Source organism: Pezoporus wallicus, unplaced genomic scaffold (genome assembly GCF_028554395.1).
Source record: "Pezoporus wallicus isolate ANWC-B61680 ecotype Strahan unplaced genomic scaffold, APGP_CSIRO_Pwel_v1 contig_11153, whole genome shotgun sequence".
In the NCBI taxonomy this organism is placed as follows: Eukaryota; Metazoa; Chordata; class Aves; order Psittaciformes; family Psittacidae; genus Pezoporus; species Pezoporus wallicus.
The window spans coordinates 913,947-1,029,818 of record NW_026639099.1 but is presented as its reverse complement, the minus strand read 5'-3'; the positions used below and the strand labels follow the sequence as shown (position 1 = coordinate 1,029,818).

At 47.7% G+C, this 115,872-nt stretch overlaps 5 protein-coding genes and 2 long non-coding RNA genes across 13 annotated transcripts; 4 read left to right on the top strand and 3 right to left on the bottom strand.

Moving 5' to 3' along the window:
* Positions 1-3,463: 3,463 nt before the first annotated feature.
* On the bottom strand, positions 3,464-17,327 carry DNAJC18 (DnaJ heat shock protein family (Hsp40) member C18). Its single transcript, XM_057413711.1, has 7 exons — positions 17,183-17,327; positions 16,910-17,055; positions 15,551-15,736; positions 13,282-13,394; positions 10,956-11,065; positions 8,564-8,736; positions 3,464-4,490 (listed from the first exon to the last, which is right to left on the bottom strand). Exons 1-7 carry the CDS (start codon positions 17,218-17,220, stop codon positions 4,366-4,368), a joined length of 891 nt encoding a protein of 296 aa, XP_057269694.1. The 5' UTR covers positions 17,221-17,327; the 3' UTR covers positions 3,464-4,365.
* A 2,307-nt stretch (positions 17,328-19,634) lies between these two features.
* ECSCR (endothelial cell surface expressed chemotaxis and apoptosis regulator) lies at positions 19,635-38,296 on the bottom strand. Its single transcript, XM_057413712.1, has 11 exons — positions 38,142-38,296; positions 29,180-29,221; positions 28,696-28,746; positions 27,382-27,495; positions 26,835-26,882; positions 24,889-24,963; positions 24,189-24,287; positions 22,874-22,972; positions 22,219-22,255; positions 20,816-20,915; positions 19,635-20,274 (listed from the first exon to the last, which is right to left on the bottom strand). The coding sequence occupies exons 1-11, from the start codon at positions 38,197-38,199 to the stop codon at positions 20,266-20,268; spliced, it is 732 nt and encodes a 243-aa protein (XP_057269695.1). The 5' UTR covers positions 38,200-38,296; the 3' UTR covers positions 19,635-20,265.
* On the top strand, positions 28,213-37,678 carry LOC130601555 (uncharacterized). Its single transcript, XR_008972697.1, has 3 exons — positions 28,213-28,684; positions 35,865-35,971; positions 37,488-37,678. It is a non-coding gene; the product is annotated as an uncharacterized LOC130601555 (long non-coding RNA).
* A 2,575-nt stretch (positions 38,297-40,871) lies between the features above and the next one.
* SMIM33 (small integral membrane protein 33) lies at positions 40,872-41,433 on the top strand. Its single transcript, XM_057413717.1, has one exon. It carries the CDS (start codon positions 40,950-40,952, stop codon positions 41,355-41,357), a length of 408 nt encoding a protein of 135 aa, XP_057269700.1. The 5' UTR covers positions 40,872-40,949; the 3' UTR covers positions 41,358-41,433.
* Positions 41,434-49,678: 8,245 nt separating this feature from the next.
* PCDH12 (protocadherin 12) lies at positions 49,679-60,455 on the top strand. The gene is made up of 4 exons (XM_057413731.1): positions 49,679-52,609; positions 53,169-53,263; positions 54,406-54,557; positions 59,604-60,455. The coding sequence occupies exons 1-4, from the start codon at positions 49,679-49,681 to the stop codon at positions 59,966-59,968; spliced, it is 3,543 nt and encodes a 1,180-aa protein (XP_057269714.1). The 3' UTR covers positions 59,969-60,455.
* DELE1 (DAP3 binding cell death enhancer 1) lies at positions 59,843-80,599 on the bottom strand. The gene is made up of 12 exons (XM_057413732.1): positions 80,389-80,599; positions 80,118-80,229; positions 79,820-79,940; positions 79,319-79,462; positions 71,812-71,867; positions 70,162-70,255; positions 69,304-69,446; positions 68,388-68,546; positions 67,390-67,482; positions 63,946-64,102; positions 63,338-63,602; positions 59,843-59,980 (listed from the first exon to the last, which is right to left on the bottom strand). Exons 1-11 carry the CDS (start codon positions 80,493-80,495, stop codon positions 63,346-63,348), a joined length of 1,443 nt encoding a protein of 480 aa, XP_057269715.1. The 5' UTR covers positions 80,496-80,599; the 3' UTR covers positions 59,843-59,980; positions 63,338-63,345.
* On the top strand, positions 79,494-113,251 carry LOC130601573 (uncharacterized). 7 transcript variants are annotated; one of them, XR_008972703.1, is made up of 8 exons: positions 79,494-79,605; positions 85,147-85,214; positions 86,271-87,628; positions 91,559-91,663; positions 92,065-92,176; positions 100,726-100,848; positions 111,894-112,035; positions 113,154-113,251. It is a non-coding gene; the product is annotated as an uncharacterized LOC130601573 (long non-coding RNA). The 7 variants fall into 7 exon arrangements; XR_008972702.1 differs by lacking the exon at positions 79,494-79,605 and adding an exon at positions 82,831-82,901; XR_008972701.1 differs by lacking the exon at positions 79,494-79,605 and having other exon boundaries at positions 84,854-85,214; positions 111,897-112,035.
* Positions 113,252-115,872: the final 2,621 nt, after the last annotated feature.

The following is a 115,872-nucleotide window of genomic DNA, read 5'->3' as shown; positions in this document are numbered from 1 at the left end:
TGTGTGAGGTGGGGGTTCACCATTGTGTGAGGTGGGGGTTCATTGTGTGAGGTAGGGGTTCAGTGTGTGAGGTGGGGGTTCATTGTGTGAGGTAGGGGTTCATTGTGTGAGGTAGGGGTTCATTGTGTGAGGTGGGGGTTCACCACTGTGTGAGGTGGGGGTTCATTGTGTGAGGTAGGGGTTCATTGTGTGAGGTGGGGGTTCACCACTGTGTGAGGTGGGGGTTCATTGTGTGAGGTAGGGTTCATTGTGTGAGGTGGGGGTTCAACACTGTGTGAGGTGGGGGTTCACCATTGTGTGAGGTAGGGGTTCATTGTGTGAGGTGGGGGTTCACCACTGTGTGAGGTGGGGGTTCACCATTGTGTGAGGTGGGGGTTCATTGTGTGAGGTAGGGGTTCATTGTGTGAGGTGGGGGTTCACCATTGTGTGAGGTGGGGGTTCATTGTGTGAGGTAGGGGTTCACCACTGTGTGAGGTGGGGGTTCACAATTGTGTGAGGTGGGGGTTCACCACTGTGTGAGGTGGGGGTTCACCATTGTGTGAGGTGGGGGTTCATTGTGTGAGGTAGGGGTTCATTGTGTGAGGTGGGGGTTCATTGTGTGAGGTAGGGGTTCATTGTGTGAGGTGGGGGTTCACCACTGTGTGAGGTGGGGGTTCATTGTGTGAGGTAGGGGTTCATTGTGTGAGGTGGGGGTTCACCACTGTGTGAGGTGGGGGTTCATTGTGTGAGGTAGGGGTTCACCATTGTGGGAGGTGGGGGTTCACCACTGTGTGAGGTGGGGGTTCACCATTGTGTGAGGTAGGGGTTCATTGTGTGAGGTGGGGGTTCACCATTGTGTGAGGTAGGGGTTCATTGTGTGAGGTGGGAGTTCACCACTGTGTGAGGTGGGGGTTCATTGTGTGAGGTAGGGGTTCACCACTGTGTGAGGTAGGGGTTCATTGTGTGAGGTGGGGTGTTCACCATTGTGTGAGGTGGGGGTTCACCACTTGTGTGAGGTAGGGGTTCACCATTGTGTGAGGTGGGGGTTCATTGTGTGAGGGGGGTTCATTGTGTGAGGTCACCATTGTGTGAGGTGTGGGGGGGTTCACCACTGTGTGAGGTGGGGGTTCACCATTGTGTGAGGTTGGGGTTCATTGTGTGAGGTAGGGGTTCATTGTGTGAGGTAGGGGTTCACCACTGAGTGAGGTAGGGGAACATTGTGTGAGGTAGGGGTTCATTGTGTGAGGTGGGGGTTCACCACTGTGTGAGGTGGGGGTTCACCATTGTGTGAGGTGGGGGTTCACCACTGTGTGAGGTGGGGGTTCACCACTGTGTGAGGTAGCGGTTCACCATTGTGTGAGGTAGGGGTTCATTGTGTGAGGTGGGGGTTCATTGTGTGAGGTGGGGGTTCACCATTGTGTGAGGTGGGGGTTCATTGTGTGAGGTGGGGATTCACCTTGCAGGCAATCAGGGCAGGTTCATGGCTCTCCTTTAATCATTACATATATATCCAAACCCATCTGCAAGTTCTTGGTATCCCCAAGAAGAGGGAGTATGCCCCCCCATGCGCCAGCACCCACTGACACAGACATGGCCATGACCACAGACATGGATATGGACACGGTGTGTCCCGCAGTGCTGGGGCTGGATCCAGGCATACAGGCGTGTCCTGGAGGAGCAATCTTTGTCCCTTTAGAGACCTCAGAAGTAATTAGCAGGCCATGGCCACTGGGCAGGTAACCTTTGGTAAACCACAAAAGCACGGAACAGCCTTGGACACCTTGTAACAATGTCCCTTTTTCCCGTTAGGATCATAGAATCCCAGCCTGGGTTGGGTTGGAAGGGGCCTTAAAAGCTCATCCAGTTCCAACCCCCTGCCCATGTCTGGATGAGCTTTAAGGCCCCTTCCAACCCAACCCATTCTGATTTCAAGTTCTACTGCATGTATCACTAAAGCCATTTCAGAGCCCAGTGCCCTCACTCACAGTGCACACCACCATCATGCAAAACCGTTAACACCCTGGCTATGATCGCGCAGAGCACCCGACTGCTTTTTATATGAGACCTTCCAGTGTCATGTGTTTCAAAAAGCAATCTGTATCTCATGATATCTCCCCTCCAGCCTGGCCTCTTCCCTACTTGCAGAGAAGATGCCTAAAATTGTGCTTCTCCCACCTCCTTCGATACCTTTAGATGAAAGGTGCAGTCGATTTTATGTGCAAAGTACTATGGATGAATTGCTCTCCCCACCTGTATCCCTTTATACCTGTGGGAGCCAAACAGGGAAGATAACAAACCTGGAACAAAGCCCAATGCATTTCAAATACATTCTACAAACTATGTACTGTATAAAAAGCAACATTGTCTTTTTGGACACACTCATGTTATGTGCTCCTGTCCTGGGTTCAGCAGTGGCAGTCATTTTTCTCCTTGGTAGCTGGCGCAGTGCTGTGTTTTGACTTTCGGCCTGGTAACAGAGCTGATAACAGTGATGTTTTGGTTTGGCCAAGGACTTTGTGAGCCTCATGCTCTGCCAGGGAGCAGGGGAAGAGAGGAAGCAGAGACAGGACACCTGAACTAAACTTACCAAAGAGGTATTCCGTACCACAGCACGTCATGCCCAGGATGTAACTGGGAGTTAGCCAGAAGGGCTAGGGACCCTGGGGTTGGAGGAGGTATCGGTCAGTGCTTGGTCGGGCTGGGGGGGTGAGTTATGGGTCAGCTGGTGCTGAGGTGTTGTATTCTCTTCCCTTGTTATTTCCCTTATCATTATTATTATTGATGGTAGCAGTAGTGATCTGTGTTATACCTTAGTTACTAAACTGTTCTTATCTCAACCCGTGGGAGTTGCATTCTTTTCGATTCTCCTCTCCTTCCCTCCAGGAGTAGGGGGAGGGCAAGAAGAGGGGAAGTGAGTGAACGAGCTGCCTGACTGGGTTTAAACCACCACAGCTCCCCACTGGGAAACACGAGAACCGAGGCTGCCCGTCCTGCTGCCAGCCACATTCCTAATCTAGAGTAATCAAGGATTTTTGCCTGTAAAGACTCTCACACCAAAGCTGTTTCACAACCACCCCCTCCAAATGCTGTTTTACCAGCCTCTCCCTGTCCCGAGTGGCTGACAAACTCTGCTCAACTTCCCCAAGTATTCCAACAGGAAGCAAACGTTAACACAAAAACGCTGTCGTAAGGAGTCACTTTAGGCACAGGGGCAACAAGAGAGATGTGCTCAGTCCTAACAGACGTATATTTGCACATCAGGGAGGTGAGCACCACCTCTGCTGTCCTGCTTGGAGACATCCTTTGTGAGAACAGCTCAGTCCATGGGTGGCATGCACTCATGGCAACCCACCAGTGAAACTGGCTCAGGTGATGCTCAACTGGAGTAACACTGTCCTCTGTTCTGACAGGTACAACCCACCCTCAGCCTGCCTTAAAATGCCTGGTTTTGTAACAAAGGATCAAGAGAAAAACAGGACACTGCTACATGGATCTTTTTTCTTTGCAATACTAATATCTACAGTGAAACATTCATAACTGCTCAACAGAGTAAAAATATGCTACATCAAACCTGTACCAGAAAAAGCAGGACCCCTGTAACAGCTGGAGAAGAGTTTGCAGGTAAAAATGAGAATTAAACAGCCAGCCTGAAAATATGCCACTGGAAACATCTGAGAAAATAAATAGGGCTGTCCTTTCTCTGCAGCTCAACAGCTGCTGGAATTGGTGCAATTCATCTTCTGGTTTGATGTTGCTGTTGGGATCTTGGTGCCGTCTCACCACGTAGCAGCACAGGCACAGCCCTCCAGTCCAACAAGCCCGGTGTGAAGTCCCTCCAGGAGCAGGGAGTGTGCTCGGGTGCTCACCTGAAGCAGGTTCCTGTCTCTTGTGAAGGAAGCACTGCACATCACACTGAACAGGAAACCCAACAGGGAACACGCCGCCTTCCATCTACATTCTCATGAGAGCCCACTGCAGCAGCAGGGCCATGCGTTGGTCTGTGAGAGCACGCTGTTCCTGTGATCAGTGAGCTGCAGGTCCATGTCAAACACAGAAAGCAAAGACATTTGTCTGCCCTCCTGGGAAGCACACACTGTCTGGATGGCAGACAAACTACTGACGAGGAAGGGCTCCAAACTAATAATAGCGTTTCCCAGGGGATTCATTTACAAAGTGCCACTGGTCCTTGGAACCAATATAGTGTACAGTATATATTACAGCAAACACCAGCTCCGCAGCTTGTGTTGGCCCCTCTCTGCACTCTATGCAGAAGGACTCAAATATCCACACTTTTTACAATAGACTCCTTCCCTTTTTATACAAAGGAAAATAAAACCATAAGTTAAAACAGCAATAAATTAAAACTACAGAACGTGTGCGTCCTGGTCAGCCCCCTTTGTGCATTCCAATCAGACTGGAGAGCTTCTCACAGTGCTCAAGTTTCAGGGATTCTGCTTTCTGCTTTAACCGCTCGTCTCTGTACAGCTTGGCCAAATTTGACAAATCAGACTCTGAAAGATGAAAAAGAAGATACATATCAGGATGAGCCTGCTTTCAGTAACTGCTTCTCTGTGCTTTGTTATCCCTGTGGCTCGTGGGGGGTCTTTTTAATTCACTTTGTTTCAGTGAGACTGGGCATGTTAACATGCTCTAAAGAGACACCATGGAGTTTAACCAAGCTACTTAATGAAGACAAGAGTATTTTCCTAAGTGTTTGCAAACCCAATCCTCTCTAAACAGTGCACTAGCAGGACAATAACCAAACAAAACCCAAGACTGATTGTTAATCTATGAAGAAAACACACACTATAAAAGTATAGCTTGGAAGTCAGTTAAGATTTTAAATCATGTTAATGATCTAAAGCATAGGTGATTGCTTTAAGATATCTGTATATTGTTAAACTAATGGCATAAAAGGGGCTACACAGCACCTGTCTTAGGCAATACTGTCACTTACTTTGGAATCAGCTCTCATCCCACACTAATTCTTAGGGATGCAGAGGAGGGTCATTCCACAGGAATGACCAGGAAAGGCCAGTGTGCCCTTTCATTAACAACACAATCTCAAAGGTACTTTGCACATTTCTTTTTCTTCTTCTCAAAAGTAACATGAAGCTGCAATAGTCTCCTTGTTTCAGTTATTTCCCCCCCTCAACAATTCAGAGAATTTCTTTTGCTGATTAGCTAAGGAAATCCTAATATAGCTTTCTCCCTGAAGAATCCTTTAGATCCAGCACTAGACACACCTAAGAGAACTGCAGTAATTTGTTGCTGAAAAGGTCAGAATTTCCCTAAGCACTGGGTACCTGATGACACTCAACTTTTCAGAGCTTTTATACACCTTCAAGTCCCTCATTTAACAAAATTATTCAATAGGTCCTTTCACTCCTTAAGTCCTCTGTCCCTGTCCCACCGAAATTTAAAGCCATTTAAGCCTCCACCTATTTATCGAGAAGCTTTACAAACTGACAGGCACAACCATTTCATTGTAGATCGGGAATCAATTTTCAGGTTATATAACTCAAAATGCCATTCAAGTACTGCTGGGCACATAACCTTGACAAGCCTTCAGTAAAGCCAGACTCGGGTAATTGTCTCCTAATGCAGCGTCCCTGGAGCTCTGCAGTGAACTCCAGGGACCTTATTGGGCAGAGTTATTCACTGCAAATGGCTGCATTTCTGACAGCATTCACTCTGGCACATCTGTTTCTCGTGTTTTTCTATCTCCTACACAGATCTGTTTCTTTGAACTTTTTAAAGGAAGCCACATGCCCTTATTCTTGCTGTTTGCAGTTGCCTCTGATTTTCTACAGCTCGGAGCTCTTTGCAGTCTTACATTACAAATGTGCTAGCACAGCTGAACAATCTGTAAAACCTGGGATGTGCTGTTTGTACTCTATTAGGGATTTCAGAGGACCAAACCCCACAGCATACATAGCTTTTACACACTATTCTGCTGTGAAGGGAGGAGCAGTCTACTGCAGCAGTATAGAAGTGACCAGCTGAACAAGACACTGGTGCTTCAGTTACTTTTGCAGTTTTCATTAAGGTTGCTGGACACTAGGTCATGCTTTTCCAGTCATAAAGTCAAGGACTTTAAGAATCAAACTGTTCCTGTATAACTAATCTGTGTTCATTCTGTTGGTGCTAAAGAGAAATGCAGCTTCAGTAAAAGAAACAAACAAATGTACTATTAATAGACATTCAACTGACAAAAAGAGAGCAGCCCATGTGAAGTTAAACACTTAAACAAGAATTAACAGACCCAAGTTATGAAGCAACAGTTGACTAAGAACTGTCTCACCATCTCAGAAAACTCCTCCCCAGCAGTCCATCATGTACTCACAGTTTACTCAGGGTTTATTTTTACACACTTGGCTGTACTAAAGTTAGCAGAGCCTCAGCTGCGCTCGTTACCTGCTAGCTGGCCTAAATGACAGTCACTCTGAAAATGGTTTAGTTCTTTTTCCAACTATAGTGGTGTCCTGGGGCTACTGCAATTGTGGATGCTGTAAATACATCTGCAGATCTGTGACTAATAAAGCCTCGAAGTGTAAATTGCTCCAGAGGAGCACTGGTTTGCAGCCCTGTCTTAGCATTCAGTGCTGAGTCACCCCACCCTCTCTGACTTAGGCTCTTTTAGACTTGCAAACCCTGTTGCCTGTTTTGGGGCACAGCATTCCTCAGCTTGGTCTATGTGAAAGAGACAATTTGGCAACTTTCAGTTGCATAAGGTAAATTAAAAGGATTTTCTGCAAGAAATCTATTCCCTCTCTATAGCAAGCCTACACGCAAAGCCTACAGTTACAAACAGCCATATATACCTAGAGCACTGCTACTGCCAGCTACAGATGCTCAAAATCACAAGTCGAGCACATCAAAAACTAAGAGACTGTTTGGGGTTTTTACAGTCTTATATTAGGATCTTTTTAACTTCAGAGCCTACATCTACTCTTGAAAGCCAAGATGGGTAACTTTCATGTAAAATAAACCAGTCTCTGGATGACAACAAAACAACTCTCCCCATAAAAAACCTGGGAATAGTTTGGAGTCAGAAGCACGGACTGTTCCCTGCAGCACAACAAGGCTTGCTTAGACAAAGCATACACTTCCATAATGATGCAATGGGTGAAGAAACTATAAACAAGTGCAAAGAGACTTAGTGGTGGGCCAAGAACTGCTTTATATGGAGCAAATTAGAAAACCCTACTAGTGTGTTGAAGCAGCTCACCTGCTACTACTGAACATTTACACAGAAACAGCTTCTTACAGCTTCCTTTATGCACATTGCTAGTTAGTGTGATGGGTTCATCAGTTACAACATCCCAACTTCAGCTAGTCCTTGTATTTGATTTGTGCTGTTTTGTACAGTTCCAAAAGGAGCAGGGATTTGCTCAATGAACTAGATCAGTAGTAGTTAACAAGTAATACAGTATGAGGTTAAATAAAATATACATCCCCAATTGACTTAGGATCATAGAATCATAGAATAGTTCGGGTTGGAAAGGACCTTAAAATCATCTCATTCCAACCCCCCTGCCATGGGCAGGGACACCTCACACTAAACCATGTCACCCAAGGCTCTGTCCAGCCTGGCCTTGAACACCGCCAAGGGTGTTCAGGGGATGGAGCATTCACAACTTCCCGGGGCAACCCATTCCAGTGCCTCACCACCCTTAAAGAACTTCTTCCTTATATCCAATCTAAACTTCCCCTGTTTCAGTTTTAACCCGTTACCCCTTGTCCTATCACTGCAGTCCCTAATGAAAAGTCCCTCCCCAGCATCCTTATAGTCCCCCTTCAGATACTGGAAGGTTGCTATGAGGTCTCCATGCAGCCTTCTCTTCTCCAGGCTGAACAGCCCCAACTTTCTCAGCCTGTCTTCATATGGAAGGGAAAGAAACAAGGGAATCTTTGGCAGCAAGAATTATTCTGAATGCTCACATTCTGTGCTCCCCTTTCAGCATTCAATTCTTGTTTTTAAAAGACAATCTTGACTATGGAGAAAAACATGATCTCAAAGTCATCTAAAGATAGAAAATGCAAATAAGCACACAAAATAAGCATGAAAACATGCTCTCTGAAAACTGATACCAGTAACACAGGCCACTGCAGGATAACCATAGGCACTTGAATAGGCTGTGGGCTCTCATCTAGGGAAGTGTTGAAGAAAAAGTTAATTGTCTTGTGGAGCCAATAGAAGCAAAAACGATTCTGCTCCAGCAAAGGAAATGTGGAATAGGTGATGTCTCAAGGTCTTTTCTAGCCCTCACAATGTTAGAGCAAGATAAATGTGGATGATTGTATGTTTAAAACATCATCACTAAGAGTTATTGAAGCATAAAATCTGAGTGGAAAAAAATATCTCAAAGGGTGAGATCTACTTTCTACTTGTCTCTCCAAATCACCTAAAATGAGTTCTGACAGACTCTCAAGAATAGCAATAGCAGATGTGACAAATACCAGTGCAGAGATGTTACAAGCATCAGAAACTGAGGCTAAACCCAGCAGTGCCTGGTGAAGCACAGCCATTCCCCAACTACCCAGGGGTCGCAGGCACACACCTATAACAAAAGGAACTTACTTTGCTGTTTCTCCTTCCAGCAGCTGGTCTGAATGTAGTCTATGTAATCTTTTTCAACGGTTTTCTCTAGCTCTTGAAGTTCTGCTCCTTGATAATTCCTCTCAAAGTTTTTATCAACGTAGTAAGGCACCTGCAAGTTCTCGGTTTCTCTACTAATCACATGGCCTATGGACCTATGGAAAAATGGAGAAAAGAGGGGGGATAGCAGTTTAAATATAAAGAAATCAGGAGGTGTTTCTCCATATCAGCATTTCCAGAGGACAGTGCTCACAACAGCTTCTTTACAGTTATTTTCTGCAGCACTACAGCTCCCTCAGCCATCCCATAAGGAAATTACAAGTTTCAGGCGCAGCAAATTGTACACTACAACCAGCATTCACCCCCACCCCTGCTAAAACCACAGGGAAATATCCAGTGTTTGGTGATCTCTACAAAGAAGTGACTCTGAGCTGACACTGTTCTTTGCACACACAGTGTGTGTTCTCAACAGCTCAGTCAAGACACTTCCAAAACATCAGAGCAAATTTTATCTGTGAACAGCAGCTCCACACACTTTCCTCTGTTTGCTGATAATTTCTGTCAAGCCAGGTCCAGAAATCCATGGGAATTGGTAGCAAATGTAGAGATTACAGAAAGACATGTAGCTCTTGAACTGCTCAGGGCACAATACAACTGGATCTGGATCTTCTCAATTTCTGGATCCCTTAGTAGAAATAAAAATTAGCAGGGCAGAATGTAGCTGGGTTTTTATAGGGTTTTATAATCATCATTAAGCAAAGTGGGGCATGGAATATCCCAAAGTGGGTAGAATTTCCCACTCTGACACAGCCACTGGATTAAAGCATTTTTGTACCCTGAACTTCCTTATTTAAGCAAAGATACCCAGGCATTCTTTCAAATCACTGCCCAGAGAAAGAGGCAGGCAGCCAAAACACAAAGGTTACACTCTACTTGATGGAACTCAGTTCACTCCTTCCACTTCCTGGACTCCTTCCCTCTCACTATGTCTCAGAGGTGTATGCTCTCTTTATATATATATATAAATAACATACATATATTATATATATAAAACCCAATTTCTTTCAGTTTTTAGGCTGTTAGGTTTCTCTACTTGATGGAACTCAGTTCACCCCTTCCATTTCCTGGACTCCTTCCCTCTCACCATGTCTCGGAGGTGTATGCTCTCTTTATATGTATATAAATAACATATATATATATATATATATATATATATATATATATATATAAAAAAAAAAACCGATTTCTTTCAGTTTTTAGGCTGTTAGGTTTTTCAAGGATATGATTTAGAGAAGCAGGGTAAGTGTGTGCCAGGCTCAGGCCTGGCTATCTCAAATCAACAGGCAAAGGGGAGGTTGGGAAGGAAAGCAGGAGAGATTAGCTGCTCAGGGACACTGTGGGAGGGTTCACATGGCACTGCCAGATAGCAAAAACATTCGCTGAAAAAAACCCAAACCCAAACGAGCCAGAAAACAACCACCCTCCTATTCTCACACTGGGTCTACACACTGACATCTTGTGGTAAACAACGATAAAGGGTGTTGGGCTACTATGACAGTGCAGGTAATACGGGCCTAAACCCAAGCAGTTCTACTAGAAGGCAGCAAGGGGTGTGTTTGGAGCACTCTGCTACTGCTGTGCGCAGCAGGTTCTCCAAAACCCACAGGATCCCTACTTCTGTGGCAGCAGGAGCTGGTGAAGGTGACTGAAGTGAGCTCTGTCTCATCAGAGAGCTTCCTCCCCTCTTCCCAACACTGGATGCTGAGAAGAGCAAGTTTTTTCCTCTGCCTCCCTCAGATTCCAGCAAGTCTGGTGGTGTCCGCCTGCTTCCAGAGCTGACCAGTTCAGCTTGGCCTCTGCAACTCCAGGGACCTGCTTCCTTACAGATGTTAAACCTGGCCATTACAAGGCTTTAATGATTTGTGGAGCTTGACAATTCTTCCCATGGAATTCAAGCTCCAGAACACATTTGGATTTATGCTTCATTTTGTTACTGCTCTCCATAGGAACTCCAGTGGTGGTCCCACAGACCCCTGGGGCTAGGCAGATGACAGCTGAGCAGCACTGTACCTGAGCTACACCCACCTTCCTGACACTGCATCGCTGTGCAAAACCATTTCAGGCCAGTTGAGAAAGCTTTCTGGCTCAGTGCCTGTTTCTTCAGCACACAGTGTTAATAAAGCTCACCAGAACTAACTTCACAGCTATAATGCTTAAGAGAACTTGTTCATAGGGATGGTTGGTGTTCCCATATTTACAAATTGATAGTGCTTTCTAGAAAGAACACAGCACTAACATGCATTTTGCTCTCAAGTCCAACTTCACTTAATCTCAAAGACTGAAAAGCAGAACAACGTGGTTTGGAATGACTTACGATTTGTAGAACAAGCTGTAGGGTGGGTTTGTGGCCATCAGCTGAGTTATAACTGACACAATTATGATGATGAAAACTGGCATCAACTGAATAAATGCAGAATATGAATTCTGAAAACAACAACAATAATTAGCAGTTAAGAAGAGATAGAGATGGGAAAGGATGCATCTGTCCACAGAAACCAGGCTATCTATCACAGACCAACAGTGTAAACTAAAGAGGAAGTGCTTTTGAATTGAGAGATGACATATTAATTTCAAAATAACCTTTATTAAGAATCTCAGCAAACTCTTTCGAGCCATTTGCTTTCAATTATATTTTCATGACCTGTCTTTCATCCACAGCTCCCTTCAGAAGGTCACAGATGCCCACAGCACAGTAACCAAACACAATCCAAACTAAAGGAACACCCTGCAATTCCCACTGGGCATCTTCTGAAGTTTGCTACATGCATTCTAAAAATCCCCATTTCAGTTTCATGGATAACATGGGTGAAAAGTGAAGGGTTAAGAGACTGTACGTGGTGTAACTTCAGTCAGGATGCGCTTGGGGTTTTGTCTGAATGAATTTTGAACATAGAGTGGTAAAAAATATCAAAGAGAAAAAAAGAGACCTTTATTTCTGCTCTTAATTTCTAAACTGGCTTCTCAAATGCCTTTTCTTATCAGGAGCAAAATATAACATGCACCTATTTAGGCTTTGCTCTCTGCCCTGAGATAGCAACAAAGATACCTGACATTGCAGTAGGTGGACTCCTTTGCCCTAGTGGAGCTGTCCTTGAGCTCTATCAGGGCTGATTTTTCAGAGCCTGACAATAAGAGACTCACAGGGAAAAATTAATCTTCCTTGGGGAATGATCTCATTAGTTTAAAGGCTGACTCTGGAGGAAGATGTCTGCAAGGCAGGTGGCATGTGTGTATGTGTGCCAGCAACAAATGACACCCTATGTGTTTCACTGGGAGGCAGTGGAGAACAGTGATGAGTGGTGTGCCCCAGCGGTCAGTCCTGAGATTGTCCTTTCTGGGCAGTGGGATTGAGCAGCCTGAAGTTTGCCAACACCAAGCTGTGTGGTGCAGTCACACGTTGGAGGTAAGGGACAGGATCCAGAGGGACCTGGGCAGGCTGCAGAGGTGGAACCATGTAAACATGACCCTGCACATGGGTCGGGGCAATTCCCAGCACGAACAGAGGCTGGGGGTAACTGGATGGAGCAGCCCTGAGGAGAAGGACTTGGGGGTCTTGGTCAATGAGAAGCTCCCCATGACCGGGCTTCAGTGTGCGCTTGAGCCCAGAACCCCCCCAGTGTGCTGGGCTGCACCCCCATAGGGTGAGCCGCAGTCGAGGGAGGGGATCCTGCCCCTCTGCTGGGCTCTGGGGAGACCCCCCCTGCAGTCCTGATCCAGCTCTGGGGCAGCAGCACAAGAGGGATGTGGAGCTGTTGGAGTGAGCCCAGAGGAGGCAACGGAGATGCTGTGAGGGCTGGAGCAGCTCTGCTCTGGAGCCAGGCTGAGAGAGCTGGGCTGGGTCAGCCTGGACAAGAGAAGGCTCCTGAAGGGGAGACCTTAGAGCAGCTCCAGTGCCTAAAGGGGCTGCAGGAAACCTGGAGAGGGGCTTTGGACAAGGGCCTGTAGGGACAGGACAAGGGGAATGGCTTTAACCTGCCAGAGGGGAGACTGAGATGAGCTCTTAGGCAGAAGTTCTTCCCTGTGAGGGTGCTGAGGCGCTGGCACAGGGTGCCCAGAGAAGCTGTGGCTGCCCCATCCCTGGCAGTGTTCAAGGCCAGGTTGGACACAGGGGCTTGGAGCAAGCTGCTCTGGTGGAAGGTGTCCCTGCCCGTGGCAGGGGTTGGAACTGGATGAGCTTTGAGGTCTCTTCCAACACAAAACAATCTGTGTATCCCAGACTCATCTTGCCCTGTGCTGGACGAAGCCTGTGCAGCACCTGCATAGAAGTTGTGAGCTAATTTACTGAAGAATTAAATATGCAGTGAGGACAAGCCAGTACTTCTGTGTGCATTAGCTATCCACATCTGGACTAATTATTGCTGGATTACCAAACCATTAGAGCCTGCAGAAAGCAATCACCAGCAAAACACCAGTGACAGAAATCCCAGGGCCTGTAATCCTATCAATTCAATGTATTTTTAAAGTAGTGATGAATTAAAGACCATCTAGTTATTGTTGAAAACATCCATTTTGGCTGCAGTGCTGGAAGACAAACACTGAGTGTTTAGGAATGGGAAGGTCTGTCCTGGCTTCAGATGTGCAAGTTGACCCCTCTACCATGGTGAAGTACTTAAACCCAAGAGATCCCTCCTCCTGGCTACCTGTGGCCTAGTTTCCTCCTCCTCTTGCTCCTGTGTCCATGCTCTTTCATTCCGGTGCCTCTGTGGATAATAGTGTGTGTCTCTGGCTACATTTGAGAACATGTGGATATTTCCTGTTAACAGAAACCAAGAGAGAGCCATGATGTTTACTCAGTTGCTGGTACTCAGCCCTACTTCTCAGTTTCTAGTTGATTATCCAGGCTTATACTACCCAGCCTACATTAGAGCTGTGAGACCTTAGATTAAAAAGCACAAACACACCTTGGATCTAAATGTCAAAAGAAATATGTTGCTCCAAAAAGTGTACCAGAGAAATTGCAAAGTTTGCCCCAAGTCCATGTTAATTTAAATCAAACTGCAGAAACATGCCACACTTTTTGTTACTCTATCTCATATTTTAATACTGGGTTGGTCATATCCACTTGCAAGTCTGTAGCTTGTGTTGCATCCCCAGGCTGTAAGCAGGAAAAGTGATTTGCTTCACCAGGCTCAGGGCATGAATTATGGCTTTCCATAATTACTCAGTATGGTCTTCTATGCTCTTTTCTACTTATTATTCTTTCAAGCTATTAATAGTTTCACTTAATGATTTTATATTAAGGAAAGAGATTTAAAAAATAGCCTTTTGAGTAACAAAGGAGAACAATTCAGGATTTCCTTTCTTGCACACTGAATGCAGTTAATTTATTTATAAGAATTCTAAAATGAGGAAAGAATTGCATCTGCTGTTTCGATTTGAAGCTTGAATTTGATTTTATCACCATATGAATATCTTAATAATGGCTGTGCTCTCCCCTTTTGCATTTCAGAATGTTTTTGTATTAGAGAATGGAAATTCATGACCTTACCATAACAACAGAAATGCAAATCTATTTTTAAGCCCTGGGAAAGAGGTTACATTATTTTATGCTCTTATACTGTCCTTTCTCTTCATTTCCCCAAGAATTCTGCAAGAAACCAGTCGGAAGTGACTTTTGCTATTGTGTCAAAACATCTGTTTCCTTGCTTGTTCCAAGGTTTGTCCAAGGGGCCTGGCATGTTTGCAGGCAGTGCTCCAACAGAGACACAACCGCGGGGAGGGGTGTTAGAAAGAATGTGTCTTTCTTGACCAAAAGTTTGTTTCTCTCATGCAACCCTGCTCAGACAGTATTCTACCAAGCTGTGAAAAAACAGAAGCAAGTGTGGGAGGGGAAGAATGGCTTCTGCAGGGAGCCTAGAAAACATTTTCCCAAATTCTACATTTCTCAAAGAATTCCTGTCAGCAGTTTCTTTCCTTTCACGCGCATTTATTTTTTGTAAGTTCAGCCTGTAGCCTCTAACCATTGTAACGTCTTAAGTCTAAAAGGTGAGCAAATTGACAAGAGTGCTAAAGCACTTTGCTGCCAGGAAGACCCTGAGCTCAGCACACCTTTCAGATTTACTTTAATCCAAACCTGTATTCCACTGATCTTCCAGTACTTTTGTATTTGTACTACAAATACAAAAGCTGAGGCTGGACTGAGACATGCACGGAGCTACTACAGGTATGGATCTACTCTTCAGTTACTGGATCCTGCATATCCAATAACAGCCTTTCCTGGCAGGCATCACTTTCTCAGCTAAGAGGTTTTCATTTCTTTACAGTATACAAGCTGCTGCAAGCCAGATGAACTCCTGTGTTTTCCTAGTTAAAGGGGTGCTGAGACCACCACACCAGGAGCTGCTGCCATGCACACTGGAACACAGAAAGTTGTCTTGAGTATTGCACCATTAGCAAAGATACCTCTGATCCTTTCCCAGTCACACTTTATTTTACCTCCCATACTATTGCTGGCTTTTGACAATGGAGGGAATAAAAGCAACAACAAAAAGAAGGGTCTACAGCTACAGCTGGTATTAAAATGCTGCCTAGCGAAGAATTACACAGCCTAACTAACCTCTTGCCAGACTAGTGTTCTTACCCCTAATGTACTGACAAATTTCAAGAGAGGCTAGGAGGTTTGGGACTTGCCCCAGCAGCAACAGCCTTTACTGTGTTGGCAGCTCTCTGTGCTAGAATTCCTGCACAACAACCCTGGGTTTTGACAACACTTTGTGGGAAACAGAGCTGCTAAAATCTTAAGTTTAAACTGTACATTAAAGGAGCTTTTCCAGGCACAAACACCTAGGAAGGAAGAAAAGAGCATATCCAAAAAGTTTTTTTCCCTTTTCAGATGTACTGAGAGCAGCTGAACTTCCTTTATGGCCTAGTGTCAGTTCATTGCATGTCAAAAACACTGCAGATACTGACCTGTAGGAAAGTGCCCACCAAAAAACACATTGAATATTTCTTCTGGTGTAATGTCTGCTTCGAATTCTGTGTAGTAATTGTAGTGCCTGGGCTGGCCAGTGCTGACATGCTCCTGGTCACTTCCGAATTCATCGTATCGTAATCTTTTCTCAGGGTTGCTCAGAACTGCAAAAGCATTTCCTATTGCTGGAGAGGGAATGAAAAGAAGTGTTACACAGCTGTATCATGCAGTATTTCAGATGTCAGACTTCTATAAGCAGAGTAGCAATAAAGCCCACATGGGCACGGGAAATTTGTGCTTGACCAAAGATTGAGTTACTTTTAAAAGAGTAAAAAAAAGTGCTACAACACTGATGTTACCAGTGATGGAATTTATTTTCTGCTATCCCTGATATCAGGAGAAACACAAGAGTGTTAAAGTGTACAGAGAGAGCTGAAGTGTTTGTAAAACTGAGGTGAGAGAATCCACTTCAGCCAAGAGCCTGAGTGAGGAGGTAACATGCTATCAGATCAAACTAAGCACTGATCGAGAAGTGCGCTTCCATATAATACAGAGTTAATAACTCCAGAGGCTAATTAAAATGCAGAACCCTATTCCAAGTTTTTGTCTCCAGTGAAGGTGTACGGCAGATCTATGTCACACTTCACATCAAACCATCCCAACCTCTTCGGTTCATCATCTTCCTTGACCTTTGACAGAACATGGCTGTAAACAAGTTCATAGAGAAATACAACCCTAGCACAGAAACACAAAGAAAAGCCCTTCAGAAACTCCTTCTAACAGTCTATGAATGGATATCTTACTTTCTTCCTGCTGCCTTGCAGTGCTGGTGCAGACAGCTGCAACACAGCTCCCAGAGAGCACATGATGTCAGTTTAGATGCTGTAACATTGTCATAGCATCGCTGCTGTCTAAACAGGTTTAGATTGCGAGGTTACTGAAAAGACCAGACACAGAACACTGGACTCCAACTTCAAACGCTTGCATGTATATATGTATGTGTATATATAAAGGGTTTATTTATGACACAGAGTGGGTATTGATTACACAACACCACACTCTCCTGCACGGCCACTACTATTTCCAAGCATTGTTCTGAGCCTTTAGCAGTATCTAAGAATGAAATTCGGGATATGTTTTCATTTGCTTCCAACAGAAATCTCTATTTTGAGGATTAAAAGGCAAACCTTGCCGAGCAGCAGCAGGGTTTTGTGGAGATGGGCAGATCTGTCCGTGACACTACCAAGCTATGTGGGCCTGCATGATGCCTTTATATAAGGTGCACAAGGGTACGTCTAGGGGGCCTGCCCTCATCTCCTTGCTCTGCGGCTGCAGGACCGGGGCCCGCCTGCCCTCACCTTTGAACGCCTCCGTTGCTCCGGGGGCACGGTTCTTGTCAGGGTGGAATTTGAGGGCCAGTTTGCGGTACGCTCTCTTCAGGTCTTCCTCGCTGGCATCCTTCTCCACCCCCAGGATTTCATAGTAGTTCCGACACCGCTTTATCCTGGAAGCGCACACAGGGTTACCTCACGGCCTCTCCCCACAGACCCGCCGCAGCCGCACCCCCCCCCCCCCCCCCCCCCCATGGCTCGTCCCCCGCTGCTCTCCCGCCGCCGCCCCGGCCCCCTCACCGCCGCACGCCGTCCAGCTGCTCCGCCGTGTAGGTCATGGTGGCCGCGGCGGGCCCCGGGGCAGCCCGCCCGCCCCTCCGTCCCTCCCTCACAGCCCGGCGGCCCGGCCCGCCCGCGCCGCCATGTTGTGCGCGGAGGCGGCGGCCGCGCGGGGGCCTCTGGGTAGGGGAGGCGCGGTGGGGGCTGCAGGACCGGGGGTACCGGCGGCATGGCGGGCGGGGGGGGTCTGGGCCTGTGTGCTGCCGTGTGTCCGGGGAGAGCTCAGCGCAGGGACAGCGGCCATAGGGAATGTTGTCCCTGCATCAGTGCTAACGCCGCCTTCCTGCCTTGGCAGGGCTGTGGTAGATGATCATAAGCTGTTGCGTTGAGGCTGGAAGGAGCCCACGGGAGCGCCCCAGTGCCTCCTGGCCAAGCTTTGGTTGGAAACCCACGGTGGGCTTGTCCTGTGGCTCCTTCCAGCTGCATCCGTGCGCTGCTGGTTGTTGCCTCATCCGTGGGGCAGTTAAAGCAGCGCTAATGCTCCTTAAGGAGTGGTGTGCGGGAGCTGCTGACTTGCACCAGTGTGCTTTTGTGGGAGCACAGCAGCTCGGAGGAGGCCTCGCGTGAGCAGCAGCGAATGGAAGTTGGGGATCATGTCACCTCTGGTGCTGATTCCTGTGGAACTTGGCTTTGGGTGCAAACTGGTTTCAGAATGGAGCAGGTGCGAGTTATTTGTGGGTGGAAAGAAGGTTAGGTTAGTATGGGAAGAAGCAGGTCAAAGGAAGGAGAACTAAAGCAGCAGGAGGGTCCCACAGGGCAGCCTTTAGAGGTCTGGGGAGATGTGTCTGCCCTCCTGCAGACATTTAACATTAGTTAAAGCTGGATACTCACTGACGAGTCTGGTGTTACAAGTACTCACCTGCTGCCTTTGTGGTGTCTTCTTGGACTAAAAACCTACTCTTAATGCTCCATGCACCGTGTCACAGGTCTCTGGTATTTGGAGCTATCTGGATCCACCCGGAATCTCCTGGGATCTTGGGCTTAAACACATTCACCTGCCTGGGGGCGGCTGGGTGAGTGATGCCACCTTACTGGGCAGGGATTTTACCAGAAAAGCCTCATTTATTTCAGAATAGCTCATCAGTTATCTGGTGCATGTGTTAAAGATAGGAAGCGGGGTGGATCTTAGAAGGAGTTGTGTAGATGTGTTGCGTTTATTTTGCTGAACGCTTCATTGCCAGCTGCAAAGCATTGTTACCTCTACCAGTGCACGTTTCAGTGAGCATCCCTTACCCATCCTATAAAATGAAATCAGGCTAAGTTATGATGTGTCATTGAGCTGTGCGGGGGAGTGTGTGCAGTGAGGCCTATTATGAGTGCTTGACTAGGTCTTTTTTTCCTGACTTCACAATTTACCTTCAGGGTTGATGGATGTTGCTGCTCATGCTAGGAGAGGTCTGGAGATTTCAAGAAACCTGGAGAGGGGCTTTGGACAGGGGTGTGTAGGGACAGGCCAAGGGGAATGGCTTTAACCTGCCAGAGGGGAGACTGAGATGAGCTCTTAGGCAGAAGCTCTTCCCTGTGAGGGTGCTGAGGCACTGGCACAGGGTGCCCAGAGAAGCTGTGGCTGCCCCATCCCTGGCAGTGTTCAAGGCCGGGTTGGACACAGGGGCTTGGAGCAAGCTGCTCTAGTGGAAGGTGTCCCTGCCCGTGGCGGGGGTTGGGACTGGATGAGCTTTAAGGTCCCTTCCAACACAAACCAGTCTGGGATTCTATGAGAAGGCAGTATCTTAGCGTGCTGCTGCCAGGTAGATGAAGTACTGTGTAGGTGATGAAGGTGAAGCTTGCAAGCAGGACTCATGGTGAAAATGGGCAGAAGCAAACGTACTTGTAGAATTAGTGCTCTGGTATGTTATGCTGCTCAGTAAGGCAGCTGAGACCTCCAGAAATACCTGACAGCACGTTTCTCTTGCGGCTGTGTGGAGGTTGGGTATTGATGTTTCTATCATCCTCCTCGCTGAGCTTGTAAGTATTTTGCTGTAGGTGGTGAGTAGTTGGCAGCTGGGTCTGAGCCAGCTCAGGTTGTGAACCAGCTGGCTCCAAATACAGGCTCTTGCACTGTGGAGCCTGACAGAGGACTGTTCTTGTGATCATAGTGATTTGGGGGTGCACTAATGGCTCTTGGTGCTGTGGAAGGGGGTGTTGCTTTTCTGCTCTAGCAGGAAGCTCTGGGAGGGCAGTGGTATAGAAGGTGGAAGCTCTCCCAAAAAACATGAGCTACCAAAGTTCAGGGGCTGAGGTAGCTCAGCATTTTGCTTGCAGCCACTCCTTTTTACACTCAGATAAAACCTTGTCTATGCAGAGACTTTGTTCTTCACTGTTAAGTCTTCTTTGAGCATGCTGAACCTGTGGGCAGATAGCAATCTGCCTGCCTGCAGCTCAGTTATTAATAATCAAGTATTTCAGATGGCAATTTGCATTTCAGCAGCACCTTTAATTCGTGGCTCTCCAAATGCTTTACAGACATAGATTAACATAGTCTCACAACAAGCATGTGAGTTAGGTGGATGTGGTCATCCCCACCACTGTGGGGATGATGAGGGTACTGAGGATAAGGGGCTTGGAGCAGTTGTGCTGGAATTTGACACAGCACTTGGTCATTTAAGTCCCATTAGGCGTCCTGCTTCAGATCATGCTATTCTAGTGCAGGGGTTTGACTGAATGTGGGGCTGGACTGATTGAGAAGCTTGTGACTGGCTTGCACAGACTACAGAGGCCATTAATCTAAGGCAGCAGTTTATTGGTGAAGTAGATGGTGCCTTGGTGGTTCTTGCTGCTCGAATAATCTGAGTGTTGAAGGCTTATAAAAAAATAGATATCAACCACTGAGCGTGGCAGGCTGTAGCTGGAGAAAGCCCTTAGACCCCAGGTGGGGAAGCTATGTGGGATGCTACTGTACATGTATTGATCAGAAAGGACATAATAATTTATATATAAGTCCACTCTTGCACTTCCCTAAAGATAAAAAAACCCTAAAAACATAATAAAAAGAACGTGGAAAGTCATCACTGGTTGTGTCAGCTTCAAGCTCTGGGCTCTTGGCTTCATAGCACCTACAAAAAGAGCAAAATACAGTGCATCAGCAGCCTTTTTGGCTGGCAAAAGAAGTTAAGCAGTTTGTTCTCTCAAACTCCATCCCAGCTTTAAAATGACTGAAAATGCTGTGAATGACTTGTGCGGAATGAGTCTGAGGGTACAGGTGGGGCTGTGCTTCAGCATCTCCTGTGGGGAAAGAGTGGGTCAGCTTGGACTAGAGGGTGAGACCTTGATTTCTCAAAGGCTAGCTTAGTTACCTCTTCATTTAATGGCAGATCCCTCTGCCTTTAGTGGCTGGCCCTAGGGGATGGCACCTATATACATGAGATATACTTGATGCCTTGAGTTCAGACAGCTTGAATAGACCTGGAATAGATACCCAGACTTTTCACCACTCACTAGAACCAGTTTGGACCTTCAGGAGTTTGATGGTAGCTGGGTTTTATTATCCTTCTGAAGGAATAAGAGAACAAAGAAATACCTCAAGGGCATGTTCTTATCTAGCAAGAGAAATAATCCCCAGATAACTCTCTAAAAAGCAAGGCTTAGAAGGGAAACCTTTTCTGATGGTGGGTAACTCATGCTGTTGTTCATGTTGATGTTCTTCATGGAGATCAGGGTGATGCTGTTATTCTTCTGGCTTGTGCCTGCTGAGCAGCTGTCAAGAAGAGAAGGCAGCATTAACCACTCTGGAAAATGAGGGGGGAAGCTTCTTTGTGCCCAGCTGGAGGCAAGCAGGCCTAGTGCATGGGGCCAGGGGTGACTTGCCCTTCCTTTTGAGCTGCTGTCCTGATTCAGGCCTGTCCTTAGTGCCAGATTTCCCATCCCCATCTGAACACAGGTTTGGAGATCTCTGGGGTAACAGGCAGTGCATCGAGGCAAATCTGGATGTGGTGCTGGCTTGCCCTACAGGAAGCACCGTTGTCACCTGTGTCACTGCTTGTAAGCAGAATCAGTTCAGCCATTTGGATCTGGTAGTCAGTGACTCAGCTATTACCAGAACTGGAACAAAAGGAAACATCACCGTGTCCTTCTGTCCTACACCCTTGGGTTTATTTGTCATTCAAGGGGAGCCCTGGGTATTTTTATATCTGCTGCTGCTCATGGATTGCAGTGTCTCTCTTTACAAGTCACAAGTGTCAGGAAGGTGAAATTCTCCTTTTTTACCTACCTTGAGGGCTGGAATATGCATTTAGTGCAGTGGAGACTGGATGACTCTGGGGATTAGGGTGCCCTTGGGAGCATAGCTCTCTGACATATGCTGCCTCAGTGGCCTCAGATCACTTAGATTGCAGTCATTAAGGGTATTTGGAAACTGTTGATGCAGATTTGGCACCTAAATACTTCAGGACTTTGCTCCTTGTGTCCCTTGCCTCTTGCCAGAGCAGAATTTATGACTTTGATAGGAAACAGTCAGTTGGAAAAGTAGGAGCAACATGTTTTAATCCCTTCCAGCTCTTGTTTCCTGCTCCTTTCTCACATGTAGCCTCTTCTTTGGTAGCAGGGATGGACCATGGGGTTCAGATGGACTGTCCTCCACTTGATACCTCTCTTTCAAAAGCCTCTGTACTTAGTAGATAACAGTAATAGGTGTCTTGGAAGATATTTTTGGGGACCTGATTTCATCTCACTTTAAGATCCAGAAACCCAACTTTAGACTTTAAGTCTGTATCTAGGTGAAGAAAGACAAGCAAACTGCTTTTGGAAGGTGCCGAGTCTTCACAGGTAACAGTGCAGCTTTGAAATGAGGCCCCTAAATCTTGAACTTCTACCTTGGATTCCATCAGGCATAGGATGAGGTGCTATCAAAGCTGATTTTGGGGTTTTTACCTCTTTCAAAGATGTCTTGAAATGCTTCTTTCCACATGAAATAACCAAAGCGGGCACTTTTCTGTGCTAAAAGTAGGTCTAGAATAAAATTGGCACTTTCAATAGAATATGACTAGTGTGAGCAGCCTTACCTCTCTGATACCATGGAGGTTCCTGGTTTCTGTTTGTCTGGAGGGAGAAAAGCAGTTGGTGATGGACAGGTGAGAAAACATCGCAGCTAAGCAGTAAAGTAAGTCAGTTATACCGAATCACGTTGTACAGGGTTATAAACGAAATCCAAATGAGATTAAAGACACCGTGGGGGGTACTTGAGAGTTGGTTAGAGAGAATTCTTCAACTAATGTGACACATGGGCAGGATTGAAAGCTTTGCTGCCTGTACAGTCAAGTCTCTAGGATCCTTTGGTCTTTGGCAGTTATTATTATCTTTGGCCTTGCTGTGGAGCAGCCTTGCCCTCTAGTGGGCACTGCTTAGTGGGAAATAGAATTCCTAGGGAAAAAGGAGTGTGAAACTCCATGATTTTAGCTGGAAGAGCTGTTCACCTTTGCAAATCTGCACATTTAACTGCAGCAAACTTCAGGCTGTTCACTTGTGCAGATGGGCCTGGGCTGGGACTCTAAAGAGGTGGTCACACCACATTCCTAACTGCTGAATCTGTGTTCCAGTTTGGCTTCAAAACCTCAGCACTGTGTAAGCTTTTTAAAAGCATCTTTTAGGAATTGCCAAATCCACATGAAAACTGATGACTTTTTGATTAGGGAAAGACAGATCAGCCCAGGTAAATACCTTCTGAGTCCTTTGAGCGGTTACACTTGAATCTCAGGCTGACCACGCTGACCAGAATGATCACAACCACTATCAGGATAATGATGAAGCTGATGACACCTGGGGATGCAGAAAGGACTGTTGGTGATTGATATCACAACGTGCCTGTCCTTGGCTTCTGAATAGCAGAGAGACTTTGTCTTCAAAACTTGGGTAGGGAATCAGTGTTGCTATTAAAATGAGCAATGGTAGTTAATAGAGAAGTAAATAGTCACTACAGCAAATGGCTTTATCCTCTTGTGTTATAGCCTCAAAGGGCTTCTGATTACTGAATTGGTAAGGCAGTGCCAGGAGGGCAGAAGTCAGCTGATTACACTGGGGATTGACTGGAGTCAATATATCCCTACTACAGTTGGTAAATCTTATCCTAAAGGTGTATAAAGTCAGATAAATATGTAATGTAATAGCGAGAGACAAGCTAAAGATGTGAGTGATGTTATTTGTCTAATAAACCAGTGTTTAAGTCCAGATCTGATTCTGATGTCGGGCCTCAATAAATCAAACTCATCTTTGCACGTGTATCTTGCACTGTTAAGATTGCTTTAGGACTTCCCGTGGCTTCCCTTAGAAGATACAAGCAAATGATACTTCTGAAGTCAACACTTGACTATTAAAATGCTTCTGAATTAACAATTTTTTTCCTTTAGTATGATATAAATGAGTAAATTGGCTTTTTTTGCTCATCTTCATGGAGAAGGGGGACAGTATAGGCCAAGACAGAATGGGTCTCTTAAATCTACTCTGTGCCTATCTTCAAATGTAGTGCCAGGTTAAGGTATGGCATCTCTTGTTCCATCCTTCAATAATCTGAAGCGTGTGGAAGATTTGACTGCTTCCTGCCAAGCAGGGTGCAGATACACAAGGGAAAGCAGGAAGGCGGGATGGGAATGAAGGGTAAAAATAATATGGCTAAGCTTCCAGGCAGGTACTGTATTTATTCTAGACCCTACCAGGGGAACCAAGGCATATAGGATGATTTGTGCCCAGGTCTTGCCCTAACAGGGAGCTGGGGCAAACGCTGGTGCTGAGAGCAAGATCTCAAACTCGGGTGTAGCTGTGATGGACTTCCAAGTTGTCTGTCCCTTGTATACTGGACATGACTGTTATTTATTAGGTGCTTTATTGCCTGCTGGTGACAAGTGTTTCTTGATGGTTGTACCCTGAAAACTCCAGGATCAGGCATAACTGTGGAGTTATCTTGAGGGAAGCATCTTTGAAGATGGGTGTCCAAGTGAAAGAGACCCCTCTCCTCTCCTCAGGTTGCACAAGACCTTACCGAAAGCTGCCACTGTCAGTGGGGATTTATCATCTGTTGGAGTGGGCACAGGCAGGTAGCCAGAGGACATTGGTGTTGGGGTGACTGGATTTGAGGTGCCTGCAAGAGAGGGAAAAAGGAAGCTTTATGTAAAAGGCTTTCTTCATGGTTAGGAAGAGGATTCCTAGCAGTGCTAGAGGACCTAACTCACGCTTGAAGAGAATAATGATGGATCCTGACCAGCCGCATCCATGTTAACAGCAAAGTGACCAAGACCTGGGTAGGAGTCAGGCTGCCTTTTGTGAACAAACTGAGAACCTCCACAGGGTTTTCTGCAGGGTCCCCAGTGAGGAATCATGAAGTACCACTGGTTGGAAGAGATCTTCAAAGGTCAGCTAGTTCCAGCCCCCTTCAGGAACCTGAGCATGAAACCATTCTATGATTCTATGTGTTTGTGTGGAGAGTTTATCCCATCTCCCTCCTGTTACAACCTTTTGCCATAGGGCACCTTTCCTGATGTAAATCACAACCACTGCTCCCAGGCTCAACAGGTTGCCCTGAAGTGCTGCTTCTGTGGAGCTTTGCAGGTTTTTCAAGGGCTAAATGGGATGGAGAGCATCCCTCGGGTACTTGCTGGCTGTTCAACATGCTGCCCTGAAGATAGTATGATGGGCTTGCTGTTGGCTATGTAAAGGGCTATAAAATATCTAGTGGTAATTACCTCCCTGTGAGAGAGTGGAGGAAGCACCTGGAGTTACTGATGCTGTGGTACTCTTGCTTCTCGTGGGCTCTTGACCTGCATAGAGAAACACGGAATGTGAGTCTTGTCCTTGAGCATCATCTCGTAACCAAAAGAATTAATGGGCATGCTGGAGAGGAGAATGGATTCATGGTAATGCTGGCAATATCTGAGAATATGTGGAGTTTATAATCAGGCTACAACCTTCCCACCAAAAATACTTTGTACTATTTTCCATGTCCAAATAGAAACTCAGGGAACCAAAATTCAAATACCCTTGTATTAACTCATCAGGTTCTGTGGCCCCTGATGCAGTTTTGGGGCAGAGAGAGCAACTGAACACTGAGAGAGTGAATTGGGAAGGTTATAGATCTGCTATTGCTCATGAACACTGAGATTTTGGGGAAGAAATTCTGCAGAATATGGGCGTGAATTGACTGTTCAGCTTGCCCTTTCACTTGGAATTAGTGGATATGCTGTCCTGTGTGACCTAGAAGTAATGAAGCTAGTTTGAGTTACACCATCTGTGACAGTGTAGAGGTCGGTTTGAGCAAGGACTCCAGTTCTCAGTGGGATAAACTGGCTAATATGAGGCTGTTTGGGTTGTGCCAGCTGCTTCCAGTGCCTCTGCAAGCAAATGTAAAGCTAGCCTGTGTGTCTCACTTCTACAGAGAGAAAAGAAAGTCCTTGTTGCCTTCTGGATGTGTGTGGAACTGCCAGATTGTCTGCATGGACCTTATTCAACAGCTACAGGCCCTGTCAGGAGACTAAAAATGATACTTGAATGTTTCAGAAGATCATCTGTAGGTCAGATAGGATCTTTCCTCCTTTTCTGTCCCCATTTCTCAACAGCAGCATTGGCCAAAAGTATGCGATGCCTGGAGAAGCGTGAAGCAGCTCCTGGCGCTGCACCAGGCACGGTGTGCAGCTGAACTGGGGTTCCTGGCTTGCACAAAACCTCACTGTTTTGGAATGCAGCTTTGCCAAAAGTCAGAAGGAAAAGGGGAAGTGCTGTGTAAAGGGGAAAGGGTATGCAGTGACACATCTAACTGGCTCAGAAACCACGTGGAGCAGAACAGCTCTGAGAAGCAGGGGCTGCTGCTGTATGGTTTTTTCACCACTCATCAAACTCTGTGTTTCATTCTGGAATTGTTCTTCTCGCCACAGGTGATGGGCAGAAGCTGTGGTTTGCTGAGTCTGACGTGGATACCCCATCCCTGGGAAATGGTGGGTCTCACACAACAGGAGATCTCACTTTTGGAAGCATCTGTATAGTCAAAGATGTATGGAGCTTCTCAGGTGTAAAGCAGGGTTATAATTAATAGCAATCTGCTCTGCTGCAAGGGGCTCTTGGCTTGGCTGGGCACAGGCATGCTGGTTGGACATCTGTGCAGGCAGAGCTGACCACAGGTTTTTAACCTTGCTTGCGCCGGAGAAGATCTGAGAGGGGCTTGGAGGGGCAGAACACTTTGTCTTGACCACTGCAGGGTTTTTTTTAGGCTGAATCTTTAATGGGGAATCAGCTCAGTTGGCAGATTCCAGTCTTCCCCTCCCTTGGGTTCTGCTCTTATTCTGAGAAAGCTCTCACTGAATGCTCAAGTTGTTGGTCTTTTTTTGCTTACAGGTTGGGTTAAGCAAAATGTCAAAAGCAGAACTATTCTTTTTAGAAGGATGTTAAAGGGGCTCCCTTTTCTAAGCATAGATCAGTCTTTCAACTGTTCAAGTTCATCCCAGGTGAAAGATGTTAAGTGCACTTGGTCCTCTGTTTGATCACTGCTTGTAGGGATACCAGACATGATTTTGGGTGTTACTGATTGCTCAACCCCAAGCTAGACTAGTGCTGAGGTAACCTGCACCACGTGAACCAGGTAAGTTACTTGCCATGAAATGATCTAAACTTATTGTTACTCTATAAAAGGACAAAGTACCTTGAGATGGTGAAGTTGCTGTGCTTGTGCTTCCAGTAGGCTTTTCATCTGGGTGAAGAAAACATGGGAAAAGGAGAATTAACTCTTGAAGCTGCTACTGATCGTGCTGTGGAAAGCTGTTTGGTTTCTATAGAGTGAAAAAAGCTTTGTCTGCATGAGGTTTCCCCTCCAAACTAGTGTCAAGATGTCCAGCTAGCAAGCTGTGCAGTTACTTTGGAGAGTGTATGTGGGAGGTGAGCTTGGGAGAGGTCTGCTGGGGAGCCTGTAGCTCCTCCACAAACTATTACCTGGTAAAGCATGATCTGGCTCTTCTGATATGAGCTTGCTGAGTAGCTGCCACGTCTAGGTAACACTTCTGTCCAGCCCCGTGGTTCTAGGGAGCTGGAGTGAGCTCTTTTAGCAAAGACTCAGATTCAAAATTGCTGCTACTGAATAAGTAGCGTATCATGGAGTAGCCCAGTCTTTCTGATGCCTCCAGTTTTGCTTGGATAAAGAGGGTACACAAACAGGTTCTACCTGAGCAAAATTTAGAGCTTTCCATGCTTACCTTGCACAGTCAATGTTAGCAGTGTTGTTGTGAAGGAAGAGGACTTGGCTGTAGTAGTTGGACCCACAGAGGTGAGATTCAAGTCAGTTGGTGGTGTTGATTTTACTGAAGGCTCTGTAGAGGAAGTGTAGTGTTACTTCAAAGGGTTCTGCTCACCTCAAGTTCTTTTCAGAAACAGCTTGGAGTGGGGCATGGCTATTGCAAAGAGTCCTCAAGCTCCTTGGGAGCTATGGGTAATTGCTAGGAAAGCATGGGCAGATTTCCTTGCGTAGAGAAGGAAATAGCCTTTGTCCTGCTCAGAGTCAGGGAGCTCTTGTGCTTTGGCATTAGCTTTTGCTTTTTTAGTATATGGAGATGTTGAGCTCACAGAGCTCAGGAGGCATGTGGAGAAAGTCTCTATTTTGCCACTGGTTTTTTCCTGCTTAGAAGATGCAGGTGTTTTTATCACTGGACACTTTATCTGGCTGCGGGGTCCTGATGTATTTGCTTGCTTGTTATCTGAAGTACTAACTCCTGTGTTTTGTTTCATGGCGAGTTTCTTAAGCACAGATAATTCAGCTCTGGAAGCTCTGCCATCTTCCTCAACCTGCTACTTGAAGCTCCATAGCATGAACATGATCCAGAGCAAGATGCGGGGTGGGGGGAGGCTTTCAGTAAGCCCTTTGCAAGGAAGAGTGGATCACCAGCTTGGAATTTACAGGGAAATCCCATCTAGACTTTTCTTGGCTTTCTGATAAAAATGTGAAAAGAGTAAAAATGGTTTTAAGGGGTTTTTTTTTGGGGGGTGGGGTGTGCATGTTTGTTTTTGTTCTGTTTTCCCTGTGAGGGTGCTGAGGTGCTGGCACAGGGTGCCCAGAGAAGCTGTGGCTGCCCCATCCCTGGCAGTGTTCAAGGCCAGGTTGGACACAGGGGCTTGGAGCAAGCTGCTCTGGTGGAAGGTGTCCCCGCCTGTGGCAGGGGTTGGAACTGGGTGAGCTTTAAGGTCCCTTCCAATCCAAACCAGTCTGGGATTCTATGATGATTCTGCAAGTTAGAGCTAAGGCAGTGTTAACCTAATGACTCTGCTTCTCCCTGTTCAATTTAGGGATTTTTTTCCCCTGTTCTTACACCTGTACCTTGGTCCCTCTAGGGTGAGCTGGCTGGGTCAGAAGCCCTTATATCACTAAATTTCCTTCTTCCCCACCACTGTCCTCATGTAACCTGCTGCTGCACAGCCCCATCTATTGCTGGATGGCCCAGCTAGGCTGAAGGTCAGAACAGTTGCAAGCCAGGATGCCCCTGAGCCACATTCTGAGGTCTCCAGGTGAGTATTACCTGAGGTATGGTTCTTTACTTCAGGACTGTCAGTTGTTGATTGGGATTGACCTGTAACACAAGCAGAGAGACATGGAGGTGACTTCTCCTATGCATGCTCCTTGTTAGTGGGTTCCCCATGGGGAGAGCTGAAGGATGGGCCGGAAAGGGGCTGTTGTAGACAGTGACAGCTGAAAAGGTGAAGGAAACAGATGGGAAGGAGAGGGTTTGTCACTGGTGTGGCTATAGAGACATGTGGATAAAGGGACCTTGGCTCTGGGGATCCATGGAGGAGAGTGTGTTAACTGCTAAGAAATGGACGTGGTGGCTTCCATGGCCCCTGGAGACCTGGGGGTGGTGAATGGTTAAGTGGGGCAGGCAGAGGTGGGCAATGCAGGGTCCTTGGAGAATGTCCTTCAGTGGGTGGGAGTTCCTATGTAAGGGTGCTCTATTTGCATCCCCACATCCAAATAGACATATAAGCAGATCACAACCCAGGAGGTACCTGTAACAGCTTGGACAGAGGACTCTGTGGAGGCTGTAGTACCTGCAATGAAAGAATAAGAGTTTTAGCAGAGCTAATCTGTGACTGTCACTAATGCACTGGTGTTCTTTCTGGTTGTATGGTTTGGGCTTTCCTCACCTTCTGTAGTATTGACTTTAAAATACGTGATTTCCCCAAAAGCATTAGCAAAGAAGCAGCAGCGAATACTGAGTGCAAAATTGCAAGGTTCTGAATAAGTTAGGAGTGGAGTTTATTCAGCCAGGATAAATGCCCTCCTCCCCAGATAGAGCAGGACCCTTCAAGGAGATGTCATCTTCTGCTACAGGGGAAATGCAAGGCCATATTAAATCAGTGGGGTCATTTGCCCCCCATGAGCCAGGGATGGGGCATCCACAACCTCTCTGGGCAGCCTGTGCCAGTGCCTCACCACCTGCAACATCCCATTTCTTACCAGGAGCCAGTGTGGGTGAGGAACTTTGTGGTAGGTCACTGTGCTGTAGGTGTCTGAAAGAGGTCATTTGACTGCCCTGGCAGTGGTGTGTATCTGGGATGAGATCTTCAGCATCCAGCATATGTTTGGTTATCAGGGCTTGGCTCAGAGCTCACCCCTTGGGACTGTCTGGGTGTAGTGAGCTCCAGATTGATCTCATTCTTCTCATCTAAGTGCATTGGAGCTGTAATTGTTTTTTTGTCTGAGGCTTTATGACAATGATCCCAGCCAAACAGGAACCAAAACAGTGTGTAAACACCAGTGAATACATTATAAAACATGGTCTCTTTCCAGATAGGATTTGGCTGTGAAAACCAGACCTGACTTTTCAGATCGTTCCCATACTTTTCTTTTCTGGCTTACTAGCCAGGCAGAACTGTCTAGTTTAGTTGATGAGAGACAAGGCGTGATCAAATCTTTAATTACAGAGAAAGGAAGGGACTGATTTGTTTTCTAAATCCATTTGGAACAGGCCCAGAAAACAAGGACTTCTAACTGCATCAAGGAAAAGGGAGGCTGGGCAATAGGAAACTGCCTTAATGTAAAGATAGTGAATTGCTGGGAGTGATTGTGTAGGAGAATTGTAGGATATCCTTCTCCACAGGGTTTGAAGAACGCGTTAATGAGCATCACTTCAGTAACATAGACAGGTTTATGGGTAGATGTAACCTCACTTACTAAATCAACTAATATAATGGAGAAAAAGATCTTTCAGGGCACACAGTTGCCCTTCTTAAAGAGGTAGAGAAGCTCTTTTTGAGGGAGGGGGATGCATCCCTGTTGCCTGGGAGGCTGTTGGGCACTGCTGCCTCCCCAGTGCCCAGCATGTGATGACTTGGGGTGTTTCCATTGATGCTGAGAGTTTGCCAAGTTTTCTCTTTGTCACTGGGCTTCCTCTTCTTAACTAGCATTAAAACTCAATTTCTGGATGTTGGTTTCCAAATGCCATAGGATACTCTATACATTCAGCACAAAACATAACATGCTGAGATCATCATGGGAGCCAATATCCTCTAGCAGCTGCCAAACTCCAACAGCTCCTCTTTCTTCTAAATTCTCTTGCAGAAGCCATTGTCTTGTTTTCCCATGAGAAGTAGCTGCTTGTAACACATTTTCTTCTTGAAATGATCACAGGTGATTTTTTTTAGTGTACATGGCACATAAAAGCATCCAGAATTGCTCAAGAAAGGGCTATTGTCTACACTTAGGCTTTGTCAAAGGAAAAGACGAATAAAGATGCTGGGCTGCCTGCTTATTCCCCTATTTTTGGTGCAGTTGAGGAGATATCTGGGAGCTTGAACAGAGCCTCTAGGGATGGGAAGAAGGTGAGGGCAAGGAACATGACATTGTCCTGTATGGCCATCCCTGGTGGGGCTATCCCATGGGCTAGCTCCAGTATTCCTGGTGCTAGGGCTAAAGGAAGAGGCTCATGCTCAACACTTTCTTCCTCCGCAGCTCAGCCCTTCACTGCAGCTCACACCAGAGTACTGGCTCATGGGAGTTCTCCCTTTGCAAAACTAAACCTGGGGGTTATTGTGAATAAGATGTAAAAGCAGGATTTCTGAACTAGCTGATCTTAAGATCCTTTTCAACTCTAACTATTCTATGATTCTGTGATCAGTTCTTGAGGTTCACCTGGCCAAGTATGTACTCACCATTGTTTGCCACATTTGAACTTTGCTGTGAAGAGGCCAAGGGATAGAATCCTAGAGATGGATCATAGAGATCCCCCTTTTGACACTTTACTTGGGAATAAATGGCCCTGGCTTCTCTAATCACAACCACTGTTATTTCAAAGTGGAGCAGGTCTGGCTCTGACTTCTGGCCACTGCTGCTTGTTATGCCTGCCTTGCCAACTCAAATAATCAAAAGCTCTATTCTATTAGGTGTTTTCTTTTGGTGAGGGTGCTTAGCATCCTGGTGGAATAACATGGGAGGGCGGTATACATGTGCAAAGCAGGAAGAGACACAAGCCGTGTCGTGGGGCTGGGCAGCAGGATGGGTACCAACAATGCCACGCGTCACGGCTCCCTGCAGGCATCCCTGGGGACTCTCGTGCAAACGGGGCTGGAAACCATTTCCTCCCAGTGCTGCTGCCAGCACAGCCCCTGCTCCCGTCCACGGCGGGCCCTGGCTGTATAAACAGCTAACAATAATAACCGGGATGCAGCCAGCGCAGCTGGAATTGCAATAAACATCAAAGCCATTCAAAGGATTTGCCATTGAGCATAAGCATGGCCAAGATATTTGTTGCTTGTTTGGGTGCAAGTGATTTATAGCTGGGTCGTGCAGTTCTAGGTGGAGACGGGGAGTTTGCAGAGGGACTTATGATGGGAAGCACAGCTTTCTGCTCTTGCTGGAATGGGAAGCTCCTGATTATTGGGACTGGTCTTGTTCAACGTCTTTGTTGGTGACATGGGCAGTGGGATTGAGTGAGCCCTCAGCAAGTTTGCCGATGACACCAAGCTGTGTGGTTCAGTTGATACCCTGGAGGGAAGGAATGCCATCCAGAGGGACCTTGACACGCTTGTGAGCTGGGCTGATGCCAACCTCATGAGGTTTAACCATGCCAAGTGCAAGGTCCGACACCTGGGTCGGAGCAATCCCAGGCACAGCTACAGGTTGGGCAGAGAAGAGATTCAGAGCAGCCCTGAGGAGAAGGACTTGGGGGTGTTGGTTGATGATAAACTGAACATGAGCCGGCTTCAGTGTGCGCTTGCAGCCCAGAAAGCCAAACATATCCTGGGCTGCATCAAAAGGAGCGTGACCAGCAGGTCGAAGGAGGTGATCCTGCCCCTCTATTCTGCTCTTGTGAGACCTCACCTGGAGCATTGTGTGCAGTTCTGGTGTCCTCAACATAAAAAGGACATGGAACTGTTGGAACAAGTCCAGAGGAGGCCACGAGGATGATCAGGGGACTGGAGCACCTCTTGTATGGAGACAGGCTGAGAAAGTTGGGGCTGTTCAGCCTGGAGAAGAGAAGGCTGCGTGGAGACCTCATAGCAGCCTTCCAGTATCTGAAGGGGGCCTATAGGGATGCTGGGGAGGGACTGTTCATTAGGGACTGTAGTGACAGGACAAGGGGTAACAGGTTATAACTTAAACAGGGGCGGTTTAGATTGGATATAAGGAAGAAGTTCTTTACTGTGAGGGTGGTGAGGCACTGGAATGGGTTGCCCAGGCAAGCTGTGAATGCTCCATCCCTGGCAGTGTTCAAGGCCAGGTTGGACAGAGCCTGGTTTAGTGTGAGGTGTCCCTACCCATGGCAGGAGGGTTGGAACTGGATGATCTTAAGGTCCTTTCCAACCCTAACTATTCCATGATTCTGTTATTCTATGATTATCCACAGGGCTACACAGGAATGCATCAGAGCTGCAGGTGCATTTCAGCTCCCACTTGGTGCTAGCTGCTTTTGGGTTATTTTTTCCATAGGATGAGCAGGGGAATGTTGGATTTCTGTTACTTGTAGTAGTTCCACGAGATCAGATGTGAGTGTTAGCGCAGAGAGGCCTTTCCATGAGGCCTTCTCTCACAGTGATGTTCCCAGAGCTCACCCCGCTTGCTCCTCAGCACAAAAAGAGAATGATGTAAACCAATAGAAAGGTGAATTTTACACATTTCTGCTATAGTATTATTCTTGGCAATCATAGACGTTTCTCCAGCTGCAGGCCAAAGAGAGGAACTGACATTTAAACCCCAAACATTGTCAGAGCCTCTGTAGCAGCACTGCTGTAGCAGAGACCTGGGCCAGCTCTTGGGAATGCTTCAGCAAGGTTTGGGTCCAGCTTTGGGAGGCTTGTGCTGTCCATTCTGTGCTCATAGAGGGATGGAGCTGCAGGGGGCATCTCTGGCATGAGCATGAAGGTGCAGGGCCTGGGACTGGTCCTGTCCTCTCAGAGCTGGTGATGGATAGGAACTATCTGCCTCAATGATGTGTAATCCTGGACTTGCATTGCTCTTGTGCTCCCTGGCAGGGCTGGGAGGAGCTGTGGAGATGTTCTACATGGCATGGGCGGGAGCTGTACAACCTCTGCTTGCAGGTTGTGTGGACATATGCTTTCAGAAAAGAGACCCAGCAGCCTAAAATCAGACTTTTCAACTCACTTCTGTCAAATGACCCATGACAGAAACGCACCAACTGCTTAAAGCAGGGGCAGCTGTTTCCTGGGTGAAACACAGCAGCTGTGGAAGCAGCAGAGAAGAGCAACACCCAATTCTTAGGGCTTTCACGGGGAAAAAAGAACCCTGTATTAGGAAACCTGGAAAGCAGAGAGCTCTGTAGAAGCCTAGGTCCCATTTTATGAAGTGCCTAAAAAAGCTGCCTCTGCCTCAAGGGTTGTGCAGCAGATAAGGTGGGAACTGTGAGGGAGAGAGGAGAAGTGTTGTAATGCCGCAGGATAACTGACAGCTGCAATCAGGTCCCAGATCCACAGAGGTATTTAAGAGTCTAATTCCCAAGTAACACAGGGGGGTTGGGAGCTTGCTGCCAAGTGGTTCTGAATTGTAATGACTTGGCCAAGGTGTTATGGAAAGTTTAAAGAGCCAGGAATGAAACCCGGATCTCATCAGCAATTAAAATCAATCTCAGCTTTCCTGTGTTCCTCCTCAAGGGCAGTGCCCAGGCCTGAGCATCCTCTGGGAGCATCATGCTCTGTGCTCCTCTCTGGTGAGCTCTGCTGGAAGCAGGTCTTAGAGGAAGTCAATTAAAAACCACTTGAATGTAGAAAACAAGCCAGGATACAAACAGTGTGAGGAACTGTGTGTATGGAGTGGGTTCTGCCACCATACCATGTGTGGTGAGGTCTGGTTTCTCCATTAAAAGTGGTTGCTTATGGAAGAGCAAGGCAGCGTGGCTTTTCTCCTGGCTGCACCATCACTGCTCTGTGGTGTTTGGAGAGGAAACACTGGTTCTACCAAGCTGCTTCACCCTCCCAGCTACTTCATGGTTCCAGTTTCCTCTATAACCTGCTTGGTTTAGAGTTCTGGGTTTGCTGCTGCTCTTTCTAGTGCTCGTGATGTGGGTCCTGCCCTTCTGCCTATGCTGCTCCTTGGGTTTGACACTGAGTCTGGAGTTTCAGAGGAGGAAATCACTCCATAGAATCCCAGACTGGTTTGGATTGGAAGGGACCTCAAAGCTCACCCAGTTCCAAGCCCTGCCACAGGCAGGGACACCTTCCACTAGAGCAGCTTGCTCCAAGCCCCTGTGTCCAACCTGGCCTTGAACACTGCCAGGGATGGGGCAGCCACAGCTTCTCTGGGCACCCTGTGCCAGCGCCTCAGCACCCTCACAGGGAAGAGCTTCTGCCTAAGAGCTCATCTCAGTCTCCCCTCAGGCAGGTTAAAGCCATTCCCCTTGGTCCAAAGCCCCTCTCCAGGTTTCCTGTGCCTTGGGCACTGGAGCTGCTCTAAGGTCTCCCGTTATGGTGCCTTCTCCAGGCTGAACCGGCCCAGCTTTCTCAGCCTGGCTCCAGTGCCCACAGCATCTCTGTGCCTGAGACCAGCAAACCCTGAATCTCAGGTACTGGGTTCCAAGGCACTGGTTTCTTACCAGCAATGGGTAAGAAGTTTCTCCCTAAGCTGTGAAATCCACCTGCTAGTAATGCAGAGCCATTGAACCACATCCCTGGTGTTTTCAGGTTTGAAGCATTTTCATGCGCTACCGGCATTAGGGGCAAAGTCTCCTGGAGCCTTTCATATCTCCAATAGCACCTCAGCCAAGAGGGGATTTTGATCTTTTCTGCTCTGCTAGGATGATGCAGCTGAAAGGCAGAACCAGCACCCCAAAACCCAGAAATATGAGAAAGCCTGAAAGAGGGGTTCCTTCTTGTTGTGGTGATTTGGTTGTGCAGAGTGGGCTCCTCTCCTAAGTGGAGTAATGAGGTTACCTAGCTGAGGTACTACACAGGGTAAAGATCTCCCTTTTCCAGCCTTGGGCTTAAGCCCACACCTTGGTTTTGCCAGCAGTTCCTGGCATTCCTGATATTGGGTTACCAGCACCATCCCCTCCAAGGACAGCTGGTGTTGACTCATGTATTGTAAATGGGACATAATTCCTGGAAACCATCCCCGGCTGCTTCAGTCAGGTTTGCAGCGTCATCTGTGGCGTTTTGTGTTACTAGAAGGGCGCAGTTTGTTTTGTGAACAAACATTTTGCCTAACCACCTCCTGCTTTCCCTTCCTTGTTCACCACGTCAGGGTTGCGTTGGCCTCTCCTTTGGCCAAGGAATCGGCTTCAGGATGCACTGGATGCCCTGGTTGAAGGATGGGAGTACTCTATCTGGAAGCTCTTCTGATAGCTGAAGGTCTGTCCTCTAGCTGCACCCCATTTTGATTAGATCAAATATATATATTGGAATGCATACATGGTTTTGATACGCTGTGCTTCTCGTGGCATTATCCATTCACTGGCTATAGCACAGCCAGTAAGGAGAGCAGTGGGAAAATCCTGCTGGGTTCTCATCAGCTTGGAGAAGGAATTTTTCAGTGGAATTCTTTTGTCTGGAAAACGCCTGTCCATTGTAATGGAAACGATTCATAGGAAGAGGTTTGTTTGGACAAAATTACTGTTGAGTGTTTGTGGGGGAGGGAAACCAGGTTAGGAATGTTGCAAACCTTCCCACTTGGGCCATTTCACAGGAGCAGTGTTTGAACCTTCCTTTGGAAATAACTGTGAGCTTAGAAGTTGAAATGAAGTGCTAATAAATTCATTAATAAATTAATGAACAAAATTAAGACAAGAAACCCCTAACAACAACAACAGCAACAAGGTCTGTGTGGGAACAGGCAGGTATTATTTTCCAGCCAAAGCAAATTCTGTCTCTCCCTGCACTCTGCTTGGGTGCAGGGCAACCACTGAGCTCTCCTGAGGTCCTTCATTCCCTTCTCCAGCTGCTTATGTGTCAGGGAACCAGTGGTATCCCTGACCCTGCCTCTGCCCCCTTTGCTAATCCTTGCCTTGCATAGAAGCTTTCCCCCCAAGTACTACACCCCCTTAGTGCCTTTGATATAAAATTACACATACAATTAAAAAAGCCATTTCAGAACTGTTGGATCAATGCAAAAAACCAAGTGAGACAGCATACATGATGGGGAGGGGGGAAGGATGGTGGTTGTGATTGAAGCCAGAGAGGTGCAACCACAGCATCAATGGATGCACAGCGAGCACCAGCACTGTGTTATCATCTGTAGGACCCTGTTGGGGTCCAGCACTGGCTGCCAGGCACACACTTGGTGAGAACAGCCTCTGCCCCAGGGGTTCAAGCAGAGTGCAGAGGACAAAGTGATGCCCTCAGGACTGAGGATGGAGGATGGCATCCCTTCCACCTGATGCTGCAGCAGCCAGGGTCCTGCACTGGCAGGGCGCTGGATCTCAGCCTGATGCAGAGAAGGTGCCTGACCACCCCTGGGCATTCCTGCCCCAGACCAACCATCCCAATTAGCTTCAAGAGGAAAAATAGCATTTAAGGCAGGCATTAAGGAGTGTCACAGTACGGCCAAGGGGCCTTGAAGCCCTTTGTCTCATACCAGGCACAGTTCACCCCTCTGCTGAAGCCAGCAGTATTGCTCTCTAATGAAGGGAGGAATTTTCCAATCCATGTGCTGTTACTGCTCAGTATTACACAGCTACTGACTGAATTGGTTTCTACATTCTCTGCCTTTTAAAGCTGCCATTATTACCAGCACAGCAGCTGTAATCCATAGGCAACTTGTATGGTTTAATGATAAAAACTTTGGATTGGAGACACGTTATTTGTTAAGTGCTTGTCTATTAGAATCAGTGATGCTGTTTCAGCCTCTATGCCTTTGAATGTGTTTCAGCTCCCAGCTACTACAGCTGTCAGCAAAGCAAGAGGTGCCTGATGATGCAGGAAAAAACAACCTGTCACCCTTCAGAGCAGGAAACCCATTCCGTCATCCCAAACCACGACTCACGTGGGAAAGAGAACTTAAAGCACAGTTATCACAAAGGAGCAGGTTATTACAGTAAGGACGAGGTGTGGTCTGTGTGAGTCCTGCAAAGGAGCAGGTTATTACAGTAAGGACGAGGTATGGTCTGTGTGAGTCCTGCAGGTGGTTTTTGTATTCATATTGATGAGAGGAAAAATTAAAATGGGTCAAGGATAAAAGATTATTGGAGAAAACAACATCCTCTATGTTTAAATGTTGTAACTTTTGTCAAATAAGAGTAAAGTCACGTATAACAAAATGCCTCAGCATCACAAAACACAGCAGAAACACTCCTTTTGTTAACCAGGGTACAAGTTATTTCATTCCAGTGCTTCCAAATAAACCCTGTACCCCTGCTACAGCCACACTTTTCCCATCAACCTGACCCCTGCCACCCCTGAATCTAAAGGCTGAGCTTTCCCATGGCAGCTACTACATGTTCAAACCTCTGGCAGTTCCCTTTGATGCCCCCCATGAAGCCGGGCACCCCAAATCCACCCATCCAGCCCCTGAGGAGCACCTCACCTCGGAAGAGCATGCAGCCAAACAGCCAGAGGAGCGGATGGACGGATGGAGCCAGCATCTTCTCTGTGGCTTGTGGCTGTGCAGCCCTGCTGAGGCTCTGTCCATCCCGGGAGGAACAAGAGGGTGAGGAGCGATTTGCCTGCCTGGGCTGACTCTCACAGAGCTTCCTGTTAAAGAATAGAAGGAAACGGGCTGAATCCACAGGGGAACTGTGTTTTCTAGCCCATTATGGTCGGAGAGGATGTGAGACATCGCTTGCCGATGCAAAGGAAACCTCGCCATCAGTTGGTGGGGGGATTCAGCTCTGGTAGTGGGGGAGAACAGTGGCACAGTGGGTCTGCCCTGCCTTGGGCCTTGGCAGCTGCCTTATGGTGATTGGGGTTTTTGGGAGATGCTTTGTTTGATGCCCCATGCCTGTACCTCCCTCTGCAGCTCCAGTGAGTCTGGGCACCTGGATGCTGGGTTTGCAATGCTGGCTCTGGGATGCTGCTTTTCAAGTGTCAGCAGCATCCTTCCCTACAAGACATGCAGCGCACAGCACTTTGGTTTATCCTAATCCCTGTTCCTTGCCAAGAGGCGAAAGTGGGAAACTGGGCCATTTCTGCCCCCCATCCAGCCTAAGGGATTTGGGGCATTTGGTTTCTTATCCCCAACCTTGCTGTGCACATCCCATTTATCCCATGCTGGCATAGGTTGAACTTCAGAGGTAAACAAGTTTGCCCTGGGTTAGATGTAAATGGATGTCTGGGGGGAGGAGAAGGGTCTTGGTGTCCCCATGTGGGAAAGGTGCCTGTGTCCACCTGGCTTGGAGGATCTGTGCAGGTGTTGAGGATGCAAATCCACAGCACTCTGTCTCCTGGCTCGAGGGGCTGGTCCAGCCCTTGGAAAGCTGCAGAGCCTCAGCTGAGGGCGATGGAGCTGCTCCTTTACAGCATGCAGCACATCAGAGGGGTGATATATGCTGCTGGCAATGTCTTTGCTTTCCATGGCTGGGAGAATGCAGCAGGAGTGAAGGGAGAGATCTGTGTCCTGTGCAGCACCTTGTATTTCAGTGGGTCTCCTCAAACACCTCCAAACCCACAAGCAAACCATCAGGCCAAAAGCAGGCAGCATCCCACAGCAGTTTTGCCTTTACAAAACCTCTGTCAGCAGCCTCCCCCATCATTTTCTGTCTCCCTGGCACAGATGTGATGCTCAGAGATTATGCTGTAGATTAAGGTTTTACTGAATCCTGAAATGAGTGCAGATTCCCAGAAGCTCTAACGTATGGGCAAATCTCTTCTGGATGCCGGGCTGGATGGGGGAAGAGGCATTTCCCACTCCATCCTCTCCATGTGCAGGGAAGACAAAGCCCATATATTCACCCCAGCTTGTCTGCTGAGAGCCTCCAGGTAAGAGCAGTGTTGTTTGGGGATGAAAAGATGGGGAGACGTGTTTTGTAGTGGTTGAAACACCCAAGGATCCAGCTTTTCTGCTCTGAGATGTGCTCAGGGTCACTTCAGGTGGTGGAGGACCTGGACCAGGCACAGTATCCCTGGACCAGAGGGATGGTACCTACTTGCATGCAGGGATAGTTGCTGCCACGCGTGAAGGCATCCCTGCAAGCTTGTGTGCGGGGAGAGACGTGTGAGCGCTGCCTTGGCACTGGCTCCTGCCTGTGACCCTGAGCAGGTCCCAGTGTCCAGAGCTGCACCGTGGGCTCACCCTGCTACTGGCATGGTCCTTCCACAGCAGCAGGATCCCCAGGCAGAAAGAATCAACCCTGGAGCCGCCCCATCCCTCGGGGTGAGCGTCCTTGCAGCCCCGAGCCCTGTGTGGGTGCTCCGTGGGGCTGTGCAGAGCTCACCCGGGAGGGTGCCGTGGGTTCTGAACCACCCCACCTCTCACACGTGGAAGGAGGGAGGTTTCCTGCGGCGGCGGGGCCTTTCAGCCCGCACAAAGGGCCCTTGTCTCGCCGCGGGAGAGGAAGGGTTTTCCAGCCGTGGGTGCGTGCTGCGCCGTGGGAGGGGGCGCGGCGCTGATGTGGCACCGGGCTGGGTGGCAGTGACCCGGAGCACCCTTGGGATGAGCCGCTGCTTCCTCCTCTGCACCGGGGACTCCCGGGGGGTGCGGGGCCCAGGCGTGACGTGGCAGCTTCCGAGGTGAGTCTGTTCCTACCTAGCCCTGAGGCGTCCGGAGGCTCGGCTGCCCTCAGCGCCCCGCGGGAGATGATGATTCCCACGCAGCAGGGACACCGAGGTACCACTGCGGGGCTGGGGAGGGCTCTGCCTCCCTGCTTCCCCCCCTACCCGTGCTGGCTCCATGGGGTTCTGTGGCTGTGGCAGGGTTGTTTTGGTGGGGTTGGGTTCCTGTGAGGTTTGGGTTTGGATGAGCACTGTGGGGCTGGGGGCGAAGAGGGGAGGGTGAAAAACCATGTCCATGAGGCCCTTAGTGACATGGTTTAGTGGTGGAGTTTTGAGTGCTGGGGGAATGGTTGGACTCGATGATCTTAAAGGTTTTTCCAACCTGGTTTATTCTATGAGTCTGTGAGGTCGTGGAGAAGGAAGAGCCCCCCACTGAAGGTGTCCAGGTTGAGGGGATGCAGAGCATCACCCTCAGCTGAGTGTGTCCAGGGCAGCGTCCTACAACCCCAGATAAACTGATCCCATCCCACAGACACTTACAGCGCCACCCCATTCCCTGGCAGCTGCAGGTGCAGGAGGGAGCTGCCGACTCGAGGGCAGGACACCAGGACATCAGCCGGCCTCTGCTCAGTGGTCACCCCGTTTCCACCCCGTGTTTCCCTGCCCCAGGTCAGCCTGCTCAGCCATGAACACCTCCGCTCCCAGCAGCCAGCTGAGGCAGCCTGAGCCCCAGGACGTGGCCGCCTTCACCCCCATCACCATCGTCAGGAGCGTGACGAAGAAGTCCGATGCCCTGCCCATGATCTCGGTGATCGTCCTCATCTTCGTGCTCTTGGCCGTCTTCATCATCGTCGTGGTGCACTATGGCCCGCACCTCCGCACCGTGCAGATCACCCTGTACCACGAGCCCATGCCGCAGGACATGGACAACGGCGTGCACCTCACGGACTGGAGGAAGCTGGGCTCCCAGAAGAAGCTGCCTGCCCAGCCCTGCCCGTGGGACCTGGCCGGTGTGAGCTGCCAGTGCTCCTGCAAGCACCACCTCACCTGCGGGAGCGCAGAGCCCAATGTCATCGAGATCACGTACCTGTGATGGGCCACCTGGGGAGGGCTGGGGGGACCGTGTCCCACGGGATGAGCAGTGACTGGGATGTTGGCTTAGCCCGAGACTCACCGGTTCCTGCTCCCCAGGACTGTGTCTCTCCCCCAGCAGGTTCAGTGGGGGGGTTGATGTCACTGTGCTGACTCATCATCAGCCCCCACAAGTCCAGCCTTGGGGTGCTGCTGTCCCCAGCCCAGGCTCCGGGGCTGGCTCAGCCTACTTGGGACAGCATTAGCATCTGGTTTTTCTCGCCCTGGTTTTACCTGTCCCACGCTGTCTGGGAGTGGCCGGGAGAGCTCTTGGTCCTTGTCCAGCTGGGGAGCTCTTGGCAGGAGCTGGAAGTTGCATCACCTTGGAATTGTTTTCCAGCTTAAAGGTGTTTCCACATGCACAGTGTCCTCATTATGCTGTTTCTACAGCATAGGAAGGCCTCCAGCCCCTCTTTTCCTCCCTGCCACAGCCCCTCTCCCTCTGTTGGAGGGGTGAAACACTGTCCTCCCTCCTGCAAACAGCCAGAGGAGAGGAGGCAGCTCCTGAACCCATGATGGTGTTTCCACAGAGGAGCCAGCAGCAGAGGACAATGTGTCTGGTCCCCCGTGGAAGCAGGTGAGAGAAGAAGAGACATAGGATAAGCAAGAGAGGTGGTGATGGCACATTGGGCACCCCTTGCAGCTGGCTGAACATCTGGAGGTGTTGGCACTGGTAGAGGAAGGTGCGTCTCTGAGCAGAGCCTGCAGCATCTGTGCTCAATGGCAGCGATGGGGAGACCTGAGCTCATCTTCACTGTGGTCACCTTCATTGTCCCCTTCTCTGTGTGCTGTCCCTGTGCCAAGGGAAGCAGGGACCTGGTGACTGGATCCAGTGTTGGAAGCAGCAGGGCACATCCCATCTGAGGAGGGAGCGATGGCGGGGCTGGCCTGGCCAGAAAAGGCAGACCCACGTTGTCCTAAGCTGCATCCCTGGCACAGATCCCTCTGTGTGCTGCTGGATGAGAAATGAGGTCATTTACCTATTCCTCTGAACACTGGAGGTATTTCTGACACAGCAGCTGCTCCAGCCTCCTTCCTCTCACTTGTTTTAAAGCCAAGTAGTAGTTGGGCTTGTTGGGAAATTCTGGTCTCTACAATAAATTTAATTTATTTTAATTCTGAGGGAGTGTTTTGCTTTTTCCCCTTTTGTTTTCCGGAGCTGACAGTGCATTACCAGCTTTTCCACGCCTCTGGCAGGGGAAATAAGGTGTGACATTTCCATTGGAAATCCCTGCCTCCCCCTGTGTGGCTTATCTTTTAACGTGTGCCTCCCTGATTAGCAAGCACCATCTGAAGAGCTGAACACCTTCCAGGGGCATCTCTGGATGACACCTGTAGCTCCATAGAATCCCAGACCAGTTTGGGTTGAAGGGCTCATCCAGTTCCAGCCCCCTGCCATGGGCATGGACACCTTCCACTAGAGCAGGTTGCTTGAAGCTCATTCCTATCCCTACAGGACTGCAGGGGGGGTCTCCCCAGAGCCCAGCAGAGGGGCAGGATCCCCTCCCTCGACTGCTGCTCACCCTATGGGGATGCAGCCCAGAGCACGGGGGGGTTCTGGGCTCAAGTGCTCACTGAAGCCGGGTCATGGGGAGCTTCTCATTGACCAAGACCCCCAAGTCCTTCTCCTCAGGGCTGCTCCATCCAGTTACCCCCAGCCTCTGTTCGTGCCTGGGATTGCCCTGAGCCATGTGCAGGACCTTGCACTTGGCCTTGTTGAACTCCATGAGGTTCGCAGGGTCCCACCTCTGCAGCCTGTCCATGTCCCTCTGGATCCCATCCAGTGTGTGACCGCGCCACACAGCTCCGTGTGATAATCCCGGTTGTGATGTCCCAGCTGCTCCCTCACGGCAAGCGTGGGGGCTCACTCCAAGAGCTTAAGGAACCCACTCCCACTCTGCACTGTGGTACCCAGCCTGGCCGCACCGTGTCCCGGGGACACTGCCTGCGCCCTGACGTGGTGTCACCCATCAGGGAACTGATGGAGTCATCGCCCAGCCCTTGTGCTTGTGGCGTTTCAGATCTGGGAGCAGGTTGGTTTGAGGCAAAGCCTTTGCTTGCAGAAGCAGGAGCTTGCAGAGCGGCTGAAGGACAAGCACAGCGGGGAAACATTGTGTTTGCAAAGGAGAGATTAAAAATGTCTAAATATTAATAATGAGAAAGATAAAATGGGTGATTATCACCAGAACTCATTGATTTGCAGCCGCTGGGGACTCATAATAGTCTGATTTATGTTGCAGCGTGCTGTGCCCTAGATCTATCACTTGCACAGAGAGGGAGCTGAAGAAACCCCACGGGTGCAGAGCTCTTTGCCAGCGCGCAGGGGCTCCAGGGTGTCAAACTGAAAGCAAATAAAGGTGGCAGTGAATGTGGTGCTGATGGGGCTCCAGTTTCCCCAGATCTGAACCGTCCAGCCCAGTCCAGGAGCTGTCTGCACCCCCTTCTTCATAGAATGGTTTGGGTTGGAAGGGATCTTAAAGCTCCTCCAGCTCCAACCCCTTCCACTAGAGCAGCTTGCTCCAAGCCCCTGTGTCCAACCTGGCCTTGAGCACTGCCAGGGATGGGGCAGCCACAGCTTCTCTCCTTCTATGTGACCTTTTCTGGATGTATCTCATATTGAAGTCCTGGCCTTAGGAATTTTTCCATGTATTTCATTTGCAAACTTGCTGTTATAAGCAAGTGCCAGTCGTTTGCAGCTTTCTCGTCCAGAGGAACACCAAAGGTTACTCCTCAACTCTGCTCATTGCTTTCTCCTACACAAAACCCCATCATTGTTACAGATTCTCCTCTCTCACATTTGGCCAGCTCTGCTGCTCTCTGCTTATAGGATTGCTCTTTGCAGCTGTCAGAGAAGACATTCAGGCCCTGGAGTGGCAGAGGCTGTGTATGCAAATTCCCATAACAGTGTTACTGTCTATTCAAACTGAGCTCATCCCAATTTATTTCACTTGTAACTTGCTTCCTCTCCTTAACAATAATCTTTCTCATATGAGCTCAGAGCAACAATAACCCTTCTTATCACACCCTCTGCACAGGGGAGTGCTGGAGCACAGCGAGATGGGGCTGGCACAGACTTCGCAGGTAGTTGCTTTCCTCAAAGCCCGATTTGCTGCTTTCGGAAGCTTCTAAAAGCAGCAGCAATGAAGGCTCTAATCAGGGTGTTCACCTGCTGCAGGGCAGCGCCTACATAACCCCTGCAGAGGCACACAGCTCCCCGGGGCGTTCAGCAGGGATGCAGCTGGTGTTGCAGGATGCTCCCGATGCTGCAGGGTTGCCTGGAATTGAGGGGTGCATCAAGTGGGGATGAGGGGAGCTGAGGCATCACCCAGAGCCTCCCTGCAGCGCTGAGACCCGCACCGGGACCTCTGCACTGGGGTGAGGGCGGTCCCAGCCCCTCTCGTTGGGGTTCGGTGCTCGGTGTCTCTGCCCGCAGGACCGCAGAGCCGGTGGTGGAGCAGCAGTGGGCTCTGGTGGTGGAGCCGCAGTGGGCTCTGGTGGTGGAGCAGCAGTGGGCTCTGGTGGTGGAGCAGCAGTGGGCTCTGGTGGTGGAGCAGCAGTGGGCACTGGTGGTGGAGCAGCAGTGGGCTCCGGTGGTGGAGCAGCAGTGGGCTCCGGTGGTGGAGCAGCAGTGGGCTCCGGTGGTGGAGCAGCAGTGGGCTCAGGTGGTGGAGCAGCAGTGGGCTCCGGTGGTGGAGCAGCAGTGGGCTCCGGTGGTGGAGCAGCAGTGGGCTCCGGTGGTGGAGCAGCAGTGGGCTCCGGTGGTGGAGCAGCAGTGGGCTCCGGTGGTGGAGCAGCAGTGGGCTCCGGTGGTGGAGCAGCAGTGGGCTCCGGTGGTGGAGCAGCAGTGGGCTCTGGTGGTGGAGCAGCAGTGGGCTCTGGTGGTGGAGCAGCAGTGGGCACTGGTGGTGGAGCAGCAGTGGGCTCTGGTGGTGGAGCAGCAGTGGGCTCTGGTGGTGGAGCAGCAGTGGGCTCTGGTGGTGGAGCAGCAGTGGGCTCTGGTGGTGGAGCAGCAGTGGGCTCTGGTGGTGGAGGCAGCCAACTGCACGCTGGCAGCACCGAGCGGGGGGATGCTGCCCGCCTCCCTCCAGCTTCGGGGTTGGTTGGAGGGATGCGGCTCGTTCGGGGCCCCCGGAGCAAGGAGGGCGTTGCTGGAGGAGGCTACAAGGAGACACAGAGAGAGCTTTGCTGAGATGGAGGATGAACCAAAAGGGACCTGGCTGGGGTGGGAGGTGGAGTCCCTTGACCCAGTGTTACCTGCTGCTTGCCTGGAGAAGGTGAGCACAGGGTGGGCCTGGGCCCCTCTTGCAGGTTTGCCTCCCTGCTGTTTGGTGTGAGAGGGTGAATCGTTTCCTTCCTCCTCAGAAAGGCTCCCCCCAAAGCCTCCTCAATCCCTGCAGGTCCTGGGCCACCTTGCGCGCCTGCACCCAGCTCCTGAGGCATGGACTGCACAGAGGTGGGTTAAGGGAAGGCTTTTCTTGCTGAAAAGAGAGTGGCACTTGTACAGAAGCAATGCCTGGCTTAAGAGGGTTGAACACTGGGACAGCTGAGCATGAACCCAGGTTGGGGAGAAGCAGCCAGGCTTTTCCCTGCTCCATGTAGGTTTTGCAGCCACCCTCCTGCTGAGGATGGTGCCTTGAGGTACAGAGCTAGGAGAGTGCATCCATGTTGGGGAGCATCCTGTGGTCCATCTCTGTGCCCTGACCCTCCAATGCCATTCCCCACCCCATGGAGGAACTGCAGAGCAGAATGAGACCAAATCCTCCTCCCCAGGTAAGCCCTGAGCACCCTGATGAGGCCAAATCTTGGTGTGTCTTCAGTCATCCTCATTTTGAGCTCTTTTCCTACTGATGTTGGTTTCTCATTATTGGATTTGAAATGACTTCTCCTTTCTCACTTTCACATTGCCTTGTGCCCTTGCTGCTGGTGTGCAGTGCAGCTCCTGGTGTGCAGTGCAGCTCCTGGTGTGCAGTGCAGCTCCTGGCTCCCAGTTAGCACCAAACCAACCCACAATGACAAAGAGCATTTGAAGATCTCCAGCTGTGCTGAGGACCTCGGAATAACGTGGTGGGGCTGCTCCATGCTCTGTGATGGATGGGGAGCGTGTGGTGCACCCAGGACAGCTCTGCACCCCTGCAAGGTTGGGGTGTCCACTGTGCCCTTGTTGCTCTGGAGCCTGGAGAGCAGCTGAGCTTCAGAGGAGCCAGTTCACACCAGTAAATAGCAGTTACATCTGCTTTGGGTGCTAATGGCATCACACAGAAGCTGAGGAATAGTGCTGCAATAACTGGATATAACTGATGCTCTTAAACTGCCAGAGAGAATGGCTTTAACCTGCCAGAGGGGAGACTGAGATGAGCTCTTAGGCAGAAGCTCTTCCCTGTGAGGGTGCTGAGGCGCTGGCACAGGGTGCCCAGAGAAGCTGTGGCTGCCCCATCCCTGGCAGTGTTCAAGGCCAGGTTGGACACAGGGGCTTGGAGCAAGCTGCTCTATGGAAGGTGTCCCTGCCCGTGGCAGGGGTTGGAGCTGGAGGAGCTTTAAGGTCCCTTCCCACCCAAATCAGGCTGGGATACTTTCTGAGCTTTAAATGAAAGGGTTTAGGTGCAGCCAACCTGCCAGAGGGGGAATTTTATCTTCATAGACACAACATTGTCTACGGAGGTCTTGAAGCACTTGCACATTGGAAACCTGCCTGGGTGTGAACAGCAAACAGGAGGAGACATGTTCAGGTTTAGCACCAGATTTCACTTTGCTGTCTGTGGTTCTAGCAGACTCCAGCTCAACCCCATTGTTCTGTTTTCACTGTTAGCATCATTTGTCCATCTCCCACCCAGGTGTGGCTGGTGTGGTTTGCAGCTCAGTGATGCTCCCGCAGCATCCTGCAGCCGTTCTCCCTGCAAACTGCTGATGCCCTCGTGGCTTGGGGTCACAGGTCTGCTCTACAGGGAGTCATTCCTGCAGCACTGCGTTAGTGAATGCGTCAGCTCCTCTTCTGGGCAGCGCAGACCTGTCATCAGTGCTGGCATCTGCACAGCCAGACTGGGGACAGTGCTCAGGAGGGGGTCACAGCCCTTCCCTTGGTGACTGTGACTTCTCCCAGTGCCAGGGCTGTCACATCAGCCATTCCCTATGGTGTCCAAGCAACCTGGTGCTCAAAATCCCCTCTGCTTCTCTGCCTTTGGGCAGAAAAAGGAGCAGTTAGGGCCTGCAGGAGCCTGAAGGCACATCCTCCCCCCTGCAGGTGTGTTGGAGGCTGCACCAAGCAGGGTCCAGCACCCATGGGTGCTGGTGTCAGGTGGAATACACCTCCCATTACACCAGTGGTGGACTAAAGGTGGGGCACTTGCTGAGGCTGGATTGTTGTGCAGGTGGCTTAGGAGGTGCTGGGGAGAAGGAGGTGTCCCACAGGGCTCCATGGGGAAACCTCACCGATTGATTTCCTTTCCGTTTCGGTAGTTCCGTGCAGTCCTTCAGCTCCTCCCCATCCCTGGGGGGGAAGCCATGAAAAAGGGGGATGGGAGGATGAGCCTCCCCCAGAAGGAAGCATCCTGAGAGCAGGGCACGGGCCAGGAGACATCCGCTTCTCCATGCGCAGCGCAGCGGGAGCGCATCCCTGCGGGAGCGCCCGCACTGGCCTGGTTCTGCTGAGGAGGAAACCGCAGCACAAAGCAGGGAAATGACTTGGCAAAGGTCACCTGGAGCTGGGGCTGAGCCCAGGAATAGCACCAGGGCTCCTGGCACCCCCCGACACGGCTGAGCTGCACCGTCCCTTCCTCCCGTGTGCTGACTGGTGGCATTGACCCACCTGCAGTGAAAGGGCTGCTGGGCACCAGCGTGGGTTTGCTTTTGCTGCTCATTGTGGTGTTAAAAATCTATTGTAATAAAGAAAAGTGAGGGCAGGGATGCAGGAGGTGGGGGAGCCTCAGGTGGGAAAATCAGAGCAGTGAGAGGAGGAGGGAGGGATCATAGAATCCCAGCCTGGTTTGTGTTGGAAGGGACCTTAAAGCTCATCCAGTTCCAACCCCTGCCACGGGCAGGGACACCTTCCACTAGAGCAGCTTGCTCCAAGCCCCTGTGTCCAACCTGGCCTTGAACACTGCCAGGGATGGGGCAGCCACAGCTTCTCTGGGCACCCTGTGCCAGCGCCTCAGCACCCTCACAGGGAAGAGCTTCTGCCTAAGAGCTCATCTCAGTCTCCCCTCTGGCAGGTTAAAGCCATTCCCCTTGGCCTGTCCCTACAGGCCCTTGTCCAAAGCCCTTCTCCAGGTTTCTTGTTGGCTTTTTCAGATATTGAAATGTTTAAGGCTTCTTCAGACCCTTTCTTCTATTTATTTCACGTTATCCAAATCTGCTGTGTAATCCCTGCTCCTTGCTCTGCCTTTTGCTGTCACACTGAGGGCACTGCGCCTCTGTCACCTTTTCCAACATGTGGCTTTTGATTATGTCACTGCTTCGTTTTCATCTGGACACACCAGGATGAGCTCATGAGTCACTGGGAGTGTTGCCACATCACACACAGGCAGGCACAAGGGAAGAAAGAAGGTGCTGGCAGATGTGAGCCATGTCCTGTCAGGCCTCTGCCCTTCCCTCTGTCCATCTGTCCTGGCACATGATCTGTCCTGCTTGGCTCTGCCTTGATTTTCCCAGTGTCACTCCTCACCCAGCACTGATTTTGCACCGAATCCTTCTGTGCCTTATTTCACAGGATCCCAGACTGGTTTGGGTTGGAAGGGACCTTAAATCTCATCCAGTCCCATGTCCCTGCCACAGGCAGGGACACCTTCCACTAGAGCAGCTTGCTCCAAGCCCTGTTATTCTATGAGGTCAGAAATCTAACAGTGTAGGGAGCAAACTAATGCAGGAGCATCACTGGTCCTTGCAGGCATCTTCCTGCAGCACACGTGAGGCTTTGCAGATGGGATAGGGGCTCTGTGCAGAACTTGTGCCTTCTACAAAGCGCACTTTGCAGGTGACAGCGGGCAGTGGTGATGGTCCCTGCGGTTTGGAAGCTGATGGTGACTCCACAGCCCTCTCCCAGCTGGGGAGCCCCCCACCCCACCAGGCATTGTACCAGCCCGGTCCTCCCTTTTCCTGTAGGTGGGGTTTCCATAGGAAACACGGCTGGTCCAGGGCCCGGCCCCGGCCCGGCCGGACGCTGCTCCGGGCTGGAGCTGCGGCAGCGCTGGTCCCTCTGCTCCGGGCTGAGCCGTTCAGCCCGGGGGGCCGCTGGCTCTCGGCTGTCCCCGGTGATGGCGGGGAGGGGGACAACCCCTGGAGGGCTCGCTCATGACTTCTCCCCCTTCCCAACCGGTGGCTGGCGCCTGCGGGACGCGGCGATGGGAGAGGATGCTGAGCACTCGCGGTCGCCCTAAGGACGGCCGGGGAATGCGGCGGGCGGCGGGGCAGCCCTCGGCCATGAGCCGCTTGGCCAGCAGCGTGCTCCTGCTGAGCCGCTGCGCTCTGCAGCTCCCGGCGCTGTGGTGGTACCTGGTCCTGTGCGCCGATGCCCAGGAGGTGGCCACGTTCACGGTGCAGTACCGGGTGTTCGAAGAGGTGCCGCCGGGGACCGTGATAGGGACCCTGGCCGAGCACTTTGAGGGGGGTGAGAGCGGCGATGCAGCGGACACCTTCCAGCTGATGGAGACCCCCGGGGGGTTCCCGCTGCTCGTGGGGAGCGGGGATGGGGTGCTCAGCACGGCCGGGCGGGTGGACAGGGAGCTGCTGTGCCGGCACAGCGATCCCTGCTGGGTCTCGTTCGACGTCCTGGCCGCCCGGAACCTGGCGCTGATCCACGTGGAGGTTCAAGTACTGGACATCAACGACAACGCGCCGCGGTTCCCCACGCCCCAGCTGGAGCTGGAGATGTCGGAGAGCGCATCCCTGCGGACGCGGATCCCGCTGGATCGAGCTCTGGATGCCGATGCCGGCCCCAACGCCCGCTGCTCCTACACGCTCTCCCCCAGCGAGCACTTTGCTCTGGAGGTTGTCTCCAGCTCGGATGGGACAAGGCATGCGGAGCTTGTTGTGGTCAAAGAGGTGGACCGGGAGCTGCACTCTTCCTTCGACCTCGTGCTGACAGCTGCTGATCATGGGGTGCCACCAAAATCAGGTACTGCTTTAATCAAAGTCATTGTCCTTGACTCCAACGATAACAGCCCCGTCTTTGCAGAGAGCTCTTTGACGGTCGAGGTTCGGGAGGATGCTCTGCCCGGGACCCTCCTTGTGACAGTCGCAGCCACCGACCCCGACCAGGGTCCCAATGGGGAGATCGAGTACAGCCTGAGCAAGCACGCACCCCCAGAGGTGCTCAGCACCTTCAGCATCGATGCCCGCACTGGCAGCATCATCCTGAGGCACCCGCTGGACTATGAGGAAACCCAGGCCTATGAACTGGATGTGCAAGCCCGGGACCTGGGTGCCAACCCCATCCCAGCCCACTGCAAGGTCCTGGTCAAAGTCCTGGATGTCAATGACAACGCTCCCGATGTCCACGTCACCTGGGCTGCACGGGTGCCCGTGCTCTCTGAAGCCCTCCCCAAGGACAGCTTTGTGGCTCTGGTGACAGCCAGCGACCCCGATTCGGGGAACAACGGGCAAGTGCAATGCTCCCTCAGTCAGGGGTACGAGCACTTCAGGCTGAAGAGGACCAACAGCCACAGCTACGTGCTGATGACCAACGCCACGCTGGACAGGGAGCTGCGTGCCGAGTACAACCTGACACTGGTGGTGCGAGACCAGGGTGAGCTCTCCTTGGCCGTGCTGAAGCACCTCACTATCTGCATCAGCGACGTCAACGACAACGCTCCCTCCTTCGACAAGGCCACCTACGAGGCTGCTGTTGCTGAGAACAGTGAAGCACCCACCTTGCTGCTCACTGTCCACGCCACCGACCCCGACCTGGCTTTCAATGGGAAAATCACCTACAGCATCCCAGACTCCTCTGCCTCCAGTCTGGTCTCAATCGACCCCACCACTGGGGATGTTTTTGCCCTCCAGGCTTTCGATTACGAGCAGATGAGGAGCCTGGAGTTCCTGGTGACCGCAGAGGATGGTGGTCACCCCCGGCTGGCATCCAGCACCTCCGTCAGGCTGGCTGTGCTCGACAGGAATGACAACGCTCCCATCGTCACCGCACCAGCGCTGGTGGGAGGCACAGCCACGCTCTCCGTGCTGGTGAATGCAGACACAGGGTGCCTCTGGGTGGTCCCCGGGAATGGGAGCACCCAAGGGACTGCAGCGGTGACCAATGCAACACTGGTGTCGTGCGCTGGCCCTCCCTTCCTCTTCACCATCGTGGCCAGGGATGTGGACTCGGGCACCAACGGGGCTCTCCGGTATGAGCTGGTGGGGGGGGAAGATGCAGGGCTCTTCATCCTGGACCCTCTCTTGGGGCAGCTCTTCCTCAACACCAGCAACGCCAGCAGCCTTGCCGGCAGCGAGCGGGAGCTGCTGGTGCGGGTGAGCGATGCGGGGGACGTTCCCCTGCACACCCTGGCCCGGCTCCGCTTGGTTTTCCGGAATCATGGAGCGTTCTCCAAGATCTCAGCGCAAGATCCCGGGTGGTCGAGCCCGCCTGTGGTGGTGGTGACCTGCATGGCCGCTCTCCTGGGAGGGTGCCTTCTCCTTCTGGCTTTGAGCCTGTCTTTGCGTAAGAAGGAGAAGAAGGACGGCATGGCCTACAACTGCAGGGAGGCGGAGGACGCCCGCAGGCAGCAGCACCTCAGGAAGCCCCACAGGCAGATCCAGAAGGCAGACATCCACCTCGTCCCGCTGCTCCGGGGCCGGCCCCAGGATGCTGAGCCCCCCCGGCCCTGCCAGGAGGATCCGCCTGGCACAGCCTCGCCGGCGCCGGGGGCTCCTCTCCACCTCACCCCCACTCTGTACAGGACCCTGAGGAACCAGAGGGCCCCAAAAGACTTGGATGAGCAGCAGGAGAGCTTCGACCTGCCCATCCTGCAGCGCCGGCCCTGCCAGCCCCACAGGCAGAAGAACGCAGTGAAAGAGGAGGCACCTCTGCACAGCAAGAGCCTGGTGAAGCCACTGCAGGGGCCTTTGGGAGAGCCCCCGCTGCCACCCAGCGAACCCATGGGTGCCGGGGCCCCTGGGCAGCCCCAGCCCCACCAGCACATCCTCAGGAGCCTGGTCCGGCTCTCGCTGGTGGCACTGGCAGAGCAGAGCCCCAACGGGGAGTTCGCGATGGAGTCACCCCCGGTGCAGGTAGGAGCTGCCCCGTGTGTTGATCCCCTCCATATCCCAAATCCTTCCTTGCCCAGGTTTGGGGTGGTGGGAACACACAATCCCAGAGTGGTTTGGGTTGGAAGGGAGCTTAAAGCTCATCCAGTTCCAACCCCCTGCCACGGGCAGGGACACCTTCCACTAGAGCAGCTTGCTCCAAGCCCCTGTGTCCAACCTGGCCTTGAGCACTGCCAGGGATGGGGCATGGAACATGCAACCTGATGGTCTTTGGTTGGTCTCCTATCCCGGCAGTGGGGCTGGGCAGGTGAACGGGCGCCCCACCACGGGCAGGGTCTCCCCACACCTCCCCTGGGTGCTGTGATGGGGAGAAGGGGACTCACTCACCCACCTCCCCAGGGCAGGGCAGGGCAGCATGGGGGGACCAGGTGGGCTGCCCGGCCCCTTGTTTGTGCCTGTGCGGGGATGCGGAACCATCTGCAGGAGGAGGAAACGCTATAAAAAGGCCGAGGGGGGGACGTCCTGGCAGGAAGCAGCTTGAGCGGCCACCGCCGGGGCTCAACAGCCTTTTCCTGCCTTGCAGCAAATCTCCCAGCTGCTGTCCCTGCTGCACCAGGGCCAGTTCCAGCCCAAAACCAACCACCGCGGAAACAAGTACACGGCCAAGAGCGGCAGCAGGTAAGGCTGCGCTCAGCCCTTCCCGTATCCGTGCCCCATTCCCCTGTGTCTCTGCTGCCTCTGCTTCAGCCCTGCTGGTCCCAACAGCCTCCCAGGGCAGCAGATAGGGCAAACCCTCACCCTGGGTTTGCTGACCAGAGGCCGGGGTCATCCTTCAGGGGATGAATGTGCTCTTCTGGTCCTGGCTCCCTGTTGGTATCCAGGGCTGCTCCTTGCCTCCTTCCTGGGGAACCTTTGGCAGCTCCTTCCTTACTCACGTGAGCACCTCCATGGCCACAAACTTTCTGCCCATCCTTGCTAGGGGAGCACTGCTGTGTTCAAGCATGATGGAGAGGTGAACTCATGAGCACATCATTGAAGGCAGCACCATAAGGATGAGTTTTAGCATTGCTCTGAGTACTTTCTTAGATATACTGTTGCCTGTTGACATGAATTCAGGACATGTGTCTCAGGGCCAGGAGGTAATTGAGGGAGACACTGTCAGTAGGGGTGGGAAGGACTGAGATATCCCAGCTGTGTGCTGAAGATGTTCCCAAAGACAAACTATAGCATTCCTATTAAATTACGCTGTTGGCGTCACTGGGTGAATGCTCTTGAGCACATGCCAGGGCTTCATCACTGACTTGCCACGTCCCCCCTGTCCCCACATGCCCAGCACATGGGCAGACACAGCTTTTGCACCCTTCTCATCACCACCTCCATCTACTGAGGATGATGAGGAAGAGCTGCACTGAGCTCTGGGGCTGCTGGGGCTGGGCTGTGATGCTCCTCACCTGGAGCCTGAATTCAGCTCCCCTGAGCTCACAGGGAAGAGCCAGCAGCTGTTTGCTCAGGATACCCCTGCAGAAGGATAAAACCCCCTCTGGGACAAGATGCGAAGCACCCAGCACCCATCCAGGACCCATTTTGCAGAGGACCTGCGGCACTCCTGACCCCAGTGCTTTTGTTCATGTGTTTGTTTCTTAAAAAAGCCCATAACCCCAAACCAGGCAGCCCCAGAGCTCGTTAAGTGGTGGGGACTGAGATGATGGTTCCTTCGGTGTGAACGATGCACGGGGAGGATGCCCTCCGGGTGGCTTCACGGGGGATAAAGACAACCGCGTTCAAAGGGGCAGTGCTGGGGTTGCGCTGTGTCCCTGCAGGGCGGCGGGGCCGGACGCTGACTGCCTGAGCACCAAGGACAGCGGGCACGGGGAGAGCGAGGCCGAGGACCGGGACTCCGAGAGCGGCTTCGAGCTCTCGGTGCAGCAGCTGGTGGGAGAGGAGCTGGAGACGCTGCTGGAGCCGCAGGCGGGTGAGGAGGCACCGGGGGGGCTGCTCAGGAACACACCGGCACCATGCAGGGGGCGGAACCGGCTGCAGGGGGCCAGGGGACAGCGCAGCTCCCGGGGTGGCTCTGGCAGTGCAGGGGCTCAGGACACGCGTGGAGCCAGGCTGAGAACAACGGGGCTGGTTCAGCCTGGAGAAGAGAAGCTGCGTGGAGACCTCAGAGCAGCTTCCGGTGTCTGAAGGGGGCTGCAAGGATGGGGGAGAGGGACTCTTCATCAGGGCCTGAGGGACAGGCCAAGGGGAATGGCTTTAACCTGCCAGAGGGGAGACTGAGATGAGCTCTTAGGCAGAAGCTCTTCCCTGTGAGGGTGCTGAGGCGCTGGCACAGGGTGCCCAGAGAAGCTGTGGCTGCCCCATCCCTGGCAGTGTTCAAGGCCAGGTTGGACACAGGGGCTTGGAGCAAGCTGCTCTAGTGGAAGGTGTCCCTGCCCGTGGCAGGGGTTGGAGCTGGATGAGCTTTAAGGTCCCTTCCAACACAAACCAGGCTGGGATCCTATGAATCGTCTTATGCTTTTGGTACCAGGTAATTTACAGCAAAGGCACTTGCTGAGCTTCACCTCGGGTTTCATGAGTTTAATCCCTCTTGGTAGATCTTTCCTCCTGTGCATGTATCATGAACAGGGACGCTGGGGATGAACACTTCATTAGGGACTGTAGTGACAGGACAAGAGGTAATGGGTTAAAACTGAAACAGGGGAAGTTTAGATTGGATATAAGGAAGAAGTTCTTTACCCTAAGGGTGGTGAGGCACTGGAATGGGTTGCCCAGGGAGGTTGTGAATGCTCCATCCCTGGCAGTGTTCAAGACCAGGTTGGACGAAGCCTTGGGTGCCATGGTTTAGTGTGAGGTGTCCCTGCTCATGGCAGGGGGGTTGGAACTGGGGGATCTTAAGATCCTCTCCAACCCTAACTGTTCTATGATTCTATCAGCTCCTTTCCAGCTGATTTGTGAGGCTGACCTCTGTTGCAAGGGGATGAAGTGCAGCTTATGCACCATGTGAACTGTTTCCCTCACTCGCCTGAGCCCCTTTGTTTCATGGTCTGCTGGGCCATGCAGAGTGAGAAAGGTGAAGCTGCCCTTGTCAAGCCCCTCAAGCTGTTACATGCCCTTTGAGCCCCATCAGGCTCCTGTTTCCATCCAGGCTTGCCTCCTGTCACTGGCCTGTTGCTCATTTTAGTGTATCTTTATTGAGACGCAGTGACCAGAACTGAGCACAATGTTCAGGGTACATCTACACTGGCGGTATAAGGAGGTCTTCTTGTTTCTGCTTCATTCGTATCCTGCTTGAGCCCCATGTTGTTACCAGACTGTTCATGGTAACTCCCAAATCCCTCTTCTGCATGGTGGGAGAGTCATCAACACACGGTGTGCTCTTCCCTGTGGCAATAATCCAATAGTTGGTGACACAGAAACCCACCAGCCACTTTTTGCTATGGCACTCAGTGCTATTAAGTCCTTCAGCAGCCCTCTGATTTATGACGTTGGGTGTTCCAGTGGCACTGGGTGTTTTAGTGGCCTCAACACCAGCGCCATCCACTTCTCCACATCATTTATCACTGTGTTGAATGGATACTCTGGCACTTCCTAATGACCTCCCTTTGAGGGAAAGATTTATTCCTACCCTTGCTTTGAACACGTATTAGTCTGTAACAGAAGCTGGCTGTTAATGCAGAGACAGCCCAGGTCCCTGTGAGCCTGGCTGGTGCAAGCTCAGGTGTCCTCTGTCAACCAGGACTCTTCACCCACCTCTTCCAAAGATGCCAACAAATCTGCAACTTCCCCACCTTGCAAATGTCAGTTCAGCTCAGCTCTGAAGAGCACTCAGCTCTCTGCCGGGTCTTGCATGTAACGATTGCTGTGATTCTGCCTGCACCGCATTCACCTTCACACACCTAAAAGCTCCTGTCACAGTTTCTACCTTCCCTTCCTCTGATCCCGTATTCATTTGAAGCAGTAGTTAACCAACAGCAGCTAACAAAGCAAGCAATTTCGTATCTGAGTTCCTCTGGCACTCCAGGGTGAATCCCATCTGGGCCTGACATTCTCTACATGTTCCTTTTATTGATTTGTTCTAAAAATCTCTTCCACTGGCATTTCAATTTGAAGGAGTTGGGCTGACTCATGTCCTGTAGCAGGAATTTCATTGTGGAGCCTCTGTGCTCCTCCACAGCAAGAGGAGCTCGTTGAGCATTGCTGCTGTGGTTGTTTTGATGCCAGAGCTGGGCATTTTCTGTGCTCTTGCGTGGCAGAACCACGCTGCTGCTCTCTGTTTGCCTTCCTGCTCTTTTATTCTAACAAGGAGCAAATGAAGGAATGGCTGGGTCAAATAAGAGCTATGAGCTTCCTTGGATGTAAAGGTCCTGCAGGCAAAAGCAGGGAGCAAACAGGTGCCCTGCTCCATCTCCACCATGGGTGTATTGACATGCATCAGTCCCAGTAAAGGAACTGGTGGATCTGCTCAGCAGATCCGGGCAGATCCAGTCCTGCCCAGCCAGGTAGCATCCCACCAGATCTGTGCTCCAGGGAGGCATATCCATGAGGTGGCACCTCCCATGCTTTTTGGATTTGATAGAAAAAGAACCTTTTCTCCAACTGACTGAAATTTCACTGACCACCAGTGCTGAGGCTGTGCCCTGTGGCTTCCTGCCCGTGCTGTAGTGCTGGACATGACCGAAGCCCTGGTTCAGTGGTGAAGAACCTTAACCATGAGCCCAGATGTTCCCAAAAAGGCAACAGAGCGCAGACGACGGAGCTGCTGGATTCCTTCCTCCTCTCCCAAACATAAACAGAGAAGTGGACTTGCATCCTGAGAGGGGGAGGAAGGAAGCATTGCTTGTGCTCTGGAGGACCAGAGCAGCTGGCTGAGGCTGTCTGGGCCTTTGTGCTATTCTCAATGGGGGGAACTGCACGAGTCATCTGTCCCAGCCAGCTCTTGGCTTGTTTATGCTGCAAAGCATCGTGCTGTGGGGTGAACTCTCAGCACTCAGTACCATGTATTACCACCTATCCTCTACCAGTGAAACAGTGCTCACAGCAGCAGATGAGAGAGAGAACTTTATTGATTATAAAAACAACCCCTGCTCACAAAACACCATTAAAGTAAGGCAGTAAAGTTATTGGTCTTAACATACCGAATGACAAGGTTTCATGGCCGCATGACCGTGAGTCCTGACTCTTCCCGCAGTGAGCAGTCTACTGCTGTGCCCTGCACCAAAATATTCCAGAAACTCAGTGGCTTCTTGCAGGCTGAGAGAACTGAGGATATTTTAGAGCAAAACCATGGGAATTCAGCTTGGGAAATCTCCTACGGAACAGTCACTGCGACTGAAAGAAAACAGGGAGATTGCGGAAAGAAATCCTGGAGTTAAGCAACACAAAAGAATTTTGGGCCTTCAGCTGAAACAAATCTAAGCAATGCATCTCTCCTTCCTGGGTTTGAAGCCCAGCTCTCACCCCCATCCTGCCCCAGGACACAGTTGTTTGTCAGAGAAAAAAGACTAATGACTTAGCTGGCTGAGGAAGGAGACTTGTCTCAGTGATTGAGTAGACCTGGACTGAGGACCACACGTCCCAGGCTGTGGAGGGTATTGATTATCTTCTGGAAGCAGCAGGATAAGTGCATCAGGATGGGGCCCCTCGTTTCAGAGGTCACTTTGTAAGTCAGAGCCACGTAATTATTATCATGACACCATCTGATTGGGACTGCTGTGCTTTGTGAACAGACATCAGGGCCTTGTTTTGCTGCTCTTTGTCTCACAAGCCTGGAGGTCACTTCAAACCTCCCAGGGGTTCCAGGTTACACGTTGGAAATGCAGCAGTGTGGGGCTGGAAGGCAGCATCTGTGCACTGCGTCATGGAGTCTTGTTTACCAACTGCAAAGCTCTACCTTAAAAACAAGAACCCCCATTTCCTTCCCTGCTGTCTGATGAGGAAGCTATTCCAGGCTCACCCTGCTATGGGGTCCTTCCTTTAATTTCCCAGTATATGTTTATTAATGGACAGTAATAATCACTTCTTTTGCCAACACTATTTTAAGCATAGAGATTTCCTTTGTTGGTGCTTAACTCCTCAAAATACTGATAGGTTGCAGTCGGTTCCCTGGTGAGCTTCTGCTTCCTTAGGCTAAGCAACCCCTACCTCTTGTGGTCTCAATCACGTAAGCCTGGGCCCATTCCTGTTTTCATCTCAACACTTTTCTCTGTGCTTCTACCATTGCAGATCCTCCTTCCTAAGGATGGATAATCAGATTTCTATGTAATATCCCTAACCAGATCTTGCCAGACCTATTAACAATACCAGGGCTGTGTCTTCATGCCAACAGGGAATACCTTGACCAACACACTATGATTTTGGGGCAGAATCACATTACTGGTACACTGAGCCTGCAGCCACCACCCACGCCAGCTCCCACTGCCCATCTGTTTCCAATTGATGAACGATTATTTTATAGCTCAGTTTTCTGTTCTTAGTCTTCAACCATCCAGCTGTGCATTTTATAATCCAGAATTTCATTCTACTTCTGTTACTGTTTTCACAATAACCCATTTCTTTTCAGTCTCAACATGCCTACTTAGGAGCAAATTCCCACCCTAGAGGGGCCCTTCAGGGAAGTCCATAACTGACCTTCTCTCTGGCCAACACCTCCCCCTTGAAAGCTTTCCATTGTTGTCTCCCCTTTAGCCAGTCCTGACCCTCACTCTGCTAACCATTTAGTGAAGTGTCACTTGAGGCTGCAACAAATGAGAAAGCAAAGTAATCCTAATGGTTATTGTATTTAAAAAGCAAAACAAAAATCCAGTAGATAGAAACCAATTCTGGTTGGTTTGTTTTTTTTTAGCTGCTGGTTTGAATGATGCTGCTGGTAGCTTATCTCTAGACCTGTTCACAATCAGTCTTCTCACAGCTGGTTTCAGGAAGTCTCCTTATTTTGCAGTATTATTCCCACCCCTTTTCTCCCATGGTCTCCTCTACTCCACATCTCACTAGCAGTCCTTGTTCTCACTCCCTGCAGAGCTGGCCCTCAAGAGGCTGACGGCTGCTGACCCAGCATGGGTGGCTCGGCTCTCCTTGCCACTCACCAGCAGTTACAAGGACAACGTCTTCTCCCCTGACTCTCTGCATTCACCTCAGGATGAGGAAGCTGCAAGGCAGGAGAAACCAAGGACCTTTGAGACCTTTGGCAAAGGTGCTGGGGCTGACTCGAATGCTGCTGGGACAAGGCTGGCCAGCACCTTCCTTTCCGAAATGAGCACCCTCTTTGAAATGATTTTGTCCCAGAAGGTCCAAGTCCACAATGAAACAGGCTCGGGGCTTCTGCGGCAGCTGTCGGCACGTGGGAAGAGCCTTGGACTGGAAGATGATGCTCCTGTTCTGTAGGCAGCTTGGTGGCTGTGATAAGGAGATAAAGAGTCAGACTTCTTTCTGCATCTGGGGTGCACATGTGGGCTTTGACTGTGTCACTGTATTACCTGTGTCTACACTGATCACAACAGGCATATTTCTTCCTTTGTTTCACCCCATCGAATTTCTCTACAACTGATTTCACCTTGTTTACTTCCCTTCTACCTGCCCATTCTGGCATTTCCAGCTTTCCTCCCCTTTCATCCTCATCTTACACTTTACTTACCATCACACTCAAGTCACACAAGAGCAGGAAGGCCCTTTCCTCCCAGGGCAGGCTGACTGAGGGGATGGGCTTGTTAGTTTAACCACAAGCACAACCCAGTCAGCTACATCCATGTGATCACGGACTGTGCACCATGGACGATGAAATACTGCAGTCCTGGAGTCTGCAGCATGCTGCAGAGTTGGGCTCCAGGATCTCAGTTCTTATTTAAATAAAATTGTTGGTTTTTAAACACTACCATCTCTGGAGCAAAGTGCAGTGTATCTGACATGATGATATAGCTGCAGAAAGCCTGTAATGGCATCTCAGAAAGAGGAGATCTGCCTCTTGTCTCCCACTGATGTTTTCAGCTTTTGTGGTTCTACAAGTGTGAACTTGGCGTTCTGTAAAATGCCCCAAAATCAGCACTGGCATCTCTCCTATGGCTGCACAAGGTGCCTACAGCGTCTTTCTCCATGCTCTCTTTTGAGGCCATTGGATTTTGGAGCAAAGTCCTTGCTCAGAAGCAGACAACAGATGGCTGGAGTCTGCCAAAGGTAATCTGGGAAAACAGAAGCGTGAAAACGCTGTTTTGGAATAGTCAAGTCACAAGTTTCAACCATACTACAGGTTTTCACTTTGACCTGTGTGTACGTGAGCTATAAGACAGTTTTAGGCTAATAGAATGTGTAGGAAAACTAAGGTACAGGTATTAGTAACAACAGAAGGAGCACACAGGTCTTGTTAACCATGGGGATTTGTACTTGCAGAGGTTGGAAAGACAACATAAGCATCTGGAGTGCATCTGCAGGCTTACACAGCAGTGCATGGATGGCAGGTAAGTGCTTCTGGATCATCCACACATGGCACTCTCTTCTGTACCACAGTCTGTGTCTTCCACCTAGGATACGAACCACCAGAATACATCTGGGGTGTGTTGGCAAAGCAGCTGTACAAGTGAGAGAGTCAAGCTACAATAATGAGGGTAAGCCATGGCAGCAGGACACAACAGCATTGCTTGCAGAGTGACTACAAAAGGGAGGCTGAGAAGAGCTTTCCTCCACCACAGTGCAGGGTCAGCAGTGGTTTATACACACTGCTTGCTTCCTTCACCAGCTCTACACTGAAAACACTGTCCTGGCTTCTCCACAGATGCTGCAGTTCACAACACAGGTTTATCCAAAGCTGATCTGCTTGTGGTAGGGCTGCTACATCAGGTGTCTTTGGGTGGTATTTTTGGCTTTTGTTTTACTGTTAAATTTAAAAATAATAGGAAGCACGACCCAACAGATGTGATCCTGGAGCATCTCAACTGTTGTACCTGTGTTTCTTGCCATGCAGCTAGAGGTGACAGTCCCCTTCTTTTAGTGTGGACACATACGAGCCACAGCAGCAGACAACCATACAGGTAATTTAAAGAAGAGGAAATGGGAAAGTTATCCTTTCCTGTTGGTCTTGGGACCAGATGACAAAAGCAACAGAGTAAGATTTCCCCAGGTAGACTCCTTAAGTATCCCAAATACCCACTGTTGTATTTAGAGACTCCAAAGTGATTTACAGATCACCCCATCTTTGGCAATGAACTACACTGATGGGTTTGCTCCAGCCTGCTTATGCTGCTGCGCTGCTAACAGAAGTACCTTGCTGTTCTGTTTCACAAACAAAACATTGCACCAAAACAATGACAGTGAGCCAAATTCTAACTGAGAGGCAGCTGTGCAAACCACAAGGGAGGCAGATCTGTGACTGTGAGGAGCTGGAGCCCTGTGGGATTCCTCTGCATCTTGGGAACACATACAGAGGACAAACACACCGCACAACCTTGCATCTTCCTCTGGAAATTTACTTTGATGTGCCTATTAAAGAACACAAAATACACTATAATAAGCAGGTTAAAAAGGAGACAAATTCCTCTCTCTCGGTTCAATTTCCTGATTCTGCAAACTATTTTCAACCCCCTACACAACCCTTACTCTGTCCTGACCAAGGCGTAAGCATGCTGAGGATTATCACAGAATAGGAAATCCACCCGAGGAATTTCCTGCTAATTGTATCCTGCTTGATAAAGGAAATGGTCTAAGAAAGTTTGGTCTGAGCAGAAAGAGAGACCAGACTAGAACAATCAGATGTGTTGAGCTCTGGCTGTGCCCCTCCCTTTGCTGAATGGAGACCACAGCAAGTTCAGGATGGGGCCATTGCCTTTGTTTTTCACAGCCTGATCTACACAAAGCACCAGAGCACCCTGGCTACAGGAAGCGGGACAGTTTGTACAGATGCCCTTGAACCAGTTTAAACTGGTGTGGACAAATGTCTTTTTTCCAGATTCAGCTGCCCCAGTGGAAGGAATTATCATACCAGCTGCTTGCCACTGTCTGCCTGACAGTGGTGGCTGCCCGCTGGGAGCATCCCTTATCCACTCCAGTGTAAATGAGCAGGCGTGCTTAGCAAACACACACAATATAAATTCTGAAGCAAACCTGGCTTGTTGTGACTCAAAGGGGTGTACCCATGGGAACAGCTCACTGCCAGAGCTGAAGGAATAAGAACTGGGGACCAAAGGACACTGAGAACAGTGCAGGATGCCTGAGGCCAGCCAGTACGCTCACCAGTACAGGTGGATCCATAAGCCATATCCCACAAAATCCTGTGCCCTAATAATAATTCACTCTTGCTTGCACAGGTCTGAAAGCAAATTAAACTGCCACAATGGCAATATAGAGAGAATCTCAGACTATGGGAATAGCTAGCCTTGAAGTGAGATCAAATTGCCTCAGAGGGTGCAGGCCAGGCCCATAACAAAGCTAGCTGCCAGCAACACCATATGGTGGCTTGTAAACCTCACTGGGGGACTACGTGCAATATTCACAGGGCTACTGGAATGACAGCCCTAGACCACATCACTGTGGGATGGTGGAGCTCTATACAGAACTGTAAGAGCATAAAAAATGTCCTTGTATTGGAAGGTAGGGAGACAACATCGTGGAGTAAGAATATCACAAGGTTTATTCTCAAAACCTTGTTATTTAAAATTGCCTCCTGTTCCATTAACAGCCTTCTCTTTCCACTCACTGCCAGCCTGCTTCCAGCTCCACAGAGACTAAGAAGGGCTGCCTTCCCTTCTGCCTGCTCGTTTCACTTACCTACTGCACTAGTAACAGCAGTGGTGGGGCTCCAAGCACTGCAATTCCAGTGGCCTTGCCCTATTTCCGAGGGCACGGCTCCATCCTGCACCACCGAGCATCATCATGTGGAGTCCGTCCGCGCTCCATGAGTGGGGCAGGGTTAGGGCAGATTGTCTTGGCTGGGTGGTGTGGTGGCCTACATGCACAGGCTCAATAGCCCAGAAACTGGGGCTAGAGGAAGAGGCTCTCATTCCAGAAGGGAATGGATGCTTCGTTTGCACATCTGAAAGTACATTAAACCGAGATATTAATGACACATCATTCTATGGGGAATGGTTTCTCTGTAGACACATAGAATATCAGGTTGGGAACTCAAGGATCACCTAGTCCAACTCTTCTAGGCAAAGCATGACCTAGACTAGATGTCCCAGCATGCTCCACTTCAGCTCAACTTGGAAACAGCTGGTAAGAAGAAGAATGAACTGAAATTGCTCCCTTCCCTTCAGCAGAGGACTCCTTTTTGCCATGGTTCTCTGCTACCCTTCCTCTGGCAGTACAGGCCCCACTTTTATGGGTTAGTTCCCCATGCAGTCCCACACACCCGTGTCCCCTGCTGCCCCTGGTACCTTCCACCTCCTCCTGTAACACTCGAAGTCTCTCCTGAGCGCTCCTGTTCCCTGCAGCAGCTGACTGCTGGTAGTGTCTCATTGCTTCCGCCAGGTTCTGCTGCACTCCAAGGCCCTTCTCATAGCAAACACCCACGTGGTACCTGCTTTGGGCATCCTAGCCACAGAGATAGCACAGCAATCAGCCCCACACGATGGAGAAGTGATGACAGCACATGAAAAGAGAACAGAGAGTCTTTAACACCTACTTTAAAGTTTACTCCTTTATCCCTCAGACCATATCTTCAGTAATTTAGTCCCTTCTCAGAGCACACAGTGAAGCAGAATTTCTTACCAGCTCCCTCTGACTCCACTCCTTCCTATCCTTTTCCAATAGGAGTCACTGATTTCCCTTCCACATCCAGGTCTGTGTCACAGGAACAAAGGAACAGCTGCCTCTGCAGAGCATCCCGATTGTCTCAGGGGTCAGAGCTAAGGGGATATGGGCAGCCTTGACTGCACCCACATCCTGATCACACCCAAACTCTGAGCACGCCCTGTGGACTGCCCAACTACAGTTCACACTGAAGTCTTGTACAAACATAACAAATGCCACAGAGGTACTTGCTGCCAAGGGTTGAAAGATTCCCCTTGGTAGCAACAGGTCAGCAGTGCACAACAGTGCATTACTGTCTTGCTCAGCCCCACTTGATTATATTCCAGAAGAAATCTCAAGCAGCAGAAATGAAGTCAAGTAAATAAGAGCTAGAGAAAAAGCACCTAAAACTACTAAAGACAGGTAACTGCTGAGAAGGAACTAGAAAGCAGAGGATGTCACTGTAAGTGTGTCAGTGAAGCCAAACCCAAACCTGTGATATGTTTACATGTTGGCTGTGCACTTTATCTTTGAGACCCAGTGGGAGAAAAAGGATCTCACATAGCATGAAAGCAAGATGATGGTCCTGAAGACACTGAAAAGGCAGCATGGGCTAGTGGTCACACAGACCTTTTCCAGCAAAAAGCCAGCAACAGAACTTGAAGTGTGTGACTGTCAGAAACATGATCTAAGCAGGGCTTTGCAAATAAAGAAGGAAAAAAAGCAAGTAACAAGTTTTAATAAAGCCATGAGAAATGAACATATTGCAAGTGTTGCTGTCTGAGATGGAGCTCGTAGAGGCAAGTAGAGAACTCAGTGAGTGGGTGCTTTGTAAAATGTTGCAAGTCTCAGCTTATGACAGCCATAAACTTCTCCAGAGATGAGATAAACACGTTGAAGGATTGGCACTTCAGATGTGACAAGAGACAGGGTGAAATAAGAAGCATTCCAGTAGCCGTCTCTCAGATGACGAACATCTCTAAGAAGAGACCACAAGGAGAAGCGATCCCCAGATTAGCATGGCATAAGTGACTGTGATATCCTTTGACATCTGAAGGTCAGACTCAGTTCTATAACCCTTTTCAATATGTTTTTCTATATTCTATGGTTGCACACACAGAATAAGGGAGGATAAAAAGTGGTAAGCAAAGTAGAACGCAGCTCTCTGAAGCGCTGTTGTATTTGGAAGAACACTTGTCAGAGCTCTCAGCTCTGAGAACAACAACCTGAAAGAGAAACACTGAACCCACGACTTCTTGTGCTTGTTTTCCCTTTCTGGAGTTGTAGCTGAATGGCGCTGTCCTTGCTTCACCCATATCCAGTGTTCTTTTACCCAACTAAACATAAACTCCTACTCCAGGGTATTGGGAAAAGAACGTACACATGGTCTATGCTCCCAGAAGAACGTGTGGGGGGGGCTGATGCACAAGCCTGTCACCAAAGATGAGGCTGTGGTACATCCACAGCCAGCATTCATTGGGAAGCAGAGACAGGGAAAGACGACTGGGTTCTGAGAACCATCATGGCTGTGACCAAAACACTGACCTACTGAGGGGCACCCCCGGGACCTGCAATTACCTGCTAGATTTCTGTTTTCTTACAAGGCCTTCAGTAAATGACACTTACTGTTATACTGAGCAGCATCCACATCTGAGGTCAGGCTGGAAAAAGGAGTCGATGATGCAGATTACGAGAGATCTTTAGCAGATTTGGAATTAAATCTTGTTATCATGGTATCTGAGCTGCTGTGGCCAAGTGCATTCTGAGAAGTGGGTGAAAACCGAGGTGGCAAAGTTTGCAAGTGATGTAATGTCACTCAGAGTGCTCAAACTTACTGTCAAGAATTAATCAGAGAAGATCTCACAAGACTTGAGAGTGGACAACACAATCGCAGAGGAAAACTTACTGTTGACAAATGCCAAGTAGTGCTTATTGAAAGAAATTTGTGAGTCACTGTGACAGTTCCCTGAAACCACCAAATCACTGCTCAGTGGCAAGCAAAAGGGCCAATAATATTAGGAATCATCAGAAGGCTATGCAGAACAAAGCAGAGGATCTCATTATGTCAGATCCCTGGCATACCTCCATTCTGAGCCCAGCTTTAGTCCAAGCATCTTAAAATGGTCAAAGAAGACCAAAGAAAAAATAGAAAGACTGACAAGCACAATGAAACAGCTTAACTACACGGAGAGACAAACTGAACTAGCACTCTGCAGCCTGCGAAAGAAATGACCTGGAGAAAACATACTAAAGGGGGACAGAACCACAAGTATTAGCCAGAAGAAAGAATAGCTATTCATTATTTTCCATTGCACAAAAGCTGTGGGAACTGAAGTTAAAATGACCAATTCTTCAGAAAAACCTAGCTATTACAATGCAGTGCAAGCTGAAAACGAGTGAACAATGTTGCAGTGCTGTAAAGAAACAGAAACCTGGCTGCAAGACGTGGGATATCATTCTGCTGCTCCCCTAAGTGCTGCTGCGGGTTCAGGAGCAGGATTATGCCAAGACTGTGCCACTGCCCATCAAAAAAATATGCTACCAGGGGAAAGTGCAAGCAAGAAAATGATCTGGGATCTTGACAACACGAGGCGTGAAGAGAAACTGCAGCAATGAGGGAAGGCTGAATGGAGACTCGAGTATGTTAAAGGTTCCTGCAAAGAAACAGCAATAGTCTTTTCATCCTCTCTGCAGAAGGCAAGAAATAACAGGCCAATTTTGAAGAACAGATTTGAGATAGACACAGCAAAGTTCTCAAAATGATACAGTAGTGCAAGAATTTGACTGAAGAGGGTGTAGATGCTCCATTAACAGGAATCCTGTAAAATTACGCTGGATGAATACAAGCACTGGTGCTGTAAGAACTACTCCAACCCACTAAGACTGTTCCTATATTCATGTTTTGTAGGGTCTGTGCCCCAGGGCCTCCTTCCTCTCCAAGATGCACCAAGGCTCCACACTGTCTTTTCAGACTTTGTAGTAAGATCTTGACACCTGCTCCCATTTCCAAGAAGCCCTGAAATCTGCCATCTGTAACCTGCAGTGATCCTGAACTGAGAACAATCATAGCTTGTAGAGGGATTACTTACACCGTTCTTCGCTGCCAGCAGCAGGTACTTTAGACCTCTCTTTTCCTTAGGTTGCAGCCCCCTCATGTAGAATACTCCAAGATACGCCTGTGCCTGCAACAAAGCCACATGGTAGAAATCAGCCAGGATTTCCCCCCTTCATTTTCTTTTACTGATTTTGCAAGTTGCTCAAATGGTGGGTTACTGTGGCAAGATGAGGGTGCCAAGTACCCTGCTTGCTGCAGAGCCTGGGGAGAGAAAAGGGGACTGTCCTAGAAAGAATCAGTCTGACATGGTCAACACACAAAAATCACATTGGATCTACAGAACTGCACTATAGGTGCAGTTAACATCACCACAGTAACACCTTACAACCCAGAACCTAATTTCAAACTGTACTGTGGAAGTCAGAGCCAGAGAACAGCTCCTACTCGTGAGCTGTCCGTAAGAGACAGCAGATGCACTTCCTGGAACAGTGTGCTACATGAGGTACAGTCACTGCCAGAACGACTGGCGTTCGGCACACAAGATGGCACATGCCTAAATGCATCTCCTGAAGAGTGGGAAAGGAGGGCAGGCATATCCATGCAGATGAATCATCTTGACAAGTCACAGATACAAAATGAGGATCTGTTCTTATTTAAAGCATCTCATGGAAGTTCCTCCACCCAAGCAACCTGTATTCTCGGAATTGAGAGGAGGTGAAACACAGAGCTACATTTGCAACTGTAGGTCAGTCTTCCTAAGGCAGTGGTATGATCTAGGTGTCTGATCTAAGAGCCCCATTAAAAAGCTCAACAGCAGAACAGACAACCAACACAGCTGACACAGTGGGTACCTAGCTGCCCCCCATGTGTAGGCAGGGCTGTCTTCCATACTCTATTATAAGTGTAAATATATTGGAAGGATTTTGCTTCCACTCCCACAGATGCTGCTTTCTAGGATGTCTAGGTTTAAATCCTTTAAACAGGGATCTCTGCTGGCTCTCTCCTATGAACTCCCATACTGTAGACACTAACCTCTGTAATGCCAGCCATTGCTGCTTGCTCCAGGAAAGTCACTGCCTTCTGATGCCTGTCCCACTCATTTTCAGGTCTGTGGCATAAGAGGTATCTTGCGTAGCGGTACTGTGCCATGGGGTGACGGCTGCTGGCTGCGTGGTAGTAATATAAAGCTGCCTGGAAAAAGATAAACACACTTGTGTGTTTATCAGGTAATCTATGCCCTCAAACATGACATGACTCCCCTCTGGCCAGGATAAGCGTAACCTCTCTGTCTAGATCTATCACCAGCTGGACACTTACCCCAGCAGCTCTCCCACACTTTCCTGCTGAAGAGCATAAGATTGTTCAAGTGAGACAGTGAACTGCAACTATCTGAGAGCCCTCTAACCACACTGCCTTCTCTAGTCAAAACTCCCTGTGTTGAAGAGGCTGGCACTGGGTCAACAATACTCAAGCTTACTGTGTGCTAAGGGGGATCTACACAATCACTCGAAACAAGCCTCTTTTGCCTCTTTCCAGCCACAAAAGATGCTGAGTACAACCAGCATGCACTAGGTGGCAGGCTGTAGTTAAGGTACCCAAACACGAAGGCTCAAGATGTACAAATCCCTCAGATGTGGAGTGGTGTTTTAAATACAGCAACATGACAGGTTTCTCCTTGGTACTCTTCTGGGTGTTAGTGGCATAGGCTGAGTACCTATGAGAAGACCTCAGCAGCTATCAGAAAAGAGATTTCAGGAGCACATCTCTGAGGGGATCTGTGATGCTGAAGCCAGCACTGTAAACCAGCACTCTCTATTATTTCCAGCATTTTCTAATGGACTTCAGAGGCTGTCAAACCCATGCAAAAGGAGAAAAGTGCCTGTGTACCCAACAGAGACCACTCTCCTGCTCTGTGCCGCACATACACAACCCTACAAGCAGTGGATACCTTTTCCAAGTCCTTTTCCGTGCCTCTGCCATGCTCGTAACACAGACCCACATTGAACTGGGCTTTGCTGTACCCTCGATCTGCTGCCAGTTTGAAGCAGGTATAGGCTATCCTGGAATGGCCAGCTCTCATGCTTTCAATCCCTGAGAAGAGCACCATGTGAAAAGAGGGGAAAAGAGCATGGACAGAATGAAGCCTCACATGCAGCAACATTCCCCACAGCTACTTGGTCTTCCTTTGCCCATGCCAAGTGCTCCTTGCCATGTCCAGCTGGCTCAGCCACCCTCCTGCCACAGAACCAAAGTTTCCATACGAAAAATGGCAGCATTGCCTTTCAGGAATTTTTCTAGGCTCACTGCAACCGAGGATAATGGGCTAACACAATGTATAGTTTGCACAGAAGCAGCTCACTTTTCACTGCTGCTGCTAGTGGTGTGTATATAGGGCAGAGCCTTTTTTCTTAGGTCACTGCATCTTCCTTCGTCTCTTCTTAAGAGTTGCAATTCTGCAACTGCTTTTTCAGCTTGCCAGGAAGCCTGAGATCCCAAACAATAAAAAAGGATAAAAGGAGATGACATCTCATGCAAAAAAGACAGAGATGGCTTAATTTCCAACTACAGATGTCAGAACAACAGTGCAGGCTTCAACCAAGCCTGCATTTAAATATGCTGACATAAATCAGGTGGCAGGATGGGACAAAGGGCAATAAATCTTTCAAAGCACAGTTGAGTGCTGAAAGGAGGCTTCAGCTTGGGTATAAGCCATCTCTGCTTTCACAGAAGACCTGCAACGATCTGGAGGTCCTCCAAAAAGAGAAATGTGTGGTTTAAGGACACAACAAATCCAAGTCCACATTACCGAGGATATTCAATGCAATGGAAATATCAATCCGGAAAATCTGCTGCAACTGGAAAGCAGCTTCCTCCAAATGCCCTCGCTGGGCTGGGTCACCCTGAGGAGTTAAAGCAGCAAGCTGTTAAGACAGCAAAACCATACAAATCCTGTAGGAGATTCTTAGAAACAAGCAGTCAGACACACTGGTACTGTACTATAGTTATCAAGAGGGTGATGTAATCTGCTGTCATGTGTCCATAAAAAACCCCTCCGTGTCCTACACAGCCATCTAGTTAGGGAAGCTGTACGGACACTGCTTACCTCCCCTCAGGCCAGGGAGCTTGCCTTAGCCTCTCAGAGAACATCATCAGACCTGTCAGAATTCAGCAAATACCTGATATCACTCCTAACTCCCCCCTTCAAAAGTAACGCTAACCCTTGTTCGTTCTCCCACATCACGTCAACAGCACAAACAGGCACTGATGTATCTGTATATGCTTTAAACAATTCAAGCTGAGCCCACACTGTCAACTTACCAACCACTGCACATGCCTAATGAAACCCTGCACAGCAGAGACAATGTCTTTTCTTTCTCAGTAACGAACAGTATCTTCTACCTCAGCACAGCTCTGGGAGGTCGGAGGAGGATAAGCCTGGCTGTAGCTTCCCAGCTTGCGTACAAAGGTAGTGCCATCGAGCGGCAGCAGCGCACACTGCACACGAGCTGAGGTGCCTCCACGCTCGGGAAGTCATGCAGCAAAAATGCCCCTTGTCACCCAACAGCTTTACTCCTCACCCAGCACTCAGAGTTGCTCACAAGAGGACAAGACATGGACCGACTCCCCTCCTCTCTCAAGACCTGCCCCACGACCTACGAATGAGCTACAGACTCTTCCTAAGCCCCCCCAAGAAGTGGCACCTCCCAGGATGGGCAGCTTGATGGTCACCCCCTCAGCAGAGCAAGCAAATGCCTTTCTGGGGTGGGAGCAGAGTCATTGCACATCTAAGTGAGGAATCTACTCCGTTAAACACCCAATTTGCTCCCTGCTCTGTTCATTGTGTCCTTGAGCAATAGCTCAGCTGACTGATTTGTAAAATAAGGATTGTCTGTACCCAAGACTGTAAATTGCAAGGAATTAGCAGGTTTAATCACAGCAGGAACAATAACATAATTTATGGCCTTGTGACTCTCAAGCTGATGCACCCTCTTCAAACCCAAAGTGTTTTCCTCTCTATAACAGCCAACAGCCAGTCCTGATTTGCAGCTTTAGGCAGAGTGACATTACCTTCTCCAGTCATGGGTTGTCTGGTAAAAACCAAAATAGCAACCACATGTAATCACCTACTGAAAGACTGCATCAAAATGCAAATACACAGGAACAGACTGGTGCTGTTGGAAAGGGGTTTTCCATTTTGTTTCAGCTCTTCTCTACTAGCAGCCCTGTTACACAGACATCTTAAAAGGATGGGGATGCCAGTTTGTAGCTCCTGGAACTTTGCTCTGGCTAAAGCAGAGGGCAGCACATCACATCCCCCTTTCTCCTGTCCTCCAGCTGCACAGGGCAGGAAACAGTGAGTGGATTGCTCAGGCTGTGCTGGGGGTCACAATGAGATGGCTTCCTGTAGGGAAGGGGTCTCAGGTATAGACAGAGGGTGTGAAAAATCAAAGTATACCTTTGCATGGTGGAGAACTGGCCCCAGACTGGAGCTCTCAGGGATGTGGAACTCTCCTGCATTAAAAAAAAAAAACAACAAAAAGAACAAGCAAAAAAAAAAAAGCAGGGTTAAGCAATGCTGTACCTTTGCCTCTTCCTCCTCTTCCCATCCCCTCTATTCCATAGCTCTTTCCTAGAGGACTGATCGCCCACTCAGTCAGGGGCACTAAGAACAGAAGGAACACCAACGAATTCGACCTTTGTACCAAAGCAACCAAGTGCTACACGATTACAGTCCTATAGCCTGCAGCAATAATACACCTCCTCCAGAAAGGCCCCATTCTTGATATGAAGCCACCAAAAGGTAGAAAATCTCCTGCTTCCCCTCAAAGATTATTCCAGGAACTTGCAATTGCTGCTTAAAGCTCTGTGCTTCATTTCAAATTAAAATACAACTGGTTTCTGCTACCAGGCACTGGCTTTTCTAAGCTTTTTTTGCCTCTACTAAAAAGACCATCCTCCTTTCGAAAGCCCTGATATGACTAATCAATCCCTCTTGATTCTTTCTGGGATTCTAAACAGACCCTGCCCTGTCCATGTCTTTCAACTGAAGTACCTTTCTGCCCAAGTTGATGAATTTTATGACTTTCTGCCACTGTTCCTGGAATTTTTGACATTGTTATTGAAGTGTGAACCCTCTCCCCAGGAAGGGTAGAATTGCCTCCTTATTCACGTTCATACCTGCCTAGTTTGCATCTCTCAGAGCTGTGCTCCAATTCCCATTGCTCAGGGCATTGTACCCGCAGGTGCTTTGCCTCCCTAGCTCCTCTTCCAGGTAATTTCTTTCCAGGTACAGTTCTGCTTGTGCAAGGAGATAATGATTCTGGCTGCACCGGATGCAGGCTTGGGTTATCACCCCAATGTTCCCCACTTGCTCATTGCTGCCCTCTCAGATAAGGTAGCACAACCATGTGTTCAGTCACTATCTCACCAGTTTCAAACAGAATTATCTAATGAAAACATCTCCAGCAAGAGCTAAGCCACCTTGCTCTTAACAGAATTGGGCTGGAAGTGATTACACAGGCATTTACACCAGCTACTCTAAGAGGATGGTGACCTCCAGCAAGGAGGACGAACAGGCGAGGGCTGACTGAGGCCAATTATTTTTAACCTGAATCACCATAAGGAGCTGGATCCCACCAGGCACCTAACACCAGGTGCTGAAGCCTGGATCACTTCAAGCCAGTGCTGCTAACACAAGAAGTAGCTATGCTCTCCCCATGTTTCCCTCTCAAGCTGTGTGGCTGTAGAGCAGGGAGCTAATATGAATAAACAACCATTATCAGTCCTTCCAGGGGCCTGATCCCTTGATTCCTTGCACTACATGGCTACACAAGCACTTGTGCTGGCAGAAACAAATGTGCAACAGGCAGGGTTGCTTCTTGCAGTGCCTGCAGCTTCTTACAATGCACATGAAGCTGTGGCCTGTGTTCCAGCTGCAGTTTCATTATTCCCAGATAAACAATTCCCCTTTGGCTGTATTAAAATGTATGTTATCTGAACAAGCCCCACTCACCCAACAAGCAAGGTCGCTCTGGCAAGCATGATTTCTAGTCATAATTCCACCAAAAGTAATGTAATCTGTGAATTTATTAGTTAGGCTTTACATTTATTTTGAGACCAGGCATACAATTGTCTGCTCTTTCTCACTGAACACTGTCTCTTGCTCAGTTATCTCCCTCATGATGTAATTTGTGTTCTTTTGCTATAGGTACAACAGCAAATTCCACGAATTTGTTTCAACATTAGTACATTCATGCTTTCAAGAAACTTTACTTTTGGCACAGACACCTCCTTCTAAATCAGAGACTCCTCAGTTACTGAGAAAACATGGTGTAATTTGGACAAACCCCATGAACAATAAACAGAAGCTCATTCTAAATTCCATCAGCCTGTGGAACTGTCTCATCTCCCTCTACCAGTGGAACCTTCTCCTAACCCTAATCCCAGTAATCTCCCCACATTATGAGTTACCAATCCCAAAGAGCATAAAGTCATCTAAAAGAAAACACAGGGACCAACTGATCCTGGCACCCAGTTCCATCTCCCGAAGGAGTAGATTAGTGAATTCTCTCAGAATTCACCTTTGAGGCTGAGCAAGCCACGAATCAAACCTCTTCATGGATATTGTGACGTGTAACACTTGCTTGTTTCAGAGCAGCTGCCTCAATACCAGACACAATGTAAACACAACGCTTAGGTTCCTTCAGTAGAAAAGGAAAATAAAAGCACCCCCTCAACAGCAAAGAATCTCATCGCACTTCAGCAGAGCGCGACAACTAGCTTAGACTAGAGAATCACAGAATCCCAGGCTAGTTTGGGCTGGAAGGGACCTTAAAGCTCATCCAGCTCCAACCCCTGCCACGGGCAGGGACACCTTCCACCAGAGCAGCTTGCTCCAAGCCCCTGTGTCCAACCTGGCCTTGAACACTGCCAGGGATGGGGCAGCCACAGCTTCTCTGGGCACCCTGTGCCAGCACCTCAGCACCCTCGTAGTGGTGAAAATTAATCTTCAACCTGATGTTAGTTAGTACCAGTTCACCCAACTGTTTATTTCTTATTTCTCTAAGAATGCTCAAGCTTCAACACCACTTCATAGGAACCAGTCCTTGAACAAATTCATTGCTATACTGCACCCACAGAACCACGTTCAGTCATCCTTAATACTATATGTTCAAAGCACACAAAAGCTGGGAATACCACAGCTGGAATTTTCAGTGCAACTTTATTTCTACTTCTTCAAACACACGCTAGGATCTCACATGACTACACATCCTTTTTTCCATGCAATCTTACAGCTTTCAGTGTACCGGATGCCCAATGTGCACATATTCAGCAGCTAACAAATATTTTGTATTTCCCCACTGTTCATCCTGGACTAATCAAATGTTGCTCAAAGCTAGCTCCAAATGAGGAATTAATAATCTTCTCATAGCCAGTCTAGATTGCTCATCCCAAAACATCCGAACACTTCACAAGAAGGAATTCGCAACAAGAGCTGGACCAAATCCAGGATTTCTGCCTCACAGAAAATTTTAGTGCTTCCAATTGGTTTTCATTGTGCTTTGAAATGAAAACACACTTCTGCAATGTCTGTAATCTCAGAATTGAAATAATGAATTTTACAGTTCTGCCAGGGGTAAAATACAACTCCCCAGGGCAGCATTCAGCTGCTGTAACACGGAGACTGGCTGTAATCACCTGTTTGCTCACTACGTGCCTTTAACTTCTGGCAAAAAATCTTTGAGAGAGGCAGGAATTGCATGAAAAAACAGGATATGCTCATGCAGACAAGGACTTGCTGATAGTCATATCCAGGATGCTATTTAAAGCAAGTTTTAAATGAATTTCCCAAAGTTTGCTCTTTTTTTCACACTAAAAGTAATAGATTCTATCATATTGTGTTATGTTAAAATTGGAACAGCTCATCTGCAATGCTGGGATGTTTGGATCCATCACAAAGATCTTTGCCACTTGAGGTAATGAAGTAGCTGACAGCAACTGCAGATTGTCACTGTATATGTAGACCAGCACAAGCAAGCCTGGAAATTAACTGAAACACTGAAAGAAAGGGTGAGGACATGGAATTCTTTCCAGAAGGTTCTTTTGCTATTGCTGGCAACAGCAAACTGGAGAAGTGAAGGTACATTCTGCTCCATTCCCAGTTCTGGAGGTCTGTTCTTTAATGGCAAGACTTTGCTATCAGATTCCTCTGCATCATCTGCCAGGTGTCTGTCCTTCCCTTCCTTCTGCTCACCCCAGCTTCTTGCTGCATTCTGATTTAGCCAGCCTTATTCTCTTTTGGTTGCTAAACACCAGCAAAAAGAAATCCTAAACCTTAGGCAGCTTTTTCTGTAGAAAGCAAAACACACTGTGAGAGAAAGGACTTCACTTTAAAGCTTCCCTTTAAAACTTTCCATGGGAAGATTCCCAGCACTTCCCACATTACACAACCATGGGTTTTTTGAGGCTCTTCAGTGACCATTACTGAATCTTTTCACCCTGACTTTCCTCAATAAATTGCCACCAAATGGATGCACAGAATAATGTGAGAATGTAACCTGAGGACTTATGTATTGAGCAAAATCAAATTATTTCTGACATATATTATCTCTGACAACTGACAGCTGTAGATGCTTGGGCGGAAAGGGTAAGGAACAGGGATTATAAAGTCACGCTCTTCCTGGCAGAACTTTCCAGCAATCAGCTGTTCTGCAGTCTTCTGAGCAGGAGGTTTTGGCTGGACCAATTAAATCAAATTGGAATCTGTAATTTTACCTAATCATTTCTAGGAACCTATTTATACTTCTGGCCTGAAACAATGAGTTCCACAATTTACCTGTGTACTGACCAAATATGTGCCATCTTTTGCCTCTTTTCAGACTTGCTACCTGACTCTTTCTGTGCTACCTATTAGTATGTGTAATATGAAAAATATTGCCCCATTTCACCTTCCCACAACACTTTTAGTTTCACAGAGCACTAGCACACCCTCTGCCACTTCTTTCTTAAGAAGAGTCTGACTCTATTTGTATGTCATTGTCTCCTTGTCATCATTTTCTATGCCATTGTTGCTACTGTTTTTAAGACACTGTCTTTTCCTTAAGCATTCAAGATGTGGCTGCATCACAGACTCACTCAAACCTACAATACTGTCTTTCCTCAGTTCCTTCCTTTACAATAATTAACATTTAATTGGCCTCACTGCTGCTGAGCATTGACTTAACCTTATCAAAAACGTATCCATGGTGTCTTTAAATGTTCCCTCTGCAATATAATTATTCACTTGACACTCCTCATTCTGTATGTGTATTTAGAGCTACACTCCCCTGCGTATCCTAATTTAACCTACCTTGGGATTAGCCTGGGTTTAGTTCTCGTGCAGTTTTTTGCTCTGCCTTTCAGATTTGACTGTCCTGAATAATTTTGTACCATTTGCTCCTTCTGTCTCCTCACTCATCACCTCTTTTTTTCCAAATCACTGCTGACTGCTGAACAGGTTTAACCAGTTCTGTTCCAGTTATGGTTCTCCATTGTGATCACTATTTCTTGTACTTACTAGCCCAAGAGTAGCCCCCCTGTCTTCCCTCTCATCAGCTTTATTTCTCCAGGTAGCTTGATTTTAGCTCCTGGCTGAAAGATCTTCAGAAAGCTAAAAGCTGGATAATCTTGCTCCACATTCCCCTTGACTTCTCCAAAGAACTCATAATCGATTTACAGCTCTCTTAAGTCTCTGCAACGGAGCAAGATGGCCTCAGAAATGGCTTCCTAAATCCTTCCAAGACCTTTGATTCTTTGATATAGCATGCTCATCCAGGTATCTGACATTTCTATTCTACAACACAGTTTCTATCAACTTAGAATTACCTTTTTTGCAGTTCTGGGCCTCAAACAACCCCCCTTTTTAAAAGCCAGTGTCCAATTTGTCAGTGTTCATTCTTCTGGCTGTACAAGAGATTTAAGCACTGGATTACATATCATCATTAGAGGCTCAATGATTTCATTGCTTCTGAAGAACATCTTAACAAAGAGCACATGGCCTTAGTGACTTGTCACTGTTCAATTTATCAGTTTGCCTAAAAGCTCTTCCTATTGACTCTCAGTAGGAAACTGTTTGTCAGACACAGACACACGTTCACTCCTGAACGTTCAGCTGTGCCAACTGAAGGCACCACTGTCTCCACTTATTCCCACCACATCTCCCAGAGTCCATGTCCAGTAATCTGCCAGTGAGGCAGTGTGTTTGAGTGCTTCTTAATATGCTCCAGGCAAAAGCAGATGGGTTAAACAGTCTAATTGGCAGTTTAGGTAAATTAACCTGGCTGTTTTCCTGGAGCTAATTAGGAAACATGGAAACAAAATGCTCCATTTGCCAACTGATGGGAATGGTAACCTCTGGCAGGCGATGGGTTTGATAAGCAGTAGTGGGTAGTAGCTTAAATCACCACAAAAGAAAGCCAAACATCTGGAAGAAAGCCTAGAATGGGGAACCCCTCTGACCTTTTCTGCAGCATCTTACATTATGTAGCCAGCGTCTGTGGGCTGGCTCTTTTACGTGCCTCATTTACACCACGATCATATGTTGTCCCCCTTTCTACGGGCTCCAGCTTCTAACAGTCTTCCTGAAGCCATTATTAGTGTTTCTTCACTTAGTGAGTAGCCCATCTGATTTTCCTTGATATGACTTTAAATTTAATATGTTGGACTTGCTTTCCCAGGTTGAGACTCCCTATTTTTATAAAACTCATTTTAAGAAGAATGTCTTTGATACCTCCTTCCACTGTGTTATCTACACTATAAGTGCTTAGAAATACATCATCATCTTCCAGGAAGAGAATAATTCCCTTAGTTTCACACCATGTGCAAGGTCTCCCAGATCAATGGTGCCGTATTCTCCTGAATCATAGAATCATAGAATCGTTAGGGTTGGAAAGGACTTAAGATCATCCAGTTCCAACCCCCCTGCCGTGGGCAGGGACACTTTACGCTAAATCGTAATCACCCAAGGCCTTGTCCAACCTGGTCTTGAGCACTGCCAAGGATGGAGCATTCACAACCTGCCTGGGCAACCTATTCCAGTGCCTCACCACCCTAACAGGAAAGAATTTCCTTCTTAGATCCAACTTAAACTTCCCCCGTTTAAGTTTTAACCCGTTACCCCTTGTCCTGTCACTACAGTCTCTAATGAAGAGTCCCTCTCCAGCATCCCTATAGGCCCCCTTCAGATACTGGAAGGCTGCCATGAGGTCTCCACACAGCCTTCTCTTCTCCAGGCTGAACAGCCCCAACTTTCTCAGCCTGTCTCCATACAGGAGGTGCTCCAGTCCCCTGATCATCCTCATGGCCTCCTCTGGACTTGTTCCAACAGTTCCATGTCCTTTTTACGTAGAGGACACCAGAACTGCACACAATGCTCCAGGTGAGGTCTCACAAGAGCAGAGTAGAGGGGCAGGATCACCTCCTTCAACCTGCTGGTCACGCTCCTTTTGATGCAGCCCAGGATACGGTTGGCTTTCTGGGCTGCAAGCACACACTGAAGCCGGCTCATGTTCATTTTCTCATCAACCAACACCCCCAAGTCCTTCTCCACAGGGCTGCTCTGAATCTCTTCTCTGCTCAACCTGTAGCTGTGCCTGGGATTGCTCCTTGTGGCTGCAAACATCTGTCCACAAAAAGAGAACAGCAGCTGGATGTTGTAATCAGGTCACTAAGGCAGAGCAGTACTGGTAAGGCTGATGTCACCTGCAGTTACAGCACATCCCTCCCTGCCTTCAGGAGACATTTTTCCTCCTGTCTCTGGACTCCTGATTCATGTCTCTGAAGTTTTGTCTTTCCACTCTCACCTATGTCCTCAAGGGTCAATAAATGGCTCTACACTTTTTGGCTCCTAGCTCTGCCTTGGGAAATCTCAAAACTCAGAAGTCCTTTCCCCACAAGTATCCTGCCCTGCAGCACATTGCACATACCTACTTCAGCCCAGGGCTGGCTCTCTCCTTGCCCTGAGGGGATGCCTGAGGACTCATTCTCTGGTATAACCTCTGGACTTGGTTTCTGCAGGAAGCAGGACCCCAGCTGCTCAGTGGAACAGCTGGTTGAGGCTTCAGTCACCACTGTAAGACAGAACACAAAAGCGATGTCTGTTTGAGCAGACAACACTGCACTATGTATCATCTACCTAGCATCCTTCTCTGCTCTGACCACAAAACCAAGCAGGAGGGAACTTCACGAAGCAGACTCAGAAAAGAAAATAAAGGTAACGGATGCAAAGTGGGACTGAATCAAATTGTTAAGAAACAGCGAGATTCCCCTGACAGACACCAGCCCTCATTCCTTCCCCCGAGGGCTTGAAAGCTGGTTCTCAGCTTCTCACCGCAGCCCTCTTCCAGCCTGTTAATGTATCACCAGGCACGAACCCTGACCGGCAGCAGGGCCCTCCCACAGCCCCCCCTCCCGCCAGCGCTGCGAACCTGTCTGTTGCGAGGGCAGGGAGGAGAGCCGCAGAGCCCTGTGCTCTCTCCTGGCGTCCGGCAGGGACCTCAGCCAGGCGATCTGCCTGAGCAGCTGCAGAAGCAGCGCACCGAGTGCCCCCTGAGGAAAAGCAGACACAAGTCAAGGACAACATCCCCGCTCCCTCCCTCTGTCCCGCTTCCACGGGCAGCTTGTCCACAGCTCTGTGTCGGCGTGCCCGCTGCTCCCACCCCTCTCACAGCACAAGCTCCTGTGCTGCCAGCACTCCCAACACAGCCCGGGCCCGCCGCTCCTCACCCAGGTGACTGCCTCCAGCACGGAGTAGCGGGGCACCAGGCCGGGCAGGGTCTGCCGCCTTCCTCCTCGCTCCCGGCCATCCCGGGGCCGTCCATCCTCGCAGCCGGGCGCCCTACAACAACCGGGGAACACAACACGGTGAAGGCCGTGGGCAGCCCTCGGCACCCCCCCCCCCCCCCCCCCCCCCCCCCCCGCGGCGCGCTGGGGTCACCCCGCTCTCCCTGCAGGCCCGCACCGCGGGCAGTGCGCAGCCCGGCCCGGCCGCACTCACCGCTCGATGCCCGGCCCGGGGCCGTCGGGCGGGGGCGCGGCGCAGGCAGGGCGGGCGGGGGGCGGCCAGCAGCGGCTCAGGCCGCGGCCCAGCAGCAGCCGCCACATCCCGCCCGCCGGACCATAGAGAGGGGGCGTTGCGGAGCGACAGCAGCTTGGGCCATAGAGAGGACGGAGCTACTGAGGGTATCGGCCGGTCCCGGCGGGGCAGCGGAGGGCCAGCACCGGGCGGCGCAACACCGGGCAGCGGGGCCGAGTGGGGCCCACCCGGGCAAAGAGCAGAGAAGCGGCTCCGGCCGGCCCGAGCCCGGCGGGCGGGTGGGGATAGAGCGGCGCCGCATCATGGAGACGAGCTAGAGCGGCGCCCGGCGGAGCGCGGGAACGGTGCGGCGGCCCCTGCCCTCCGGGCGGGCCGGGGACAGCCGCGTGTGACGGGGTTACCGGTTGTGCTGAGCCCCGAGGGGAGCCCTGGGATGGGGGCTGAGGGCGCCGGGCCAGGTCGGTGCTGTGTGCCTGAGCCGGGGAATACCGGATAAACGGTGCATTTTCCTGACCGAGAGCAGCTTCCAGCAGCGGGGTGGGGGGACACTGGGGTGATGGGTTGAGGAGAAGCTCCCCATGAGCCGGCATCAGTGAGCGCTTGAGCCCAGACCCCCCCTGTGCTGGGCTGCACCCCCAGAGCGTGAGCAGCAGCTCGGGGGGCGATCCCGCCCCTCTGCTGCACTGGGGAGACCCCCCCTGCAGTCCTGATCCAGCTCTGGGGCAACAGCACGAGAGGGACCTAAAGGGGAAACCTGGAGAGGGGTTTGGCCGAGGGCCTGCAGGGCCAGGCCAAGGGGAATGGCTTTAACCTGCCAGAGGGGAGACTGAGATGAGCTCTTAGGCAGAAGCTCTTCCCTGTGAGGGTGCTGAGGCGCTGGCACAGGGTGCCCAGAGAAGCTGTGGCTGCCCCATCCCTGGCAGTGTTCAAGGCCAGGTTGGACACAGGGGCTTGGAGCAAGCTGCTCTGGTGGAAGGTGTCCCTGCCCGTGGCAGGGGTTGGAACTGGATGAGCTTTAAGGTCCCTTCAAGCCAAACCAATCTGGGATTCTGGGATTCTGTGATTCTATGAAGTAGGCAAGAAGAAATTGTGTACTGCAAAAAAGTAATTTTAGGTTTTATCAGAAATTCACTCAGTTAATCTTCCTGTAATCACGGATGTGGTTAATTATATATGGGAAATGGTATAAGTGGGAAACATTTGTGAACGGGAATGTGTAAAATATGCATTAAGATGCAGTTGCAGTTTGATCTATGCATGAACTTGCCCTCACCCCTTGGTGGTGGTCGCTCTTACTCTGTGACTGCCCATGCTCCCAGAGGCCTCCCTGGGCTTATATGTGCTGTATGTCTGTGTGTGTTTCAGTGGCGTTGCAATAGGAGATGGCAGAGTTCCCAACCGAGAGCATGCCATGCCAGCATGAGAAAAGGATAGACTTCATATTCTCCTTTCCCTGGTGGTTTCCTTCAGAAGTATGGCTATTGCTGGCCCTGTGCTCATTCCAGCTGAACAATGTGAATTTCTTGTTCATTTCTTCGTTCCACCAGCAGGAATTCTTGGTCATTCCGGCAGTTTGTTTCTCTTTGCAGAATATGGTGTTCTCTTTGCTGGTAATTCCTGTTAGGAACTCGTAGTTCTAGTTCAGTTTTATCCATGTTTTATGCTTGAATGGCTGCAAGTTTGGCTCCAAGTGTGGCTTTTCAGGAGATCTGTAATCATTCTCTTTCATCAGGCTGAGTGCTTGCTTCAAACTGCCAGATTTCTTTTGGTTTTCCATAGCTTTTATTTTGTTGTAGTGTCATATGGGACACAAATCCTTTATCCTTTTCACCCCAGATTTGGCTTAATACCTTAATTACAAAGTCATTTAGTTGTCTCTTTTAGTAAATGTGTCTCTAATTGTCTCGTGCTAGTAGGCTGGTATTTGCTAAGCTACTACAGTTTGTTTGGGGATGAAAATGACATGCAAAATAGAAATATCAGCATCTCCACTCTATAATCTTGCCTTAATTTTCTTGCTCATCAAGTTGATATCAGTAATTAATGCTCCAAAAACTAACACTGCATTTGTTGGTATTGGTTCATCCAGGATCTTCTCAGCTAATCACTGTATTTTTAGTGCTGTTTAGTCCTAATTTCCTTCCAGGTCCCTAGCCGTTTGGTGTGTGAAACTCTGTCTTTTCTGCAACTGGCAATTCAATAGCAGAGCTAATCCAGTTTGATTCATATCATGAGGGTGCCACAGGAGCTGAGCAACATCTGTTGAACCATTGCTGCACATTTGTGTCTTTTACTTTGGAGAAGAACCAAACGCAGATGAGATGGGAGGGGAGTTCTGAGACATGAGGAAGATGACTGTCCAGAGCAAGACAAGTTGAGAGATCTTTGTTGTGGATCTAAGCTGTTGTGGAGTAATGTGACAGGGATTAAATGTCACAGAGAGAAATGACTTGAGCTATGCAGGCAGGAAGACAGTAAGTTCTGCACAAGGTCTGTTTCTTGTGGCTTTCCAGCTTGGCTAGTTTGTGTCCTAGCAGCTTGCAGTCAGAGGGTGGAAAGGACGTTGAGAAGGAAGAGGTGATAAGCCATGAGGAGTTACTGCAGGTGCAGAGGGCCTTGCTACAGCTTTTCTGACCAGGCAGAGACTGGATTGGGAGCAGCCCTGAGGAGAAAGATTCTTCCTTGTGAGGGTGCTGAGGCGCTGGCACAGGGTGCCCAGAGAAGCTGTGGCTGCCCCATCCCTGGCAGTGTTCAAGGCCCTTGGATGTGGCTTGGAGCAAGCTGCTCTAGTGGAAGGTGTCCCTGCCCATAGCAAGGGTTGGAACTGGATGAGCTTTAAGGTTCCTTCCAGCACAAACCTTTTTCTATGGTTCTATAAATCCATGACTATTGGTGGTGGGATTTTGCTCTGTGCACCAAGGGTGCTGGGGAAGTGGCTGATGTCATTGCAGGGCCACTTTGGAAGGCTGCAGTAATCAGGAGAGGATGGTGATGACAAAAAATGTCAAACCTCACACACTCATTCATTATTCAAGGGCAAGAAGAAGGATTGGAGAACTCTGAAACCCTCTTATTTAGCTTGTGCCTGTGGGAGGTGGTGGCACACCTTCTCCTGGAAACTTTTAAGTGTGTGAAGGACAGGAAGGCTATTGGGAAGAGCCAGAGTGGATTTGACAAGGGCAATCATCCCTAACCAGCCTGATTGCCTTCTGTGATGAAACTGGCTCGGACAACAAGGGGAGAGCAGTGGGTGGTGGTTACCTTGTTGTTAGCAAGGCCTTTGACATGGTCTCCTATAGTATCACCTCACTAAATTGGTGAGGTATGGATTGGGTAAATGGACTATAAATTGGATGGAAAATTGCCTGGATTGTTGGGCTTAGATGATGGTGGTCAGTGGGCTGGCACACAGAATGTACAAGAAGAGGCTGAGAAAACTCTTGTTATCACACAATAATTTTAGGAAAATAAATACTTTGTGCCTTAGGGGAATAAATACTGTGTTCCTTAAGAAATACATTTATTTTGGTGGAAAGAGAAAATCAGACTGGTTGTAGAAAGCAGGTTATAAGAAACATAAATGACTTCAGAATGTATATAACCTTCTAGAGCTTTGAAAAACCTTGCAGGAGAAGGCACTCATTTATTCACTGGTTTAAACACCCATTAATGCCAGTACCCTTGAAAATCCAGACAAAATCAACATATCTCCAAGCTCTTGATTATTGCTTTGAGGCACATAGGCCCCTGGAACTTTGTTCCCTGGGTGCTGGAGCTGTTGCCTCTTGTCTCATAGCGGTCTTTTGGTAACTTCGGTTTTCATCTGTGTGTTGTGGTTTAAACCCAGTCAGGCAGCTCGTTCACTCACTGCCCCCCTTCTTTCCCTCCCCCTACTCCCGAAGGTATGGAGAGGAGAATCGAAAAGAATGCAACTCCCACAGGTTGAGATAAGAACAGTTTAGTAACTAAGGTATAACACAGATCACTACTGCTACCATCAATAATAATAATGATAAAGGAAATAACAAGGGAAGAGAATACAACACCTCACCACCAGCTGACTGATAACTCGCTCCCCCCAGCCCGACCAAGCACTGACTGATACCTCCTCCAACCCCACAGTCCCCAGCCCTTCTGGGTAACTCCCAGTTACATCCTGGGCATGACGTGCTGTGGTATGGAATACCTCTTTGGTCAGTTTGGGTCAGGTGTCCTGTCTCTGCTTCCTCTCTTCTTCCCCTCCTCCCTGGCAGAGCATGAGGCTCACAAAGTCCTTGGCCAGACTAAAACATTTGAGTAGTAACTAAAAACATCGGTGCTATCAGCACCATTCCGAGGCCGAAAGTCAAAAACACAGCACTGCACCAGCTACGAAGGAGGAGAAAAATGACTGCTACTGCTGAACCCAGGACACTATGATTTTCTGTGTCTTGAACAAAGCCACTTGGTGGAACCTGAAAGCTTTGACACACACCAGGTTTTTTTCTAAAGCCAGAAATTTATGGCTACAAAACTCAGTGTACAACTTTGATGAAGTAAACTTGAAACACTTGTAATTACAGATGATCCAGTTTCACAGCTCGCAGACAAAAGAAAATGTGTTTGTTTTACTTTATTAGATTGCTTCTAATATGTTCATACAAACCCGAATGTGCATATACACACTTTGTCAATACTGCCAACTGCAATTTATTAAGTTTTATAAATTTTTTCCACTAGGTCACTGTATTGGGAAACAGACAACAAATGCAGGATCAATGCTGAAGACGGGAAAGCTAAATTTCCAAGTAAGCAATCTTGTAATTTCTCTTAATAAGTTCATAAGGGGCATTTTTGAGGAAGTCTTAATTAATCATAGGCCTAAACCCTCTCTTAATGGGGTTGTATTTTTCTAACAGGGAAGTAAGAAAAAAGAGGTATTTGGGCATAAGCTGTAGCTTGAGCTGCCCTTTCACTCTCCTCTGGCTGCTGCAAAGCCCCTCAGTCAGTCATTGTAATCCAGATCTGGAACTGGGAGTGTGTTTTGGGGATGTATCTTGTTGCTTTGTGATGAAGGCCCTGGGAGAATCTGTTGGTGTTGACAGCCCCTGACAGTAAATGTCACATGAATTTGGAGGGAGCTCAGGGCCTTCTGGTGACTGCTATGAGAAGAGACATGGTGACAGAAAACCTGATTGATGAGCCATGCCACAAGTAGAGGGAGCACTGAGTGGTGATTGCCTATAATTGAATGGTCCAAGGAAGTTATTTCTGGGGTTCCTATGAGTGGTGACATGCACTCCAGAAGTGTTTGCACAGGGGAGGACTGCAGATTTTAACCCTGGTACTCAGCAACTCCTTGTTAATGCAGCATTAACAGACTTCAAAACTTTAATGGGCTGCTTTAGCTTCATGCCCAGCATAGTAATGAACCAGTCGACAATCGGAGATGGTCACTCAAGCAATTACCTTTAGAAATGTTCCTTTGCCTCCTCTTTTTAGTGCTTTCTCCTCATGGCTCAGCTCTGTGATCTGACAACATGGAGACGTTGATTATCAAGGTTCTTCCTGACTCTGACAGTGCACTCCTCTGACATGGGCTTGTTGCAGCCATGTTAAACTGATGCTCCTGGCATTAAATGGGAAGGGGAGATGTAGTAGCCCACTTACCCAGCAAAACATCTGCTCACACTGACCAATTAAATTGGCTTCTCTCTCATTAAAACCCTTGTGCAGACTCTGGTATGTCACAGATCTTTAAAATCTCCATTATGAATTCCACTTTCTTCTGGGTATTTTTAGCTTATACTTGAAGAAATGATTATTGTCTCTTGCACTTAAACATATCAATTTTGGCTCCACAGACATCTCCTCTGGGCCACATTCAAAGACCTGAGCTGACTCCAACTGCTGAATCCATAGGGAGGTTTTCAACACAGCCTGAAGCACTTGGACATTGGAGCTGGGCAAGAAGGGCGAGGGAGAGAAATTCAAGCCCTCCCCGCTTCCCTTTGGTAAATCAGGAGCACATCCCTTACAGATTTACTTGGCTGTGCCAATTTAATGTGATTTCTTCTGAGGGCCAGGAACTACTCAAGGAAGGCTGACAGGTTTTATCAACAGAATGGAAACTGAAGTGATAAGGTGAGAGTTACTGACCTGATAACTAACAAACAGAAAACTTCAGTGTCCCTCAAGCTAAATATTGCACTCAGCAGGTAAGTAAAAGATGGCAACAGCTGTGGTCTTGTCACTGAGAGAGTGTGGTTTAGTGTAGAGGAGCAGGAGGTGAACTGTGACAACAAACACATTCAGTTTGCTACAGACTATTTCCCTCTATTACTTTTAATGAGAGCTAAACTCCAAAATGCACAATGGGACAATAATATTTTAGATAGAAGGAACTCTTCGTACAGCTCCTAAATTCTAGACACCCGGTTGCAATTAAAATCATTGCTTGTGTATTATTAATAGCTCACCAGTAGTTTAAGGCTGTTATCAGGTATGGGACCAATTGGTGCTGGCCAGCACACAGCTGAATGAAGAGTAGTGCTGTCCTTGAAGGAGCTGAGTTAACAACCTGAACCCACAGTGCTCAGAGGAGTTTGAAAAATGAGAGAAACGTGGACAGGAGCTGTGTTGAATGCAGCACTGTGGAAGCTGGCAAAGCAACATGGCTGGGTTGCTGTAGTCAGATGTTAGTGAATGCTGCCTAAGTGGGGTTTCATTTAGTTAAATTCTGAAATTGCAGTGTGGGAAGGGCAGATTGGAAAGGAAGCAGAGACCTCTAATAAACGCTGATTTACAAGTAATGGGCACAAAAAGTGCTGCAAGTACGGCAGTTTGTTGTTCTTGCTTTTTCCCCTTATATTTTTTCTTTTCCTGAGAACATGCCGGGGTTGTGTATGAAACCTAGTTGTCACAAGTCTCACACATCCCTTGAAATTCCTGTCTGACAGAATATGAAGGCTGCAGCAGCTGAACAAAAAGGCGCGCGACAGAGCTCTTGTATGATGTCCGTCTCCCCTTTCTGGCACCTGGCCTGTTCAGTACAATTGGGAAAGACAAATGGCAAGTGATTGCTTCCTATTCAACTTCTGCAAGCTAATTTTGTTTTTCACATGGCAGCAGTTTTGTACTCACCACGTTTGTCATTCTGCCATGTATTTTTTCTTCTCCCCGTTGCAGTTCCTTTCCTGTTACAGTTCCTTTCCTTTATAAGGTAAGGGCACCAGAACTACATTTGGTATTTGAGAAGCAGACGCACCATGAATTCATAGAGTGGCAAAGTCATGCTTTTCTCTCCTAAGAATTCTGAACTTTTGCTTTTCTTTTTCTGCCTGCTGTTGAGCACCAAGGTGATATATTCATAGAACTAGCCATTAGAATGTCAGGATGCATTTGCTAAATTGTGCAAACCAGTTCAGAGCCCATCATTCTGTGTGAAGTGAGTGTTGTTTTTTGTGTATAGGTAGATTATAGCTGTCAGGGCTGAAATTTATCTCCTGCTTTATCATGAGGCTTACTCAATGTCATGAGATCTTTAAGGTTTGGTAGTAAATATTATCCTAATTAATTGATGTTTTCTCAGAAATCTTCACTGTTCCACCTACTTTCCAGGTCATTTCTGACCACAGTGAACACCATAGACCTTAATCCCCATGGGAGTCCACTGATGATCATCCTCTACTGTGAAAACTCATCCTACAGTCTAATCTTTTTTCACCCAGTATTATTTAACTCTGTGAGGGCCTTACCTGTAGTCCCTGGCTTTTTAGTTTATTAAAAAGCCTCTGATGAGACCTTCAGTGCCTGAAGTTTCTGGAAGCTTGGTGTGAGCTGGAAATGCAAGGGAAATTTCTCAGCTGGATCTCTGTTATTTACATGCTTTTGACTCCTTCAGAGAATTCCAGCAGATTTAGGAGGCTCAGATTCCTTTCACAAAAGTCATGTTTACTTATCCTTAATGTGTTACTTTTATTCATGTATTCAGTCATTCTGTTCTTTACTAGAGCTTCAGCCAATACGACCGATATGGACATTAGACTTAGCGGTCTGTGGGTTCTTGAATCACCACTGGATTTCTTTTTAAAAACTGATTTGTTATTAGTTACCTTCCAGCCCTTTGATAATCACAGCAATTTTCAGCAAAAGGTTACATACTAAGGGGATTAGCTCAGATGATTCATATTTAACATTCTGTGAAGATCTTGCATGAATCTCAGCCACTGATATGTTGTTATTCAGTTTGTCTGGTTGTAATCTACACTTAACAACCTTAAATTAAGACAAGCCTGTTTTGAATGTCTTATAAACAGGGTCCTGGCCTCAGAGTTTCTCTGAGGTTCTCCAGGTGAAGAGAGATGTAAAAAGAAGAGTTTGTAATCTTTTGTGGTGGCATTATCTTTTCTGAGTGCTTCTCTCATACGTGGCTCTTGCAAGCTTCATGCTCCTGATGTATTCCAAGAAGGATTTCTTGGACTTTTTTATTTCTTTAGCAAATAGCTTCTAAATTCTTTCTTCAGTCTATGTTATTGTGCTTTTACATTTAGTCTGCCAGGATTTATGTTCTTTTTAGTTTTCCTTTTTCAGACACCAGTTCAGCTTTTTGCAGAGTACGTTTTAACTTCCAACAGCCTCCCTGATCCTGCTGTTTTGTGCTTTTTGTTTTTCTCTCAAGTCTTTTTTGACAGGTCATATGCATTTGCTTTGAGCCTCCAATATAGGATCCTAAAATAGTCTACCTGCCATCTGAAAATGTTTTACCTTTCTGGCTGCCACTCTGAGTGTTGTTTTTGTTTTTTATAAGAAATTTCCCCATTTTTGAATTCCCATTCTCTGGAATCAAGCACAGCTGCTGCATTTGCCAACATTTCTTCATTTCAGAATATGTAGTCATGAATCAGGTAAAAGGATTAAGGGTTTGGGCCTAGCCCAGTCTCTAGGAAGCCTGGAGATATTTGTCATTAACTTTTCACTTATGTTAATGTCACTAATTTCATTAACTGAGAAACAGGGAAGGAAATGGCTTTGCCAGGGCTGGAGATGATGGGACTTCCTGCCCTGGAACATCAGCTGCTTTCTCCAACCTACAACAGAGAAAATGATGGGTAATTGGAAAATAAAGCTGTCTGGGCTGATTTGTGCCACTGCAGTTTGATGCTGACTAGGTGGGGTGGTTCTGGAAGAGCCCATCTACACTGTGCTGGTCGGAACCAGAGTGTGAAAGTAGAGTCACAGTGACAGTGTCCAGTTCCCACATTAACACATGCGGGATTGATCCAGTGTACCAAGAGATCCAGCAGGACAGTGTGTGAATGCAAGTAGCTCTTCCTGTGATAATGCCAGAGAATCAAGAGCTTAGACTACTTCATTATTTCAGTCCGCATATAACAAAATCTTGGATAAGGTCTGACCAAAAAAGGACTAAGACCACAGTTAGTAGAGCCTGCTTTCGTAGCTGAAAGTACCTGTAAAGCCAGAATGGACCAAATGATGCTGGCTACAGTGCAACTGCTGCCTAGCATTGACTGCTTAGCAACAGGGAGAGTGATATGGATGCAGATGAATTGAGTGTTTTCTGAGCAAGCTGGGTAGGAACAGAAGTAATTAGCTGCTAGCTGATGAAAAGGCATGCTTAATTATTAGTATAATTATAGATATAATAGACCAGGAATTATTCAGTAAAAGTAAGAAAGCCAATATGTTACAAAAAGGTAATCAGAATGGGAGAGAAAATGACAGTGGTGTGAATTCTGGAGAAGAAATGTAATGGATTAAGGTGATAAATCTGGAATCTTTTGGGTTTCCACTCTGACAGAACCGAGTTTAACAATGGTGTAGGGGTCTACAGAGCTAACAAGGTGTGTGGCTTGTATTATTTCTGGTTTTATATAATGTTGATTTATCTGATTGTATGCGAGTGAAATTGAGCTGTATGTTCATAAATCTCCAAACCTGCACAGCTTCACAAAGATCTTTGTTCTCCTTCTAGCAATGCTGGAAGCACAACCATTTAATTTGATGGATTCTGTCAGAAGCTCAGCTTTAGCTGGTTCTGCTCAATATTGGTAATTGATTATAATTATTTGAAAAGGCAGCATTGCTTTCCCTTGGCACCCTGAGAAGTAGTTGTGACTAAGAAGCAGACATGCTAGCCAGCTGCCCTGCCTGGCCAATGCATCTTAAACTGTTTTCAGTGCTGCTGGGGAGATGGCTGGAGATAACAGGCTGAACTGTTCTAACAGAGATGTTAGCAAGATGATGGATAATCACTGAAATGAATAATCTGGGGAAGGTTTTAAGTACGTCTCTTCCAATGTCAGAATGGATGTAGATAGTTCTGGTCCTGCTTTTGTGCCAGGGCTTGGACCGGGTGCTAACAGCAGCAGCAGTGATCTGACATCTTCTATATGGATCTGGAATGGAGAGGTCCAAGATACATACAATTTTGTCTAAAATTGTAGTGGTTTCTATGGCAGTGGAATGGGTGACTCTGGCACCAACAGCTCTAATCTAGACTCTTGAGTCTGAGAGTGGTGGTGCCAAATGATTACAACCCCTTTTGCCCACTGCACTGGTTGGAAAAGAAAATCAAGATACAAAGATTTTACTGAATTACTGTTTGAGGACTAATTATTAAAATGGTTTTTGATTAATGAGTTGTGAGTGAAGCTAGTTTGGCAAATAGCATTTTGATAAGGTATTTGCAAGACAGATAGTCTTAAGATGGTGCGATGAACGTAAAACACTCTAACCTTAATGATGAAGTTAATGCAGAAATGATGTAAATGTGCATGAGTAATTACTGTATGAAGTCACTGGGGTACATCAGGACAAATTGAGTACAGACAAACTCTAATCAGCACAGAATCATTGCAAAGTGAAGCTGGAAGCAATCTCAGGTAATCAGTTGTTCCATCTCCTTCTTCCATAACAGAATCAGATCTGCTCATGACATTCTTGGCTTCTTTCTCTTCCATTTTTGTTGCAGACTTTTATCTGCTCCAAGACTGTTACTGCACCTGACTCTGTCAGGCCTGCTATTGCATCTCTCCATGGTCTTCTCTTTTGAGCATCTCTTGTTCTAAGTCTCTTGATTCAGGACATGTTTTCCAGACCTCTAACTGTTACCGGTTTTCTTGCTGCTTAGTCTTTCAGCCTTTCTTGAGGAGTGGTACCAAGGACCGGATGTTCCTCTACACTGAGGCGTTACAAATACTGAGTACAGCAAAAGGACAGGCAAGATGTCTTGCAGGTAATTCTTCTGTTAATATATCTGTGTAGTGTTTTCTCTTTGCTCAGGACAATAGCCCCTGTTCAGCTTGTGATCTATCAGAACCTTCAGATCTATTTTTTTCCCAGACTGCTTTCTGCTCTGCTTTCTGTCCTCTATTTGTGCGCTTTACTCCTGCCTAAGTTAAAACACTACGCTTTGTACAACTGAGATGATTCCTGTATTTATAGACAGCTTGTCCAAGTTGTCAAAAATTTGTAATACTGCTATCCCAAATGTATTTGTAGCCACTTTTTGCAGATTTAAGCTTGGCAGATTTAATAAACACACAAACCATTGCCTCATCCAGGCTATCAATAAAATATTGAATGGAACTTATGAACAGCTGAGAAACCATTCAATTTGTCCTTTACATTTCACAGTGAACCAGTGGAAACTACTCTCAGAGTGTGGATTCCAGCCTGATTTGTGTCATGACTTCAGCCAGGGCATTCTTGCACTCATCAATGTTGTGTGGGCCTCAGTGACATTGAGGTATGTGATATCTGCTGTTGCTTCTTTATCCACAAAGTGTCATCCATTGGAGAGTGAAATTAGACTGAGTCAGGTTGTTTTGTTCATGAGGGATTCATGTTGACAAGTACTCATTTCCTTAGTTTCTGTGTGCTTAGAAATCATTTGTGTTCTTCTGGTGTTTTTCTTTTCCTGGGTGTTAAATCTTTTGGTGTCTTCATTATTCCGTTGGCCCGGAAGATGACTGCTGGTGGTTCCAGCTGTTTGAAAGTGTAAGGACTTTGTGGACAGTTGTGAAGGCAACAGAAACAAACCTTTCAGTAGGAGAATCCCTGGATCAAATGTGACCTTCCTGCGATAAAGCACAGAGACACAAAAGGTTCTCAGCAGAGTGGTGGAAGGAATATTTTAACAAAAAGAAATGATTTTATTTCAATCTGAGAATTTAGGATGCAAATCAGATGAATTTAAAAAACAGATTTCAGGCCAGCTTGAGAGAATTCTGAACAGTTTGAACTACAAGTCTGAGCAGTCTTGTAGGAATGTGGCCAGGGTTACGTGAAAGAAGTTGGGGAAACCTCAATTTTATGCTGCACTGACTTCATAATAGATTGGTAGTGAATGTTTAAGAAAGTAGGAACAGAGATTAGACTAAATTTCATAACCTTTTAACCCAGAATGCCTGGATCTCCTCAGCAAAGGGTTTTCTGAACTCTAATATATGCTCACTGTTGACACGGGCTTATCCACAGAACAGAATGACCTTTGCACAGCTCTATGAGAAGTGCGTGAATGCTAAGTTTTAGCATCTCCTATTCACTGTGCCCATGTGACTCTGAGGTTGATCTTGCCAAAACAAGATATTAGACTTTGTCTTGTAGCCTTTCTGCTGGAGTGTTTGATGCTGTGTGTATAGGAAGTGTATGTATATTTATATAAACACTCCAGTGTGTGAGTCAAGAAAAAAAGAGTATACATTGCATTAATATGAACGATTTGCTGTTTTTCAGAAACCTTGATTTCATAGAATCCCAGACTGGCTTGTCTTGGAAGGGACCTTAAAGCTCATCCAGTTCCAACCCCCTGCCATGGGCAGGGACACCTTCCACTAGAGCAGGTTGCTCAAAGCCCTGTCCTAATTTTTCCCTCAATTCAGTATTCTAATGGGTGAAAATATGCCACTCTTACCTATGCTGTGTGTTAACAAGCCTTTGGGTCAGTACCACTTCCACTGTGCATTTTGTTATGTAGAATTATCACCATGGTTGTGCCTTGAACTGTTTGAAGATTGGACTGCTGGCAAATAAGGGAGCTCAAAAATGTCATCAGACTCCTAAACAGAGGCAGATGTAATATTCCATACTGGCTGCAGGAATTAGGTGTGAGCAAGGGCCCCTGGTATGACTCTTCCTTCTTTCATCCATTTTTTTCACCATCTTCTGCCATATAAATTCCCTTCTACTTCCTGGTTCTTTACGCTTAAGGAGCTGTAGAACTACTCTAGGAGTCACTCGTGTGTGGATGCATTCTTGCTTTCTGTTATCCTTTGGTTTTGCGTGTACCCTCCACACGGCGGGGACGAAATGTTCTTGGTGATGAAGCAGAGACACATGTGTGTGTACTGAAGACGGTGTGCCAGGCAACGCAGTACGGATTTTATAATACCCAGTGAGTCATTTCTTAATAGTGAGGAGTTCTGAGTACTAACTCTAGGTGACTTCCACCACAAGGCAGCTGTTAACACATTACTATGAATTTGTTGTGGGGGAAGAATAAAATTGCATAAGTAGCTACATTTTAAAGAGACAGAAATAATAATGACATTAAAATTGGCTGAAAAAGCCTGAGCTACAGTAACAATGGAACGTTTTAAAAATAAATGGGTAGCTAGGAAGGGGTGTAGGGAGACATGCTGCTTGGAGATCACAGAGGCACCTAAGCTTGACAGTTTCTATGACTGCATGAAATGGAGAAACACAGCCAAGCCTCCGCTCTCTCCCAGCATATTCTACTGCACAGCAATCAGGTTTAGTAACACATTGCTGAGAAAAAGACTCCCACTATTTAGTATTCATTATAGATGGCATTTTTCAGATTGCAGCTCAGCAGTGTAAACAAGGCACACTGGAGGAAGAGTGGAGAACAGCATTTCTCCAAGCTCTGATTTATTTCTTGTTGATATTCACTAACTACACAAACTTATGGGAGCACCAATTTTTCGGAAGGGAAAGTAACTCTCAAACCACCACCATTTTCCAGCTTTCTTACAGGAAGCCAACACAACAGGAGGCAAAACACAATTCCTGCAGTAGGACAGGCGTGTGGCTCCCTTGTGAGGCTGAAACATCTGGTAGATTTGTTTCTGTGCATCGTGGATCTGCAGGCCTGCCTGGGTTCTGCCAGCTGCCTGCTTTAGATTCCATTTATATTGCATTTTGTAAACCTTGTCTGTGTGAGGAGGGAGCCTGCCCCATGTGTAGGGTGCTGCTCTGCTGGGACACCTTCTGTTTGTCCGGGAAGCTTTTTGCTTCCCGGACAAACCAGTGTCCTAACACGGACCAGCATCCTAAATACCATGGGGTTGACCAACCTGTCTCACGTCCAGCACCAGCCAGTGACATAGCACCCAGAGAGCTGTCCTGCCTGCATGCTTGCCCTGGCAGAGAGGTGCATGGCCCATGCTGCATCCCATGGGAGCTGGCCCCTCTTTTTTGGGAGTGAGGTGCCTTTTTTCCAGGTGAGCTGAATGCCAGCCACCCAGAAAAGGAACACAGCTTTTCCATCATCCATGAGTCATTAATTCCTGTGAGCCACAAGGATAGCAAGCACTGCAGGAGAGGTGGGAGCTGTGTGTAGGGAAATGCACATGGGCTTTCACCCCAAGCTCCCCATGGTCTCCCCAGAGCCTGCCTAGCAGCAGAAAGATCTGGCATGCTGAAGAAAGGCTGCGTATGACGGCTCTGCTCCATCTGTACTGCCTGTGTGAGCATAGAGAGCCTGTAATAATACAAGATCTTTCAGCTCCCATCCCTGAACAAGTGAGTTCACATCATTCTGCTGACACAGGTACAGTCTTGCTTTTGAATGTGAGTCCTCTTTTGGGAGTTGCTTCTCCACATTCCCTACCTGTCTTTTACCTGGTCCTGCTACAGCCTCCTCACAGACCCTTTTGAAAGCATGGTGCTAGAGGTTCCTCTGCCCACCTCACCCAGCATCCAGTGCCATGTCAGGGGCCTCCCCATCCTTCCCCTTCCAGCTGGAGGTGTTAGATGTACTCTTTCTTCCAAAGCCTCCCTTCTTTGAAAACACCTTGGTGAGTACCTGTATTTTTTCAGAAAGATTCATGGCAGAGTATCTTAGGAGTATTCTATTTTCCCCCACAACTATTCACAGTAATACCTACCTTAAAAATGGGACCTATTCAAAAGTACATGAGCTTCTTAAAAAGAAATTAAAAGCAGCCGCTATAAGGATGCAGAAGATGAGAAGCTGGATAAAAGCCCCCTATCTGAACCTCAGAGCAATATATCACTGAGTGAAATAATTCTACAAGGGACCAAAAGGCAATATTCTAGCAGCAGAATGGAAGAGAGTATTCGAAATCGGGATTTCTGAGCAAATAAAGAACCTATTTAAATAAAAAAAAAAGGAAAGAAAAAAAAGCATTAACTGTGAAGCTGAAACTGTAGGGCAGACAAGGGAAGATTTTAAGGTGCAAACTCACTAACGGAGTAGTAAAAATACTAGTAAAAATGTTTTCAGAATTGCCAGGATAAGGTACTTTTTGCAGAGGTTTGATCAACAGATGACCAGTCTCTGCAAGGTTTATTGTAAGAGAGGAAAGTTGCTGTTGGAAAGTAAACTGAAGCTTTGTGTTGGTGCTCGCTGTGGTTGAGATAGGTTATTCTCCCATGAGAGTCAAACTTATGGGGACAAGTGTAGGGAACTGTCTCAAATTAAATGACAATAAAATGCATTTTAGGACTAATTGATAAGATGAAGAGTCAGAAATTGCCAAGACCATATGGTAATCACTCAAGAGCTCTGGAGGAAAACAAATATGCAATTATGGAGCTACTATAGTATGTAACCTGTCACTTAAATCAGTCTCTCTGCAGGAGGGATGGAAGATGGTAAATGTGACAACAATCCCACAGAAGGTCCCCAGGAGCGAAGTGGAGAATTGCAGACTGACACACTGCAGTCTGTACTCAGCAAGTGAGGAGAAATTATAAGAAAATAATGATGGAACGGATAAACCCCAACATTTTAGCCTGGATTCTAGCAAAATGTCTTCACCAAAAGGGTTGTCGAGCATTGGAACAGGCTGCCCAAGGCAGTGGTGGAGTCACCATCCCTGGAAGTATTTACAAGATATGTAGATGAGGCCCTTAGTGACGTGGTTTAGTGGTGAGCTTGGCAGTGCTGGTTAATGGTTGGACTCGATCTTAAAGGTCTTTTCCAGCCTAAATGATTCTGTGATTCTATATCAGGGAAAGTTTTTCTAGTGAGAAACCACATTTCACAAACTTGTTGGAGCTCTTGAAACAGTCTTGAAGATGCAACTAGGGTGGCCTAGTCATAACAACATAAGAAAGACTAGTGGGCCGGCCCAGTGGTCCATCTGCCTGCACTGTCCACCTATTGTTGCTGTGACCATGGTTTTATAAGCCTTACTCATATTTTCCTTGGTGCCTTCTCTCTAAATTGAGAAGCCCCTTTAAGTGTCTCTTCCAAAGCAACAACTAGAAATCTGTTTAATCTGGTTGATGGTTCTTTACAAAACTTGTAATTGAACTGTAAAATCCCGTGCCATAGGATATTATGGATGCTCAAAGTTTACTTGTTCTCTGGGGGTAACAGGAAAAGTTAATGGAGAGAAGTTAAAGCATAACCTGTTAAATAGTAAAACCAATGATCGTGACTCAAAAAGTCCCAAGACACATATTGTTAGAAACCAGAATAATATTCCAGGAAAGCACCACTGCATACCTGACATGTTCTTAAACTCCTTCCCCAGGCATCTCTATTGAAAACCAGATGCTGCAGTAGAGGAACCTTTGATCTGACCCAGTGCAGTTCGTGTGCTTCGTTATGTGCTGTCAAAATCAAATGAAACATGGGTATGAATGTAAACACTTTTGATGGCACCGCTGAACACTGAATAGTGAACGTTGAACTCATCTCCCCACTCTACAAGCAAACAATGAATTTTTATTTGAATGCTAATGAAGATCTCACCACGGTGCTGCTGGGTCTCATCTAGGAATATAAAAAGAAAAGCTGGATGGCGGAAATAAAGAAAGGATCTTTAGAAAGGGATGTAAATGTATTGCAAATATTGATGTCATTAACCAGTCACAGGTCAAAAATATACTTGAAGCTACTAATGTAATATGAAGTAGATAAACAAGTAGGAAGAAGAAAGTCTTCTTACAATTAGTGCATCTGTTCTGAACTGAAAAGAAGAAATGTGTATTTCCTGTATCACTTTAACTCCAAATAAGCCAGGGTTTGTAGTCAAAAAGCAGATCTTCCTACAGCCATCTAATCTATTCCTGATCTCTTTCAGTTTTTGAGTCAAAGCTGAGGCAAGCTTCTTTTACAAATTGGTGTTGCAGTCTTCTAAAAGAGCTGTTCCTTGCCAGGAGAATATTACATAGAGTTCTGAGAAAAATGCAGGGAGTCAGCTTGTTTGAGAGCTAACTGATGCTTACTCACAACACTGATAAGCCTGACATTTACGGAAGAGTGCCACAATTCTCAGTCCAATGAAAAATCCCAAGAGGATGTTTTTTTTCCCTCAGTGATGCTTCACATTCTATTGACTCAGGATAAACTGGAGTCTTCTCAAGTGTTTTACCCAACAAAAATAATAATGTGAAATCCAACTCCTCCGCTTGAATTACGTGCAGATGTACTGGCTTTCCTTGGCATATTTATTAATGCTTGTGGTATGTTTAATGATGCTCTACAAGATGTCAGTGCCTTACATGTCATATTTCATTCCGGTAGTGTACTAAAAGCAGTTATGCAAGAGTTCTTGGTGCCTTGATTGCAATTACAAAAATTATGCTTGGAATAATGCCACTTTGCACTTCCATAGGAAAGCCAAAGCTTGTAGTAAATACCTGTTTATGATATTAGGCAGTTTTGTGGCTGTTAGTGGTGTTGCCTGTTGGTCTGTGCTTCGCCTTCCTGTAGCAACCATAATACCTGTCCGTGCTGGATTCTTCAGGAACAGGCCCTGCCTGAAGAAGCCTGTCAGAAGGCTTTTGAATGTTCAAGTAGATTATGTCAAGCAGTTCCCTTTTGATCATTATTATAAAGATATGTTCAAATGATTCTGAAACATTACCGATGCACAACTTTCACTGCAGACACTGTGATAATTAGCTCCCACCATATCATATTCCTTATCTAGGAGTTCCGTTATTCTTTTAATTATCTTTTTGACCAACTCTCAATGTACAAAGCTTATTTCTCTGTGGCTCATCTTTTAAAATAGACAAGAAATCCAAATAGTGGCTAAGAATTTTCTGACAAAATTGTTTTTCGGGGGGAGGGAAAATTCTTATCTATGAAAACTTGAACTTTTCACAGAAACATATGTTCCAGATGCCAGGAGTTGAAAAATCCATCACTTCAGGTGGTAGTTTGTTCCCAAATTTAATCATCACTGCTGTTAAAAAATGTGTGTTTCATTTCTGGTTTGAATCGTTTTCATTTTTCAGCCCTTAGTCTTTCTTCTCTCTCTGCTAGATTAAAAAGTGCTGGTTGATATTTTCCCTTTGTGAAAGCATTTACGGAATCGCCCCACAATTGAGCTGTTTAAGTTTCTCAGTTACGTGTTCTTCTCTCCTCATATACTTTTTTATGACTCTTTTCTGCCCCCAATCTAATCTTTCAACAACTTTAAATGTGAACATCAGAATCAGATATAGTAGTGGTTTTAGTGATCCTGTACCCAGAGGTTGAACGGACTCCTTATTTCTAATCCCTTCTCCTATTTTATCACACTTTTACCTTGAGCATTTGTGGTGAGTTCCTTGCCCATTAAGACCTCTGAAGTCATAACCGTTGCACTCCAAGATGGAGTTTTCTGTTCTGTAAGAGCAGCCCATATTCTCTTGTCGGTTCACTGACTGCCTCTTCTTGAGCTCACTCCTCTTGTACCTTGTATAATATTAAGTAGGGAACAGCTTCTCTCTTCTTTGATGTTCAGGATCTAATACTTCTAAAAGCAGTCACACTAGCTCCTATAAATTGGTTCTCTAACTCTTTTTTTTCCTTTGTGCCATTATATTGATTTATTTATGAATAATAGAGGTCCCCATGTTTAGTATTCCACCTCTCAACAGGAAGCACTCAGTCTTTCTCTGGTGAGTGATGGGATAACTTTACTCATATATTTACATTCTTACTGCCAGAGAGGTTCAGTGTGTTGTCTTTTCCAGTAAAATTTGAGTCTGACTAGATTCCTTAGAACATTTTCTTTGATATATATAAAAAAATTCATTCAGTTTTATAACTTAAACTATCTTTTCTGTAGTTTGTGGCCACATGTTATGGTGTATTATCAGTTCTGTTTGGTTTGTTACTGGGATTTAATATTTTCTGCTACGGCAAGATGTGATTTTATGACCTGTTTTTTTTTTTAATTGACAGCCCCCCCCCCCCCCCCCCCCCCCCCCCCCCATTTTCTATACATGTATTTATAGCTCTTAATTTGAGGGACACCTTTGTTTAGCTTCTTAGTCCAATGTCATTTTGATATAATAAGTCTTCACCTCTGAAATGTTGCTATCGCTGTTCTAAGCTTTTTCTCTGAACTCGCTGGATACACAGAGTGTTTTTGTTTTACCAACCCTTAGCAATCTGCTTGCCTTAGCTTATGACAGATTTCCCCCAGCTCCCACTTAATTAAACACATCAGATATGTTTTCCTTGTGAAAAGTCTGATTTCACTTTTGACTTGTGATGGAGACCATCACCTCCAGATAGCATCTTCTTCCCCTCTGCCTAATTAGAGTTGTGTGTGTAACTGGAAGGATTTCATAGAAACTGTCAACAGTACCCCGGGGCTAAATCTTCTAACCAGCAGTCTGACTTTGCCTTCCAGGATTCTTCAGTTGCATTTCCCTTTAAAATCTGTGACATGCAGTAAGACCTCATGCGCCTCTCCAGCACTTTCTAGCATCCACCTAGATGTCTCTTGAAAGACCCCTTCATATTCTGCCTGTAAGTCAGCAAATCTGTCATCACATGTGTGGCTGCTGGTGTGCTCCTGGTATTTAAATTCCCATCAGCAGAGCAGACCAAAAGTTCTTGACTGAAAATGTATTTTCAGATATAGCCTTCCTAGAGTTGTCAGCTTGCTTTTCCTCAGCTGGAAGGCAGCTTCCTGCCACGTTAATGGTATGCTGTGCTATGCTAAACTATCCACTGTGAGAGGAGGCTGAGCCTCCTCAGAGGTGAGAGGAGAGCAAGCAGTCTGAGCTTGGTCTGGTCCCTTGTGTCCTTTTACACTGTTTTTGTGCCTTATGTTTGTTCTCTATTTGTTTCTCCAGATTAGAAGCTCTGGCCTCAGCCTGCTCTGGGTGTGTGCTGTGAGAGCCATGTGGGCAATGAAGACAGTAGCTGAAGCAATTACTGAAGCATTAGTGACTACCCTGGAAGCTCTCAGAAGGCAGGTGAGATCACTGAGTATTACAGAAAGGCAAACACAATTTACTTTTTTGAAAAACAGAAATTGGGGAATTAGAAGCCACTGTTCCAGCCATAAGTCTGAAAAAACCCCCAATGATCAATTTAAAGCAAACAGAAGATAAAAAGGAAAAAAGAAGGGAAAAAAAGGCATAGATTTACCAAGAATTAATTGTGCAGTCTTACTCTAATTTCCTTCTTTGAGAAAATAATGTCTAGTAGATGAAGAGGAGGCAGCAGATGGGACATATTTTGCTTTAGGAAAGCTTTTGAAACTGTTCCACATGATTCTCTCAGAAGCAGACTAAAGAAATATGGTCTAGATCAGTGTGCCCAGTATTTCTGGCTGGGTGAGACACTTACCTTGTTTCTGTATAAGGGAGAGACCATCTGTTGCAGCCCTTCCTCTAATGTGTAAGTGTATTGTGCAAGCGTAGAAAAGCCAGTGCTTCCTGGGGCAATGAGATTTATTGCATATGTGCAGACAGGATCATATACTGCCATGATCAGAGGCACTGAGTGTGCTCCCAGCAAAGGTGGCCCGCAGTGTTCTCAAAATAGCCCATTCAGCAGGCAGCCCTCCTCCCTGTGGACTCTAGTCTGAATGCAGAAAGGAGCAAGGGAGACCACAAGCAAATTTATTATGGTGCAGTTCATAGCTTGAGGTTCATCATTTAGAAGGTATATGATATTGCTGTAATGTGTGTGGTGATGGTGCACAGTCAGACTGGGAGGTTATTTCGACTGGAGTCCTGCTGGTATATGTCCTGGGCCCAGTTCTATTCATTTTTTTAATTAATGACCTATATGGTTTAAAAAAGAACTCACACATAAAATATGTAGATAAAGCAAGATGCACTTGGAAGGTCAGGATCAGACTTGTGATGATCTTGAGAAACTGGAGAAAATGATCCATAAATCAACAGCATGAAACAGAAAGAATCAAGTGCTGTGTGGCACATTTATGAAAGAGGGAGCAAATACCAAGATACAAAAATAGGTATAACTGACTGTCTGGAGTATGCCAGGAACAAGATATGGGAATTAGAGAAAATAAAAAATTAAACATGAATGAGCAATCAAAGACTCACACTGGGAGGTGTTAATGAAATGTATTATTAAACATGGGAGGAAATCTTATTTTCTGCACTGCTGTTGAGACCTTTGCTGGGCTTTTGTGTCCACCCCTGGTGCTAGAGGGAGCTGGTGGTGTGAATGATGTGGGTACTGACCACAGAGGAGTGAGTAGGAAAGACATTTTGAGAGTGGCATCACAGTGCTATAAATTGTCACAGTACCAGACTAGCAGATTTTTAGTGAGCTAGGTTTTGCAAGAAAGGTAAGCTTTATAAATCGATGTGAGACTAGATTGCAAACTAGGTTTTAACATTCAAAAACAATGAGGTATTTTTATAGTTCACTCTCCAAACTCACCAAATAAGCAACAGCACATGGTTCAAGAGAAATAAGAAAATTCTTGTAATTTAGAAAAATGGAAGGAACTGAAATCAATAACATTGAGGAAGGAAATAGCAAAGAATGGTCTCAGCAATGAAAGTCCCAGCTAAGCAGGCCTTATGAAAAATGGGCAACGAGATCAATAAAAAATGTAGAAATATACCTATACAAATGCTGCAACTCTGAAGCCTAAAAGAGGTGAACTAGACTGTCTGATTTTAAAGGAAGTTATTGATATAATAAATGCCTCAGAAACTTGGCAGAAGGGTAGGAAATGGTAATAATAAGGAACAAATTATTGAGGAAGGCTGGGAGGGGCTACATTAGTGGTGAAGCAGTGGAGAGTATGAGAAATTGTCCCTAAATGAAGTTTCAGCAGAGGACATTTTGGAACAAATCAATAAAATGAACAGTAAGAAAGCAGGAAGATAAGATGATACTCAATCTAGTTCTGAAAGACTTCAAACACTAGATTAAGAGAAAGCTAAATGTAGCATGAAAATTGTCATTTAAGTTAACCACACTGCAAAAGGGATAGAACTGGCAAATGTGTCTTCAGCCTTGAGAAGAAGGCCTCCAGGACAAATGTGGAAACCCACAGGTCAGTAAATCTCACTCCCAAACTGAATAAGTGGGCAAAAACTACAATAATAATGAAGAGAATCAGTAGACAATTTCATAAATGTGATTTATTTGATAAAAGTCATTACAGTTCTTGCAGAAGGAGATCATGTCTTATAAATCTGTTTGAAGATGTCAACAAGCTTGTAGGTGAGGCTGATCTAGTTGATAAAGTACGTACAGACTTCCAAACAAATGTGAATAAGTCTTTCTGCAAAGACTCTTAAATTAGTTAAGCTGAGATAGTAAGATGTCCTCTTGTAAGTAAATAAGATGGAGACAAAATGGGACAAGAAGTGGTAGAAAAAGGAAAAAGATCAGCTTTCCCAGTGAAAGGAGCTCTACAGTTTAGTCACGCAACTGTTTGATTTAGGACCTATTTGATATCCTTATAAATGATGTGGAAAAGGGGGTGAATATTGCAGTGGCAAGGTTTGTGGATGGCACCAAATTAACTGAGAGTATCAAATCTGACCCTGAGAAGAGAGGCAGATGGTTCTCATGGCAGTGAGGGACTATATCAGAAATGGCATGTGAAAGTCAATGCTAATAAATGCAAATTAGCTTGTCTGGGAATATACATATTCAATTATATGTTATACTTACTCAGTTACAGCTTGAATGTTATATTATTATCACTCAGAAATAGAATTGCGGTAGGATAACTCTGTGAAAACACTGATGCAGTGACCACAGCAGTACAAAATTCAAACTGAATGAGAGAAATTTTTAGGAAAGGGAAAAAAGGAAAAACATGATTATGTGATTATGTCACTGTATAAATGTTTGGCAAACCCACGTACTGATTAATACATGCAGTTCTGTTCATCCAGTCTTCAGAAAGAATAAAATAGAACTAAAAAGGATGGGTAGGAGTTGTTTTGCTCAGACATCTAAATTTAGGTTTCTACCTGTAGATGTCAATCTGTGAGGTAGATATCTAAGCTCCAACACGGAATCAAAGCTTTTTAATGTGAATTCCACCCTGAGGAAGTGGATGAGGACAGAATGGTTTTCGTATCAGGACAGAGAAGATAGTCAGGCATGGGACAGAGAAGATAGTCAGGCATGGGACAGAGGTCTTGAGATCTCCTAGCTAGCTAGAAAACAATGAAGAGGGGGTGGCTATTATTTTTAAGAACAGGAGAGGTTAAGATACCCCATGAAATTATGAGGCATGAGGTCTAAACCAGAAAGTCATACATTCTCATGGAACTTCTTATTAAATTGTAGAACTTATTGCCAGAGGCTGTTGTGTAGGTCAAAAGCGTAAAGGAATAAAGAATTTCTGGAAGGCTGATGGGAAGTCAGTGTCCTGCCAGACAATATTACAAAGGCTAGTTCAGCTGTTAAAAGCCAGGCAGAAGTACAGTGGAAGGACTCCAAGGCAGCTAAGTAGGACAGTACAGGCAATTTATAGGCCGGAATGGAGACCATGGGTGAGAAACTGGTGTGCACCCCACTAGTGGGGTGATCTTCTTGTGGTCGGTGGGCCACTATGAAGAGAGATCCACAGCTGGGATCTTGAGAGTGGAAAGTGTGGTATATTCCCACGTAAACTGGGGGAAGGAGGGAAAATGAGGGAGACTGGTGGTAGCCATAAAACAGTGGCTGTTGGCATAGGTAATGCCCAGAATGTGGAAGTAAGGAGGAGTGTTTGCAGCTCATGATCTTCAGCACCTCAGAGGTGACTGAATGTAGAAAACCCTAGAAGCCACCAGCAGTACAGCTGTTCCCAGGCTGGTAACACTCCTGCCTGGGCTTGCAATGTACATCCTAGAATTCACTTGCTACCTCTAGGCTTTACTAGAGCAATGCCTTAGTGGTGTTTGAAGACTTAATTTGCTAACAACCACATTCAGCCCAGTTCTGGCCAAGCTCCCTGGCTTTACTGAGTTGTTACCAAGGTTGCAGATGGGAACCTGAATGACCAGTAATGACCCAAACGTGGACAGTTTTAATGGTTTGTCTCAGAGAAGTAGCTATGCAGGCTGCGGAGGGTAAGGCTGGAGAACACCTTGAGCTCTTCAGGATGGGGGAGAACTGAGTTATGAACATAGCTACCACTGTAGATAAGTATAGTGTAGTATAAACTTTGTATAGAGGTCCCAAACTTTCCACTTCAGTCCTGCTTTCATTTTCCATTTTGTTTGGATATATTTTCATCATTCATTCTGTGCTTTAGGAAAATACTTGTTTCTGTTGTGTGTTACTCTCCTGGCTGTTCCCAGGGTGTTTCCACTTGGCTCTGAAATGGTTGCAGGTATTTTCTGTGTGCTTTGGCAGCCATGAATTTGGCTCCACAGACCTCAGAAGGACTTGGAGTTCTCTGGAAAGCAGTGCAACTCATCTGCAGGGAGCAAACACAGAGAATGATGATTCAATGAGATTGGTAGCACTACTTCAAAGCAGAATTGGAATCTAATGCAGCTGGGTTTAAAATACACTTCAGGATTACATCAGAAATAATAGTAGCATCAGAAGTGGAAACCTTTAAATGAGGGTAAATCTGATGGCAACTTTTGCATCCTTTATTGTAAAGCATGCTGAGCTGCGGTATAGTAGAATCCATTAGTACTTTGGGGATATATTTATTTATTTGTTTTTAAGTTGGGAACTATTCATTAGCTCCAAGTGAAACTTACTGTAAGAGTCGTGCGAGTCCTGGTGGGAGTTGCTCTTGCAGATGGAAGAAGTACCATCGTCTCCCAAAACACCAAAGGCCTGAGCCTCATGTCCATGGTAGCAGCATCCCACTCCTGCAGGAAATTCCTGCTTTGTTAAGCACCAAAACCAAAGACCATGGTCATGATGAGTCTGCCCAGGAACTGGGACAGAGAATAGGGCTGCCTAAAAAAAACACATTCCCCAAACCTTGGGTTATGCTTACCTAGGATCCACCTTGAGCCACTTTTGTATGTAGCCCCAACACAGTTGTACTGTTGCAACTGTGGGGCTGTCACAGGAGCTTCTTATACTGCCACAGCCTCTGAAAGGAAAAGATTTGTAATTACAGGCAAAAAAGAGAGTGCTCTGAGTAATCTCAGGGCTTTGGTATGCATATGTATGTTCTTCAGTCTCTGGATAGGGATGATCTCCTTTACATGAGTGCTTGTCACCACAGCAGGACTTTGAGCTTACTGCCTGATGCTGCGTTTGAATCCTGTGACCGTGGGACTGTTCCTAGCATTTCTTGCCTTTTCTGACCTAGAAAATATTTACTTATTTTTTAATAAATCAAAACTGCTATCCCTGGAAACATTTAACGAGGTGTTTTGGTGCCTGTCAGGGAGTTGCCAATGAAAATCAGGGTCAAAACAGTAGCATGGTTCTGGACTTAATTAGATAGGCTGCTTTTGGGGGGAGAAGTTAAAGAGTTGGATGCTGGGGAATTGCCTGCATTGAGTTAAGAAGAAAACAGCTTTAAAATTTGTTTCTCCATTTCCTAGAAAATGAGTTTTCTACACAGCTTTGGATTGTTCTGGCAAATGTCTCTGTATTTTCATGATATGTTTCACAACATATTTGTTATGTCCAGACATAGAATGTTAGAATTAATCAAAACTGAAATATTTATGGAGAAAGCCATTTCACGTCCATCTCTGTCATGAGACTGGCTGCTCTGATAGGGATTAGAGGTTGTTACGCTAATGACTTAGACTTTTGTCTCATTGCCAGAGCAGTTTCCCAATTTAGAACCTTTTCTTCTGATTAATATTTGTATTCCTCCCACAATTCCTCTTCTTATAGGAACTCGTACTGGGAATTATTCCAGACCTACATAATGTCTCTGAAATCTTTTTATCCCTCTGTTTGCTGATCAGTGGAAAGGATTTTAATGCCAGGTTAGGTAATCGAGATAAATCCTAACTTCATCTAACTTTATCCCTCGACCATGTCTTGGATATGCTAGAAACATTTTTTGTGATCCATAAATAAATTCACATAGGATTTTGATTAATCTTTTTTTTTTTCCTCTTCTGTTGTCAGTGAAGCCTCATTACATTAAATGGGAGATCAAACAGAGTGTATTACAACTTCCACTGTGTGCTGGTTTGTTTAGTGCATCACTTCTTTGCAGGTTGAAAACATCAGTAAGTTCCAAAGACATAGTTTTGTGCACAGCTGGGCATGTATAACATGTTTTGATAGTAGTCTGAAGCAATAATGGCTTCTAGTACCTGATAATGCTTTCTAGCCCCATTCAGTTGTTTGAATTAGCTTACATAGTGGTGGGAAGTATACACTGATTTAATTTGCTTCACTTCTAACTGCAACTTGTTACAAAGAAGAGGGAGTCAAGCATGTTTAAAGTAGATCTCTTGCTGGCAGCTGAAGCCAGCAAAGGTGTAATGCCTGTGTGGTTTGGGAGAGGTAGGGCTCCTGAGTGCTGCTCCCTGAGATTCTGTGTGCCCATCTGGGACATTTCACAGCCATAAGCCAGCCATTTCTCAAGCACAGTCACTGGGGGAAGGACATACCTAAGGAAAAGCTTCACAAAAACTACATCCTAGTTTGAAAACTGCCTGACCTGGCATGTGGGCAGTAACAGAAAGCAGGGCTTGAGTCCATGTCTATATCCTTTTTCATTTGACTTTGAATTCCAGCAAAAGGTTTCAAACTAAAACAGAAGTCAAAGTTTTCTTACCAAGAAGAAAGAGTGACAAGTCTGAACCTCAGAGCAATCAGGTTAAATGAGCCTGGGAAAGTTGGTGCCTCCAGTTTGTTAAGAGAAGCAGACTCCATGTTACCACCCTTGACTGTCCTAACGATAGATGAGATGGAAAAAAGCCCTCCCTTGCTTTGACCCAGAGTTGCTCTTTCCTCTGATGGTTCATTGATTCCCTTTGCTTCCCTTCTCATTTAATAGATTTCTATAAGTTGGGCATTTACAGACCTGCTGCTATTAACATTCAATGTTAGTGGACCTGAGAGCTTCTCTGTCAACTATGCTGGAGCTTCTGAGCCTGCCGATTTAAAAATGTTCATTGCTGATAGATTCTAACATCTCTCTCAGTTACTAATAGACTGGAAAGTATTTCATCATCTTCAAGCAATGAAAAGCAAATCATCCCTCTTTCCAAATACTAAAAGGCTGTTTGAACACTTCTGCATTTTCTGCATAATCCTTCACAATTCTCCTGTCTGCACTGAGCAGTGACCCCACACCGTGGCTGGGATTTCTTTTGCAAACACAACTTTCTTGTGCTAAGCTCTGTCAGTCAAGGATTTTATTCTGAGGCTGCTTTGTTTTGTGGCTCGTGGTTCTTGTAGGTCAGGAGTTTGCCTGGCTATCGATTTACAGCTAGTTATATGTAGTACTAGTGTTTGACATTTCTGTCTTTGTTGTTCTTTGCTGACATCACCCCCAAACTTCAACCACGCCAGTCATTGCTTTAAGATTTCATGGTGAGTGTCTGACTCTGTTTGACATTTTTCACAGTTTTTAGTGTCGGGTAAAATGGCAAAGGGATTAGGGAGAAGAGACCATTTCCCCAATGTTTTAAATGCATATATATTTGTAGTGTATGTTTAATAATGAATATATATCTTTTTTTATATAAAACTCCCAATAGCAATGCCTTATAGCCCACTTTTGACAAGGTAGAGTCTTAATATTTGAATGAAGGGCTTGATATTTAGGAAAGGACTAACCCTGGTGAAAGATGCACATTTTTTCTTTTCCTTTGAAATCTGACATGTTTTGAGTCCCTCACCATGTCAGTCTGTGTATGTTCAGCTGTGGCTTGCCTGTGTTCAGGTATGTATTCCCCAGAGACCTTGTCCAACAACAAACGCCACTCCTGGCTTCAGGAATGAGCAAGATTTTACCTGCCATGCACAGCAGAGGACAGGCAGACCTCAGAAGCAGGGCAGGTGGGAGGGCTTAAAAGGAAGGGAGGAAGAGAAGCAAAAATAACTGGCCAGGCACAGGTGGGTCCAGGGAAAGTCTAGATGATAGAGGTGGAAAGATCGGTGTTCCTTCAAGTGTGCTGTCTCTTAAGAACATGGAATGGAGCCCAGCACCACCCTGTGCCTCCTGTGCAGGTCTGGCAGCCGCATGTATTACATGGAATTACCAGCACAGCTTGTGTGTTCAGACTCAGTCACCTTAAGGTCTTTAAAAAGGATGACAATATCTTATTGTTACCAGTAACCACATTATTTGTTGGTACCAGCCACAGAAGGGGAGGAGGGTACCAGAATGCTGTCTTCTTCAGTAGTGGTATCTGAGGAAAAGCTCTGTCCTGGCAGGGCTACCTATGCTTCCTTTATCTGGAGAGGCATCCTGACTCAGTATCAGCAGGGCTGGAGGTAAGGCAGTAAAAGAGGGCTTACAGATTATGGCCTGATCACTGAAGTTCAGGTGGCAAATCTCTCTTTTTCTGAAGTCATTCATGCTCCCCAGACTCTCATATACCTTGTGCTTCACTGCCATATGTCAGAGATCCTCATTCCTATGTCAAAGCTCTTATCTCCTGTTCACACCAGCCTCCCCACACCACTGTGCTGTCCCTGGATGGAGTATATGGGCAGGGAAACATGCAAAATACGTGCATGTAGTGATACATGCATGCAGCTACTCCTACATGGACTAAGGAAGCCCTGTCGTAGGGCTGTATCCTCTCCCTCTGCTCACTTGTGTTTGTTCTGGACTGTAAATCTCAGTGACCACAGGCTGTTAACTGACAATGCAGAAAATTATCCAGGAAAAGAATACACATTTATCTTATGCTGTAAAGTTTTCTCATAGCACCCACTACAGGTCACAAGATGTGAGCAGAGAGAGTCCATGGCACTTTGATTTGTCCGAGTAGGATGGCTTTGGTGGTCTTTGTACCTTAAAGCCCAGTGGCTTTCTTTTCTTAAAACTATAGTTACAGTACTTTAATCTGAAGGGCTTTTCCTTAGTGAACCTTTCTCTTGTACTCGCACCACTGTATCTCTTCGTTTTCATTATTAGCAGATGGAGCATGAGTCCCAGTTCTTTCCTTCCATCCTTCCTGCTAAGAGATCCCTGGTGCCTCAGCAGATTTTTGTGGATACTTAATCTTTTGCTGCTTTTCTTCCAATGATTTTGATTAACTTTATCCATGTACATAAAATTATTTTGTGAGCGACACTTTCCATTAAAGAATGACATTGGAATTAGGTTTTAGTTCCCTGATTCCAGTGAAAACATCGCATGCTTCCTTTTTTCAAGTCTGAACTTCATGATTATTTTTCTGTAATCCACTTTTAATTGTAAGTACCCAGCATTCTGCTAGTTCATGCAGTACCAAATGACACAAGGTTGCTCTGGAGTGCTCCAGCGAGTGTCTTGTGGGGAATATTGAAATTCCATGGAAACAACACGAGAACCATTATCTGAAACAGCCTCTTCAGGCAAACCATATGGGGTGACATATTCTGCACTGCTTCGATAATCCAGGCACAGATATGTTCACTGGTAACTCTGCAGTAAGCATCACTCATTTGCTTTGTCTGTGCAGTATTAATGAGCCATTTCAATAGACAGCGGGTTTCAACTATATTTGCTGCATATTCATGTTGCTTCCTTCAAGTTGTTTCAAAACTCTTTCCACTAGATTAACTTGGAAGTCTCAGTTATTCCATCAGGTGCTGGCGTACTGAAGATACGGGCCATCCTGTCCTTTCCAGCCTTGGCTGAGGAGTGGGGCTAATGTTTGGAAGAGGGATGGTGTTCTAGGCACACTGCCTTTGCTGAGCCTCCCTCCAGCAGGGAGCCTTTGCTCCTGCTTCCAGCACTGATTGCTGGGGCATGTAAAACCTCCTTATTGCTTTCTGGTTCATCTGTCATCCGAGGGCTGTGGTTGCTAGCAAGCAATGGAGCCTTAAGACACTTTGCAGATGGGCACACGTCATTATGGTGGAGTGAGAATGTGCAAAATCCAGAATAGAGAGCACAGAGGGAAGAGTTAGATGTTTTGACTAGGCTGATCTGTGCTGTGCCTGTAAGCATCTCTGTGTGATGCTACTATGATATAGTCAGGGGAGATTAAACACTCCAGATGTTGGTCTAGGTACCTACAGAGCCTCCCCACGTCTGAACACAGCATTTTCCATGGGGCATAAATATTCAGAAAAAATTCATACACAGGTTTTAAAAACCACAAGAGACCTGGAGAGGGGCTTTGGAAAAGGGCCTGTAGGGACAGGCCAAGGGGAATGGCTTTAACCTGCCAGAGGGGAGGCTGAGATGAGCTCTTAGGCAGAAGCTCTTCCCTGTGAGGGTGCTGAGGCGCTGGCACAGGGTGCCCAGAGAAGCTGTGGCTGCCCCATCCCTGGCAGTGTTCAAGGCCAGGTTGGACACAGGGCTTGGAGCAAGCTGCTCTAGTGGAAGGTGTCCCTGCCCGTGGCAGGGGTTGGAACTGGATGAGCTTTAAGGTCCCTTCCAACCCAACCAGTTTGTGATTCTGTGGTAATGAATACAGAAGCCTCTGGGGTTTGGCACTGAGACCCAAACAGAGCGCTCTGGTTCATACTGAAAACCACATGAAGGTTTCAGGGGCACCAAAAGTAATTTGACATTTAAGAAATACTATAAATGGCTCCCTTTTCTCTTTGTGAGCATGCAGAAACACAGCCCTTAATCTGAGCGTCTGGTTCTGATAGCTACATGGAGCTTAACCTGGACAGCAGCTTAAAAAAACAGAAATAGATTAGTAAGGTTACTTACAGGTCTCCCTACAGAAAGACACTAACACAACTCTTGAATAACCACTTCCCAAGCAAAGGAACTCACATATTTAAACAGAACCACAAGGATAATTGAAAGAGACTGGATGTTGCCATGACCAAACTGGGTTTTTGAGGTGCTGGTAGGTGTGAAGGTGGGGGAAAAAGAGGGGTTTTCAATTTCAGCCCGTTGTTTTTATGCTACAGCTGGTTTACCTTAGAAGAGTAGAAAGTGAGCACATGATTTATCCAGCAGGATGGAGCCAGCAGTGCTGTGGTTGAGGGGAAGCAAAGGACACAGCTGAGGACTGGAGGCAGCAGCCACATCCTGGAGCAGTTTGTTGCTGTGATTGTGCCAGGGCTGCTGTGCCTCTGGAGCTGGAGGAAGAGTACAGGTGAGGAGCGCTTTACCTTCTTTTTTGGGAACAATCTTCTGAAGGGAAAAAGCACAGACTAATGAACAGCACAGATGTCTGTACGTCTGTCCTGCAGCCTTTCAAGTCCTTGTATTTCCTTTCATGTGTTGTTAGAAGTAAGTTTTATTCTATTGCCTTTTCCTTTTCTGTAAAGAGTGAACTGGTAGCATTGCACTGTCTCACCTCTAAGGCTGTGCCTGCTCACTTCTGTTCTCACATCAATCGATGCCCTACCCTGAGTTCCTACTGCCCCTCCAGAGCAGGTTCAACATCAGGTAGCTGTGCTGGTCCCTTTCTTTCTGTCTCTGGAAACTGCAGTAATTTTAAGTATCTCTCTTCAGAGCTGGAGCAGCTTCTCTATTCCCAGGGGCAGACATCCCCCTGCCTTGGCACAAGCTCTTCCCCACAGCTGTCGGGATAGGAGAGCTGGGCTGGTTCAGCTTGGAGAAGAGAAGGCTCCTCAAGGGGAGACCTTAGAGCAGCTCCAGTGCCTAAAGGGGCTACAGGAAACCTGGAGAGGGGCCTCAGACAAGGGCCTGCAGGGCCAGGCCAAGGGGAATGGCTTTAACCTGCCAGAGGGGAGACTGAGATGAGCTCTTAGGCAGAAGCTCTTCCCTGTGAGGGTGCTGAGGTGCTGGCACAGGGTGCCCAGAGAAGCTGTGGCTGCCCCATCCCTGGCAGTGTTCAAGGCCAGGTTGGACACAGGGGCTTGGAGCAGCCCTGCATGACAGTCCTCCCTGAGCATGGCTTCTGGAGGAAGTGCGGAAAGTTCATGCCTGCTCTTGTTGTGTTCTGGGGGTGATTTGGGGTCCCTGCACATGTCCCCCTTGGGTGCGTGGGTCAGGGTGTGTGTTAGGCAGGCAGCTCTGCTCAGAGCACAAGAGGTGTGCTATGAGATGGGACATGGTGCATGGTATTCCCTATCAGGTATGGTGTTTTGGGAAGCTGTTGGGAATTGGGCTCTTCCTCAGCAGTGAACCAGCTTCCTAATAGCATTTAAGTTTGTTTGCAGGGCAGGAGACTGACCTGGGCTGTTGGAGACCTGTGTTGGTCTGGTTGTACCCTCGTTTACTCACCAGGAGCTTTTCTGTCAGCAGAGATGATGCTGTTTTGCTGCAGTAAAACATCAGAAGTCCCTGGTGAGCAGCGCAGCCTTGATGCTATGGGGACCAAGGGAAGATGCGTGCATGGGAGAAGATGCCAGGCGAGTGCTGAGTGATCAAAGCTGAGCCCCAAAGAGGCTTTGACATCTGGTACCCCATTCCTGGTGGGTTGGTTGTGCCCAAAGGTCGAGGCAGGGGGACTGGAGGGGATCCCTTGCTGCTAGCCAGAGGCATGGTGATCCCAGGTGATCCTGCAGGGTCCCCCATGACTGAGGTGATGGCAGGGGGCTGTTTTCAGGGCTCTGCTGTGAAAGCAGAGAGCTGCACTACAGAGGCAGAGCTGGACTGTGCTGTCCCCATAGGAAAGGCTGATGTAGGTCAAACAAGTAGGAGCACAGGTAAATCTGAGCTGAAAAGTTAGTTTGAGGAACACCCAGAAGACCTGATGCTTACCTGAAGAGGTATGAGGGCTGCAGGGGTCAGCTGCTGAGCTGAGGCTGTTTGGAGTGAGTAGTGGCTGGCTTTTGGACCGAGATCATCTTTATGGTGCTGGGATTGCCTGTGGGCATGTTCTATAGGTCTGTCTGGGACTGAAGGTGCAGCTGGTTCAGCCTTCCCTTGTCAGATGCTCTTCATTGTAGATAAAAGCTTTTTCTGATCATTCTAGTTCCCATGGCTGGGAAGGGGTTTATAAATGGCAAAGGCTGTCCTGTGGGTCGGCTCTTTGGGAAGTCTCTCATCTGTCTATCCCAGGAGCAGGTTGGCAAACCATCCTCCTTACTTAAATGTGCTGGCAAGAACAAGCATCTCTGTGCTTGAACTTCAACCCACTCAAGGTGGCAGTTCCTGTGGCTGCCCTGTGCTTTTGGATGAGCTTTGGGATTTGCTTAGCTGTGGCTGAAGCTCTAACTCTTGCTGGGTATAGAGAAGTGAGTCCCAGGGCTTGGCTGGGGGCTGCTGGAGCTGCACAAATCCAGTGCATGCATCTGCATGCCTGACCCTGCTTTGGTTAAAGCAGGGGATTGAGTCCTATTGTTTGTAGATAAAAGCTTTCTATTTCTGCTATTTCTCAGTTTTCCTAAGTGCTTATTGCTAAGAATAACTGCTATTTCACCTCTTGCCCGCCCTCCATCAGCTGCTTGGAGCCACCATTTTAGACGTCATCTCGAGCTGCAAAGAGTAAGTGATCTTGTTTTCCAGAGGCCCTGTTTGAAGGAGCAGGAACTGGATTTTGCCTTCATTTGCTCTTTAAGGAGCTGCCACAGGAGGAAAGGGCCTGTGTTTGCCAGTTCCTCACAGCCCTTGCTGAGAAGCTGCACCACAGCAAGCGCTGAGAAGGAATCAAGCATGCTGGCATCACACTGGGCTAGTTTTCCTCTTGGAAATCAAAAGTGGAGCAAAGCCACAACTGAGACAAGGTGACTTTCAGTTTATTCAATGCATTGCTTACTTAATGCCTAGTAACAGATCTCTGGAGCGTACCTTGCCCTGCTCCTCACTCTCAGCTTGTCCCACAGCTCCTGCATCAGAAAGAGCTTGTTACTGTGCTAGTGGAGCTAAAAGGGCTGTCTCAGTGTTGCAACTTTTATTTCGTTGCAGGGGGTAAGTGCCATAAGGAGCTGTTTCTTTGCCTTTGCAGATGCTCCTTTCAGCCCAGCTTGCTTTTTACTCCATTTCAGCAAGGGCCCAGCAAACAGAGCTCCAGCTGGGAAAATGAGATGTGAGGGCTCCCAGCTTCTTCCCAGCAACCTTCTCTGCTAATAACTGCAGGGAAACCAAAACAATACAAATAACCCGGCTTTGGCTGCTAAAATTCAGGTAAAGCAAAGCAGTGAAAAGCTGTGATAGAGACCTTGGAGATCCTTTCTCTCTTCCTTTGCTCTTGCACTAAACCAGGGTCTGCCTTGGGCTCTGGGCCCTGACTGGGGGAGGCAGTTTCCAAAAGCAGCACAAAGGAGTTTTATTTGTTCTTTGCTTACCACTTTCTCTGACCTCCAGTGCTGTGCTGGGAGCAGGATCTGTACCAGGCAGGATGTAGGCCCCAGAGGGTCATGGCAGAGAGCCACTGTCATCTGAGGTGATTTTTAACACTAAACTGTGTGATTCACTTTGCTGACACCACCACTCCTTGCTGCAGAGCAGAACCCTTCACACCAGAGCAGACTCATGCGCCATCCCTGGGCTGAGTCCTGACTGCCCTCCCCTCAACCAGGTCCAGCTTCATCCTGCCCCTCTTCTTCAGACTTACTTACTGGTGAATGGCTTAAGAAGATGTACCCCTGCTTCCCATCCCCATGCTGATGGCTGTGAGACTGGGCCCTGTCCTTGCCTCACTGCTGTGTAATGGGACTGATAGTCCTGAGAGCACATGGAAGGCTCCTGGGCCCACCAAAGTACACAGACTCCCGGGGCAGGAGCACCAAAAAGCAGGTTGAAAGCTCTGGGGCACCCCAAAAAAGCACACCAAGGCCCTTGAGGACACTGGAAAAGAAACAGAGGGGCTCCAGGGGTACCCGAAACCACCCTGAGGAGCACTGTTGGAGAAGGACAAACAGAGCAGTGCTGGTTTCCCTCTCAGATCTCCAACTAGCTAGGAAACCACAAAAGCAAACCAAAAGGTTGAGAAGACCAAAGGGGAGACACGGATTCCAAGGACTGAAAAGCAGACAGAGGGCTTTGAGGTACCTTGGTAGCACCAGCAAGCATATACAGG

Excerpts from the sequence above, each read along its gene's own strand:
- DNAJC18 (XM_057413711.1), bottom strand. The coding sequence starts at position 17,220 with ATGACCTACACGGCGGAGCAGCTGGACGGCGTGCGGCG. Across the intron at positions 17,056-17,182 it reads CAGCTGGACGGCGTGCGGCG|GATAAAGCGGTGTCGGAACT; the intron begins GTGAGGGGGCCG and ends GTGCGCTTCCAG. Across the intron at positions 15,737-16,909 it reads AGCAACGGAGGCGTTCAAAG|CAATAGGAAATGCTTTTGCA; the intron begins GTGAGGGCAGGC and ends TTCCCTCTCCAG.
- ECSCR (XM_057413712.1), bottom strand. The coding sequence starts at position 38,199 with ATGCTGGCTCCATCCGTCCATCCGCTCCTCTGGCTGTTTGGCTGCATG. Across the intron at positions 28,747-29,179 it reads CTCTGTCCAAGCTGTTACAG|GTCAATCCCAATCAACAACT; the intron begins GTACCTCCTGGG and ends CTTGTGTTACAG. Across the intron at positions 20,916-22,218 it reads ACCTCCATGGTATCAGAGAG|CTGCTCAGCAGGCACAAGCC; the intron begins GTAAGGCTGCTC and ends TCTTCTTGACAG.
- SMIM33 (XM_057413717.1), top strand. The coding sequence starts at position 40,950 with ATGAACACCTCCGCTCCCAGCAGCCAGCTGAGGCAGCCTGAGCCCCAG.
- PCDH12 (XM_057413731.1), top strand. The coding sequence starts at position 49,679 with ATGACTTCTCCCCCTTCCCAACCGGTGGCTGGCGCCTGCGGGACGCGG. Across the intron at positions 52,610-53,168 it reads TGGAGTCACCCCCGGTGCAG|CAAATCTCCCAGCTGCTGTC; the intron begins GTAGGAGCTGCC and ends CCTGCCTTGCAG. Across the intron at positions 53,264-54,405 it reads ACGGCCAAGAGCGGCAGCAG|GGCGGCGGGGCCGGACGCTG; the intron begins GTAAGGCTGCGC and ends GTGTCCCTGCAG.
- DELE1 (XM_057413732.1), bottom strand. The coding sequence starts at position 80,495 with ATGTGGCGGCTGCTGCTGGGCCGCGGCCTGAGCCGCTGCTGGCCGCCC. Across the intron at positions 71,868-79,318 it reads CCAGCCCTGGGCTGAAGTAG|GAGAGTTCCACATCCCTGAG; the intron begins GTATGTGCAATG and ends TTTTTAATGCAG. Across the intron at positions 67,483-68,387 it reads CAATGGCTGGCATTACAGAG|GCACAGGCGTATCTTGGAGT; the intron begins GTTAGTGTCTAC and ends GCTTTGTTGCAG.